The following is a 143289-nucleotide window of genomic DNA, read 5'->3' as shown; positions in this document are numbered from 1 at the left end:
ATTAAAAAATGAAGAGCAAGGGATGGAGATGTAGCTCAGTGGTTAAGAGCACTTGCTGCTCTGGTAGAAGATCAGAGTTCAGTTCCTAACACCCATAGTGGATTGCTCACAACCACCTGTAACTCCAGCTCCAGAGGACCTAGTGCCCTCTTTTGGCCTCCAAGGGCACTGCACTTACATGCACATAACCACTCACATACACACATAATTAAAAATAAATATAAATATTTAAAGAAATAAAAGAAAGATAGAAACTACTGAAAAGATAAAGTCCATAAAGTACCTCATTTTTAGATGATTAAATTTCAAGAGTGTTAAAGAAGACATGTGCTAATGAGCCCATTTCCCAAGTGATGCCAGACAACTAGTCTGTGTGGCTGCAATAAAGAGCTCCATAAACATATTTCCTCATTCTCTGTATTGTTGATCCAACAGTAAATCATCTTGCAGCCAACCTGATGCAATAGCATAACAGAGGTGTGTAGAGTAGAACTAAAGAATGTTCCAGAAACATTGAGTCACCCCTTCCAAAATGGAGAGAAAGTCCATCACATTTCATAGCTGCCATCCAGAACACATTGTGCTGGCTATTTGTTAAATCCCAGCCTCATTGGGTCATATTTATTTGACTATTTGACTATTGTAGTATGATTAAAAATCCAAAGGCACAAGATATGAGCATATTTGACCACTTTTAAAAGTTAATTTCAAAGTTGCCAAACTATCAACCTTGAATTTCTCAGTCTAAAGATTAGGTCCAGTTCAGACATCAGCTGAACTGAATTAATTATTGGACATCTGTGGCCAAATCTCCAACATCTCTCTGTCCATCTTCTTCGTCTATAAAATAAATGAGTCAGTATTCACCACGCTTTCAGATAGAATTCTCTAAGGATAAGCAAAATCTTCTAAAGAAAAATACATGAAGACTCAGGTGTGGTGGTGCACACTTGTAATCTCAGCACTTGGGAGGCTGAGATAGGAGTGTCAGGAGTCAGAGCCCAGCCTGAACTATGTAGTAAAACCACAAGGAAGAAAAGAAGGGAGAAATGGAGAGGGAGGAGAGAGCAAGGAAGGAAGAGAGGGAGGGAGGGAGGGAGAGAGGGAGGGAGGGAGGGAGGGAGGGGGAGGGAGGGAGGGAGGGAGGGAGGGAGGGAGGGAAATGAGAGTACCATTCAGATCCAAATAATATCTACTGAGATACCTGCTCTATGCTATTTACTCACTTATGTATTTTGCTTATATCTTTCATTTAATCTTCATAATCACTTCATATTGTACATACTTATTGGATCCATTCTTAAGATACAACATAAAGGACCAGAAAATCTGTTTAATTTTTCTCCTCGGCTGCTACAACCAAACATAGGCAGACCTAGAATTTAAATTCTAATTTGTCTTTCTTTTCAACTTCTTGCTTTCATTTACAGCTTTGTATATTCAGGAGGTTGTGATCATTTTAAGGTTTCCCCACAGAATGAAAAGTCTAGGAACCACTAACAATCAGAACTGTGTGAGTCTGAGCCAGGCATGGAGTGCTTCCTGCCCAAGGTCAAGGTGCAGCAGCACTGTGAACTTTCTGGGGAGGCAGATATAGGCTATGAAGGAGAAAACCCTGGATTTCTTTCTGAAAGCAGTGAAGACCCTCCTGTTGTCTCAAGATCAAAGAAGACTGGAGGGGCTGGGCAGATGGCTCCATGGCTAGGGAGATGGCTCCAGGGCTAGGGAGATGGCTCTAGGACTGGGGACATAGCTCCAGTGCTGAGGAGATAGCTCCAGGGCTGGGGAGATGGCTCTAGAACTGGGGAGATGGCTCCAGGACTGGGGAGATGGCTCCAGAACTGGGGAGATGGCTCCAGGACTGGGGAGATGGCTCCTGAACTGGGGAGATGGCTCCAGGGCTGGGGAGATGGCTCCTTGGGTAAGAGCATTTGCTGAGCAAGCATGAAGACCTGAATTCAAATCCCTGGCAACCACATAAAAGCCAAACATGGCTGCATGTGCCTGTAACTGCAGCATTGTGGAGGAGGAAACGGGGGTGTCTTGGGCTTGGGGCTGTCAGGCTAGCTCCAGGTTCAGTGAGAGACTCTGTCTCAAGGGAATGAGGTGAGGAGTGTAGAGCAGGACACCTGAGATCACACATCCAAACACACACATGCACATACGTCATACACTTTAAACACACACACACATACAGAGACTTAATAGATGTAAATGAAAATTTAACTTTTAGAAGTGAGGGGAACACTTAAATTCCTGAGATGTACACATAATTTTGAGATAATATCCAGCAGGGGGCAAGCTTCTTAACTGGTAGAAATTGTACAGCCCACTATCCTTTGCAATGTATTTATAGCTGCCCCATGACTAAGAAGTCAACATTTGATCTGTTCTTTCCAAAATGGGTTTTTAAAAATTCAAAAGGAAAAAGAGTAGGAGCCCAGTGAACATCTTCTGCAGCTGCTTGTACACAGTGCATCCTGAAAGAATAACTGACAGGCCAGAGACACCTGCTTTTAATGAGTGATATTCGAAGGGTGGGGACTGTGAGAAGGGGGCGTGGCTGCTCTTGTGACCTACACACACGCACACACACACAAAAAAAAAAAACAGAGATGATATAGAGGTTGAGGGAGGGAAAGTGACTCAGTGAAAGTGTTTTCTCAGTAGCTATCCGATGGTTAAATTTCTCAGAGAACCATGAAAATCAGTAGCCAAAGAACAGGCCAGGTACCCTAATGCCTGGCTTTCTGGTGGTCCCAAGTACTTTTCAACCTCTAGAAGCCTATGGGAAATGGGAAATGGTTAATTTAATGGTTGAGACCCACTGAAACCAGAGTTACCATAAAAATGCTATATACCATCCACACTCTTTTATTCCAAAAAGTTCTGATACTCAAAAGGTTCTTTGTGAATCTCATTTGATAGCAATCCTGAGCTGACCTAAATTCTTCTAGTAGCATTATCTGGCCTAGATTTAATCAAGGTGTCACAGGGTGCTGCTTCAAGCCCCTAAGGGTAGGTAATTTATCAATATTAGTATATGTGCCCTGGCTACAGTGTTTTTCTAGCCTCCAAATATATTTCTAGGAGAATAATAACTTAATGCAACTAATTTCTTAACATTAATGTTTTGTGATACTACAATTTTAAGATACCCACACTATAACAAAAAGAAAAAATGATAGGCAGTAAGAAAAAAAAAACACAGTTTCTAGATTCAGAATTATAATATGTCCAAGAAGATTATTCTTAGGTGGAATTTTATTTCCAAATATATTTTGGGAGAACAGCCACCAACCATCCTTTCTTTCAGATGTATGTCTTGAAAAGTCACTTGTGTGTCTATCCTTGCCTTCACCTTGATTTTGAGTTCATCAATGTGTATTCCATGTTATCTATGCCAGGAGTGTCCCAGAATTCTCCTGTTTTCATCTTTGAAGTTTTAAAATCCCACATCAGGCCCAGTGTCTCATATTCTTGCTGCCAGTAGATCTGGATGTAGAATTCTCAGCTACTTCTCCAGCACCATGTTTGCCTGCAAGCTCCCCACCATGATAATAGTGAACTAAACCTCTGAAACTGTAGGCAAGCCCCAAATTAAATGCTTTATGTTATGAGTTACTGTGGTCATGGTGTCTCTTCACAGCAATAGAACACTGACTAAGAGATATGTTTTCATAAAACTTTTTGAAGCTTAACATTGGTATTTTTGTTTTTATTTTACATGTATGGGTATTTTGCCTGCATGTACACCTTTCTACCACTTGTGTGCCTGGTGCCTGTGGAGGTCAGAAGGCATTGGAGCCCCTGGAACTGGTGTTATAGATATTGTGAGCTAGGACTTGAACCTGTGTCATCTGGATAAGCAGATAGTGCTCTTAACCACTGAGCCATTTCTCTAGTCTAACTTTGGCATTTCTTACATAAAATTCAAAACGAAGGAGGATATTCCCACATGTTGAGAAAACTGCTAAACTCTAGAAACAATAACCACCTTGGGTCATTCATTACACTAAGACTTTTTATTCTTATTTTTCAGCTACATGACCTACATAGCTCCTTAGGAACCACTAATTCTCTAATAGGTTCATTCACACCCCATTGCTTTGGTGAAAATACATTCACTTGCATCATTTAAAAGTGAACATTATTCTGTCAATGTATATTTACTGTCTGAATAAGTTCTCTATTCCACAAATTAAATTGCCAGTAAGTTCATTTGATTATGGAAATGAACGGTTGTTTTTAATCAATTAATTTTGGGTAATTCTCAAATAACTTAAAAGATTTATTTATTTATTATATATATAGTGTTCCCTCTGCCTGTCTGCCTGCAGGCCAGAAGAGGGCACCAGATCTCGTTACAGATGGTTGTGAGCCATCATGTGGTTGCTGGGGATTGACTCAAGACTTCTGGAAGAGTAGCCAATGCTCTTGACCTCCGAGCTATCTCTCCAGTCTCTCTCAAATAATTTTAACAACTGTTTATTAGAGAGAATTGATGTACAATAAAACACCCACAACATCTTAATTATACTTCCATATCAATGTGATGATCATATCTCTTATCACCCAACTTGATAAGGGACATTCCCACCACCCCAGAAAGTTTCAAGAGAATGCTTTCTTGAGTATCCAAACCCTAACCTATGACAGAAAGGCAAGCACTTCTACCATGGGGTTCTTATTAGTCTATGGCTGGAAAATGGAGCTGAAACTATTGTTTGCTGCTTAAAGCTGAAAGAATAGCATTAAGAACCGTAATTATCTCTGCTGCCTGTATGTGCTGAGTATGATTTAGTCCTGACTGGTGTGTGACAATGAAAGATGACGACTCTGAGCTTGGGTCACTTGGCAATTCAATAATGGTTATAATTAAACCAAACATAGACTTGTGGATTCTTGATTTGTATTCTTTGAATGAATTTCCTTTATATGAGTAATAGTAACTTCTATTACTTAGACAACTTAGACAGTTGTTTTGCTCTAACTACAGTCCATGTGCACTGATAGCTGAAGTCAGAGCTCTATTTGGGGGTGTATCTCTACATATTTGGGGGCCAGTTCTTTAATGAGGTTCACATAGTCATTTTTCTCTGCACAGGCCCTGCACTCTTCCCCCCAGCTGTGCAGGATCTGCTTCAATTCTGCATCTCTCATCTTCCATAGGTCCACCGATGCCAAGTCCAATTTCTTCTCTAAATGTCAAAAAAGAGCACATAATTGAACAAAACAAAAATCTCACCAAACTCTTAGAAGGGCATATGGTACTGACTCCATTCTCCTTCAGACTCCAATTCCCTTTTCATGGGGATCAAGACATACCCAAAGAAAATTCGGCATCACCAGTCAGCCCTCTATATCCTTGGGTTCTATGTCTTTGAGTGCTACCCATCATAGACAAAGAAAGGGAAATACTGAATCTATGTTGAGCATATACAGAGATTTTCTTGTCATTATCCCCTAAACAATACAGTATAACAACTATGTGCTAGCTAAGATGGCTTGTGGGGGGAGGCACTTGCTTCCAAGCCCAAGGACCTAAGTTCAATCCCCAGTGATCCACACAATGGAAAGAGGGAACTTACTCCCACAGATTGTTCCCTGACCTTCACATGTGTGCTGTGGCACACATGCACTTACACATATAGACATGCACAGGAGTTCAAGCACACACATGCATATGCACACAAACACACAAAAGATGTAATGGAAACCTATTTACATAACATTTGCATTATATGGTGTAATGTTAGTAATGTGCCTGGAGTCTATGTAAATGCTATGCCATTTTATATTAGGAACTTGAGGCCCTGGGGATTTTGTTATCCACCACTGTATAAAGCTACTAGTACAGTTTGCATTCTGACTATCCTCCTAAAGGGTTATGTGGGCTTCAAAACAAGGGCCTGGAAGTTTTCAAAACAAGTCTGCATTCCTGGAACAAATTTAATTGTTTAATTGCTTCTCCAAAGGTTGAAACAACAGAAATTTATAAATAAAAGCCAGTGTCTTTGGCATGGCCTTTGTTGTGGCTAACTAACAGAGACATAGGACATAGTCCAGTTTTAAGAGAAAATACACCTTCAATAAGGTATGTGTTATGGAGTCTTCGTAACAGTGTGAGGAAATCAGAGCTGGAGAGGTGTCCCTCCAATTAAAAGCATACTCTGCTCTTGCAGAGGGACCAAGTTCAAGTCCCAAAACCCACGGCAGGCACTTCATAACCACCTGAAACTCCAACTCCAGGGGGTCTGACAATAAACTGAAAGCAATTTATAATTATTGATACATTCAAGAGAAATTGTTGGAGAAAAATAACTTCAAGTAAATGTCAGCAGTTTCTTTGATATTTTTCTAGGGAAAAAGTTTAAAAGGCATTAAGTTTAAAAGGGGGAATGCCACAATACTCTGAAAAGTACAAGAAAGAGGTCGATACAGAAAGTAAAATTAGTTGATGGCTTCCCGAGGTTCTCTAATGGCCAGTGTTCTCAGGTATAAATAAATATTAGTTTTCTCTATAATATCCTGTACTTTTTCTAATATTTAAGGAGCCCTGTGAGGTAAATCCATTCATTGTAAGTGCAAGTCTTCGCAAATAAATTTGTTTTATGAAATACTCAGCACACAGCTGTCCCTTCTGTGACCATGTTTTATACGGACTCGGGGCTTCCTGCCTCTATCCTACTCCTTTGAAGTCAATAAAAAGGTACGCTTACCCATAATAACTACCCTGGAAAGCAAGGCCTGTGCTTGGCAAACATGAACGAGGTTGTCTTTGGTGTCTTTCAACTTTAAACCTGTTTCATGTTTGCTGTGCAGCTATGGGACATGCGCACATTGCACAGCTGTGGTGGGAAATGAGTCTAAATGATACAGAGCTGGATGCTAATTACCTAGGTCATTTACAGTAAGTGTGTGTGTGTGTGTGTGTGTGTGTGCAAGAGAGAGAGAGAGAGAGAGAGAGAGAGAGAGAGAGAGAGAGAGAGAGAGAGAGACAAATTAGGCAGAAGAAAGTGTCTCTATCAGTGGAATTTCGGGTATTAAGGATAGCTGAGGGAACAATTTTCCCATCCTTCAATCACACTGACTCCATCTACAACACAAAAGGCTGGCCCAGATACAATCCTTCAGTATAAGAATAGATTTAACCATATGAAATTTATAAGGCCAAGGATAGAGTTTTTAAATAGGACATCACCTTCCTTTCCTGGCTGTTTATTTTAGGCATCCCTGATGAGCTGTGTCATCATGCAAAACCTGGTTTGATGAAACTAGCCCAGTTCCTAAAAGTAGAAGTTGGAAGAAGGATAAACACACCCAGAATGAAAATGCAGTCACATTACAACTTCAAAGCCCTCCTGCCATTGAACACATTGACTCATGTCTTCACAGTCCACCATACGTGGCTCCTTTATTCATTTTCAGGAATTTCCCAGACACACATATATGATATTGGGTTATTATTAGTTTATTTATTTCCCTTCCTTTACAGGAGCTCAGCTGACACAAAAGCACCATTCACCAACTCAGCAACCTGTCAGTGAGTGGAGAATTCCTTCCCTCTAATGCTGGCTTTTTAGATAGCATGGCCCAGTGTTTCAAAGCTCAACGACACATGGAAAAGTCTCTCGTACCATAGTTTAGCTTACAAATCTGGCTGTTCATCTTCTTCAGCCTCTCACAGATCTTCACTATGGGTACGTGCACGCTCAAGGGACGTGTGACTTCACCTAGGATCTTGGTGGCTGAATCTTTGCTGGCTCCTAGATAATAACACTGAAAGGGGAATGACAGGCAATACAGGGCTGGTGAGATGATTGGGATGGCAAAGATGCCTACCACCAACAACCTTAGCTTGACCCCTGAGACCCACATGGTAGAAAGAGAGAACAGACTCTAGCAAGTTATTCTCTGACCTCTATATACATGCCACACATATGCATGTAAAATAAACAAATGAAATGTAACTAGAAAGACTTAGTATTCCCAACAATGAATAAAAGTAAGAAAAACAGTATAAGCAAGGGAGAATGAGACAGGGTGGTGGTGCACACATTTAATCCCAGCATTCAGGAGACAGAGGCAGGTGGATTCTCTGTGAGTTTGAGGCCAGCCTAGTCCACAGAGCTAATTCCAGAACATTTTGGGCTGTTACACAGAAAAACCCTGTCTTGAAACACCAAAGAAAAAAAGGGGGAAAGAGAGAGGGGTTAGCTTTGTTTTCATAGTCCAGCTGTTAAATTTTAACCCTGACTGGCTGAGGCATTCCAGTCTTGTCATCAGACTAATTAGATATGCCTGAAGATTCCCATGATGGTTGAAGACTGGTGAGAACTCACACTTAGTGCTTGCTCTCACAGGCACTGCTTGCTCTCCCTTCTTCAAAGGGATTAGCTTATTTACTTCTCACAGTGATCCCGAGTGCTATTGTTATCCCCATATTGTACCCAAGACAGCAGAAGGTTACCCAGCCCAAAAGTAGAAAAGACAGAATTATACAGTCCAGAATTTTAGCTGTCACATATATCACCATGTCTGTAACTTTCATCATACTGCCTTTCTAGTTACCTGACTTAAAATGTTACATATAAAAATATAAAGTCAGGTGGTGGTGGTGCACACGTTTAACCCCAGCACTCAGGAGGCAAAGGCAGAGGCAAGTGAATCTCTGAGTTAAAGGCCAGCCTGGTCTACAGAGCAAGTTACAGGACATCCAGGTCTACACAGAGAAACCCTGTCTCAAAAAAGCAGGCATATGTATGTATGTATGTGTGTGTATGTATGTATGTGTGTGTGTGTGTGTGTATGTATGTATGTATGTATGTATGTATGTATGTATGTATGCATGCATGCATGTATATGTATGGCTGAGGCCTGGCTCAACATTTAAGAGTTCATACTGCTCTTCCAAAAGACTTGAGCTGGATTCCCAACATCTACCCATTCCAGGCAGCTTACAATATCCTGTCTTCATCTGGAAGGGATCCAACACCACCTTTTGGCCTCTTCAGGTACCTGCATTCACACATGCACAAACCCCTACACAGAATCACACACATATACACATATAAAAATAAGCCTTTCTTGTGTTCATACATATATAAATGTTAGTCACAAATAAAAGACAAGAGTTTGGCAATGTGTCAGTCAGTAGTGTACATTAGCATGGCCACTTTAGGCAAAAAAGAACTGGTCTGGTACCTGAGGTATAGCACTGTAGCAAAACACATACTTAGCATGAACAAGGTTGTATGTTCAATACCAAGATGGGAAAAATGATTTGATCTAAAATTGTCTTTATTGATATAGAAGTACTGAAACAAGCCATACATTAAATTCAGGAAATACAATCTAAAAAAGAAAACATAAAATCCTGAATCATTACATGTGACTAATACTGAGATAATTTATGGGTTTGACTAAGTGTCTTAGTAACAAATGAAAAAGCCTTGCAATAGTAAATTCTCATCAGGAAAAGCTTTACAATCCAGTTTAAGAAAATGTAAAATTACTTGTCTGTGATTTACTTAGAAAGGAAAACTGGTTTACTCTCAATAAGAATCCACAGTGAATGGGGAAAAGAAATAAAATGGAAAGGACATGACTTCTCCTAGGTGTGGTGGAAGAGAAAGTTTATTGTAGATAAAAGGGAGAGGATAGCCAGAGGCAGAGACCTCTGGAAGAGTCCACAGTGGACATCACCCTGAGCTATATGAGGACCCTGTAACAAGTAGGGACTGAAGGATGCTGGAATACTTGGTGGCTGGGTCCACTTTGATTTGTTAAATAGGCATCTCAGCCATTTGTCCCAGGATTCAAGACTTAACACATAGGATTATGTTTCCCAGAAGATTGATTTCTGCTTGCCATCTACAGTGAGCATGTTTGAGTTAGGCATTGAAGAAGGAAGACCCCAACTCCAAGTGGAAAGGGAAATTATTGGTAGTTTTGTTTTTGTTTTGTTTTGTTTTTTGAAACACACCAGAGAAATGAAATTTACCATACCAGGTGGCTTTCTTTTCCTTTGGCATCCAAGCAAAAGCTGGCCAACTCTTCCTCTATGGTGTCCACAGAAAAGTCTACTCCTCTGGTGAGCAAGGAGTTGTAGAATCGGTTTAAGAACGCTTTACATACTAGAAGGAAGAGAGACTTAGGTCTATTACACAATTCTACCTCTACCACATCCAGGACTGTGACCCACCCACCAAGTGAGAAAAATATAGGTAGGATTCAGGATTGGAGAGGTGGCTCAGTAATTAAGAGCACTTGTGGCTCTTACAAAGGATCCATGACCAGTTCCCAGCACCTACAGCTTACACCCATGTGTAACTTCAGTTCTAGGGATCTGATGCCCTCTTTTGGACGACATTAGGCATACATGTGGTACAAATAAATACATTCAGGCAAACACTTACATGCATAAAATAAAAATAAAATTTAAAATATATAGGTATGATTCAATGCATTATGGCCATGGATTCAAACCCTTTACATTCTTTGGGGGTCTGTTACTAAAGCCATGATTGCAGTAGACAGAATCCACCAATCAGTCTTTGGAACCAAGTTCCACCTAAAATGAAAACCTTCATACAAACTTTGGCAGACCCTAAAAGACAAGATAGATTTTTGTATAGGATATGGTCTTGGGGATAACTTTGCTTCAGGAACAGAGAAAAATCTGAATAACTATAATGCCTTAAATTAAGCTCCTTAGCATGCACAAGTATTTATGTTCTATCACCATGAGTCTGAGATTGGTAGAATCCTAATCTGATATTTTAAAACCATACTTTAAATATACCAATAGTTAAATCCTAACTTGAAGAACTTTATTCAGTCCCAATTGCCTTGAGCTGTGAGAGATGGGACTCAGTTCAGGCACCACCATGAGCAACCACCACGTTAACATTTGTCAGGACTGGCAGGTGCTGGCTCTGATGCAAGTATTGCATGTATTTTAAGTCATTCAAGTTTCACAACAAAGCTCTGGTGTAGATACTTCATTGCCCTCTTTACCGATAGAGAGACTGAGCCAAAGAGACCTCAGCTAACTTGATGGGCAAGTGGTAGAGAGGATAGTGGCCCAGAGTGGCCCCTGGCCATGTTCTCCCTGATGTGGGAGGAAGATTAATCTTTTCTTCTATGGGTTTTTGTCAGGGCTTTTGTCATGATAAGGAGTGATGTCACTAAGGTGCATATATCCTCTCTCCTGACCGTCTGGAAATCCAATGACCATTGGTTGGCGTTTTCTTTATCTTTATTATCTCTTTCCCATCTTATCCTTTCATCTCTCTGTGATTCATTCTCAGCCATCTTTTTTCCCTCTACTGATAAGAGTCTCATGTATCCTGGACTGGCCCAAAATCCCTATTAGCTTAATTTTTGATCTTCCTGCTCCATGCCCTAAGAGCTGGGATTACAGGTGAAGACTACCATATTATGCAACACGGAGGGTCAAACCCAGAGTTTCATATAAGCAAGGCAAGCACTCTACAAACTGATCGACATCCACAGTCTGTCTCTGAGATCTTGTAATACGCTCTTCCTTTTTCTCACTGCTATCTAATCTGCTGTTGGTCTCATCAGCTTTGGTTAGTTTAGTTGGCTCTTTTCCAAAAAGCCTCCTGCTCTATATTTATATTATCAGCCCCTTAACTTCTTTAAATGCATATATATATATATATATATAAACCAATTTAATGATTGATAATAACTAAACCTGAAATCTTTTCAAGTAGACTACTTCTGTTGCTAGTCTCAACTGGCCATGACCTATGATACCTTTCTTGCCAAACATCCTGAATGAAAATGTAATTGGGAAGTCACTCACAGCACCCAGTCAACTTCACAGCCATAAGGTTAAACACCACACTCTAGAGTGTACCGTACTGCAAAACAAGGATACGTGGCAGATTGGGTGTATTGAATGCATCTTAATTTAATGATATTTTCAATTTATGATGGGGCTGTAACCTCATTGTAAGTTAAAGACTAACACAAACATGTGTACATGTGCAAACATGCACACACATGCACACTTTTTGTATTGGTTCTGTTGCTCTGAAGAATTCTAAATAATGTGTAATTCAAGTAGAAACAGTGAGGAAATCTCTTGGTACAGTCATGCATCTCTTAATGATGGGGATGCATTGCTTCTGAGATGTGTTGCTAGGTGACTTTATTGTAGGAACATCAAAGAGGGTACTTACAGATGCTGTAACCTGCTACACACCTAGGTTATAATATACAGCTCATTGCTCCTGGGCTACATGATTGGCAGGTATATTCAACCTTTTAATACTATGACACTACACTGTTATCTACAAAGTTTATGCTCAAGAACCATGTAATGGAGTTACAAGAACACACACACACAGACACACACACACACACACACACACACACACACACACAATCTTACAATGTTTTGTGATTTTTCTGTTGAACTACAGTCACAAGGTGATCATGCCTGTGTGTAGAACATGTTACCATACTGAGTGCTGTAAGTAAGTTTCATTCAATTTTGGGTACATAAACATAAGAAAGGTGCAATAAAAACAGAATACTAATAATCAGGGCTGGAACAATGGTTCAGAGGTAAAGGGCACTTGCTGCTCCTCCAGAGGACCCAAGTTCACTTCCCAGCACCCATGTCAGGTGGCTCACAATTGCCTGAAACTCCAGTTTCAGGGGATCAGGTGCCCTCTTCTGGCCTCTGAATGTTTCTGCACATATGCAGAAAAGAGATTTCAAAATAAAATGGTATGCCTGAACATGGATCTTACTATGAATGGAGCCTGTAGAACTAGAAGCTGGGGGGAGGGGGGCAGGAAGGAGTGAACCAACACAAAGGTCAAGAGCATTAATACACATTGAGGTAGACACTACAGGCACAGAACACTTAAGCTACATGACATTTCTGAAAAAAAATAGTTTTCTTTCTTTCGTGATAAATGAACCTTGGCTTATTATAAGATTTCCACCATAAAAATTCTTTAATTTTTAAAACACTATTTAATTGTTTTGTTATGACCCTTAGTTTGAAACACAAACATTGCACTATGTCTTCCTACTTGAAATCTCTGTTCTTTAAGTTCTTAAATTATTTCTTACTTTTTCAATTTGTTTGTTAAAAACTAAGACACAGAAGCATGTGTTAGCCAATGCCTTCTTGGGGTCTGTTTATTTCAGAATCAACACAAATGATTAAAAACAGGTGAGTCCATCTGACAGAGGGCTGATATCCAAAATATACAAAGAACTCAAGAAGCTAGTCTCCAAAATACCAAACAATCCAATTAAAAAGTGGGGTACAGAAGCTTCTCAGTTTCAGGAGGTCCCATTTATTAATTGCAGACCTCAATGTCTGTGCTACTGGCGTAATGTTCAGGAAGCAGTCTTCTGCGCCAATTTGTTCAAGGATAATTCCCACTTTCTCTTCTAGAAGATTCAGTGTGGCTGGATTTATGGTGAGATCTTTGATCCATTTGCACTTAAGTTTTGTGCATGGTGACAGGTATGGATCTATCTGCAATCTTCTGCATGTCCGAATCCAATTGTGCCAGCACCATTTGTTGAAGATGCTATCTTTTTTCCATTGTATAGATTTAGCACCTTTGTCAAAAATAAGGTGTTCGTAGGTGTGTGGGTTAATATCAGGGTTTTCAATTCGATTCCATTGGTCTATCTGTCTATTTTTGTGCCAATACCAAGCTGTTTTCAGAACTATGGCTCTATAGTAGAGCTTGAAGTCAGGGATGGTGATGCCTCCAGAAGATCCTTTATTGTAAAGAGTTGTTTTGGCTATCCTGGGTTTTTTGTTTTTCCATATAAAGTTGAGTATTGTTCTTTCAATGTCTGTGAAAAACTGTGTTGGGATTTTGATGGGGATTGCGTTGAATCTGTAGATTGCTTTTGGCAGGATTGCCATTTTTACTATGTTAATTCTACCTATCCAAGAGCATGGGAGATCTTTCCATTTTCTGGTATCTTCTTTAATTTCTTTCTTTAAAGTCTCAAAGTTCTTATTGTACAGGTCTTTCACTTTTTTGGTTAGTGTTACCCCCAGATATTTTATGTTGCTTGTGGATATTGTGAAAGGTGATGTTTCCCTGATTTCTTTCTCATTGGATTTATCATCTGTATATAGTAGGGCTACTGATTTTTTTGAGTTAATTTTGTATCCTGCTACCTTGCTGAAGGTGTTTATCAGCTGTAGGAATTCCCTGGTAGAGTTTTTCGGGTCACTGCAAATAGTGAAAGTTTGACTTCTTCCTTTCCAATTTGAATGGGAAGTGGCATGAACTCCTGAGCTAATTGGGAGCATGAAGGTAGGGGAGAGGGAGCTACCACAATAAGATCAGGAGAAGAGGAGTAGAGGAGAGGAAATGGAGGAGCAGAAATATTGAGTCGGGGGAAGAATAGAGGAGAGAGAGCAGGATGAGAGATACCATATTAGAGGGAGCCACTATAGGTCCGAGAAGAGATCTGGAACTAGGGAGATCTCCAGAGACCTACAAGGATGACATGTTCTGACAATCCAGGCAATGGTGGAGATGATAACCTAAAAGCCCTTCCCCTAAAATGAGATTGATGACTACACTTTATGCCATCCTAGAGCCCTCATCCAGTGGCTGATGGAAGCAGAGACAGACATCCACAGATATACACTGAGCTGAAATCTGGAATTTAGTTGAAGAGAGGGAGGAATGAAGATCGGAAGGGGTCTGTACCATGTTGGAGAAACCCACAAAAACAGTTGGCCTGAACAAGGGGGAGCACATCGACCCCAGATGCTGTCTGGAAGGCCAGTACAAAACTGATCCAGACCCCTGAACAAGGATGTCAATAAGGAGGCCTCTGCAATCCAGGAACCCTCTGGTAGTGGATTAATATTTTTCCCTGGTGTAAGAAGGGACTTTGAGAGCCCATCCCATGTGAAGGGATACACTCTGGCCCTGGACACATGGTGAAGGGCCCAGGCCCAGCACAGGAAGATTTGGTGGACTTTGCAGAGCCCCCGTTGAGGGCCCTACCCTGCCTGGGGAGTGGAGGGTGGATGGGGTGGGGGGTAGGTTGGGGGTGGGGGAGGAGAGATGGGGGTGAGAGGAGGGAAAGGGAGAAGGGACTTACATGTGAAACAAGCTTGTTCCCTAACTTGAACTAATAAAAAAAAATTTTTTTAAAGTGGGGTACAGAACTAAATAGACAATTCTCAATAGAGGAATCTAAAATGGCTAAAAGACACATAAGAAAGTGTTTAACATCCTTAGCCATCAGGGAAATGCAAATCAAAACAACTCTGAGATACCATCTTACTCCATACTGTCAAAATGGCTAAAATCAAAAACACCAATGACAGTTTATGCTGGAGAGGAAGTGGAAAAAGGGGAACACTCCTCCACGGCTGGTGGGAGTACCAACTTGTACAGCCACTTTGGAAATCAGTAGGGGGACTCCGCAAGAAAATGGGAAATAGGGCTGGAGAGATGGCTCAGAGGTTAAGAGTGCCGACTGCTCTTCTAGAGGTCCTGAGTTCAATTCCCAGCAACCACATGGTGGCTCACAACCATCCATTATGAGATCTGGTGCCCTCTTCTGGTGTGCAGATATACACGAAGCAGAATATTGTATACATAATAAATAAATAAATAAATAAATAAATAAATAAATAAATCCTTTAAAAAATAATTCTTTAAAAAAAAAAAGAAAATGGGAATCAGTCTACCACAAGATCCAGCAATTCCACTCCTAGGCATATACCCAAAAAAAAGCACATTCATACAACAAAAGACATCTGTTCAACGATGTTCATAGCAGCACTATTTGTAATAGCCAGAAACTGGAAGCAGCCTAGATGCCCCTCAACTGAAGAATGGATACAGAAAATGTGGTACATTTACACAATGGAGTACTACTCAGCAGAAAAAAAATGGAATCTTGAAATTTGCAGGAAAATGGATGGAACTCAAAGAAACCATTCTGAGCAAGGTAACTCAATCACAAAAAGACAAACATGATATGTACTCACTCATATGTGGATTTTAGACATAGAGTAAGGGATTACCATCCTACAATCCACACTGCCAGAGAAACTAGTAAACAAGGAGGACCCTAAAAGAGACAAACATTGTCCCCTGGAGAAGGGGAAAGGGTCACGATCCCCTGAGCAAATTGAGAGCATGGGAAGAGGGAGGAGGGAGCTATGAGAATGAGAAGGGAAGAAGAGGAAAGATGCAGAGGTCATGAGGGATCAGAAAGGTTGAGTCAGGTGTAGATTAGAAGAAAGGATATGTGATAGGTAGGGTTTTAGTTGGGGGAGGGTGGCAGGGGAGGACCGGAGGGAGAAGGGAACTGGGATTGTCATGTAATTCAATCTTGTTTCTAATTCAAAGGAAAAAAAAGAAAAAAAGAAAAACAATTGTGATGGGGAATGTACTGTGTATGTTTATCTTATTGATTATTGAATAAAGTACTTGTTTGGCCAATGAGACAGCAAGTTAGATGCGACTAAGAGTTAAAGAGGATTCTGGGAAATGTAGTAGAGAAATGGTGATCCAGGCAGGAAGTGACATAGCAAGGTGACTCATATTTAAGCAAGGAGAAACAGGACGTGTCCCCCTTTTCCCCCTCTGCTCCTCCTCCAGCGGTGCAATGTGATCCACCAGCAAGGGAGGGTGCCATTGGAAGGCATCCTCTATAAGATAAGTCTTATAAAATATATAGATTTATGATAATTGAGACTGAGCTAACAGATGACAATCCTAGTCATTGGCCAAGCAGCATTGTACCTAATACAAGTCTCTTTGTGCATTAATTGAGGCCCTAACTCAGGCGGGCAGCTGGCATAGAGCGCACACGTGGTGGTGGGGCTCGGCAGCTTATGGCCAAAAGATTTATCTTAACACAGGTGAGTCAACATCACTGAGTGATAGAAAATGTTCATAAGTTCATAGAAGCATTTTTGTATACATGGTCCATTGCTGGCTGAAATGTTGATATGCAGCACATCATTATATCTGGGAACTGGGATATTATTTAGAATGGTACATAAATGTATAATTCATCATATTCAGAAATGAGACCACAGAGAAAATGGAGATGGAGAAAGTATAGGCCTGGGTATCATCTTCATGAAACGCCAATGTTTAGAAGTTGAGAATTTAAGACAGAATCAGAAAAGCACTCTTAGGAACAGTCAGTAAGGCATAACAAGAAAAAGGACCAGTGTTCTCCCTAAAGGCAAATGATGAAAGTACATCTAACTGATCGACAATGTTACAAGCCACTGATAAGAGTGGAAAATGGCTCCTGACATATCAGATTAATTATTACACACATTAAGTCTACAAAGAAGACAGCTGCTGTCATGATCTTGCTGTCAGTGAGAAAGAATTCATCAAAGTCTTTAAGCAACTGCCCACATCTTCCTACAAGCGAGATCCATTTTTGCAAAGTCTCATATCTCTTCCTCAACATAACCTTGTATGATTTCCTTTTTGTTTGTTTGTTTTTTTGTTTTTCGAGACAGGGTTTCTCTGTGTAGCTTTGGAGCCTATCCTGGCACTCGCTCTGGAGACCAGGCTGACCTCGAACTCACAGAGCTCTGCCTGCCTCTGCCTCCTGAGTGCTGGGATTAAAGACGTATGCCACCAACACCCGGCAACCTTATATGATTTCTTAACCTCAGCTTACTTCTGTCAAGGTACCATTTACCCAAAAGAGGAAAAGATAAACATTTGGTTCACCCAAACATGCATGAAATTTTGCCATAGCACATTTATATCTTTTTATTCAATAATCTGCCTATTGTGTGTCATAAAAGATTTTGAAAACCATGAGAGACATCGTCTAGAGAGACTTTTTTAAAAGTATAGTTGCATGGTGGACAGTAAAATGATTTCTGAATCCTCTGAGAAACATACTATATACCATGGGAAAAGAAAGCAAGAGACACTACCTGGAGGGAACTGGGAAACCAATGAAAAACTTTTTTAAACCAAGGAGCAATGTGACAACCCTCCTAGGAGACTAGCAATGGGGCAAGCGCAGGATAGAAGGACACTAGAGTAGTAGAAAGTAAAAACAGTGAAGGTCTGCAGAAAGGCAGAGAACCCAGTGGAAGGGAGATTCAATAGACAAGCAATTGGTTGGCAGAAAGAAGGAAAAAGAAATATGGAACAAACCAGTTAATTCTGCTGACTTTGCAGAATAGGAATAAGCTCCTAAGGAATAAAAAAGTGGGGAGGATTACTTTTTAACTATGTTGAGTTTTTGAAATGCTAGCCATTCCATAATCACCCATTGGACAATATGTCTGGACCTGTGGGAAGAAAATATCTTGGATATAGAGATGTAGGATTTACTAGATGGTCAGGTAGATTAGTTCTTATTGCACTGTATGTAACTGATAATAAATATGGACAGAGGGCACAACACTAAAAAATTCCAACATTTAAGTCATGGCTAGGCCAAGCATGGTGGTATATGACCTTAATTCCAGCACTTGGGAGGCAGAGACAGGCAGATGTCTGAGTTTGAAGCCAGCTTGTTCTGCATAGTGAGTTTCAAGCCATCCAAGGCTACATAGTGAGACCCTGTGTCGAAAGAAATAAAGAAGGAAAGGAGGGAGGGAGGGAGGGAGGGAGGGGGAGGGAGGCGAGCTATGGCCAGAGAATTAGAAGCGCATGAAGAAATTTGAAAAACATTTGCAGTGACAGAAGGCAAAGACAAAAGAAATAGCAGTGTCAAGGTCATCAAGGCAAGAGTTTCTGAAAGGAAAAAAAATTAACAATGGTGGCAGATGCCACAGAGAAACACAAATTTAATCCTTGAATTTACATGAGGTTATTCTCTAATAACCTCAGCACAGATAACTGAAGCTAGTAACTTAAGGCTTGTGTTTGTTATCGTGATATCAAATGGTTACCTTTCTTTTACTCATACTGCAGGGTTCTCTTTGTTTATTAAAGTAGTTTCATAATCAACAATCTATACCAATTTCAAAATAGTTTAAGTTCCATAATAAAATTCTTTTTTTTTTTTTTTTGGCAGGGTTTCACTGTGAAACAGTCCTGGCTGTCCCAGAATTCACTCTGTAGACCAGGCTGGCCTCTAATTCACAGAGATCTACCTGCCCCTGCCTCCCAAGCACTGGGATTAAAGGCATGCACCACCATTGCTTAGCTAATAAAATCCTTTTCATGATTTCTGGAAATGCTTGTTTTCTCAGAAAACCTCAAATTACCTAAGCCCAAGACTCACAAACTAAACTATCTACAGGAACTGGATAAGCAAAATGAATAAGAAAGGCAATTTGAAAAAAAATCTCCCAAACCAAAACACATCAATAGGTTTAAAATGGCCCATGACCCTATGTCTTACCACTGCTATATTATATGAAATATAATACATATACTGTACTATTATATGCAGTATAATACAGTATTTTAATCTTATACACTGACAAGAAATTAAGTGACTAATAAAAAAAGGCTCACAAGGGCTGGTGAGATGGCTTCAGTTGGCTAGAGCTGTTTGCCAAGTCTGATGGCCTGAGTTTGAGTCCCAGGACCCACACTGTAAACGGACAGAAAGGATTCTGTTCTCAGACATCCTTGAATACACTGTGGCATTTGTGCCAGACAGTCAAAATAAAAAGACTAATAAGAAGTAATAGGACCTGATGTAGAGCCTAGCTCTTGTTCCATGATAATTCCTGCCTATGTGAATATGTAGCCTCCTACCAAGCAAATAAGACACATTGGTGAGTTAGGCAGACATGCAAGCTAATAATCACAATAGACTGTAGTAAATTAGAAAAGGGGACAGGCTTCCACATTAATCCAGATGTCCTGTCTCTTCTGATATATTTTCAGACCAAAACTACAAAAGTAATTGTGGAGGACTCATCGAATCCATAGTACATGCCACACAAATGAGGCTTAAATGTGTTGGGAAATATGAGATCTCAAAAAATACATGTATTTATTTACTTATCTATTTATTGGTTTATTGTGTGAGTCAGCACACCACTGCTAGGTCAGGGGACAAGTTTCAAGAGTCATTTTTCTCCTTTCCTCAAATGGGGTTTGGAGACACCAAACTGTAGGTTCTAGGGACCAAACTGAGAGTTTTTTCAGGCTTGGGAACAATCATCTTTAGCTGCTAAGTCATCTGCTTGCCCAGAATGACATCTTTAACTGAAATTATAACTGTAAAACAAGTATCTAGCTACAGAATTTTAAAATAACACAAAACCTATTTTAAAATTTCTAGAGAAGGATTTGATAATTGCTGACAGAAAGCCAGACTCCGATTATTAAGACTTAATTATGTCAATCTTGTGAGTCTACATTGGTTTAGTAAGCCCACTCTCAAGATCAGAAGATACACATTCATTTCAATAAAACCAGGATTTAAGAGCTACATGGTCCCAAAGGAAGGGACTAGCAAAACTCTCATCTTGGCTCTTGCTAACAGTCCTCTAAAAAGTATGCTGTTTTTGCAAAACCTAGGTAGTACAATACCCTCAAAGTCGGGGGTGAGGGGCGGTGGTGGAATGGATAAAGGTGTTCTGATCGCCAAGTCCTTAGAAGGAAAAAAGAAAAAAGAATCTCTATTTTACACTTCTTAAAGGAATTAATGTGCTCCTTTGTGTTAAAAAAAGAAAACAAACCAATATCCAGCTGTAAGTTTTAGCCAACACTAACTTTGTCTTTGATTTCAGCAACCCTGGCAAATTGGCATGTTTTATTTTCCTTCTGGGAATGACAAATTATTTTGAACCTCAAAACATGTCTTACGGGCCGAGAGGCAACTCTCCCTGGTTAGGAGCAACAGAATCAAGTTGGCAGCGAGATCTAATACGAATCATAACCCACTCCTTTTCCGGCACCAGCTTAACGACAGCAAAAAGCAGAACGTATCCTCAAGTGTCACTGGGCCCAAATCAAGCTTTTGCTCAGGTTGAGAAAGGCAGGGGTGAAAATTACTGACTGGGCCGCATTTCTTGGGTGAGATGTTATTTACAGCTTGGGCCGGGAGAAAATGCTTTGGTAACAGCTGGGCTGAGCGTGGTGTCGCCGCCACGCAAGCAGGTCACACACGGCTCACCTTCACAGTCAGCCTCCAACTGCGTATCGGTATCCTGGTCCTGCGCCTGCACTAGGTTCGAGATCCAAAGCAGGGCGCAAAAGGTCACTAGGATAGCTGGGCTAGTGCACCGCATGCTGAGCCTGAGACCGGGAACTACCTCTGTCAACCACACTACTGTCGCCGGACTACTGCCGCCGGAGACAATCTCACGGGGTGGATAAGAGGCAGGAAACAAGTGACGCAATTCCGCCAAGAGCTTCCACTGGCTCTCATGAACCGACCTCGGGAGAGGAAGGAGCAAATGAGCCTCTTCCGGTCATTTCCGGTTTGCGCGTGCGCGTTACGGCAAATACGCAGGGCTCCAAAGGAGCGCGGAGTGATGCGCTAAAGTCATTGGCTAAGTTCTGGGAGGAAGGCAGGATCGCTACGCTGATTGGCCGCGATTCGGGAGGCCGGCGCAGCAGACCGCACGCAGTAGGCGGGCGGGAACGTGAAGTCTCCGCAGTGCCTGACGGGCTTGCTCGGAGGAAGGAGGCTGTCTCTGGCTGCTGAAGGGTCCCTCGTTGAGCTGCCGTGGTCTCCGCCGCCCCATGGCGGCGATCGGTGTGCACCTGGGCTGCACATCGGCCTGTGTGGCTGTCTACAAGGTGAGACTGCGAAGCTGCCTCCTGGTCTCGTGGCGGCCACACGGTTCTCTGGGCTCCGGGTCATCGGCCCGGGAACCTTGTGTAGGAGCAAGTGGCGATGTTGCGGCTTCTCCGCTCGCCCTTCACAGCCAAGCCCGCTGCGTGGAGGGTGGATGCAGGAGGGATCTCGGGCACTCCGGAATTCCCTCCTGGGACCTCCGGGCTGCTGTCTCCTTTGAGGTTCCAGGGACAGAAAGGACATGGGTTACCCAGAGGAGTCCCCGGGACCTCAAATCTGCAGGGTGCACTTAGGAGGCCGTGGCCATAGAATGACCAGAGGGTTTGAGAAGATGTCACGGCCCCCAGGATGCCTGGAGGAGTCCCCGGGGTGGAGGGAAATCGTTCTTATAAAGATGCCCAGAACAAGCCTGGATGTCAGGATCCCCAGGATGCCACTTAGTGACAACTGACCGCAGATTCCCCGAGGTCACGGTGACGTCACGGGCTCGGGATTCCCGGAGGTGGGTGGTCTTTGGAATTTTTGGGCAACCAGAAGCAATGTGGAACTGCAGCCTGGTGAAGGGTACCTAGTTAAGAATTGATACTACTGTACACACTTGATGGTTCTGGAACTGAGAACTTGACAAGGAGCTGTGACATCTTTCTCCTGAATAACGAGGCAGAAAGAACAATGACAAAGAATTTACCCATTTCTAGCTCCGTGTTTAAGCTTTACATGATTTATAAGGAAAGACCCAAGGGATTACTGTAGAAAAGTAGGGGGGAAAGGTGTATTTGTGGGAGAGTCATGTGTAACAATACTTAGTTATCGTTTATAGGATGTTCATGTTTGATTCAGTTTACTGTGCAGAACTAACCAGAAAAAGAAATGAAAGGAGTAGAAGCCTTGAAACTAATAGTGGCAGTTAAAAGATTGCTATACCTTTTTTTCTTTCCACATAGATGGCAAAGTAACACTGGCATAAATGCCAAAGTAACCTGCTGTCGGTGTTCTGAGTTAAGCAGAATAGAAGAAAGAGAGGCACTGCAGTATGTAATAAGGCTTTATGAGCAGAAGGGTGGACCAGTCTCAGGACTGAACCCCCATAGCCTTGCAGAAGCTTTTTAATGATTATTAGACAAAAGCCTTTTAGCAAATCAATTTCGGAATACCAAAACCTCTTATCTAGGAGTTGTCGGAGGAACCATTACCTAAGCGATTCTCATCCATTGCAAGAATTCCTTGTGACTGAGATCATGCAAAGGCTCTGAAATTCCCAAAGGAAGGGAAACCTCACAAATCTCAGATAATAATCACTGATTATTTACAAAAGATTACTTAAAAGCCTCAATGGCCATCACTTGGACTAAATGCCAAGTACAAAGGCTCTTCTAAAATTCTACCACAATCCTGCAGGTGTGTTCAATGAGTTTGTTTTCCAGTGTAAGAGAACTAACCTTTGTGTTTTTTTTTTTTAGGATGGCCGGGCCGATGTGGTTGCAAATGATGCAGGGGATAGAGTCACACCAGCCATCGTTGCTTTCTCGGAAAATGAACAGGTACTCTCTATTGCCCCCATTTTTGTACTTGAAGATAATGAAGAATCGCATGCATTGTAGTTAAAATGCTGCTCTTTTTCAGGTGGTTGGACTGGCAGCAAAACAAAGTAGAATAAGAAATATGTCAAGCACAGTAGTGAAAGTAAAGCAGACCCTTGGCAGAAGGTATGATGGAAAGTACTTTTTAAGATGTGGGAATCAAGAAATATGTTTGCAAGTTCTAGGCAAAATGAAACTAGAGACACTACCATTATTTGATGATAGTCTTTTAGAGAGTACCCCAGTGGGTTTGCTCAGAAATTCGATTCTTGCTAACAGGTCTGGTAGTATTAATGAATGCCGACTTTCATTTACTTTGGGTCATTTGTGTCATTCATAAGTGGTACATTGGGCATCTTGTATTTTTATATATTTTTTAACTGAGTGAACATGAACAATCTTGTTGGAATTTGAAGATTTCTCTGCATGGCGATTGAGTTTTGCAAAGTCTCCTTGAATTGGTCATAATTTATGTAGCTACTATTGATTTTCTTCCTTGGGTGCCCTTGATGACTTTCTGGGAACTGGCTTTTTCAAGTGACTCACAAATGTAATCTTTGGAGAAACAGCTTAATTAATATCTTAAGAAACAGGTCAGTCATCTGTTGTTACTTTAATTAGAAGATTATAGAAGCTTGCTTCCCCAGACTTCTGTCTCCTCAAATTATAGATTATCATAATAATTAGGGCCTTTTCATTTTCTCTGGAGTAGTAGGACTTGACAGTGTTTTAAGAGCTTTCACATCTATGATTCTATGGAATCCTCCCAACATCCCCATAAAAACTTGGCTGGGCGGGCACTATCCTCTGCTGTTTATAGATGGGGAAGTCAAGGCACATGGAATTTGTGACTTTTCCAAATTAAAGAGGTGAATTAGATAAGCCTGTAGGTCAGGACTCCTAATCCTCAGAGCCACTGTGTCTGGTCTGCTTCATTTAATTAGAATGTAAAGATTAGACATTTCCTTGTGTCGATTTTAAAATTTAACAATTGTTAGTTAAATTTAATGTCATTTACATACACAAATTAATTCTACTAGCTCTTGCCTGTTTAGTTCAGTGAACTTGACATCACAATATTTAGGAATGAATTCAGAATCTGTTGTGTATGGTGGTTATACCTCCATATCCTTTAGCTTTAGTAGTTATTACTAAGTATTAAAATGTACTGCTAAGCATATTAGAAATAAATTTGCATCTAATGTTTTTGTATCATAAATGGGGAATTGTGATAGATCTTGAAGCCAGAGTCATTGAGAAGCCAGTGATTTCTTTAGTGACCATCCCCCTTTGGAGATAACCGTAGTACAGTGTGAGAGAAAACAACGGCAACTAGTACGTTATTAGGTTTACCGTTTCTCTGGTGTGCCATCATGTCAGACTATAGCTGAGTGTCACACTCAGACACTAATGTTGATCCAGTCAAGACAGAGAACATTACCAGATGTATTCCCTGGAAGCCAGCGATGTTTTGATTTGTTTCCTTTATGCTGCCACGACTGTCATTTATCATATTATGTACTTTGTATTAGCAAACCAGCTTAAGCTCACTTTTCTGGCCTTGAAAGTTAAATCCATTTAGCAAGAATGTAGTAGTGAGTCAGGTGATTAACAGATAAACACACCACAATAAATAAGCCAAAGTTAGTAAAAGTCGAGTACTGCTCAGACATACCACTAGACCACAGCCCTGCTAGTACTTTTTCATGCTCCGTTCATTCCCCTCCTTGGCCTAGTTACTTAACTAGACCATGGTCAGATCAGGTCTCAGCCTTGGATACATTTAGCCCAAGCAATTAAGCCAACACTTCCCGAGAGTTGATGAACTCCCAAAGTCTTGGCTATATGCCTCTGTGACTTAACACAGAGGTAGCACTACTTACCTTGCTGCCAGAATGATCCTCACACCTTCCCTATAACTCTCATTCCCCTGTGGCCTTCCAGCCAGAAGTGTGTTCCTCAGACCTGGCTTCCCAGCAATTATCCCTGAGAGGAAAGAACGTGCTGGCTCCTGGAAATATGCTGAAAGCAGACAAAACTTACCCACGCCTGCACAATTGTACCCTGCTGCCCAAGAACTTGCTTCAGTAGCCTTCTTTCCCAGCCCAGTATGGCCACCACCAATAGCAGTGCGGGCATCCGTTGGTCCAGACAGGAGACACGAACTCTTCTCTCCATACTAGGCGAGGCAGAGTACATCCAACGCCTCCAGACTATGCATCATAATGCAGATGTCTATCAGGCTGTGTCTAAGCGGATGCAGCAGGAAGGCTTCCGCCGCACCGAACGCCAGTGCCGCTCCAAGTTTAAAGTTCTGAAGGCATTGTATTTAAAGGCCTATGTTGCCCATGCCACAAGTATGGGGGATCCACCACACTGTCCATTTTACGATACTCTGGATCAGCTTCTTCGAAATCAGATAGTGACTGACCCAGACAACCTAACGGAGGCTGCTGCTTGGGCCAAGCACTGTGATCAGAATTTAGTGGCCTCTAACACCCCAGGGGAAGAGGGAACCAACATGCGGAAAGTGAAAAGGATTCAGGCAGCTGGTCATCAGCATGTTTTGCAAACAGTTAAGGAATCAGATGAAGATTGTCAGCTGAGAATCAGTGACCGGATTCGAGAAGCCAGTGATCTTGAGGACTCCTGGGATGACTCCTCGGTTGCAGGTAACTCCCAAGCATGAAAGGGACTGGGGCTTAGAGTCGCTTGGTCCCAAATTGTGTTAAAAGTTTGGACGGCACCCTCTTGAGCATAACTGATTTCTGTCTCATTAAACCCCCTTTTTCTACTACTTCAGGATTTTGCAATGACCTTATGTATACGTCAAACTCTTCACATATAAAGCATACTAGTTTGGTCATTATTTGTGCATGCCAGGCAAGTGCTCCAACACTGAATAATGTCCAGCTTTGGGCATTATTTGTAATGGGAACTTAGGAGTACATGGGAGAAAAAATGGAATGGGTCTTAGGGAACTCACAGGGTCAGTTTTATAGATGATTAAAGAAGCCAAAATATCACATTACAGAATAATTTCCTTTTATTCCCTTGTGGAAAAAGAGTTTCCCAAGAACTACCCTACTTCAACTCTGTTGCTGGCTACAAGCATTCCCTTAACAGGAATGTCCTCTTTGCAACACTGTGGCTTTGTTTTTCAGGGTGCTCTCAAGGGACCCCCAGCTACAGCAGCTCCCACCACCTTTTCAGAGGTGCAGTTGCTCCCTGTCAGAGCAGCCCCATGACCAGACTGGGTATGTCGGGGGAATCCAGTCCCTGCACCAACACCAACCGAAATCCTCTTGGGGCAGCCTCCACATCACAACCTCCAGGCTCCTCTTCCAGAGTTGCTTTTCTCTCTGGTGGGGATAGACTTCTGACCAGTGAGCCCCCTCCACGGTGGGCAAGGCGAAGAAGGCGCTCGGTGGCCAGGACCATTGCGGCCGAATTGGCAGAAAACAGGAGGTTGGCACGAGAACTCTCCAAGAAAGAGGAAGAGAAGCTGGACAGGCTGATTGCTATTGGTGAAGAGGCCAGTGCCCAACAAGACACTGCTAATGAGCTGCGCAGGGATGCTGTCATCGCCGTCAGACGCCTAGCAACAGCAGTAGAAGAAGCAACTGGTGCTTTCCAACTAGGGCTTGAGAAGTTGCTTCAGAGATTGATTTCAAATACCAAAAGCTAGGAATTGGTGGAATGGCTATATTTCCCAGACTGGCACAAGTCTGTTTCTAACAAGTACCTTCTGGAACTCTGGCTCTTTTCTGTGTCTTCAGGAAAAAAGAGTAGATGAACTGTTAGTATGCAGAACAGTAGCGAGTTCCTTTCCCTAAGTTCTCCACTAATGGAAAGGCCATTGAGGGATGGAAGGGTGGCCTGGCAGAAACTAGAAGGAATAAATCAATAGCTAGCTTGTCCTGGCTTCCTCACCAGTGTGAGGCAATCTTCTTTACTTCGACAGCAGTCTCCTCATCTGTGGAGGGGATCAGTGGTCATTCCTGCCCTGCCTACCTCACAGGGTTGTTGTGAGGATCAAGTGGCTTATAGATGTGAAAGCATTTTAAAGCACTATACACATGTCAGTTACTAATGCATTCGCCCTTAGCTAAGGTGAGGCTGGGGTAAGCATGTTCATTTACAACATACAGAAGTGTAGTGGTGGCCCATGACCCCATTGCTTGAATCTTTATTAGTTTAATTTGTCTTCCTCTTAGATTGAGAGCTTAAGTTCTGAACCTTTCTGTGGTCACTAGTCTAGGTCCAGTTGTATTTGTGTCCTTGTGGCTTACATGTTCACTTCTGTGTCTCTGACATACCTACTAGCAAGCACTTTTCTTAGTCAAACCAGTGTCTCCTTCATTTTACTAGTTTCCGTTCTTTATAGAGGTAAGGGTCTAATTGGGCACTGTGGGAGGTAAACATTTCGTATTGGTACACTTTATATGGTAAAATAGTGACTGTTTTATAAAGTAGAAAGTGTAAGTAAATTCTATGCATTTCGTATTATTTGAGCCCCTTTAGATGCATAAGTTGTATGTTTACATTTGTGGTTGCCATGGTAACAACCTGGCCTTTGTCCATTTCCAATCTGCTTGTGGCTAATGGCACTTGTCTCTATTAGCTGGTGTTGGGTTTGGGCCCTGACATGTTATTGAGGGCAAGTCTAGATCCAGAGTAGCTGGTTTTTTTGTTTTTTTTTTGTTTTTTTCTAAGTGATATAAACAAGAGTTCATAGGACTAATGGGTATGGTGGAAGACAGCAGCTCTGTTTACCCTTTAGTTTTGAGAATGTTGGGAGGTGATAAAGGCTGCTTCCCAGAGAACTCTCTAAGCCCAGCGCTCACCCAGAAATACATCCCTGAGGGGAGGTGGTGACAACTACCTGCAGTGTTATTGGCCTTCATTCAACTGGTTCTAGTGGATTTTGTAGTACTTTAGAAAACACAGTAAGAATCTTAGGGGTTTAAATGCCCTTCTGCAATTAGGAAGCTTGGGAGAAAATTAGCAGGTACATTGAGAGGTTTTGTTGTGGGGGTTGCAGTCAGTTGCTTACTTGGAAGCTGGAAATATAAATTTGTAAAGAAAAGGACAAAACAATGGTAGGGCCTCCCAGTAACCATGAATAGGTGGCAAAGAGCAAGCTGCAGTAAGATTGAACACTGGCTACATGAGTATTATGTGTTGTGGAAGTCACTGGAATCTGGTTAGGACTCCTGGACTCCAGTGCTGTCACAGTTGTTTTCATTGGGTGAACCACTTACCCTTTTTGTGCCTCAATTTTTTTTAATCTCTTAAGTTGAGGAATTTCTATTAGATAATTTTTATAGTAAATTTCAATTCTAGAATTTTAAATAACATGGTAAAGGTAAAAATGGAGGTGAGCTATTTATAATATTTTCAGTCAGCAGCTATTAATGTATGTTTGAAATACTGTTTATGATTGTATTTAAGGACACTCACTATGGTATTGATGTTTCTTGATGTTCGAATGAAAGTTCTGAGCATCATACTGAATATCCGTAGATGCCTTTCTTTCACTGAAGTGGGTATATAAGTGTATGTTGTCTCTTGTTTGAGGCCATGATGTGGAAAGGTGCATATCTGTTGTAACCAAATAAAACTAATACTGATAGATAATAAGTTTTCTGGAAAGAAAACCAAAAGAAAACAAAGCAGAGAAGTACTTTAAGGAGACTTAGACCTGTGCAATATTAATCTAACGGTGACAGTATGTAGGTGGGCATCTGTTTGATACGGGAGAAATGGTAAGGAACAGAGTGGAGTTAAATTTGAGGTATTTTGAAAACCTTAATGGGCAGAGTAACCCAAAGAAGGGAATAAAACTCACGGTCCTGAGGAGTTAGCAGGAAAACATGCAAACTACTAAAGGAGACAGTGCGGTGGTGGAGGCCATGTGCAAGAAAGAGGCCTGAGCTGCAGCCTACCCATTACCTCCTCCAGCAAGCCTTTCGCCATTCTGTAACTCAGGTTCTTCATCTAACGAGGGACCTAACAATTGTCCGTCCTACCTACCTCACAGGGATGTTGTGAGGGTCCAGCACACAGATGAATGCACATTTAGATGTGTAGGTACTGGAATGTACCAGGAGTGGAGAAGGAGACTCCACAGCACTTCGTGTCGTGCTGGTGTTGGCAAATCCAGGGGTCCTGATAACTCTAAGAGATGCTTGAGAAAGTGGACATGGCAATGCTGGAAAAAAGTTGTGATGTAGGATCAACACTTCCTGAAGGCCACAATGTGAATGAGGTGCTGTCTATGCCAGCCTCCCACCACCTTTGTTTTTCTGTTACCTAACTTAATCCTGGTGTGAACAAATAAAAGTTTTGACTTGTGTGGAGCTGTGGGTCTGTCCACTACTTTCCAATGATAACTGATCCTTTGTCACCTCCGTCCTGATCTCAGTGTGTCTAGCTGTGAGTCTCTGTAGTGTCATTATGTATGTATTGTCCCCTGTGCTACCTGTGCATCCTGTCCTCAGGTGAAAGAGGCCCTCTTTGCATGCCAGTTAGGAAATGAATTTCTGTAAAATATATGCCCTCCTTGAAAATCACCCTACGCTATTAGTTAATAACTATACATACAGTATATGTTCCCAGTACATGTACATGTTCCCAGCCAACTTGAATTCTGTTCTGAACACATGATAATGATGGGGAACTTAGAACATTGGTACAAAAATCCCACTCTGGAGATACTCTGTCTCTCCTTCTACCCTCCCTTAAAATATCTGGAATGAGGGCCACATGACTCAGAAAACAAGAGGACCGGGCAGTTTCATGAGGGGAAAAAAAAAATCCTACACTGTAGATCTGGTTGTTGGCCAGTTAGATCATTAATTAGCTATGACACATGAGGCAAGCTTACCTCTGACCTGTACTAATTATTTCTCAACTAATTTTTACTTGATAGGAGAAAGGTAAGATGAACCCATATGATTCCAGAGTTCTAGACCAAATTAGCCTATTTTAAACCCTTTTTGTCCCCTCAGATGGCAGAGCTTAAGGTTCTCAAATGGCCCCTGGCCCACGGTTGGCCACTATTCATTTCCAACTTGTATTAAGCTTTCCATTCTTTGTATAGAAAATAGCCACAGCTCCTTAGAAGACTACTAGAAAGGTGCAGACCATTGTTTCAGTTTCTATGTGACCGAAGGATCAGAGCTCCCATCTGTCTTTGAGGAACAGAATTAGAGTAGTCATTTACAGTGTTAGCAGAAGGCTGCTGAAGTATAGCTGGGATCAAGTCCTGGCCTTGTCCCTATTAGCCTGTAAGTAACCATCCCTCTCTGAACACGGCTCTGAAATAATACACATAACTTTCCCACTTGGTATTATGAGGCCTGAATGGTTTGTAAGTTTGAAAACTGTGTCAACAGTATATGTTGGTATCAACATCTTAGCAACATACCCATTTTGTATTTCATAGATGCAATTATTTGGTATTTTATATGGGGTATTAACATAATATCTATTGGTACAACTTTTCATATACAACATCTATACTGTTGCTCAATATTTTGGTTTTGGATGTTAATTTTCATGTATAGAAACCAAAGAACAAATGTGGAGTTAAGTCTTTACCCTGAGTTTACTTACAGTCTTAATCTCCTTTTGTCCTTTGTATTTCAGTGGTTGGGTCTTCAGGATCATAGCTGTGAAAGTGTAGGGTATAAGATCATTGATCGAATTCAGACTCATTTGAAAATATATGACAAGGTCAGAACAAGAAAGTTAGTTACTTTCAAATGCAAAGAATAATAATTGTAAATCATTAAATTCAAGATTCTGTTATTATTGAACAATTTAATAATTTTATTGATATATTTTTGGATCTATTCAGTGGTATGAAAACTACAGTCTTCTTTAAGTCTTACAGATCTAAAATATTAATTTTTTTAATGCTGAGGTATCTACTTCTTTATGAACAGCCCTGCCGATCCACACGCTCAGAAATACATCTCAGAAAGTAAATGTTCAGTGAGTATGGTTCTTTTACTCTCTCCCCCTTACTCAAAGTAATTAATTGCCAATGATCATGGTATACCATGTTAAACTGAAATTAAAGTTTTTTTCCAAATTATTCTATATTTGGCATAATTGTAATTTTTTTTAGGTCATTGAGAAAAATGGGAAATTACGTTATGAAATAGATACTGGAGAAGAAACAAAACTTGTTAATCCAGAAGATGTTGCCAGACTGATATTCAGTAAAATGAAAGGTACTGCACAAAATTTAACTATTAACTTATTTTGCAACTTCATATATATATATATATATATGTATATATATATATATAATTTATTTACATGTACAATTGTATATGTCTGTATGTATGTGTCTATATGTATATGTGCCTGAGGTTAGAGGCATCCTCTGGAGCTGGAATTAGAAACCCTTGTAAGTTGCTTGATGTGGGTGCTGAGAATTGAATTTAGGATCTCTGCAAGGAAAATACATGTTCTTAACTACTGAGTGACCTCTGCAGCCCCTAACTGTTAACTTTCAATGATCCCTTAACTTAACCCTAAGACAGTTGGGATAGTGGTTCCCAGTGCTGAGGAGTTAGAGACACATGCATGCATAGGACTTGCTGGCTGGCCATCCTACTTGAAGAGTTCTAGGCAAGTTAAAGCCATCTTATTGTGTGCATACACACGCACGCACACATGCACGCATGTACACCAGCAAACAAAAAGACTTGAAGGGGAAAACAGTGAGCAGTTAGATCTAAATTAGATTTTGCTTGGCTACCAATTGGCTCTGGCCTTAATCTTTCCTGTAAGGACAGGTTAAGTATCTCATATCTGAAATGCCTGGGACCAGAGGTATATAAAATTTCAGAGATTTTCAAATTTGGGGATATTTACCTAGAATCTGCCAGTTAAGAATTCCTAATCCAAAATTCTGAACTCCAGATCTTTCAAGATTAAAAACTTGTTGAATGTTTCTTTGGAGCACTGCAGATTCCAGCCCATTAAACTGTAATGTAAAAGAATTGGGCCAGAGTGACAACTTCAGAACTTCAAGGTTGACAGTGTCCTCCCAGTGGTAATGTGGGCAGATTGACGCTGTGGTTTATCACCACTCCACACAAAGGCTCAGCAAGTCAGTGGCACTTTATAGAACAATTTGGGAAATTCTGGTGTAGCTTCCTTACAAGGCTCAGTTCAGCTTTGCAGTTGTTAAGATCTTGTGAAAAATCTGTCTGTGATGGCCTTAATCCGAGCACTCAGGAGGCAGAGGCATGTGGATCTCTGAGTTTGAGGCCAGCCTTTTATACAGAGTAAGTTCCGGGACAGCAGGGCTATACAGAGAACCCATCTCCAGAGAAACAAAAGTAAAAAATCATAAGAGAGGCAAGGCAGTCAGTGCTTTAATGTCCTGAGCTCATGGTGATGCAGGGGGCGGGGGGGGGGGTCGTCCTTTGTCCTTTACTTCAATGTCTTTGGGGAACTGGTTCCTGGAATCAATCTAATTCAGATTTCAGAATAAGACTGAAGAGCCGGGCTTTTTGGAAAATACCTGGTTCTGTGTCCACATGCCATCATGATACCACAAGAAGCCCAGCTTGACTTAAGAGCCACAGGATGGGAGTGAACAAGGGCAGAATCGGTACCTATTTAGTGAAGAAATCTTTAGCTTCAATTAGGAAACTACAGAAAAACATGTCCCATCGTGATGTGTTTGTGTTTGCTTTCAAATGTACAGAAACAGCACGTTCTGTCCTGGGCTCAGATGCAAACGATGTAGTTATTACCGTCCCATTTGATTTTGGAGAAAAGCAAAAATCTGCTCTGGGGTAAGTGTAACTGTCTTAACTTTGGTAGTTAAAAGAAATACCAACTGTACTCGGTAAAAAACATAGTTACATTTGGGAATAGCTTAGGCAGTACAGGGGCATTTGTTAAGTATTGCATGGTAATGTCATTCATACTGCTTTCATGAAGCACAAGAGAAGAATTCAGTATCAGATGCTGTGTGCCCTTTTAGCTGTTTTGTTGGGAACTGTTATGAATCACTTTGCCTGTTTCATGTAACTGAAGCTTATGTGGAAAATACATAAGAATGTTGTAAAAAAAAAAAAAAAAAAGGGGGTGATTATTGAATAAAATGGGCACAGTAAAGAAACCAAACTAGCTGCTCCATGGGTAAAAGGGGTAAGTTTATTCCAAACTGCCAAGACTGTCTCTCAGGGAAGCAGGGGGCAGGAATGGGGAAGGGGGTGTTCCAAGGCTTTAAAGGATCCAGTGCCTGGGAGGACGGTTTGGAACCTGTAAGCTGGGGTAGAGGACTTTGAAGTGTATAACAGGTACTTGTGAGTGGAGACTGAAGGAGTTTAGAAGCTGCCATAGACCTGGATATGCTAATAGGCACCACAGGAGTGTGTTAATGGAAGAGCCAGAGGTCCCTTCTGCCAGGGGTAAGGACAGTGCTTCCTTTTAGCAGGCAGGGATACTTACTTCTGTATAAACACCAGACTTTGGGGAAAGGATTTTTTGGGGACCAGACAAGTATTTATCTTAGTTCTTAAGATCTAAACAAAAAGAGTTAGATTTGTTCCTCACAAGTGTCATGAGATGCAATTCATGAGTATGGGTGCTCTTATTGTACTTAGTAGAGTTCTACCTGTGTTTTGGCAAGCAGAGAAATTTGCTTTTGGGCCCAGAGTAAAGAAATGAGTGGGGGGAGAGGGGGCTAGAGAGATGGCTCAGTGGTTAAGAGCACTGACTGCTCTTCCAGAGGTCCTGAGTTCAATTCCCAGCAACCACATGATGGCTCACAACCATCTGTAATGAGATCTGGTGCTGTCTTCTGGCCTGCAGGCAACATGCAGGCAGAATACTGTATACATAATAAATATTTTTTAAAAAAAGAAATTGGGACATTCCGTGATGTTTTAGACATTGTTATCACTTCCTAAAATTTGCAATCATGGGGATTGATCGGCTTTCTTCATTCAGTTAAAAAATTACTGATTTCTTTTACCTCCTAAGGTACATTGTAGTCCAGTAGAGTATATAGAGACGGATGAGATGTGGCTCTAACATCAGAATTAACTCTAATTATATAATGTGGTCCTTCCTTCAAAGGGGCATGTTGTGAACTGTATGGAGGCAAGGTACCCATCCTAGACTTTCAGAGCCCAGAGACTCCCAGAAGAAGTGAACTTTATTTTAACATATATTTGAGAACTATCTTTTTCCATTTCTTTCTCCTTTTTTGTGTGTATCTGCATGTGTGTGGTGCATATGTGTTTGCCGGTACCTTTGGAGGTCAGAGGTCCTGATTAGGTATCTTCTTCAGCCACTTTTCACCCCATCTTGAGACAGAGATTCTCATTAAACTTGACACTCATCCATATGCCTGGGCAGCCTGGTTATCAAGCTCCAAGGATCCTGTCCTGTCCCCTGCCACAGTTGGATACATGTATGCACTCAACACTCACCCTGTCCCAGCACCATGGTTACAGACACAGGCCACCACACTTGTATGTTTGTGGGTGCTGGGGATTCAAACACAGATCCTCGTGCCTGTGTGGTTTCAAGGTGAATAACTAATGCGTAGTCCGTAAGGTCAGGATAACTTTTAATAGGTAAATGCCAACCAACAGGAAGATAGAGCGTGTCAAGGCAGCAAGGAAAGAGAGAGACCATGTGCCTTGTCTATCCCTTTAAAACATCTCACACATCATCAGGTGATGTCAGGGTGTAGTTGGGCACACCTGTAGCCAGCCCTTAGGAGGTGTGTCTCCCTACAGTGTGGCAGGCCTGTTTACTGACTGAGCCACCCCCGAGTCCTGACAGTTTTTTTTTTTTTTTTTTCTTATTCAAAGTAAGTGCAAACTATTTTATTGAGAAAACAAGCTCTGAGCAGTGTATTTTTAAACAGAATGTGAATTTGAGTCATTTCTTTTTCAATGCTCTACTTCTGGTACTGTCTAGTGGAGTATCATTTGCTAGTGCATGAACCTTGCAACAGAGCATAGCTACAAGGGTAGGGCTGAGCATGTGATATGAAATTAATTGAGAGCAAATTGTTCCCAGAGAAGCAGCTGGAGCCGCTGGATTTAATGTGTTGCGACTAATACACGAGCCGTCTGCAGCTCTTCTTGCTTATGGGATTGGACAAGACTGCCCTACCGGGAAGAGGTAAATACGATATCTGGAGTTTTCAACTCATTATATGTCCATCAGCTTGGTGCTGACCTTTATAGAGGAAAGACACATGAACCCACCTCACTAGTTCTGAGCAGCTGAGGAGGAGCTGCAGAGAAAGCAGGGAATCGGAAGCTGAGAGTCCTCCTGATACCCTCATTTTGTTGTAGAAACTAGATAATTATAGACAGATCCAGTTTCCAACTGATAGTAGAGCACTATGAATCTTACCACACTTCCAGTTTCGATGCAGTGCTAACCTTTCCAAATTGTTGGATCCTGTTCAAATTTCTCATGGTTAGAGAAACTAATGTGTTTAAATCACTAGGAAATTATTTTAAGGTAAACCAGATTAATATAAAAACATTAAAAATTATGAATTCTGATATACCAGAAATAGGGAGTTGACTTCTAGTGTCCTTGTGATTTGGATCCGAGGACTATGTCATAGTAACTTGTGTAATAGCAACAGGATTTCCGTACTTGATTCTATTCTGATTCAGAATAATCATGAACCCCTTGTTTGATTTGAACCCCTTGTTTGATTTACTTTGAAAAGTTTGTGTTTTGAAGTCTAGTCTCTCAGAAAAAATAGTTTCTCCAGCATGGCTGGCTGAAAGGAGCATTGATTTAGTTTCAGAAATGTGTGTTCAAGGCTGACTTCAACACTGGTGACTAGAGACAGCCGATGGCCCATGCCAGCTCTAAATTTTCCTTTGGTAAAATAAACAGAGTCAAACTAGTGGCTTCAAAATGTTGTGGTTCTCTGACGAGTTGTTTTTTGTTTTGTTTTTTCCTTGAAGCAATGTTTTGGTATTTAAGCTTGGAGGAACATCCTTATCCCTCAGTGTCATGGAAGTCAACAGTGGGATGTATCGGGTTCTTTCAACAAGCAGCAGTGATGACATAGGGGGTGCACATTTCACAGAAACCTTAGCCCAGTATCTGGCTTCGGAGTTCCAGAGGTGAGTGCCCAGTTCACTGTGACTGAGGCTTCTCTTCAGGGGCTTGGTTTAGTTTTCCCTAATTGAAACTTTTCTTTCTTTTTCTTTCCCTTTCCTTTCTCTTTTTAAGATTTATTTATGTGGCTGGAGAGGTGACTCGGCCTCTTGTATAATACTCTGGTATAATGTACTGTTAATGGCTGAGCTGTCTCTTCAGTCCCAGCACCTTGAGCTGTCAGTATCAGCAGTTGGCTCATACCATACACAGTGATGGTGTGGTGATTGTAAAGGTGTCGCACCTGCCATAGACTCTTATATCAAAGTACACAATACAGCCATTCAAAAATAAAAATGGGTTATTTTTCCTGGAAGGACCCAGACAGTCCACTTAGAAAAGTTTAATAGCATTAGAAGCCACATTACTAGTATTTGATTAACTCATTATTGATGTAATGGTATTTAGATTTTAGTGGCATTAAATTATAAATGACCCAAGACCTTCAAACTTCCAATGTTACATTTTTAGGTTGTTCAAACATGATGTGAGAAGAAATGCCCGAGCCATGATGAAATTGATGAACAGTGCTGAAGTGGCCAAACATTCTTTGTCAACCTTAGGAAGTGCCAATTGTTTCGTAGATTCATTGTATGAAGGCCAAGATTTTGATTGCAACGTGTCCAGGTAAAACTGATACACGAAAGAAAGTTCAGACATTCTGGGAGCATCTCGTGTGTGTAATTTTCCAATGTACAGCTTTTCTTTTTTTCCTTGGTTGTCTGTAGTGAGGGAACTTCATTGTCCAGATTTGGGGTTTATTTTTATCAAACTAAATAGTTGTTACATTTTGATTCCAAAGTCCTTGCTCTGTAATTATTGCTCTTTATTGAAGATGGACGTTTGTCTTGTGCTTGCTCTTTTGGCTAGGCTAGCTGGCCAGTGAGCTGTCAGGAGAGTATTTGTGATCTCCCCTTACCTTCCCTAGTACTGGGGCTACAGGCACATGCAGCCATGCCCAGTTTGTTACATGGGTGCTGGAGATTCGAACTTAGGTCCTCACCCTTGTAGAGTAAGTGCTATTTCCCACTAAGCCATCTCCCCAAACCCCCCCCCCTTTTTTTTTAAGACTGGATTTTATATAGCCCAGGCAAGCCTCAAACTCATAGTACCTGAGGATGACCTAAGTTGGTCCTCCTGCATCTGTTTCCCCTTCTTGGGGCTGCAGATATGTGCCACAATGCCAGTTTGTGCATTACTGGAGCCTAGGACGTCATACATGCTAAGCAAGCACTCTGCCAACTAAGCAACATCCCTAACCAATATTTTATACTTTAATCATGTTTGTGACGTTTAATAAAAACAGATTTAATGTGCATAAAATAGCTTTTAATACCATGTCTTTTATATGTTGCAAGGCATTGCCTACAAGTGATTGCACCTTTATCGAGATGATTGGATGCTACCCCTGCCTCTCACATTGCGTGCATTTAACAATAACTCTAGTTAGCCTGTTGCAATTTCTCAGCATTCTGACAACATACTACTTTAAAGCACAGTTGGAGTTACCCGGCTTCCTGAGTTGTATTTTTAGGATTCTCTTGACTGGTTTGGGGCACCTTCTCCATTTTTGTCTCATAATTGAGGCGCTTCCCTTCAGTTGGCTTTTCTGAAAATCCTGCCCATGATGTTTAAACTGAAGTCATATTGTGCAAAGGGAAACATTAAAAAACACTGTTCTTTGGGAGCCTTTGTGGTTAGTGGCTCTTTAGCACAGCCCAAAGGACAGAAAATGTGTTAAAGTGCATTGAGTCTCTTGAGGTGGAGAATCTTCACGTTGTTTCTATTTCCAGAGTGCCTTAGTGCCAAGTCTTCAAATACTGAGTGTGTGCTTGCTTATTCATAACCATGTAAAAAGGAAATGAAATTTGTCATTTTACATTAAGGAATTTATCTCAAAGATTTCAACCATGAAGTATATTTAGTTTTTGTAGGTAAGAAAATTTAAATCATTTCCCTACATTTAAGAAGTTAAATGTAGGTCATCGAGATGGCTCAGCAGGTAAAGGTACCTGATGATCTGAGTTCAATCCCTGAAACCCTCATGATGGAGGAAGAGAATCAACTCCTCTAACTTATCCTCTATCTTTACATATGCACCATGTACACGTGTACAAATAAATGTAAAAGAAATTCAATACATGGGGATTAAAGAAGCAAACTGCCACTTTTGGCATGGTTTAATGGAGATTTCTGAGTTTTTGTTGTTATTCATTAATAAAATATTGTAACTTAATTTTAAAAAGTTTACTATGAAATGGGGAAGTACAGTTCTTATGGAGTGAATCTTCTCAATAATTACATGTCAGTATACAACTTTCTTAGTGAGGAAGTTGTCTCAACAACTCTTAGTACAGACTGAATAGTCTTCTAACATGACCTCAGGCTATAACAGGAAGTAACTAGGAATAATTGTTAAAGCTTGGATGTGTGAAAAATGCAAAGTGATCCAGATGTGGCGGTTTTGTTAGGGTCAATGGATTTATTGTGGATATGCCATGTATTTGTGCATCTTCTTAGCTATTTTTTGGACACTTATGGGTCAGCCATGATAGCTCTCCCTTTGAATTGGATATTAAATATCATCAGATGTGTAGGGGACTAACTTGGAAGGATGGAGACACATACAGTTTAGTAACTTGCAAAGCCATTCTTAGGAGATAGGCATTCCTCTACTGAGAAGTCACACTGCACTAAAGCCTTTTTGCTCTGCCCCCTCTGTTCCCATGTTCACATCTGCGCGCAGAGCAAGGTTTGAGCTTCTTTGCTCTCCACTTTTCAACAAATGTATAGAAGCAGTCCGAGAACTCCTACGTCAGAGTGGATTCACAGCGGATGATATTAACAAGGTAACTCTATCCTCACCTTATCTGTTTTAGGGGCAATTTCAGATTTAAAACTTAGAGAATAATGGTGTAGAAAAATACCTGTTTCACAACTTTTGTTAATAATTATGATCTGATGAATTCACATGTTATGTGTATATTGTCTCCTCACACACACACAAAAACAGACTTCTTCCCTTCCAATATATGTTTATTTATATGTGAGACAGATAGATAGCTACTGAAGTGTGTCTGTGTGCCAGGTACATGTTTGTTGACCACTAACCATCAGCTCTGAGGTAGGCACTGTCCCAATTTGTTAGGTTGAGACACTCAAGTCCAGAACTGAAGTGACCTCTTGAAGATCTTGAGGTTAGTGAGGAATAGAAGCAAGATTTAACCGAGTAGGATTCCTGAATTGGGGGGATGACTTGCAAAAACATAACTCCTGGGCAGCCGCGTCATGGGAAAGCCCAGCAGCATGGATGACAGACATCTCTGCCTCCCTGGAGGCAGCCCCCACACACTGCATGCTGTCCCCAGCAACTGTTACTCTACAACCTAGGGGTGGGCCTTGTGGGTCTGGATTCCTCGGAGCTTAGGAAGTTTCCTTAGCTTCCTGAGTTAGTGTTGTTGTTGTTTGTTTTGGGGGGGCTTTGTTTGTTTTGGTTTTTTGAGACAGGGTTTCTCTGTGGCTTTGGAGCCTGTCTTAGAACTCGCCCTGTAGACCAGGTTGGCTTCAAACTCACAGAGCTCCTCCTGCCTCTGCCCCCCAAGTGCTGGGATTAAAGGCATGAGCCACCATCACTGGCAGCTTCCTGAATTTATGGCTTCCCTCTGGGGCACTGCTTCAATTCAGAGGAAGAGCTGCACGATTGCAGCTTCATTGTCTGCACCTTACTTTCTTATAAGAGAGTGGCAGTATACCATAGGAATAAGTAGTGTGACTGATTCTGAGGGTTCTTGGGAACCGTAACAGTAAACAGTCCAAAGCATACTGTGGATGATCAGTTAATGTCAGTTCCCTTCATTTGTCATGGGGCTCTGTCATCTAGTTGCCACTACAGTTCAACTCTGAATTGCTTGAGTTGAGGTAGAATAGTCTTAAGCTCTAGACTGTTGCTGTGGGCACACAGGCCTTGAGAACTGAAAATCGTGTGTCTGTCTTCTGTTGCCCTTAGCGCAGTAAGATCTCCACTCTGAGTGCTTTTCTAGAGCAAGCAGGGTGTCTTGCCCAGGTTGCATGTGAGTAGCAGACAGTGGCTGCAGCTCTCCGCTTGAGGCTCTTCCCCTGGCTTCACACAGGACATAGGTTAAAGAAGCAGCGAGGTGCAGTTCCCACTCAGTGGAGGTGTAGGAGAGGACAAACATTTGAGAACATATGCTACCTCTCGTGCTTCTGCTTAGAAGTGTGTGGTATGACAGTATACCGTTGGCTCCTAGACAGGCCTGACAGTACAGTGGCCAGTCCTCTTTGGGGAAAGGAGACTGGTGATTGGGCTTTATAGGCATTAAACATTTAATCCACAAAAGCACTAACAGGCAGGCACTATCTACATTTTCAGGTGTTTTTATTTTATAAAACACTAAAAACTAGTAGTAAGAACAGATAATTAGCGCCATGTATAGTGTAGTGCGTATGGTAATTCTAATACTGGAGAACTAGGCGTTCAAGATCATACTTGATTGCATATATAGAGTTCACAATGAGCGTGGGCTACATGAAACCCCCCACCAAGTCCAGACTTCCCTCACCCCCTGAAGACAATTAACAGTACAGAAGGTGTATTTACAAATTACAATATAAATGAAAACTATTTTCTATTCAAATATTAAGTTGGCAGAAGAAGTCTCATTTCTAAGACTCAGATTAACTTATTTAGACTAAAACCTACTCTTTACTGTCATAGTGACACTGTACTTTTCATCCTAAAATGAATGATAAAAAAACAAATTTTCCAGATGGGGGGAGGTTAACTTACAGTTTAGTAATATAACCTTTTGTTAAGTATGAGACTTTTTAAAAGAAATTCTACATTTCTGTTCTGTGGGTATTTAATAGCATCATAAATGTCAGGAAAATATTTCCTTCCTAAAGGCAAACCCATTTAGAAAGAGAGAGAGAGAGAGAGAGAGAGAGAGAGAGAGAGAGAGAGAGAGAGAGAGAGGAGGAGAGGGAGGGAGGGTGGAAGGGAAGAAGGAAAGGAAGGAAGGAAGGAAGGGAGAGAGGGAGGGAAGAAGGAAAGGAAGGAAGGAAAAAGAAAACCTGGTATTTCTCACACCTTTGCCTGAAGATTGGCATGGTACCCCTTGTCTCTTACCACATGTTCAAGAGCTAGTTGTTCTAACTAACTAGTTCTAATGCCCTTTTCTGTCACATCCAACTTTAAGCGCATCCATTAAAAGATTATTAAAGAAGTTAGCAGTGCATGGGTAACTTGGCTAAGACTTGTGTTTGCTCAGCATCCTGCATGTCCAGAGTCTCGGGTGCTGATTGGATGAATGAAGGAGAAACCCAGGGCTTTTCAAAGGAGTACTTTTACATTAAGCTGTCCAGAGATGAGAATTAGTCAGATAGCGTACTGAGAGCTTAGACTATAGTTTGTACAAACATAAAGCATCCTTTTTCTCAAGGTCCTTGTTATTTTTCCATTGTAGAGGCAAAAATCTATAGTAAATTTCTCTTAAGGAGAGATTAGTAATACAGAATACAAAAATGATGTAGATGTACATAAACATTTCTTATAAAGTATTGGGATAGGCTGGGCAACGGCAGTGCACGCCATTAATCCCAGCACTTGGGAGGCAGAGGCAGGTGGATCTCTGTGAGTTCAAGGCTAACCTTGTCTACAGAGTGAGTGCTAGGAGAGGCTCCAAAGCTACACAGAGAAACCCCCATCTCGAAAAACAAACAAACAAACAAAAAACCAAACAACCAAACAAAAAAACCCCAAACAAACAAAGTGTTGGGCTAGTACACACTGTTAATTCTTCCTGTTCAGTTGACTTCATAATTAAACTTTGTAGCATATTAATCATAAGCTCACTATATATTTCTGTACTGTATTTTATAGTGTGGTTCTATATTTTAAATTTGTTGAGAGTAAAGGATAGGTTAACTGCATTTGTATGTTAGGTGTTAGGTAACATAATATGTCAAACAAGGTCTCGTGTGTTCCAGGTGGCTTATGGTATTCCTCTTCCTGTTTTAGGTTGTACTGTGTGGTGGGTCTTCAAGAATCCCAAGGCTGCAGCAGCTGATTAAAGATCTCTTCCCAGCTGTGGAGCTTCTCAACTCCATCCCCCCAGATGAGGTCATCCCTATTGGTGCAGCCATAGAAGCCGGGATTCTTGTTGGGAAAGAGAGTGCTTCAGTGGATGACTCTCTCATGATAGAGTGTTCAGCCAAGGATATTTTAGTTAAGGTAACTAGGGGATGAGTGTCTCTCTTGCTCAGTCAAGGCTATTTTAGTTAAGGTGTACTTACTTTCTATGCATTTCCAAAGAGTTACTACAAATTAGTTGCTGTAAGTTTTCACTTACATTGTAATGTGTAATAAGCACAGTAAGGACTATAAATTTAGAATAGTAATTATATTTTTACGGGTTCTTTATGTTGTTTCATTTAGTGTCTATGGAACATGTTAATTTCCTAAGAAAATGAAAGTACAATTTTTAAACACCAGCTTTTAGCATCTGGAGAGAGAGTGATGTGTCTGTGTAATTAAACAAAAGGAGGTGGAATTGTGTGTGGTTTTTCTATCTACTTACTAGATTCTCAGCATGGACTATCTCTTTCCATTCCAGCAGGAGTAATGAGCTATTTCCGGTTGTAAAGATAAAAGCCAGAGTGTTCATCTTGTTTTCCTGCTTCCTAGGGGGTCGATGAATCAGGTGCCAACAGATTCACAGTACTGTTTCCATCCGGGACTCCTCTGCCAGCCCGAAGACAACACACCCTACAAGCCCCTGGCAGTATATCTTCCGTTTGCCTTGAACTCTATGAGTCTGAGGGGAAGAACTCTGCTAAAGAGGAGACCAAGTTTGCACAGGTAAATAGACAAAATTGGACACTACAAATTTGTTACAGGCAAATATTTAGCTTTCCCTTCAAAAGTCAATTCAGTTAGCATCTCCATTAATACTAAGTCGATGTAGTCTAGTAATATTCTTATTCATTGTTTAAAAATAAGAAATAGGTGATCTTTCATTTGATAGTGTTATGAAAAAATAAGAATGAAATCATCTTGTGATTAAAGCACTTGTTGTGTGTGTGCTCTTGGCCAGTCTTAGTAATTAGGTAACTGCAAAGTGACGATAAAGCTGTTTGGTAAATGCCAGGTGTTATATGAGATAATGTTCAAACAGAACCACCTGACTCTAGTTATACTCTGACTTCCACATGCATCAAGGCTTGAGTATGCACATGCAAAATAAATAAGATAATTTTTTAAAAAGAATATTGCAGAAGTTATGTGGTACCAAGTTGGAAAGAGACTGTTTCCTTGCTCCCATCTGTTCTCACCTCTTTTTCCAAATGAGTCACAGGGTGGTGACTTACTTGTAAGGTTATTAAACTTGATCTTGGCAAAATTTGGGAAGGCAATGACGAACTCCTAATTTGCTCTTTCGGAATATCCATCTTTCAGGAACTAAGAGATTTTCATAACGATTCTTACTAACAAATGTAACCCCCAAATTCTGTATATTTCTTTTAAATGGGTAGCATTCCAAGTATACAAAGAAGATATTATGGAGCATAGTCTGTGTTACTGTTGAAAGTAGCTTACTTCTTCCCCACCCCCAAGTAGTCTTTGTTTTTTGAGGACAGTACTTCTTAGCAGCAATCATGTTAATGGGATGTTACATAAAAAGAGGGACAAATACATTAATTGTCTTATATATCCTCCCTCTGAAGGAGATAAGGCTTAAATCCCTAATCTCTGAATGTTCTTTAAGTGGTGGGCTGGTTGAAAACTGCCTCACTTTAAAAGGTTTGTTTTGATACTAAACTTTGATCCTTTACAATAAAAAAAATACCTAATCGTCTTTGTTTTTGCACGAACAGGTTGTACTTCAGGATTTAGATAAAAAAGAAAACGGATTACGTGATATATTAGCTGTTCTTACTATGAAAAGGTACAAAATTAACTGTTTCCAATATTATAAAGACTCTGAAGCTTGGTTCCATTAGAGTTTGACTAACTTACCACTCTAGGCAAATCATTTGTCAAAACGCTTCAGCAGTGGAAATGTGGAAATGGATCCCATTTCCACTGTTAGATCTGTTTTAGGAGTGTATACCAGCTAGTTAGCATTGTGGGTCTTCTATGGACCCTTCTTTATGCAATAGAAAAGCTAGTCTAGGAAATTGGTTACTAATTAAATTCAGCTGTTGCCATTTCTTTACTGCCAGGCCATCTTACCACTGTTTATTTCAAGTAAATCTTTCCCATTTGATTTTTAAAACAGTATATTCTGTAAACCATACTTAGAAAGAATGCTGAACTCATTGGGATGGGCTTACCCTGACCTATCCTAGCTTGTATAAAGTTTTAAGCTTTTAATATCTTAGATTTTCAGAAAATATAGCTATGGTCTCTGAGGTCTAGAAGGAAATTTAAGAGCCTCCTAAAAACAGCACATGCTCAATTTAAAGACACTGAACTTATGTTTAATCTTTTTTTTTAAGAAATGAGGTTTTTGTGTTTTATTTATTTATTTTAAGATTTATTTATTTATTTATTTATTATGTATACAACAGTCTGCTTCCATCTATATATGGAAGGCACCAGATCTCATTACGGATGGTTGTGAGCCACCATGTGGTTGCTGGGAATTGAACTCAGGACCTCTGGAAGAACAGCCGGTGCTCTTAACCTCTGAGCCATCTCTCCAGCCCCTATGTATTTATTTCTTATGTATATAGTGTTCTGCCTACACATATACCTGCAGGTCAGAGAGGGCACCAGATCTTATTACAGATGGCTGTAAACCACCATGTGGTTTCTGGAATTGAACCCAGGACCTCTGGATGAGCAGGCAGTGCGCTTATCCTCTGAGCCATCTCTCCAGACCTTAATCTTTATCTTAATAAACTTCTTTTCAAAATTTCAATTTCAAAATTGGTGATTTTTTGTTTGTATAAATAAGCTTATGAAATATAATTTATTTCTTGTATCTTTAGGGATGGATCTTTACAAGTGACATGCACAGACCAAGAGACTGGAAAATGTGAGGCCATCACTGTTGAGGTTGCATCATAACTGTTTCAGATAAACCAAGAGTTTTTTAGAACTATAATATCAACACCATTTGGTTTTGTGTATAAGTGATGTTTATAATAAAACACTTTTTCAATGAATGGTATAAGCTATGTTTCTATTAAAGTACAATTTATTAGTAAGTACTGAGTCTGTTTTCATTTTCATATAAGATTAACTATTATTAATGGAAAATAGGTACTTGTTCATGAAGCTGTTTAAGATGTTAGTTGTCATGACTGGAAGAAAATATACTGGAAACCTTGGAAGTATTAAATATTCTAATTTTAAGAGACTTCTCTTGATTTCTTGGTCAGTAAGAGCATTTAAATGCCTTCCATAATAGCTGAAAACAGTTGCAGGCTGTAGCATATTAGCTTCCTCATGACAAAATGCCCAACATAAACTCTTACCAGGAGGAAAGATTTATATAGTTCATGGTTTCAAAGATTTCCACCCATTATGATGGTGAGGGCGTGCACTACATACAGCCCTTCATTCACAGCATTGTGACTGGAAGCAAAGGAGTATATGAAGGAACCAGAGCAAGATAACTCCCAAGGATGCATCCTTCAACCGTGCCTCACCCCTTACTCTCCACCCGATTCTCAATAGTGCCATCATACCATGAAAACAATCCATGGAATAGATCAGAACCCTCAAGATCCAGTCCTACCCCACTCAGCAACTAACTCCTAATACATGAACCTTTGAGGAATATTTCATAATTAATCTGTAACATTCTACCCCTGACCTCAAAGGCTTATTCCATCTCAATGAAAAATGCATTTAGTACATCTCCTAATGTCCCCCATTAGGTTTAACTGTCAACCTTCTTCAAAAGTACATATACAAATTTTCTGATACTCAGCCAGGTGGTGGTGGTGCACACCTTTAATCCTAGCACTTGGGAGGCAGAGGCAGGCTGATCTCAGTGAGTTCAAGGCCAGCCTGGTCTATAGTAAAGCAAGTTCCAGAATAGCTAGAACTATTGCACAGAGAAATGTTGTCTCAAAAATACAAAAAAAAAAAAAAAAAAAAAAAAACTCAAGACAAAACTCTTAGCTGTCAGTCCTTGTAACACTTGAAAAGCAAGCCAGGCAGTGGTGGCTCATGCCTTTAATCCCAGCCTCTGGAGGCAGAGGCAGGTGGATCTCTGTGAGTTCGAAGCCAGCCTGGTCTACGGAACGAGTTCCAGGACGGGCTCCAAAACAATTCAGAGAAACCCTGTCTTGAAAAACAAAAAAACAAACAAAAAACCAACAACAACAACAAAAAAAAACCCAAAACATTTGAAAAGCAAGTTACATACTTCTGGCATATGGTAGTATTGAATAAACATTTTCATTCCCAAAGACAGAAATGCAGGCATAGAAAGCATGACTTTGGACCAAAACCTCCTAAGGCGAATACTAAATCTTGTAGCTCCATGTCTGGCATCAAGGACACACTGTCATATTGCCAGCTCCAGCACACTGGGCCCTGTCTGGCCTTGTCAGCTGCAGCCTACATCTCTGGAGCTGTCTCTGCTCACCGCCTGGAGCTCTCCTTAGCAGATGTTCCCCACTCCATCACCTTGAACATCTTGAGGTCTCCATCCTGTGGCTTTATCCTCAACTTCAATTCCTATTTCATTACATTTTGATAGCTTTAATATGTGTGAAAATTCTTAAATGTTAAAAAGACAGTGATCACAAAATAGGTCATTTCAAAAATGTCAGGTTATCTAAAATGACAGTGAGTGACCATGATAACATTAATACCTGTCTTAGTTAGGGTTTCTATTGCTGTGATGAACCACCATGACCAAAGAACTTGGGGAGGAAAGGGTTTATTTGGCTTACGCTTCCACAGCACTATATCATCACTGAAGAAAGTCAGGACAGCAATTCAAAACAGGGCAGGACCCTAGAGGCAGGAACTGATGATGAGGCCATGGACAAGTGCTGCTTACTGGGTTGCTTCCTCTTCATAGCTTGCTCAGCCTGCTTTCTTAAGAATCCAGGACCACTGGCTCAAGGATGGCACCACTCACAATGAGCTGAACCCTCCCCCATCAATCACTAAGAAAATGCCCTAAAGGCTAGTCTACAGCCTGATTTTATGGAGGCACTTTCTTTTTCTTTTTTTTGCTTGTTCATTTTGTTTTTTTGAGACAGGGTTTCTCTTTGTAGCCTTGGTTGTCCTGGAATTCAATCTGTATTTCAGGCTGGCCTTGAACTCAGAGATTCACCTGCTTCTGCCTCTTGAGTGCTGGGATTAAAGGTGTGCGCTGCTGCCACCGCTTGGCCTGGAGGCATTTTCTTTTCTTCTTCTTTTTTTTTTAATCATTTTTTTATTTGAATTAGAAACAAGATTGATTTACATGACAATCCCAGTTCCCTTCTCCCTCCAGTCTTCCCCCTACTACTCCCCCAACTAAAACCCTACCTATCACATAAACTTTCTTCTATTCTTCACCTGACTCAACCTTTCTGCTCCCTCATGACCTCATCCTTCCTCTTCTTCCCTTCTCATTCTCCTAGCTCCCTCCCCCCTCTTCCCATACTCTCAATTTGCTCAGGGGATCCTGACCCTTTCCCCTTCTCCAGGGGACAATGTTTGTCTCTTTTAGGGTCCTCCTGGTTTACTAGTTTCTCTGGCAGTGTGGATTGTAAGCTGGTAATCCTTTACTCTATGTCTAAAATCCACATATGAGTGAGTACATATCATATTTGTCTTTTGTGATTGGATTAATGGAGGCATTTTCTTAATTGTGTTTTCCTCTGCTTACATGGCTTTAGCTGATGTCGAGTTGACATAAAACTATCCAGCACAGTATTCAGCTCTTCATTTGCTTTAATTCATATCTCATGAACCTCACCACAGCTCTGAATAGCAATGCTGTGTATAGAGTAATGTGGTGTCTATTATTTCTGTTTTCCAGTTGTGAAACAGATTCCAAAGTTTAAAATCCTGTGTTTCATAGTCTCAGGTATGAATAATTGGTGAGAACAATATTAAGGTTAGTTTTGAACTTACATTTTGACTGCTTGATATTTTAAGTACAGTACATGCATATTTAAGTTCATATTTTTAATCTAATGTACATCATACTCTACTTTGCAGGGATCATTCAAGTGGGAAGAGATAAACTCCACAATTCCCTGGGAATCACATTTTCAGAGATGGATACGAGAAACTGAGAAGGATCAAAATCCTATCCTACTTCAAAGAATGTGGTGTCTGTCCCTTCACCACTTTTGATTTTCTTTTTTCAAATCAGTTGCTAAAGAGTGTTTACCCAGATCCTCAGTTTAGTCTCAGGATCTTTTCTCCACTTAAAACGTCTTGTCACCAAGCAGTATGGCATTCTCCTACAGCCCCAGGTATTTAGGAAGCTGAGGCAAGAGGACCATTTGAACCCAGTAGTTTGGAGACAGCTCAGAAAAACATGGTGAGATCCCGTCCCTTAAAAAATGTACATAAAATTGATAACACAAAGAGCTGTTGCTTATAATATATAACTTCTTATACAGTTAGAGATTTTCTTCAAGTTAGTCAACAGATTTTAAAAATATTTTTAAAATATAAAAAGTAATTCATAGGAATAACATTTTATAAAAATAACTTTCAAAGCAAAAGATTTAGCAGCAAGTGTGATATTGTATATTTTTTTAAGTCTCTTAATATCCAGCTTAACCAGGAAACAGTTACATTTTGATATATGTTTTCCTCTGTCAGTATATGATACCAGTTCTATGAATTCTGGAAAACTCCAGTACACCAATGAGAAAAAACGAAGAGGGCAAATACAAGGCTTCCTTGGTGCCATTTTGTGACAAGGACATGTCTGAGAATTGTGTTTTGTGGCTGGCTATTGTGTAAACATCACAGAACACTTGTAGAGCTGGTTTACCAGGATACAAAGTTGTAACACAGTGTAAGACTGCAGCTTTGTGCTCATGGATTTCTGGAAGGGTCTCAGATCCACTCTTCCATACTCTGAGAATTGATGTGCTAGAATAGATATAGACACTGATGGCTGCTGAAATGGCTGGGTCTACTCTGTCTACTCTATGCCTCCAAACTGATGGGATTCCTGATGAGATAAACAAAGCAAACACTTAATTTATAAAATTGTAACTTATAAAAAAAATTTTCAAGCCAGGCAATAGTGGCATGCGCCTTTAATCCCAGGACTCATGAGGCAAAGGCAGGCCAATCCTTGTGAGTTCGAGACCGGCCTGGTCTATAGAGTGAGTTCCAGAACAGCCAGGGCTGTTAACACAGCAAAAACCCAACTCAAAATACAAACAAACAAAAAAAAATCTCAGTGTTGTGATCAAACCCTAAGCCCTGGATATATCAGAAAAGCACTTTTCTGCCCAGCTATCCTCTGCCCCCAACTTCCTTTTTTAAAGTCTTATTAAAACCTAGTAAGACTAAAAATATTCTTTCAATTCTACAGACACAAATTTTGATAAATGCTTTTAAAGCAGGGATAGAGACAGAGTGCCTTTAGAGGCCTCTCAGAAGAAGTAACATTTGAGTTAAAACCTAGCTAATAAGAAGATAGCCACATGAAACGGAGGAGAGTTTGCCCTTTGGGCTAGACAGCGATTTCCAGGTTAAAGTGTTTATTTAGAGCAGGGAGTGTCGGCTCACACCTGTGGCCCCAGCACACCAAGGTGGAAGCAAGACCAGGAAGTCAAGGTGATTCCCACATACAAAGCAAGTTTGAGCCCTGTCCCCAAAAAGACTCCAAGAGGACACTGTTTCCTTTCTTGTTTAGCAGGTGCCTGGCACATAGGAGATACACATGAAAATATTTTTGAATATGCCTATTATATTTGAATTGTGTGTGTTGTATTTGAATTGTGTAAGTATAATAGTTGAGTATATGAAAATTTGAAAAGCCATAGAACATAGTGGGCAAAAGGGAGAATGGTTCAAAGCAAGTGAGAAAAACAGACTTCTAATCACTGGTGGTCTCATAGGCACCGGAAGATGTGCTATGCGGTGAAGTACTTAAAGTTGGAGAAGGGTTATGTTTCACTTTATGTTTTAAAGCTACTTTAGCTCCATGGGAAGTGGCTACAAGGGGAGCAATAGCAGAGGTCAAAGCAGTTAGACTTCTTTGACTGAGAAATGATGGTGTGGATAACAGTAATAGCAATGAAAATAGAGAGGAGACAGGCAGTGTGCGTTTGCTATTAGCACTGACGTGACTTACCAATGGAATTACAGAAGGCTTTTGTGTATAATGGTTCCCTTACAACTTTCAAGATTCACAATGGTGTGAAAATGATAAGTGGCCCAATTCTCCCTGAGTGTAAATGGCTAAAAACTGAGCAAAGCTTAAAGCTGTTAAGGAGGATAAAGTAAGTCCTAGTTGTAAATGTACCTTGTAAGTTTGCTTTAATTAAGCTCAGCTGTTGGCTGGGTTGGTTTTATTTTGACAACTCTCAGCGCCTTCCTTTGGATCCAGCTGCTGCACGGCCATATCAACTCAGCAGACTCTCCTTGTGTGATCCAAACAGACCACTTAGATCCAAAGTGAGGCCACCTGCATCCAATTTTGAGATCCTGCTCTGCAGAGGCGGGGAGTGAAAGGAAAAGCTTGCTTGGGTTCAAGCGCTAAGGAACAAGAGTAGGAAAGTAGCTATCTGTGCACTCTAACCCACACAGCACATTTTGCATCTTATAACGTGCGTGCCATGCCTTTGGGACGAGACTCAGAGCACCGAACAGGGAGGGAATCCTGGCATGCAGCCTTTAGAGTCAAAGCGAGGACCATACCAGGAGGGGCGGGGCCTGTCGGCAGGAGCTAGTTGTGACCCCGCCCCTTTGTGCCCCCCCCAACGTGCCGCGCATGCGCAGTGGCTACTACGGCTGGGGTCAACCTCCACTGACGTCAGGACGCCACACTGCTTCCAGCCTCCCATCTCTGGAGTCCCTCGCGGGCCGGGGCGGGGCGTCTGGCCAGCTGAGCTCTTCGGGCTGACCGCGCCAGTTTGAATGAAAGCTCCGCAAGATGGCGGCGGCCGGAGCCGAGGCACCGAGAGGTGAGACTGGAGAGCGGTGTCACCGGCCGCCAGGGCCGTTCCCGAGGCCCGAGCCCAGCCGGACGGCGGCGATGTGGGCGGGACGCCGCCGAGCGGACACCCCGAGCGCCGTACGCTGGCGGCGGGCTACGGGCCCGGGACGCGCCGGCTCCGTGCGAGCGTGGTTCCGAAAGTCCCGCGGGCCCGGGTCCTCGGTGGCGAGTGTGCGCGCCCCGCCTCTCTGAAGGGTGAGCCGGGAAGCACGCGCGCCGCTGCCCTAGCGGTCGCCACCTTCGCGCGGTGGGAGCCGGGCTGAGGTGCGCTGCCCGCGTACGAGCCGGCCTGGCACCGCTGCGAAGTGTCTCCCCTCGAAAGTAGATGTCTGCACACACAGCCCTGAGCTCCTGGAAACTTTGGGGGGGCCCGGCTGGAACTTGTGGGTTATTTATGTGGGTGTGCGGGGGGGCGGCGTGTGTGTTGAAAGTAAAGCATTCTGGAGTGAAAAAAAAAAAAAAAGGTTGTTCTCCAGCTAGCTTTTTCCTCTGCTCCACTCAGATGGTGACACTTTATTATCCCCGTCACTCGACTTCCTTGAGGTGTTGCGGGGGTGGGGTGTGGTGGAAGGATTTTATAAGCGGGATGTCATAAACTAATCCGGACAATGAAACTTTTTTTTCTCCATCATTATAGGCTGTGGAATTTTGTAAACCAAGGGTTTGCAGATTAAAAAAGAAAAAAAAAATCCCGAAATGCTCAAAATGTAGCATTTCTGTTGAGAGATGCGTCGTACTTACACATAATGGTCGTCATTATGACATTTTCATTCGAATACGTGTGTTACCGAATTCAACACCACTCTCCGCTATAGGGTTGTGTTTTTGGATTCTCAACTAGGAGTAAAAAATTTAAAACAAACACCTTGGGTACATAATAACCAACAGGTCTCTCCTTTACAGATGATTAACATAAGGAGATTAGCCTTACACAAAACAGCCTTAAGATTTTTGGATGGAAGCGATTAAGAAGACGGTTTTTATACCTGTCCTACCCCCAAACCACCACACCTAAACAATGTATTTTGGCAAATTTGAGGAAAAGACTTTGCCTTTTACGAGTGCCAGAAATACGAGTCTTTTCCATTGATTGGAGTGGGGAAATGATGCTTAACAATTTCCTTTAATGAAGTCCTAACGGGGGAGGATGATGAAGGGATGTGGGGAAGTTAAAACAGTCAGGTTCTCCTGTCCCTGAAATCTACCTCAAAACGTTTGCCTACTACCTTGAAGAACTATTAAATACAGCATGATGAACTAATGATACATTTTGTTTGGTCACTTCTTTTCACCACTCTCACTTTTTCTTTTCTTTTCTTTTCTTTTCTTTTTTTTTTTTTCAGTGAATGTGATACCCAGAAAGCTTGAGCCCTTCCTAAAGTTGTGTAGCTAGGTGGCCCACCAACAAGTAGGGTGGAGGGCTTTTGATCATCTAGTATTAGATTCCCCTATTAGACGTACAGTGAAGTTTTACATTTTCTAGACATCATTTGTGCAGTTATATTTTAAATTTGGGATGGAACACAGTTCATTTCTGGCCTGTGTAAGGTTATTGTTAGTATGTCTGACTTTCTTGTTTATGGATAATTTACTTTGAGTTTTCTGTTTTGTAACTGCTTGCTGGCTTTAAACAGTCCAGGAAATGGCATTATAAAGCCCAATATACAATATAAAATAGAAAAGTAGATGTTTCTATTTTATGCATGTTGATAATACATTTCACCATGGGCAAAATAAATGAGACTTGTGGTATTCCTGAAATGGGCAAAGTAGGATATGGATTTAACTACAGAACTATATTTCAGATTTAAAATCTTACTGTGTGATTAAAAGAAGCAAAGGTTACTTTTAAATTGTGATTGTTTTAGAATATATTTTAGATACATTTCTAATAATATGTCTTAGCTGTTTATTAAGAGAACAGTTACATTCTGTGTAGAATATAATGGAACAGTAAAAAAAATTTAGCTCTTTTCATTTTTGCATTTATAGTAATCTTAAGTAAACTTAGACATGAAATATTTTAAGTGGCCAAGCAAGAATTAGCCTTTGCCAATAGAACAATAGGATAGAAGTTCAATTCATCAAAAGTAGATCTTTATCACGTAACTTTTTTCTCAAACACACATAATTGGCTTCTTGTCATGTTCGTTTCTTACTATAAAATTGTCAGTTGGGAAGTTTTTAAGTTTTTGTTTCATCCTAGTAGCTATTTTATTAGTAAAGAATTCTATTTTCTTATTGTAGCCTGGTGTGTGCCTTGCCTAGTTTCACTTGATACTCTTCAGGAATTATGTAGAAAAGAAAAGCTCACATGTAAATCGATTGGAATCACCAAAAGGAATCTAAACAATTATGAGGTGGAGTACTTGTGTGACTACAAGGTAGTAAAGGTAAGGCAATATCTAGCCCCTTGAAAGAGACCTATTCACACTGCAGTATTTCATGTTTCTCTAGCATAAAAATAGACTTAAGAATAAACAAAGCTCTTCTTTCTGTTTAAGGTTGTAAGTCATAGACTTTTGTGCATTGTCATCATTTTTGTTGAATAACACTGAGGGATTATGAAGTATAAAGTGCTCTTGCATTAGAATATTTAGGGTATTTATATCATCCTACATCCAACTCTTGATTATCTATCTCCATATGGATTTCCAGAGCAAATGTTTTATGTCAGATTGACTTTCACTGTAATTCATGTTGTTCCTGGATCATATTTCCCATAATCACCTGGAAGGAACCTGAGGTTACAAGCCAACTGTAGAATTAGTGAATGTCCTCCAGAAGCATCACAATTTATATTTCCTGCCAAACTCTGTGTTATAAGTTATGGCATGATAAAATGGTTGGCTGTCATGGTCATTTCAAACCTTTGTTTCATATCTTACAACTTCAGCAAACTAACTTAATTGCTTTGTGCTTCCCTTCATTAATCTTAAAATGAGTTGTTCTAAGAAGCTCTTTGATCTAAAGCCTGTAATTGTATTTTTTTGTAATTCATTTACTTGTAGCTTCCTCTGAGAACTGGCCATTAATCTCAGTTCTTGCAGATAAACAATCAAGAATCCTATTTAATGTAATTTTTCCCCCATCTTTGCTGAGCCTTTCAGTAAGTCCATTTCTTCTTTTGAATGCCTGTTTTCCTGTGGTAGCATTGTCTTCCCCTGCAGAAATCTTAGTCTAGCCTCTCAACCAACACTCCCAGCACCCTAAACTGATCAGCCTAGCTGAGAATATCATCTGAACATATGCATTAGCTCTATTAAAACATACTTTTTTTAAAGATTTTATTTATTATGTATACAACATTCTGTTTCCATGTATATCTGCACACTGGAAGAGGGCACCAGATCTCATAATGGATGGTTGTGAACCACCATGTGGTTGCTGGGAATTGAACTCAGGACCTCTGGAAGAGTAGTCAGTGCTCTTAACCTCTGAGCCATCTCTCCAGCCCTAAAACATACTTTTAAACTGTGCCTGGTTGCACAGCTAAATAGGAGACTCACAACAAGTTCAAGCCCATCCTGGGCAACTTAGACTCTTTATAATTTATTTCTAAAAAGGCTGTTAAAGGGAACTACAGGTCAACGGCAGAGTATTTACTCTGCATGCATAAAGTCCCAACAATCTCTCCACCCTGGGGGTGGGAGGGGGCAGACGGACATGGGACGGGAAACAGGACACAACACAGGACACACCAGCAAAAACCCAAATAAACCCAATTTCTACATTCTCATATTGCTTAGTTCTACTTAACAAGATTTTAACCTGTTGCTTTTTTTTTTTTCTTATTCATAGCAGTGGTTTTCCTAATATTTATTACTATTTTGGACCTTTTTCTCTCCCCTTTCTCACATTCAGCTGAAGACTCCGGCCTTCTGCCTCTATGAATATAATCCTTTAGCATTCAATATACGTTCACCACTAGTTATCTGTCTTTAGTCTTTCAAAGGTGTCACCGTTTTTTCCCTGTCTTTGCCTGAACTTGTAGCTTCCTTTTAATTAATTTAGACAGGAGCTGGCTTTCAGTTTAGTCGCAGGCTGGCCTTGAACTCACAGCCATCATGCTGTAGCCTCTTCAGTGCTATTAAACTATATTTTCCAGTTTTATGTCTTTTAAGTATTAAGCTCTTTTTTCTTCTCTCCCTCCCTTCCTCCCTCTCCTTGTTTTTGTTTATTTGAGACAGGGTTTCTCTGTGTAGCCCTAACCTCAAACTCACAGAGATCCTCCTGCTTCTTTCTCCTGAGTGCTGGGATTAAAGGTGTGCATCAGCGCCGCCTGCTTAAGCTCTTTCTTCACTTATTTGTGTTAGTAAACATATTCACATCTTCTCTAACCTTTAGATAGCTTCCTTTGACCTCCCTCTCTACTCACGCAGCTATGTCTTTCATTTTCTTTCTTTCTTCATTAACAAAAATTACTTTTATTGAGATATAATTTGCTTATTTAAAGTGTACAGTTCAAATCCTAGTATACTCACAGTGTCAGTCAATTATTTTAAACTTTTTTCATTACTCTAAATTTTTAAATTTTCATTACTGCCTAAATTTCAATTACCAGCCCTAAGCAACTGCTAAATCTATTTTCTGTTTCTGTAGAGTTGCATAGGGCCTTTCCCTCCCCTTCTTCCTCTCTCCTCAGGCTCTGTGCACCAGAGGATCACCCTAGGTGTCCTACTCTGTCACTACTTGATTGCTTCGAGACGGGGTCTCTAGCTAAGCTTTGAGTTAGGCTGGTAGACAGCAAGCCTCAGGGATCATCCTGTTTCTGTCCCCTAGCCCTGGGATTACAGGTGCATGTTGCTTCAGTCTGGCTTTTTATGGTTGCTGGAACTTGAACTTGGGTCCTCATCCTTGGGGAGCAAGTGCTCTTACACAGTGATCCATCTCATCCCTGTCCTCTTCATTGTGTATGTACAGAGACCAATACATGTTTCTTAGTAATTGACTTGACTTACTTTGAATAATGGTTTTTGGTGTATTTTAGGATATTGGGAATTAAACTGAGAGCCTCTCATGTACTGGGTAAGTGCTCTACCACTGACTTATGTTCCCTAACCCTTTAGTTTTCATTTCGAGATGAAGTTTCACTAAAGTCGCCCAGGCTGGCCTTGAGCTCACTCTGAAACCCAGAAAAGTCTTTAACTGTAGTCATTGCTTTGTCATCTGAGGAGCAAGATTACAAGTTCTTAAGGCTCATCTGTGCATATTCTACTTCTTTCCCTTTTTGTTGCCAGATAGTTACACTGTATGGATGCATTACATTCATCATGGGACAGACAGTTGAGTTGTTTCCATCTGGGGCTATGAGAATTAATGCTGCTATGGATGTTCATATGCTAGTTTCTGTATGGACATAGTTTTCATTTCTCTTGGAGTAGAATTACTAGGTCATAAGATATTTTTGTTTAACTCTTTTGGGAACTACCAAGCTTTTCCAAAGTTCTGCACCACTTTCCTTCCACATCAGCAGGATATAAGAGTTTTAGTTTCTATGTAGCTATCCTCGGTTGAGAAGTGCATCTCTTTGTGGCTTTTATTTATGTGTCTCTAGGAATTAATGATGCCCAACATCTTTTTATCATGCTTTTACTGGACATTTGTATCTGTTGTGGTGAACTAAATATTCAGATCCTTTGCTCATTCTAAAAATACTTTATATCTATTGTGTGTGGGGGTGTGTGTAGTGCATGCACGTGGTTGTGAATGCTTCTGTGGGCACATGTGGAAGCCAGAGAAAGACTGTCCATCTTACCCTTATTCCCTTAAGACAGAATTTCTCAATGAGCCAGATAAATTCCATTTAGGCTAAGTTGACTGGCCATTGAGCTCCCAGAATCTGCCTCTCTGTCCTTCCAATGCTAGAGTTACAGGTCCATGCAGCCATGTCCAGCGTTTTTTATGGGTACTAGGGATTTGAACTAAAGTCCTCACACTTGCATAAAAAGTGCCCTTAGCCACTAAGCCGTCTCTCCAGGCCTTACCTCCCTTGCTTAGTTTCTAAAGTTGTATTCTAAATTATTTAGTTATAGTTACATATTATGCATATATATCCCTTGTCATATATATGATGTGTAAAAACTTTTTTTTTTTTTTCGAGACAGAGTTTCTCTGTGTATCTTTGGAGCCTATCCTGGCACTTGCTCTGGAGACCAGGCTGGCCTCGAACTCACAGAGATCTGCCTGCCTCTGCCTCTGCCTCCCGAGTGCTGGGATTAAAGGCGTGCACTACCAACTCCCAGCTTATTTTTAACTTTTTTAACCCATTTTATTCCAATTTGTGTATTCTATCACTGACCACCTATGGAAGACTCCCTAGATTCGAATTCTGGGTCCTGTCATTTATTATGTAATCTTTAGCAACTTAGCATCTCTGCCCTCCAGTTTCTTTATGAAATAAGGGTAGGTAGAACAACCATCTTACAGTGTATAATTAATATTAAATGACTCCAGTGTTTACTGTTATTGCTATTTTTAATATATATTTGTTTTTATGCTCTATACATGTGCCCAAGTGTGTGTATGTGTATGATCATGCAGGTGCCTATGGAGGCAGAGGATGTCAGATCACTAGGAAGTGGAGTTACATGTAGTTGTGAACCATCTGATGTGGGTTCTAGGAACTGAACTCAGGTCCTCTGCCAGAGTACTTGGTTTATGAGTCATCTATCTCCCTCATTGCTGTTTCTTATCACCAGCCCCCCCATCTGTTTTTTTTTTTTTTTTTTTTTTTTTTTTTTTTTTTTTTTTTTTTAATATTCTTCAGAGTCTCTTTGCTTCCCATCTCTCTTCTCCCTGATTGTAGATAACTTCTGAGGGGCTGTTCTTGGTCCTCTTCTCCAGCTGCTTGCTAGGTAGCCTTCCCTAGCAATTTTTGTTGGGGATTTGCTCACTCATAATAATTAGTGAGACAACTGTACTCAGAGAAGAGTACTAAGTACAAAGTACTTAATTACAGTGAAGGTGAGTGTTGGTGTAATAGAAGGACCTAATTGTGGAGAGACTTGGCAGTTATCTATAAGAAACACGTTTTAAACTTAGTTTTAAAGAATGAAAAGATAATGGGGGTAGGGTCCTGGTAAAGAAGACAGCCAAGCTCCTTCAAGGAATGGAAAATATGAGTGGAACATAGTCCAAAGTTAAGGTAAGATGAGGCTAGAGAAGTGCAGGTCTTTAGGTCTTTACAGGCAAACGGATTTTAGGCTTTATCTTGAGGGAAGCACAAAACCATGGAGTTTTTTAAAGTACAGAAATGGTATGACAAGAGAACATTGCTCTGCTGTTATGTCTTCAGTGGATAGAGTGCCAGGAGGGTATTATAGCAGTCAAAGCAAAACAAATGAAGAAGAGCACAGGACTGGATGAAGAATCCTGAGGAGTAGGCTTATGCCATTAACTGGCAAGAAAGATAGTAGGAAATCTGGAGGTGTAACTAATGGAACCAGGAAGAAGAGGTAATGTCAGTAAAAGAGCACTGAGCAGTTGATAAAAGAAACCCTGAAGAATATATTGAAGCTAGCAGTCAAAGGGCCATTCATGTCCTGTGAGTGGTTTCTGTTTTAGCATGAACAGAAGAGCCAAAAGATCAAAGTGAAGAATAAGTAGGAGGTATAAGAACATAGAGTATGGACTCTCGAAGCATCCTACTCTTGGAGAGAGAAAAAAGATACAATGGTGTTTATAGTTTTGACGTTGTATTAAAAATTGTAGTTGTGTGTTTTAGAACATTTTTAAATGTTCTAAAGAGCTATGCGCTAAAATCTACTCTTACAAGCTCAGAAATTCCTTAGCTATACAAACATATGTCCAAGGAATCTTGGTTTTACGTTGCTTTTGAAAAAGCGGGAGATGTTTAAATGTTACTTAGAACTAGCAGTGAGGCAGAAACCAAAGAGTTGTAGATAGAAGAATAATTGGTGAAGTATATCTCTTCTATTATAGCTACATTGACTTATAGTTTAATATCCATAGGAGACTGGAAGTTAGGAACAAAGGCCTTATGCTACTGAATATGAAGAAGTCAATGGGATAGAAGACCTTGATCCTAAAGCAGTCTGAAGTAAAGCAATCTGAAGTAATTAGCTTGGGAAATGGGTAAATGCTATCTGATATCACTCAGTGGTGTAGATGAACTTTAAACAGTGTAGACTGTGGTGGGTTTGTTTCAAGTGCTGTATCATTTTTCTGCATCAGTGTTAGTGCCATGTTGCTCCCTCATACAGACTAATTGAGGATAATACTCTGGGTGCCAAACATACTTTTCAAGGAAGAACAACTAACCCTACTTGTAATGATGGGCGTTGTCCCTTGAAAAATTTCTTAAAAATATGTAGGTATCCGTGCATGTCTAGAAACACTAATATACTTACCACCTGGCACAAACAGAATATCTAATAGTAGATTAATATTTCTGAAGGACAGGGCAGATTTGAAGTTGCTTTGGGGGGGGGAAGATTAGAATAACAGAAATCACTAAATTGCAACACCCCTGCCCATCCCCCATGCTGAGACAGGGTTTCTTTGTGTAACAGCTCTGGCTGTTCTAGAACTCTGTAAACCAGGCTGGTCTTGAACTCACAGAGATCTCTGCCTCCTGAGTGCTGAAATTAAAGGCATGCACCACCACTGTCCCACAACTTCATTTTTGTTAAAAAATTATTTTTAATTTTTTTTTTTTTTTTTTTTTTTTTTTTTTTTTTTTTTTTTTTTTTTTTTTTGGCTTTTCGAGACAGGGTTTCTCTGTGTAGCTTTGGAGCCTATCCTGGCACTTGCTCTGGAGACCAGGCTGGCCTAGAACTCACAGAGATCCTCCTGCCTCTGCCTCCTGAGTGCTGGGATTAAAAGCGTGCGCCACCAACGCCCGGCTAATGTATTTTTTAATTTTGTGTATGTGTTTTGCCTGCATATACATCTGCACCACATATGTGCTTGGTACCCAAGGAGGTGGTGAGCCTCCATATGGGTGTTGGGAATTGAACCCAGGTCCTTCACAATAACAGTAAGTACTCTTAACCATCGAGCCAACTCTCCAGTCCTGTAATCCAGATTTTAAGTAGTATAAAAGTAGAACTTCTAGAAAAGACTTTCCTGTGGTTGCATAGATTTTTGTTGTTGTTGTTGTTGTTCAGGATCTATAACTCAGGTCTCAGATTCCATCTGTCTGTCTGTCTGTCTGTCTGTCTATCTGATTTTGTCAAGTGTCAGTGTTTTGCCCACATGGATATAAGAATACCATGTATACACAGTGCCCACAGAGCTCAGAAGAGGATGTTGTAACCCCTGAAGCTGGAGTTAGACAGTTGTAAGTTAGGAGCCAATGCTGTTAACTTGGGAGCCATCTCTCCAGCCCCTCAGAATTCCTTTTCTATTAGTTACTGGCACGAAATCCTTCTATCAATTATGCTAGTTCTCATCTATGGTCACATAATACCACTAGTGTTATGGCATGATATGGAATATTATGGTTATCACAAAAAATGGCAGAGGCAAGGAATGGAAATATAGAACATGTGTTTTTGCTGGGCAGTTATGGGACATCTGACCCATACTGATTTCCATCTTTCTGTTTTAGTAGTATTGGTTTTGTTATTTTGGCATTTAAAATTGAATTGCCTTCCATTGATCCTTATTTCACATATTGCCTATTTATTTATTTTTTATTTCACATATATATCCTAGGTATGATAAAAGCTGAAAACTTTATGGATTTAACTTTGAATTATAGATTATTGAGTTAATTAAATTTGCCTTTATAAGTCAGTGATTTTCCTTTTTGGTTTTTTGAGACAGGATTTCTCTGTGGCTTTGGAGGCTGTCCTGAAACTAGGTCTTGTAGACCAGATACCTGCCTCTGCCTCCCAGTGCTGGGATCAAAGGCGTGCACCACCAACACCCGGCAAGTCAGTGGTTTTCATAAAGTAATCTTATTTTTCAAAAATTGAAATCTTTTTTAGATTTTTTTTTTTTGGTTTTTGTGTATTGTTTTGGAGCCTGTCCTGGAACTCGCTCGATAGACCAGGCTGGCCTCGAACTCACAGAGATCCTACTGTCTCTGCCTCCTGAGTGCTGGGATTAAAAGCGTGTGCCACCAATGCCCTACTTCTTTTTTAGATTTTAAGACTACAAACCAGAAATAAAATATTAATATTTCCGAACCGTTCTGTCAAAATCAATCTTGTTTTCAAAGTATATTTCCTATACAGAAATTGATTAGTTACCAGTGTGGTCAATATATAAGCCTCAGTCATCTTAAATACCAGAGACTTATCCATGATTAAATATTACAGTTATTTGGGAAGTTAACTTTAATGATGTTTCGTTTCATTTGGGTGGTAATTTAATCATGCATCCTATAGCCAGCACTTGTCTTTTATTGTTTTCTCCAGTAAAAGGACCAGTGTTGTGTTGCCTCCTGGTATTAAAAAGTCAGAAACTTAAGAATTACGGGGAATAGATGAGTTCAGACAATGCCAGTTGGATCTCATATCTACTTTTGTGTAAGTAGATCTGGGACCAACAATCCCAAATTATCATTATCTGACTGAAGGAAGAAATCTTTAGGCCTTAGTGAGGCTCAATTTGACACACTTTGGTGTATATCTAGGCTTTCTCCCTGGAAAGACAATACATACATACATTATGTGTATATAGTTTGTATACTGCATATTCTCAGATCATAATTAAACACATTTTAACAGAAAAAAAACAAACATATTTTGAGCAATTTTCAAAATGAAACTGAGTTCTTTTAATTCATAGTCATTACTGATGGATGACTAGAACATAATAAAACATTAGGTACTGATAATAAGGATAAAATAAGCTCATATGTGGATATGCAACTTCTATTCTTGAACTGCATTGGTACTTTAGCAATATGCCAAAGACCAGAAATCGTTTGTCCTAAGTTATGAGTTAGAAATGGGGTTATAACTCAATGTAATGCTTCTCTGGCATATGCCAGGCCCAGAGCTTGGGTTCTAGTACTGTGTGTGTGTTGGGCAGGGGTTGGGGGGTGATTAATAGATAGTAAAAAAAACTATTAGAGATAGTAAAACAACTCCTTAATATTAAAAGTTACTGAAATTTTCATAGGCAAATTTATTGCAATAAGTATTTTTTTTTTTTTTAATATCAAGTTAAGAAAACAAGCCAGCAAAATGGCTTAGTGCGTAGAGGCACTTGCTGGACAACCTGAATTTAATCTTTGGGACCCACCTGGTAGAAGTAGAGAATCAACCCTTGCATGTTGTCATCAACCTGACACATATATTATGTGCACCCATACAAGCATATACATATACACAAATGTCATGTAAAAAAATTAAAAACTAACCTGATATTTACTTTTTAAATTTAAAGTGCATTGGTGTTTTGCCTGTATGTATGTATGTGTGTGTGAGGATGTCAAATCCCCTGCAATCGGAGTTACGGACATTTGAGAACTGCCACTGAGCCTTCTCTCTAGCTCCCTGTTTTGATATTTCAGGAGCATTTCTCAGCTACTTTATCTTAGGGCCTGTGGATATGTGCTAGCTATTCTAAGATGAAGAAATGATTACTAAAAGACATCACTTTTGAATTTACTCCTGTACATTAACTGCCTTTTAAATTAAGCCCTTAATGACAGTGTCTATTGACCTTAAGAAAAGACAGTAGTCACTGTGTGTAAAGAGATTTCAGAAACCATGGTAGCCAGTAACATACTAGGTGATAAAAAGTGTGGACCTTTGCTGTCTTTCATGCGTCCTACTTCAGCTACTATAGGTTTCTCTAAATGGGTCAGCATTTATTAGAATATTAATGTCTGATAGAAATAGGATGTGAGCTACAGTGTCACTTTAATTTCTTGGTAACCACATGCAAAGTAGTAATTGGTTTTACTAATAATATTTAATTCAACATACAGTCATTTTTAAAGGTAAAGATATTTTGCACCTCCCATTCTTGAAATTCAGTGCAGTATTTATACAAAAAGCTTATCATTTGAGAGTAGCCACATTTAAGAGGTTTTTTGTTTTGTTTTTTTTTGGGGGGGGGGCGGTTCAAGACAACAGGGTTTCTCTGTGTAGCTTTGTAGACCAGGGGCCTTGAGCTCACAGAGATCTGTCTGCCTCTGCCTCTAAAGGTATGCACCACTGCTACCCAGTGAGAGCAGCCACATTTCAGGTTCTCAGTAGCTACATGTGGCTAACAGTGACTGTTTTATCCAGTTTATCTTTAGAATATCTAAGGGGGATGTGTGGGCATGACATTGAGGATCTAAGTTCCCACATGTTCAGTGAACATTATTAACTTAGAGCCCTTAGGGAATGCTTGCAGCTGTGCTGGCTATAGGAGCCAGTAGCCTAATGTTCGCTTTGGAACCACCTGTGTCCATGATCAAGGTAAATAACTTTTTGTTTGACCTAGTACTATTTAGTAAAACAGTCATAGGTTTTGGTGCCTTTAGCTTTCCCTAGGTAGGACTCTTTGGCCTGTTGTCATATGTTACATTCCACTAAATAGTGTGTTTCAGATAGCATACAAAAGTTATGTTTGTCTGACTTACACTTTAGTCTTAGAAACTGTGGCGCTTCCAGCATTTTGAATTATTAAGAGAGATGCCATTATAGAGACTATTATAATCTGATTTGTATTTTCTGTTCTATTTTAAGGGTGTGGAATATTATCTTGTAAAGTGGAAAGGATGGCCAGAGTCTACAAATACTTGGGAGCCCTTGAGGAACCTCAGGTGTCCACAACTGTTGCAGCAGTTCTCCAATGACAAGAGTACTTACTTATCTCTGGTAAAGAAAGGCAAGGCAGTCACTCCAAAAAACAGTAGCAAATCCTTGCCATCAGCTGTCTCTGAGTATATTGTAAGGAAAGCCAAGCAAAGAATAGCTCTGCAGAGATGGCAAGATTACCTCAACAAAAAAAAGAACCACAAAGGGATGATATTTGTTGAAAATACGGTTGACTTGGAGGGCCCGCCTTTAGACTTCTACTACATTAATGAGTACAGGCCAGCTCCAGGAATCATCTTAAACAATGAAGCTACCTTTGGATGTTCGTGTACAGACTGCTTCTTTGAAAAGTGTTGCCCTATTGAAGCTGGAGTTGTTTTGGCTTATAATAAGAACCAACAAATTAAAGTCAAACCTGGCACTCCCATCTATGAATGCAATTCAAGGTGCCAATGTGGACCTGATTGTCCCAATAGGATTGTACAAAAAGGCACACAGTATTCCCTGTGCATCTTTAGAACTAGCAATGGTTGTGGCTGGGGTGTAAAAACCCTTGTGAAGATTAAAAAAATGAGTTTTGTCATGGAATACGTTGGAGAGGTACATTAAATCCATGTATATGAGCTTTATACTACCTTATTAATGTAAATACTTGATATATTTTGATGTTATCATTTGCAGATATGGAGAAATTCATTTTCAGGTTTAGGAGAAAGGTTCACTGGTGTAGTTAAAAATGTAAACCTTTATATGAGCAAATAGATAATAAAATAAGCTAATAATTAGCATTTAGTCATAACCACTGACAGAAGCATGCACGTGTGTGTGTGTGTGTGTGTGTGTGTGAGAGAGAGAGAGAGAGAGAGAGAGAGAGGGGAAGAGGGGAAGAGAGGGGAAGAGAGAGAGAGAAAGAGAGGGGAAGAGAGAGGGGAAGAGAGAGGGGGGGTTCTCTGTGTAGCCCTGGATGTCCTGGAACTCACTCTGTAGATCAGTCTGGCCTTGAATTCAGAGATCTGCCTTCCTCGTCCTCTGGAGTGTGGAGTACTGGGGTTAAAGGCATGTGCCACCACCACCTGGTGCCCATATTTTTTAAGCATAACTGTATTTACACAAAAGTTTGAAGAAGGAAGCCAGGCCTACCTACATACATGCTGACATTGAAACTTTGAAGTTACATTTATTCCATTATTTGGTTCAATATAATTACATTTCTTTTCCTATTTTGTATCATTATGAAGACATTACTGAGTAAAAACTGTTTTATGAGTATTGTCAAATATATACAAAAAGCATTTACTATATCTAAAAAACACTGCCCTGATCTCCATCCACTTGGAACTGCAGACAATTCTCTAATTACCAAGTACTAGTATTTTTACTTTGATAATTGTTATATGCATAAGTATTAAAGTAGTAGTCCTCATGGGCCACAGCTAAGCACCTTAGTATATTAACCCCCTAATCTACAACTCTATGAAAGAGGAGTTATCTCCACTTACTACAAATGAAGAAACTGAGGCAGAGAGATTTTTAGCTTACTCCAGCAGCGAAATTTAGTTGATAATATATATCACTTTGACAACTATTGACGTCTTTGGCTGAACTAATGATCAAGCTGTAGTTTTAAGAGCAGAATTGCAGATAGCATGACAGATTCTGTGGTGACAGGGATGGAACCTAGCCAGTGCCTGGTGTTGTACTGCTGAATTACATCCCCAGCTCCTGGGTGATAATTTTGAGTTGAAGCATTTCCTGAATATCTGTTCTTAAAAACAAAGCTTTTAAATGGTCTATTGCATATTTAACAAAGTTTCTGTTAGGAACTGGTTTCCTTTTGTTATTACTCATAGATAGGCACAGTATGCCTTCAGAACAGTGGTTCTCAATCTTGGGTCGAGACTCTTTGGGGTGGAACAGCCCTTTCACAGGGATGGCATAGCAGATATTTATGATTCATAGCTGTAGCAAAATTACAGTTGTGAAGTAGCAATGAAAATAATTTTATGGTTGGGGGTGACCACAGCATGAGGAATTGTGTTAGAGGTTGGAAGCAGCATCAAAAAGGTTACGAACCACTTGTTTTAGCACATGTTGAGAGTGCATACTCTTATAGTTTTCTGTTCATCTCTGCCCTGGAGAGCATATGTGGATAGCTTCTTGCACAGCCTGATTGTAATGAAGGTACCATATTTCAACTTAAATTTCATTTTTAGTCTTCTATCCCATCACTTTCCCTCATTTTTATACTTTTTTTTCTATCTAGCTTTTAGTTTGTATGAATGTTTGTTTTGATGACACTTGAATTTCTTTTTAAATATTTGGGTCAATGTTAATAGCTTAATATTTCTTTGGTGCCACAGTAGCTACATAATGTTCTGTGGTTTTGCAAAACACCATGTCACCTTAGTCCCAGCTTTGCAAAAGGCTGAGGTAAAAAGATGTTTGGAGTCCAGAAGTTTGAGAGACACTATCACAAAAAGCAAAACATATAAAACTCTAATTCTATTGTTGTTTTTCTCTTTTTTTCTCTCCTTAGGTAATCACAAGTGAAGAAGCTGAAAGGCGTGGACAATTATATGACAACCAAGGAATCACATATCTTTTTGATCTGGACTATGAATCTGATGAATTCACAGTGGATGCAGCTCGATATGGAAATGTGTCTCACTTTGTGAATCATAGTGTAAGGAACACTTATAGATAAGACAAATAATTCAACTTAGTGCTGTTTGGATGATTCTTCCTTAATCAAAAGATAAATCATTTTTATACAGCCATTCATGGTAATTTAATATAACGGCTTCTCCTGTTAAGTCAGGACATTATTGCTGTAATATGAACATACTATTGAGTTGTTTAACAATTACTATGTTCTATCACAATCTTTATATCCCACTTCATTTAAATTTTCCAATAACTTTATAGGGTATATAGATAACTTGATAGCTGAAGAGGGGAATTTAATAAGCAAGGGAGTTAAGTAAAAGTTTTAAAGAATCTCAACAAAGTTATCTTACAGAAGTTAATACTGCTAAATTTTACACTGTGTGATAACACTTTACCCTATCCACACTTTATTCTCCATAGTTTCAGTTACCTAGTTAACTGTAGTCCAAAAATACCCAATGGGAATTTCTAGAAATAATTCATTCTTAGTTTTAAATTGTTTGCTATTCTGATTAGCAGCTGAAGTCTCCTACTGGAGACATGACCCATCCCTTTGTTCAGTGTAAATACACTGTGATATGCTACCTGCCAGTCACTTAGTAGCTCTCTGGGTTATCAGATCAACCACCATATTATTACTTGTGTTCAGGTGACCTTATTTTACTCAGGAATTGCCCAGAAACACAAGATTAGTAATGCTAGCAGTTTGGATTTGCCAAAGTGTTTTCTTGAAGCAACAAGGTGAAAGTACAATAAGATATTTTCGTAGAGACAGACCACTAATATAACTTAAAATTGTTCAGTTTTTGTTAGTTGTTAGTTTCTTATTGTGTCTGAATTAAAGTTAACTTCTCAGAAGTATATATGTATAGGATAAAACCTAACCCTAGCAATACAGGTTTTGGTGCTATCAGCAGTTCGGGGCATCTACTGAGAATCTTGGATATACCCCCATAAATATGGGAGGACTGTATAGCTTAAGGTAACAGGGTTGTTTTTGTTTTGAGTGTCAGTATGTTAACATCTTTAAATAAAATTTAAGGATTTCTAGAGTATTCAAGCATTTAGGACTGTTTCCTTAAATTATAAATTAGTATTCTGTAACTTTTAGTTCTTGTTTGAACAAGGTAGATCTGCAGTCTTTTTAAAGATCTTATTTGTGTGTATGTGTGTGCGCCCATTAGAGTGTGTGTGTGTGCGTGTGTACCTGTGTGTGTACATGTGCACAGATGCCTGTGGAACCAGAGACGGCAGGCATCAGATCCCCTGAAGCTGGAAGCTGGAGTTACAGGTGTTTATAAAGCCTCCTAATGGGTGTGCTCAAAACTGAACTCAGGTCCTCTGCAAGAGCAACAAGTGTTCTTAATTGCTGAGCCATCTGGCCAGACCCCTAGAACCACAATTCCAGAATCTTCTACTTTATAAAACTTGGGGCCATAATAATTACTGAGCACCTTCTAAATACTAGACAATAAGCCCACAGATAATAAAGGAAGTATGTCTTAGTACATCATAAAACTAATCTTAGAAGATGTAGCCAAGTTAAAATGTCTGGTGAATTGCTTACCAAAAGTTGTGTGTGAATAACAGTAAATGTAAGAGACTGTCTAGACTCCTTTTTGGTTGCCTGGTTTGCTTAAACATTTGTTTTGAATAATTTCTTCTTAATGACAAATTTGAGATTTAGCCATCCCAAAGTATCCCAGGAGATTAGTACCAGGACCCCCTGCAGGTACCAAAATCTTTATAAGTTCCTTATGTTAAATTTGTGACATATATAATAACCCATACATCCTCTTTATTTTTAATTATCTGTAGATCACTTCTAATGCCTAATAGAATGTAAATAGTTATATTGCATTATTTACAGCCTATACATGTTCAAGACTATGTTGTGATTTTTCTTTTTCTATATAATACTTTTATAATCTATAGTTAGTTGACTTTGCAATTGGTTGAGTCCAGATGTGGAACCCATGAGTACAGAAGACCAGCTCTACTACCCAACACATACTTGCTACTCAGGGATTATTAAACACAAAGTTAGATTTCTTGGTGTCACTCCCTAGATCTTTCTTCTGGCATATTCTATAGTTTACTGTTCTCAAAATACTGAACAAGTCCAAATTAAAGTTTAAGCAGTGAAACTAGGTAATAATAAAATTTGAGTTCCATGGTGCTGAAAAAAAAATATATACATATATATATATATATGCATATACATGTGCCGTATTAAAATAGTTGTAAGAGACACGTTCATCTTATAGATGGAAATTGGATTAAAATTCTCCAGGAAAGAGCCAGGTGTTGGTGACGCACTCCCCTTTAATCCCAGCAAAAAAAAGGCAGGTGGATCTCTGTGAGTTCCAGGCCAGCCTGTTGTACAGAGTGAGTTCGAGGGCAACCTTCAAAGCAATACCAAGAAACCCTGTCTTGAAAAAAAAAAAAATTCTAAAAGAAAAAAAAAGCTAAGACAAAAGCAACATATTAGATACTTGTCTTATCTTTTTGTTCTTTTATGTATGATCTTATACATGAAAAGTATATTTTAAATGTGCATGTCATAGGAAGCTTAAAATTATCATGTAGGATGTTAACCATGCATGTGGTATGTAGAAGAGAACCTTTGTACCAGTTTCACTTAAGCAGGTTTTGTTCTTTTTTAGTGTGACCCAAATCTTCAGGTCTTTAATGTTTTCATCGATAACCTTGATACTCGGCTTCCCAGGATAGCACTGTTTTCCACAAGAACCATAAAAGCTGGAGAAGAGCTGACTTTCGATTATCAAATGAAAGGTATGGTTTCCCTTGGTATTGGTTTCAGTATGACACTGAGGGCAAGTCTTTGGATCCCAAACCAAATTAACATCAAAGATAAAAGAAGTCACTGATCAGGGGAGGATACCCAAAACAGGTCATATGTGGAGAAGAATGAAACTAAATATTACTCTGTACTAATTTAGAAATCTTTAAAAATGAAAGAAATTGGAGGTTGTGGGGGAGGGGTATCTATCACCTTAAGGCCAAAGCCCATCTGACAACTAAAGCTAGCACTTGGTCTGTCCTCTAAGTCACTCTAGCATAATTTTCCTTAGGACTTCCATTTTGGAAGCTGACTTACCATAACATACTATTAGTATTAATAAAAATAGTTTTTGGCCGGGCGATGGTGGCGCACGCCTTTAGTCCCAGCACTCAGGAGGCAGAGGCAGGCAGATCTCTGTGAGTTCGAGACCAGCCTGGTCTTATAAGAGCTAGTTCCAGGACAGCCTCCAAAGCCACGGAGAAACCCTGTCTCGAAAAACCAAAAAAAAAAAAAAAATTATATATACATATATAGTTTTTGAACTTTTACTAACAGATAAATATTGACAAATTTAAAGTATGATTTCAATTACATATGAATTCTAATTCCTTCTTGAATCTAGCTTTTTAAAATATTGTCTGTTTTTTGGGTTTATTTGTTCATTTTTATTTTATTTTTTTTTAATTCTTCTTTTCTTCTGGGTTTCTCTGTAGCTTTAGAGCCTGTCCTGGGACTTGATTTGTAGACAAGGCTGGCCTCAAACTCACAGAGATCCATCTTCCTCCCGAGTGCTAGGATTAAAGGTGTGCGCCACCACTGCCCAGCTGTATATTGTCTGTGTTGTGATCTTGAATATTTTCTATAAACAATGTGCTTTACATGGTGTTCCTACATGGCCTCACTGCCTGTGCTTTTAGTATATAAGAAGAATGATTGTGCATTGGGCTTTCTCAATAAACTTCATCATGGCAGATAGTCACATTAGCCTGTAGCATCCTTTCAAGACAACTTATAGTGAATTGTCTCATGATGCTCACATAAGCACAGAACTCTTTCCTTGGAGTTAACCAGTGCCTTGAGAAAGTGAATACCATTGCTAGCTCCAGGACAGTCAAGGCTACACAGAAAAATCCTGTCTCAAAAAGCAAAAAACCAAACCAATCTCAAGATTTAAAATCTGGTCTAAAGTATCTTTGTTTACTTGTTTGTTTGAGACAGGGTCTCACTATGCAGCCCTGGTTGGCTTGGAATTCACTCTGTAGACCAGGCTGGCCTCAAACTCACAGAGATGGACCTGTCTCTGCCGCCTGAGTGCTGGGATTAAAATCATACCTGACCATGCCCAGCTAAAATATCTTTTAAAAGGGGTGTGTGTGTGTGTGTGTGTGTGTGTGTGTGTGTGTGTGTGCAAATATGGAGCTGGTGTTACAGGCAGTAGTGACCTGCCTGACATGGGTACTAGGACCTGAACTCTGGTCCTCTTAGAGGAGCAAGGACTACTCTTTACCTGCTGAGCTATCTTCGAACCCCTATTCTAAAATATGTTTCCCTTTCTGTATTTTCAGGTTCTGGAGAATTATCTTCAGATTCTATTGACCATAGCCCTGCCAAAAAAAGGGTCAGAACTGAATGTAAATGTGGGGCTGAGACTTGCCGAGGTTACCTCAACTGAAACTTAAAGAAATGGAGCCTCATGATTGTTTTGTTTTGTTCTAAGAACTGAAAAAGTATTTGGGATGCCTTTCTATCATCAAGATTATATGTATATGTTAATGTACAACTTGTGTCTCAACCAAAGTACATTACTATTGCTTCTGAAGAGGACTGCAGGGCCACATAAATAGAATGTATTTGGTGGTTACATACTAAATATGGAAAGTGAACTGTTTCCAAATCACCATACACTTAGTTAAGAAATCTGAATAGACAAGTGTCCCCTTTAGTGTTTGAAAAGCAATGAGGCAATGGCTGTTACTATGACAAGCAGATAATTCAATTTAGGTAAATGTACAGATTTTATTTTTTTTTACTCTATTGTTCCTACTTAATACTCACTGATCTTGTATTTGAGACAAATAGGCGGCACTGAATATTTTTACTATATTTTCTACTTTTGCATTAAAACATTGGCATCTTAATGATATATTTCAGGTATAAAAGTAAATGTGAAAGCTTCTTTCAGCTTGATCTCATTTTGAAGTAATAGATACCATTACAAAGACTGTATGTATGAACCTGAAATTCTTAAGAGTTTTTAACCCTGTTAAAGGAAAATCTCTGATCACCTTCTCTAGAAGTCCATAGTGGCTGGCCATTATGCTTCTTTGATAGGACATAACAATATGACTAAGAGGACCATTGGAGTGCCAGGCAAGGTAGGTGAGTATGAAGAGAGCCACAGCATGAACAGCCTCAGAGTGCACACTGAGTAGCTCTCCTCTAAACAGAAGGGCAAGACCCCTGGAGAGCACCTGCCCTAAATGGCAGTGCCATGAACATCATGTAACTGTCACTGCCAGGCAGTTTTAACAGTTCTTTTCCACTAAGTTGAATTATTTTTGCATTTTCTGCATGTCCTTGAAAAGTAATCTATATTTGAACAGATACTTGTTTTATACAAGAATTTTTTAGAAAATTTGGCCAAAGTTACATCTGATTGAACTTTTATTAACCTGTGGGGATTAGATAGGATTTCTCCCTGTGTAGTAAAACCAAATAAAGAAAAAACTTACTTTCATCTCTCTGGGTCTAGGAGTTCTAATCATAGTGTACGTACAGTGTGAAAAGAAAAAATGCAGCAAATCCTTTCTTTGTGTCCTGATTAAGACTTTCCTAAGCTCTCTGCTCTGGGCTGTAATAGACTATCATAAGCTCGAGTAAAATGAACTAAATTCAGCACTCCCTTTATCTTCCGAACTCAACCTGTTACTTGCCTTCACAAGGCTGCTTGTTCACAATACGTAGGAGACACTGTTTGCATGTTTGGGGCCTCATTGTATGTCTGCTACCCAGAATTTTCAGAATGTGTCAAGAAAATATATTTTTTAATCACATTTCTTTGTTTGGGGGAATTTTTTAAAGATTTATTTATTTATTATAAATACAGTGTTCTGCATGTTGCCTACAGGCCAGAAGAGGGCATCAGATCTCCTTATAGATGTTGCTGATCCACCATGTGGTTGCTAGGAATTGTACTCGGGTCCTCTGCATGAGCGGCCAGTGCTCTTAACCTCAAAGCCTTCTCTCTAGCCCCTTTGAGAATCTTAAAAGAATTCCAGGTCTGGTTTTCTCCCCTTAAGGCCAAGTTCACTTTGAAGTATTCTCAGGTTTAAAGATAAAATAAAAAAAAAAAAATCAGTATTTTGATTTTCTAGATATTTGGTCTTATTTACTATTCAGGTTAAAAGAAAAGAGAGGACAAAGGAGACAAGATTGTGTTTAATAAACATGTGGCTTTGTTTTGTCCTTACTAATAGAAATTTAATGGGTCTTTAAGATTTAGTGGGGTGGGGTTAGGTCTTGAGGTAGGGTATCCTATAGCTCAGGCTAGCCTTGAATTTGCTATATAGCTAAGGATTATCTTGAACTATTGATCTCTTCCTCTTCTACCTAATGCTGGGATTACAGGCATGTGCCACCATGCCCAGTATGAGATTTTTACCTTTAAAAAGGAAAAAACAAGTACACAAAAGTTTCATTCTAAGTTCCATGCGTGTAACATGCTTTGTTTGTTTACTGTTCCATTACCTTCTTGCCCCCCCCCAACATTCCCCTATCACATTCCTCTTATACTTTCACCTCATGATAGCTGTTTAAATATAGATGTGTGTGTCTACACACTCCTTTATGGCTGTGATAATGGTGGTCAGTTCAGCTCCAGCTTGATTCCTTCAAGTCACAAGTTGTAAGTGGATAGTGTCTTCAGTAACAGGGACTTGGAAATAGTCCTGACAGGAACTGAGACTGGAACCATGGAAGAACACTGCTCACTGGCTTGCTCCCAGACTCATATACAGCTTTCTTACACAGCCCAGGCATATCTGCCTAGGGATGGTACTGCAATGGTGGGACAGACCCTCCTTTATCAATTTGTAATTAAGAAAATCCTCCACAGACCAATTTGATGGAGACAGTAACTCAGTTGAGATTCTCTCTTCCCAGGTGACCCCAGGTTTGTCAAGTTGACAGCTGAAGCTTACTATGATAATGTATATGCATTCATTTTTCGTACTTGACTCTCAGTGTGGCTAGCCACTAGGTTTCTTGATGTATCTTGCATTTTGAAACTCTTTAACCTTTGGTAATTTATAGGCTTTGAAAAATGAAATAGCTACTACAATTAATCCTGCCTGTTTTAGTGCTGTTTGTAAAGAGGTTCCATTATATAGCATATAGTGTTCAAGAGTGTGGACTCCAGAAGCCTCATTGCTTGCCTTTAAGTCCTGGCTTTGCCGAGTACTAACTATGTGTGCCTTAGTCTCATGCCTACCTCAAAGTGTGGCTTCCCGGAGTAAAGCTTTATAAAGTATTTTTATTACAGAATAAACACCATATATAAATATTTCCATTGTTATTCTGTATTCAAAAATAAGCTGTAAAAGCTGGTCAGGTAGATTGATCTAAATCTACTCTATTGTTCTTAGCTCTCAACTGGTTCTAGCCAGTGTTCCTGCCAGACTTAGGACCTAAAATGTGAACATTAAGATAAAATGTTAAGAGATACACTCAGAACAATGTTTGTGGGCATGTTTTCAGTGCTTACCTTGGATCATGAAATATCCTATTAAAACCAACTCTTGGGCTGAGACTGTGGCTCAGTTCAAAAACAAAACAATTATTTTGAGTATTAGTGAATATATACAAATGCATAGAGTTACATATGTACATTCTAAGTCATATCACCCAGTAGGTTGGGTCCAGTATCTCTGATGTAATTGCCATGTAGCACAGTGATGTGTGACATTCAGTTTAATTTGCAAATTGTGAGGCTCCATTGAAACTTATTTTAAGTAGTATGTCTACATCTTTTTCCTTGATTTGTGAAATGTCAACATAGTAAAGTGCTTATGAAGATGTGTATAAAGCTTTATTAAATACATGTACATCAATACAAAAGCATTGCACTTTAGGGCAATTTAATAATTCACAGAGCCATTCTAAGTATTTTCCTTTACATTCTAATTGTTGCAGTTTCAGTTGTATCATTGTATTGGTGAAATTTTAGTTTATTGAAACAAGTTCTTTTTATGTTGCTCAGGCTTGACCTCCAACTCAAGTCCTTCTCGTCTCAGCCTCCAGAGTAGTTAGAACACAACCTTGCTAATCTCCCTGATGGTTTTTAAGATTTTTGGTTTATGTCTGTTTTGCCTGCCTGCATGTATATGCACTACATGTGTGCCTGGATCTCCTGGAATGGAGTTCCAGACAGATGTGAGCCACCACTTAAGTGCTGGAAACCAAACCTGGCTCCTCTACATAAACAGCAAATGGTCCAAACTGCTGAACCATCTCTAGCTCTGCCAGTCTTTATGTGATATAACATCTTTTGAGGTTAATAAGGTCCTGTCCTGTGCCCCCCATCCCCACCCCTCCTGTGCTATCAGTTTACTCTAATAGAGCCACCTTTATTCTTCTAAACTGCTTGTAATGATTCAGGATACAGTGTATCTTGGTGGAATGGTCTTCGTATACTTGAAGGGATAGATGTATTCTGCTGTAAAGTAAAATGCTCTGGTTTAATCAGATCCAGTTGCCTGGTGGTGGTCAATTTTTGTCTGATTTTCTGTATATATTCTGTTTCTCTAAGACAAGCATGTTAAGGTTTTTGTATTTGTGTATCATCTGGTCTCTTGTGGAAAGCAGTACTGGGGATTGAACCTAGGGCTTCATACATGTTAAGTAATAGCACTACCTTTCCATCTTGATGAGTTAGACATTTTGCCCAGGATAGTATCTGCTCTTACTATAGCCTCTCTGGCTTTCTCTAACATAGTTACATTGTCCTTTTTCTTTTGACTTTACAACCCTTGAATGGCATTTTCTGTAAACAGCACATAGTTGGGTTATATTTTTCCCAAAATCTTTTTATGTCATTTGCATTTAATGTTATTTTTAATGTGTTTAGATTTAGTTCTACCATTTCATGCTGGTTTTGACTCTGTTTCTCTTTTAGGTCATTTGAGCATTCTTAGCATTCCATTTTGATCTGTTATACTGGTGTGTCACTTTGTATAGGTTTTTTAGTGGTTGCTCTAACAGCTGTGCCTAACCTACAGACCACCATATACATCCACAGCTATGAATGTTGCCCAGAACATTTATGTATGACATTGTTTTGCAACATCAAAAGATTGGCCAACCTCGCTAGAATGAGGGTTTTATTCTTAAATATCAAAGAGTGAGCATTTTCTTTTTTTCAACAACTATACTCTCACCTGTTGCCAGTTTTCCATATAAATACTGTAAACGTTCTGGTTTTGGAAGCTCAGCCTCTGGAGTTGAGGGGATTTCAAAATCGGAGGAGCTCTGTGAATCCGAATGTGTGTTAGTTAGTAATGTTTCCTCCTTAGGTGGGGATTTCCTGTCACTCACAGTGTCTGGTTCTCCAGTGTGAGGAACTCCATTTACTTCTTCATCTCTGCTTTTCAAGTCACAGCAAGTCTCCTGTGGATAAAGTGCATTCTGTTCCCTTTGAGAGGCAGAAATACTCTCTTTGCTGTTTGGCTTATAGGCATCCTTATTCAAAGATGTACTATCCTCCCCACTTCTCTCTTGGGAAGATAACAAAACAGTATCACACTGGCTGTCCCAGCCTTGACTTCCTTGATCTGTTATGTGTGTTGACTGAGATGAATTCTGGGAAGAGATGTGAGTGGATTCCCCATCAGAGTCACTGACGAGCTTTGGTGACTGAGATCCCCCTGTCTCTATGGAGGAAGGTAAGTTTTCCAAACATTCATCTGTGACATCATCTTTTCTTTTGAAGAATACTTCCCACTGTGGTATGTCTGCATCAGCACGTTGCTGGAGGAGTGTCACAGGGCCCAGACCTCCCTGCAGTGAAGGTGGGGTTTCTAGCTCTTCTTCACTGTCACTGTTGGATTCTTCACAGTCTATAAAGTTGGCCATAGAAACATTCCGCATACTATCTGCTTTGCCACATCCTGGGTTTTGTCTCAGTTCAGGCTGGTCTTGTGGCAGTGCCTTCATTGAAAATACCTCAGGGTGAAGAGTCAGCTGGTATGGAACTTTGTGCCTTAAAGGTGTTGGTAGAGGGTCATCAAAGAGGTCATCTTCCTCCTCTGAAACAAACAAAACAGGCATGGCATGTACAGAACAAGGGAAGGGGACTCCTCACTGAAAGTGTAGCATTTATCTATTTTAAATCTTGGATTGTATAAAACACAGGTGCCAGTCTGCAAAGAGAAATTAAAAGGCTGCTACCTGTTGAGAATATAAGTCAGTACATAACAAACATGAATGATTCACAGGGTGGCCGTTTTTCCTTAAAGGATTTTGTTTTCGTGTGTGTGTGTGTGTGTGTGTGTGTGTGTGTGTGTGTGTGTGTGTGTAGAGAGAGAGAGAGAGAGAGAGAGAGAGAGAGAGACTATGTGCCCTTAAGTGAAATGCCTGAGAAGGCCAGCAGTGTTAGATCCCTGGAGCTAGAGTTAAAGGCAGTTGTGAACCAACTAACATGGATGCTGATTTAATACTTGTACCCATGGACAATCCACGGAACATTTTAAGAACTAAGGGATATGAAGGTCTTGTAGAAAATGATCTGTAAACCCACAAGTCTAGTTCTACACCCTCTGCCCTAGCCCTCTCTGTTCATGAGCTACCTTTCCTGATAAGTGTAGCTACCACCCTTCAGCAAATAAGCTTCTCTTTACAGCAAATGAAGACCATTGCAGAAAACCACAACTGGACACAATGCAGTAATCAACAGATCAGAAGAGCACACCCCCAGCAGGCTCAGGGAATATTGTGGAAGAGGGGACTGAAAGACTGTAAATGAGCCAAACTACCTCAAATACCAAGAAGTCTGCCGTGAACCAGTCTCTCTGAGGAATGGCTATATAAACAAGATGGGAATAATGGCAATACCTATCACTCAACATGTTGCTGTGGACGGGAAATTTTGCAGGGTTCTACCCTTAAAGAACTACAGGTAACCAGTGACTGCTGGGAGAAGGGGAGTTAGCCTCTCCAGGGATGAGCCCCTTAGTAGTCATCCAATGCAAAGTTATTATCCCTGAAACCACATATACAGCAAGACAGCAAGTTGTAATCCTCTACATTTGTGCATATACATATGTGTGTGTAATAATAAGCTATCAACTTGAGGGGATATGGGAGGGGCTGGAGAAGGGAAACGAGGGAAAGTGATTTATGAAACCAGTGGCATACACATATTACTATTAAAATACATTTTAAAATGTCTAGTAGATATTTCCACTAAAATCTTAAAAAAAAATCCCTGTACAAATACAAGAAAAATACGTAAATTATCACTATAATACACAAAGTAAGAAATGATAAATGTACAGCGTGTAAAAAAGGCAGAACCAGAGATTAAAAGCATGGGAAAAGGGAAAGTAACAAATAGAAATGAGCATTAATCAAATATTTAAAACAGAATCAATCCAAATAACTGAGGTGGCTCAGTGGTTAAGAGATCTGGCTACTCTTCCAAAGGACCCCGACTCAATTCCCAGCTCCCAGATGGCAACTCACAACTGTAACTCGAGTTCCAGGGGATCTGACACCCTCACACAGACATACATTGGAGGCAAAACACCAGTACACATTAAAATAAATGTGGACTTGGTAGGTGCATAAAAGGAGCAGATTTCCTTTTAAGGAAGAAAAGACTACCAATCCCAGTGTGTCTCTGAAAAAGGAAATGGAGTCATAAGGTAGGACCCCGATCTTATATGTGTGGTGTCTTAAGAAAACACCAGAGGCCTCCAGGGCTCAAGTGCCCTCTCTCCACTGTTCACATGCATGAAGGGAGGGCCTCATAAGCACAAGATGGTGGCCAGCTACAAACCATGAAAAATTCTCATTGAAACCTACCTTAGCAGTCTTTTGTTCTTGGATTTCCAGCCTCCAGAACTATAAAAAATCAATTTGTTGGACTGAAAAGCCTGCTCAGTGGTTATGAGCACCTGCTCTTGCAGAAGACCCAGGTTTGATTCCTAGCAGCTACATGGTAGCTCACAATCATCCTTAACTCTAGTTCTAAGGCCGCTGCCTTCTGATGTTTGAGGGCACCAGGCACACACGCAGACACACATGGGAGCAAAATTCATATATATGAACTAAAATCTCAGAAGTAATTTAAAATTAAATTCTAAATGAGTAGGCACATAGAAGCAAAACTTGAAAACAGGCCTGGGTTTAAATCCTAGCCCTATCACTTCTTGCTAGACTTCGGGGGATTTTCTAAATTGTCTAAATTCCAGAGTTCTATTTGGCAAAGTCACACTAACATCACTTGGAGTTTCTTTACAGGTTTAGCTGTAATGTGTGTAGATTAAGACTTTTCCTGTATAAATGTTCAATAAATAGCATCCTTTTCCAGTGAGTCACTTACAGGCACTCCACCAAAGGATAAAAACCTGGTCTTAATCACCAAGTGTGGCTGCTATAAGTTCTCATTTCTTCTTTTTTTACCTTTTTGTTTTGTTTTGATTTTAAAGGTTATTATTATATACACAGTGTTCTTCCATGGCCAGAAGAGGGCACCAGATCTCATTATAGATGGTCGTGAGCATCCATGTGGTTGCTGGGAATTGAACTCAGGATCTCTGGGAGATCAACCAGTGCTCTTAACTGCTGAGCCATCTCTCCAGCCCTGAAGTTCTCATTTCTAGTCAGAGCTTATCTGTGTTCTCAACTACAAAATGTAACAGCAATATAAGAAGACAGGAATGAATGGAGAACTGTATAACACCCCTGCTTGGTATGATCAGAACCAAAGGTGGCCAAGGCTCTATAGTATCTGCTAAAGTCCTAGCAAAAATGCTCCAGGGGGACCACGCAGCTCTCTTTCCAGCCCACACCAGTCACAGGGTGTATTTTGGGAAGACCAGAACCATTCTTACCTGAGTCTAAAAGGATTGTTCTGGTTCTCTTCAGTTTTCCAAGTGGTTTGTACCTTGGTTCAGCACTTTGAGAAGATCGGCACAGAGGCTTTAAACTGACATAAATCAGATTATTTGAGTTTTCCTTTTGGGAAAGCTGCTGAAGCATAAACATCACTTACAGAGATCAAAACAAAGCCATAGGGAGATCATGTGAGCATTTGTGGGAGATAGAAGCATTGTTTAATGAAGATCCTGCAACTTAATATACTGGCCAATGGGATGGAAGCAATTATAGACTACCGATCATGTATAGAGGGAACTGCCTTAGCAGATTAAAGCCAAACTTGAATTTTTGCTCTTAGAATGCAGGAAAGAATGCTAGGAAAGAAAAGACAGGATTAAGTAACCCATTGACTCCTAGCATCCAGAGAGTATAGGACAGGTGCTTCTTTCCCTATTTAATGGCATGCATTTATCTCTTGCACGAATCCCACAAATCTGATCTGATTCCAGAGCCACAGGCTGAAAGCCAGAACACAGGAATGACATCTGAAGGGTCCATCCTCACTGAGGGCTATACTGCCTGCTTTCCTGGGGATCTGTCTTCACTGAGGGCTACACTGCCTGCTTTCCTGGGGTCCAGCCTCACTGAGGGCTACACTGCCTGCTTTCCTTGGGTCCATCCTCACTGAGGGCTACACTGCCTGCTTTCCTTCTGTCAGGGTGTCAGAAGCCTTCAGGACTAGAGCCAACACAGCAGATGGTGACAGCCATGAAACTCCAACCTGACTAAGCCAGACTTCTTTCCATTTGTCACCTTTGTTCTCATGTCTATGACATTCCCTGGCTCCCATCTCTGTCATGCCTCCATAATCTGCTGTCAACCGCTTCTCTCTAGAGCCATTTCATGTGTCTTCTTTGGGTAACTTTTGCCAAGTGAGGGTCACTCTCCACCCACCCACCTACCTACAACAGATTGCCCAACAGAAATGCAAGATAGGAGAATATATGTTTCAACAAGCACTCCAAATGATTCTAAGTGTATTCCCATTTAAATCTACAAGACGATCTTAAATCTCAGCTATCAGGATCAAGTTCTTAACTCTTGCCTTGCTGGCCAGCATGTTGCTTTCTTTACACTACCACGCTTTCTGGCTTCTAACTCATGTTTACTAAAACAGCTGAGAGCAGACACAAATCACCTCATTACCAAGATAACCACAGACATCACAATCCCTGTGCTAGGTCACTTTTAAAAAGACTTTGTTTTTATTTCTGTATTCTGTATTATTTATTCATGTGTCCATCACATGTTTGACAGTGGATAAGTTCTATGGAGGCCAGAAAAGGGCATTGGGTTCCCTGCTGGAGTTACAGCCAGTTGTGCACCTCTGGATGTGGATGCTGGGAACCAAACTCGGGTCCTCTGGAGAGCTCTTAACCAACCGCTGAGACATGTCTCCAGTTTACCAGTTCACGCCTTGAGAATTCGCCACTAGTGACTTCCACTTTCCCTCCTCCCACTGGCAGAACACATATCTTTTTCCAGCTCTTTAGTTTGCTACTGGAGTTGTGGCCTCAGCCTGGTTATCATTCCTTATGCTTCCCTGATGTTTCTGTCCTCTTCAGTTACTGCCCTCACTGACAACTCCAAATCTGTGTGTCCCACACCTGTCTAATCCTAAGAAATCTCTTTTCCCAAATTCTGACATTTAGACAAAAGCTACCATCCCCTCAGGAACTTGAGAAAGTAGCTTTTCTAAAAGGAAGCATTGTCCTTATCTCTGGCAGAAGGGGCCTCTGTCTCCTCCATTAACACACTTGTGGTACCTATTACCACATCAAGCTTCTAGACATCTTCAATCCATACACTTCAAAGACCTCCACCCCAGGTTATAGGTTCCCCTCCTCCCAGGTACCCTGCTCCTTTTAAAACCCCAGAAAAACCTCACCCTCAACCCTGTTGCTTTCCTGAGACAGCCTTGGCTGTTTGGAATAAACTTTTCCCCTTTTATACACGGAGTAGATTTGGGTTTCTTTACTGCGCCTATTTCATTCACCACCTAGGCCTCTCGCCATAACCTGGGGCCTGTTTTCCATCTGTCTCTCTAAACTCACTGCTATATGTCCTCATCAGTCTCGGGCTGATTCCCTTGACACCAGGGTGATTTCCTTCATAGCCCTGGCAGCTTGTGTACATGTATGTCTCTGAACACCAGCCTTTCCACTGAACCCTAAAACTCAGTCAACATGGAACTGCCCCACATACTCTCCTGACTGTTGAGATGGCTCTAAAGAAATGTTTAATGAATGGACTTAAAGAAGTTATGCCAGGTGTGGTAGCAGTTGTCTCTAATGAGCACTTGGGAGGTGGAGGCAGAAGGATCACACATTTCAGGCCAGCCTGAGCTGATTAGTGAGATGCCAAGATGGCTCAGTGGGTAAAGGCAATTGCTGCTAAGTCTTGAGGACATATGTTCAGTCCCCTGGATTGTTGAAAACAAAGAACTTCCTTTTAATCCCAGCACTTGGGAGGCAGAGGCAGTCCCATCTCTGTGAGTTACAGCTAGTTTCAGGACAGAAAGAGCTGTTACACAGAGAAACCCTGTCTCAAAAAAACAAAAAAGAAAACTTTCTTGTACAAGTTGTCCTCTGACCTTTACACACATCAACAATAACAGTAACTCACATGCCCATGCACACAATAAAGAAATGTAAGTTAAAAAATAAAAGACAAAAGTGGTAATAGTGAAAACTATTGCACTTCCTTGCTCTCTTTGAGTTTCATTCACCCATTCCATAGATACCTTGACTGACTGCCTATTGGCTCTTGGCCAGGTGATCTATAGTTATCTATAGATCCCTGAGAACCCCAACAAGTAGGCACAAATGAATATCCTGTTGTCTTTTCGTGGGCACGGAGGCTGCTGTTTTAGCTAGCAAATGTAACTCTGCAGTTACTGGCCTGCCTTTTTGGCAATGGCCCAACACTCAGGCCATGGCCTCACAAGTAGGAACCGGCTATGTAGCTGCCACCAAATATAGCTTTGAATTAAATCTCTATCATTCTATTATCAATAAGACTTAGGATGAAAGCTGGGATGAAAACCTGCTAGCTCAGAGAGGCTGAGTAGCAACTAGCTGACATTCTCTCTTTGCCTGTGTCTCTGAAAGAGCTTCCTTCCCCTCCACCAAAACAAAAGAGCCCACGCTACACTAAGTCCCTCCCTACTACTACCTGTGCATCTCTTTATAGTCTTACAGACTCCCTATTAGTCTCTATGATTACTTTCTGTCAACTAGTTGCTAACTCAGCCTCCTGACCCAAGGTTGTTTTTAATTAATTAATGCAAACGCAAACTTGGGGTTCACAGTGTGATCGAGTATCCCACAACATATTCCTAATCTGTTGATTTGCTGGTTAGTTATGATTGGTTCTGAAGTGACCTGGCCAAATGCACATTGCAAGTAATTGGTGAATAGATTTCCACTTAGGACAAACCGGCATTACCTGCACATTCTGCCCACTAGAAATGACAGGAAGAAATGGAAATAAAGGGGAAGCTCAAAAAAAAAAAATTATAACAGGAATGGGTTCTTGATCTGTAAGTTTTCAGGCATAGCACTCCCATCTCCCAGCCAGAACCACCAACAACAACACAAATAGAAGCCCCACAAACAAAAACTACTCACAATTCCATGACCTTGTCCACAGTGAGGCCTATTGGAATGACATTTGGATATGCATTCACTGGACAGATGTAGCTCAAAAAATCTTTAATCTAGAAGGAATATAAAATACATCAACTATATCTATGATGGGAAACTGAGGTATTGGTCTACTCAAAGTTCCTAGTATACAGAACCAGTCTAGAAGTCTCTCCACAGGGGAAGAAATGAAGAGGTGACACAGACACAACGGGGTGTTACCAAGCCATAAGGAACAAACTATGTCATTTGCAGGAAACTGGATAAAACTAGAGATCCCTGTGTTATGCAAAGTAAGCCAAACAGCACATTTTGTATTGTATGTGGAGCTCTACAGATACACACATACACGATACATGTACACATATGTGACATGAGAGCAGGAGAGGAACTGTGGGGGGATCGAGGATCAGGAGAGGCAAAAATGGTCTAGTCTGTTTTCTTTCATTTGTGGGAACTAGATTTAAAACAATATATAATGAAGACAGATGGGAGACTGTTTGGGGAGAGGAAGGGGATCAGTGAGGGAGGAGAGGAGAGACAAGAGAGGGTAATGGCAGGCAAATATGAATGAAGTATGAAGATATATCTGAAAATGTCACGATGAGATTCATTACTTTGTATGCTAACTAAAATATTAATTAAAAAAAGAAAACATGAGGGTGTCAGAAAAGTAGAGGTATGGGGAAGGGTAGCAGAGCTTCCTCATGACCCTGTTTCAGTGCTGGCTGCATGCAGGGACCACCAGGGGACCTGCCAAGCAAAAGACACATGTAATTCCTTGGCCTCATTCCCCTAAACCCTCCCTGTGCTGGGCTATGTGGGGTCTGGGAACTTGCACATTTGTTCAGGTTTGTGCTCCACAGAAAGAGCTTGAGTTGCTGATTAAGGGGATCTAAAGATTGTGTCTTTTTATGACATTCATTTCTTTGTCCAAGGCCAGTTGCCTACATTTGACAAACCCTCTTCTATGTGAGTTCGAATACAACTGAGTATTAAGACACCATAATAAGACACAAGAAAACAAGGTCTTGTAACTACACCATTGTAGGGACAGACCCTGATTAGATGTACTGTTAACCACACCCATTTGGTACATAGAAGGGTGTAGATAAGGGCGAAAGAGAGCAGGGCACATTCTCAATCTCGGGATTGAGCCAGCATTGGGAAGCATTCTGGGACTGGACCACTCAGAGTGCCAATCTGGTTACTGATTCCTCATGTGAGTATAATTCCCCAATAAATAACCAGTTAATAACCTATCTTGGATTCCATTTGTGTCAGATTCCATTTGTGTCAGATTCCATTTGTGTCAGATTCCATTTGTGTCAGAATTCGAACCTACAAGTGGGTCAGGACCTGGTGAAATGAATCAGGTGTGGTTAGCAGTACATGTAATCAGGTTCTCTCCCTACACACCTCTTCCCATGTATAATCACTACCAAGGCAACTGCATCTTAAAGATTACTTGATTTGTTCTAATGCCTATACTTGTGGAGTCAAATACCACACAGTGGTTACCACCCTGGGAAGACCAAACTCTTTTGCTCATTACATCTTAGACTGCAGTCACTAAAGTAAGCAATGCAGTCAAGCCTGGAAGCAAGAGCACTTTACTTAACGAGTCCAGAGGAAGAGTGAGTCCAGTAGAGACCACTGGTGGCCCAAGGCCTGCAGGTCTCTGCTAGCAGCCAATACAGGACAACTTGCCTCTGTGCACATTTCTCTAGGGCCAGAGAAAGGACCCCTTACCATAAAGTCTGAAATGCTGGATGCTAAGGTGTCTGAAAGCTGTTCACATATAGGCGGATGAGGACAGGGAGCACGCACGAGACTGGAGTGGGAGGGGCTTCCTGAGCAAGGCTGCTAGCCAGTGCAGGTTGTGTGTACTCTAACTGGGACATACAACTGGAAGTGTTGCGGGCCCAAGACCCTTTGTGTATGAGTGACTTGAAAGACTACACATACAGATTCCATTCCTAATGATTCTAAAAACAATCACAGTTTAAAACATTCACAAATGGGTTGATTTTTTTTTTTTTTGGGTGGTGGTGGTGGTGGGGTATGTTCAGAATGCTAAATAGAGGAATTCTGTCACTATTCCTCTTAAGAGTTCTACAACCCAGGCAAACCTCACTTATCAGATCTCAGTAAGCTGTGATCTCAGTAAGTCTAAGGCTCAGACTCTTCATTTACAGCATAAACAGGATACCGCCTGTAAAATGCTGCTCCAGTACCCACTGGCCAGAACTGGTAATCGGTGAAACATTCACTGCCATTTGCAGGACAAAGTTGATATCAACGATGCAAAGACATGTTTTCCCTCTGGGAAATGGATGACTGAGGCACAAAGCAGTCAGCATCTAACTGTAACTCAAAGGACCAAATGAGGACACAGACAGAGCCTTGGGGATTTCTAAGAACTATGAAAATGGCTCCTCTAACCTAAAGTACACCAATTCTTTAGGCACTTTTCACGAACAACTGTTGTGTGTCTTTAGGGAGGCATGCACACAAAAACCACTACTTGTCCCTGAAGTGCCTGCCTTGCACGTATGAAGATCTGAATTTGATGCCCAGAACCATGTAAAGATGCTGGCTATAGTGGCACACACTTGTAATCCCAGTGCTGGGGAAGCACGAAGGAGCATCCCTCTGAACAGCCAGACCACCTAGCTTAATTGCTGAGCTCCAAGCCAATGAGAGACCTTGTTACAGCAGAGAGTGTGATGGCCTTCCTGAGGATGACACCTGAAGCTGTCTTCTGGCCTCCACTCATATACACACCAACACTCACCCCTCCATATACACATATGCACGTGTGTATGTACACCCCACACACGTGTACCCTGCCCCGAGGTGATCAACTGTAAAGGCTGACAACAATCATCAATAGTTAGGAGCTGATGGGTCCTCTTACCTCACTGTAGGAGGAGTGAAAAGAAAAACAAGCTCGGTATGAACTCTCTCCCGTCCTACGGGGAAGCAGAACACAAAAGAACACTTAGCAAAACTAAGTGGTGTCACAGAGAAGAACTCCCACTTAGGCTGTTTGGGTGTGAAGACATGTGGCTATGAGGAAAGGCTTCTTAGGACAGGAGTCAACTTCTTCAGACATGGCAACCTGCTGTAGGCATTCTACATAGCCCAAATAGAGGAGGGTGCTAAGGGTTAGGGCGCCTCTACTGTCCCAGGCCCTTCCATTCTTTCTAATTCCAGGCTGTGATAGACAGCACAGCCCTCAGAGGCCTTCAGCCATCTTGTCCCTCACAGAGGAAGCCCCTGGATATACCAGCTAATAATGGACTGCCATTATTAATAATATTAATAATAATGGACTGTTTAGAAGAAACATCTCTCCGTTTTAAATAATGTTTAGATGAAAAAGATAGTTCCCACAATTAGAACATCCCCTCCTTGGGCCCCGACTGATCTGAGTTTAAACTATATTAAATTAAACATTTCACCCCTGAGTTTGTGAAGATGCAGGGCACTGATTCCTTACCTCGCTATCACATTTGTTTTTCTGGTTCTCTCTCCAAACCACATAGTGGATGGCTTGATGCTGATTGTGTGAAGCATGGCTTTATTTTTGGAAGTAATCCCACAGGGTAATTTATTCCATTGAAAATACTCTTCTGCCTGAAAACAAAACAAAACAACACACACATGCATCTGTTTTAAATTCTAGTTACATATTTTCAGCAAAGCTGTTTGCAGACTGGCGTTCAAAAGCACTTGCAGGTGAGTTTTTGGTCACGAAAGAAATGAAGACACAAGGAAGGAAGCAGGTTATTTCAAACTGAGAAATACTCTAGAGAACACCTGGCTTGGGTGCTTCAATCCCCTCAATATGAGGAAAGGGAAACAAACCACTGGAGAATAGGTTTGTGTCAAGAGAACTCTCAGGCTTAGTGAGGTGGCACACGGCTGGAAGATCATGAGTTTGAGAACAGCCTAGACTACAGCAGCCTGGACTACTGTAGCAGCCTGGACCCATCTACAGTAAAGACTCTCAAAAACGAAAATCAAAAGCAAGCTACTCTTTGGGCTGGGTAAGGTACCACATGACGACTTGGGAAACAGAAGCAGGAGGACTGAAAGTTTGAGCATAGCCTATGCTACAATAGCCTGAATCAATGTACTATGTGAGACCTCCCACTTATTATCTACTTTCTTTCAGCCATCCAAGAGTCTACTGGATGTGTAGCTATGTATAATTAAATAAATGCATGTGCATTAGAATATGTAGCCTACTTATCACATAGGTTCTAATATGCAGCTCTCTAATTGAACACACACACACACACACACACACACACACACACACACACACATGACCAAGGACATTAGGTCCCTGGGGTTGGATTTATAGGCAGTTATGAGCTGGGAAACAAACTCAGGTCCTCTGAAAGATCAACAAGAGCTCTTAAGTCTCTCCAGCCCTTCTGTGTACAGCCCAACAAAGTGCAGAGAACAAGTGTGTGAGTAGTGCTGAGCAGCGAGACACATCATATCCCCACCTGACGCTCAGGCATCATCGTGGAAGTAGCCACAGAAAGACTGTAAGAGCCAGAGCTTATGGGGGACAGGAGCCAGTGTCTTCTAGACATGGCATAACTGCTGCACACAGGAACTCATTGCCACTGCGGCTTTCTGCACAAGATCAAGCTAATTGATATTTTAATACAGAGTGGGAAGATGTCATTGAGCCCCCACTTCTGAGAAGCCATGGACAGCTGAAAGCTTCTGGAAGAGGAAGAGCCAGTTTTCTCTAAGGGTGAGGCTTCTGGCAGGTCAACTGTGCTCCAGTGGACAGCCCCACACCCAGGAAAATATGGGCAGCACAAACAGAACTTGACAGGTTAGTAAAAAATGGAAATAAGAGAGCACACACGGGTGGCTGAGTAGGGAGATGGGGTAGGCCTGGGAGGAGTAGAGGAAGGGGAAACATGACCAAAATGGTTTGGATGCATTTTCCAAAGAGTTAATAACTTGTTTAAATCACAACTAGCACAGATTACTAACTTCATTACAAATAAATTTTCATTCTCATGTAGGAGAAGCAATTTCATGTTAAGAATTTAAGAATCTGTGCCTGTTACACATTATGAAGTACATGCTCATGGGATACAGGTGTGCATACTGCACAGCCTCCAGCTAACACCTTAGGCTTACAAAACACTTCCGAGGAGAATTTCTGGGCTCCCACTAACAGGATAGGTGCTTCCTCAGTACCTTTGGGTGGCGGCAGGCATGGACTTGGGTGTTTCGGTCTGTGGTGAGATGGTGGAGGATATCAGGCATGTTTCTAAACATATCCATCTTGTCCACATGAACCTGTGCATTAAAAGCAGATAGAAGCATGTTGTTTGAAATGCAGTCTTAAGAATAAATACTTCTGCTGGACGGTGGTGGCGCATGCCTTTAGTCCCAGCACTCGGGAGGCAGAGACAGGCGGATCTCTGTGAGATTGGTCTATAAGAGCTAGTTCCAGGACAGCCTCCAAAGCCACAGAGAATCAAAAAACCAAATAAATAAATAAATAAATAAACAAATAAATAAATACTTCCAGGGTCATTATTCAGAGGGACACTGTCCAGGTAGTAGTTGAATCTTCTCATTCTGGACTGCAGTGCTTGGTAAAATCCTAACAGGATGTCACTAGGCAAAGGACTTGTCCTCCAGGTTGCCTCTGATTGTGTTAATACTGTCCTTCAAGAATCACTTGGTTCATATTGATTATGTACCTGCTGGACGCAAAACTCAATTCTAAACCCTAGAATAGAGCTGAGAACAAAGCTGACAGAAACAATCAAGGAGTTCCTAGTGCTCTGGTGAGATGACCTGGTGGGTAAAGGTGCCTGCTAAACAAGCCTGGTGACTTAAATTCAACACCCAGGACCCACATAAAGGAGGAAGGAGAGAGGCAATGCTAACATTGTTCTCTGACCTCTCCAAGCACTCTCTGGCATGCATGTTACCCCCAACAAAAGACAGCCCACTCTAATGGCACACTACATGTCACACAGGATAGCTGGTGTGGAAAGAAAAAAAAAAAAAAAGTAGGATCCAGATTGTCCTGCCACATAGAATTTCACAGGGCAAAGAGAAGAGAAAGATGCAACAAAACAAATACACAGACCTGGTTGACCTCCAGAAACTTAAGGCTATTAACAGTTTAAAGTATTAAAACCAATTATGGCAGCTTTACCCAAACTTGTCTTCTGGTCTTTCAAAGTAGATGGTATGAGTGCCTAAACTGACATTAGGATCATGAAACGAAACTAAAACTGTAGCACTCTCAGGTTGGCCTGAGACTAACGAACACACAGAAATAACGCCCAATTGCTGTGCTGGCTTCTACCAAGGCAGGGTGCAAAAAGAACTCAAGCACAACTGCTTACTCATCGAGTGGTCTGTGCATCTGATTTACTTATGACCAATCAGAAGGAAAGATAAGTGCCCAGGGAGATGAAGCAGCCAGGAAACTTTGCCTTCAAGCATAAGGAACTAAGTTTGGTCCCCGGAACCCATGCAAAAAATCTGGCTATGGTGGCCGGTGCTTGTGATCCCACTTGGGAGGTGAGGCAGGTGGATTGCTGGGGCACACTTGCCAGCCAGTCTACCTACTGGGTTCCAGGTCAATGAGAGACAGTCTTTAAGTAGACAAACTGACAAATGTTTGGCCTTTAACATACGCAGCTCGAATTCATAGGTGCTTGTATACACCCATGCATCTGCACAGACACACAGAGAAAACATAGGCCAGGAGTGGTTGACACAGCTACTACTGCAGAACTGCAGAACTCAGAAGGCTGAGGCAGGAAGATCATGAGTTTGAAGCCAGTCTGGCGACAGAGTGAGTTTCAGACCAACCTGGACCTTGCACTCCCTTCTCCCCCGCCCCCCCCAAAAAAGATAAAGGAAAATAAAGAAGAAAGAAGTAGGCAATAGTGAACATGACTTTTCAGGCTCTCTAAGGAAAACGGAAAGGGGATAAAGTGAACACATGAAGAGAATCCGCATAGAAATGACTGCAAAGGCAGCTGCAGAGCATCCCTGAGGCACCTTAGTTGGAAACCTCACACTTTCTCTTTGTAGACTCCTAATCTAGAATTATCCCTACTGCTGGCAAAAGGGCTTATGGAAACTCTGGGATGACCATCAAAAGCCTCTCCCTGAAGCCTCCCTGGCCTTGGCTTCTTCCCCCAGGGCTCAGAGCAGTAGCTTCCACTCTTCACACCCCCTGAAATTACATCCCAAGTTTAGGGGAGGCAAATAACTGCCACCTTTATATCAGAGAAAGAAAGCCTGAAAAAGAATTTAGAAGATAGGTAACACAAACAAGTGTGTGTGTATATGTGTGTGTACATGTGTGAATATTATCACTACCACGATTTTAATTTAAAAGGCCATTTTAACATCAAACACATAGGCAGAGTGATCCCAGATAAAAGCAAATCTTTCTCAAAATGAACAATTAATGACTTTACATCAAAATATTTGGCTAGAAGAACTTAGAGAAATAGACTTGGGGATAGGAAAGGAGGGACAGACATTTAGAGAGAGTGAAGGTTAGAATTTTATAATTTCAAAAACAGAAAAACTACCCCCCCTCCCGCCTACCAGTCAGTGCTGAGGATAGAATCCAGGGCCTTGTGCATGCAAGGTGAATGCTCTGCCACTGAGCCACATCCCCAGCAAACCAGCAAAACTAGATAACTGTAGCATCACTGAAGTACATTGTGGGCACAGATTTGTCAGCTGGTGGATCTACATTTAAAAGCACACAACTAAAATGTCCCTCTGGTCCCAATGTTCCATTTTGTTCAGAGATTATTTCAAAGCCATCTTCTCTTAGGGACAAAAGTCCCAGGCACTTTTCAGTGCCCTGGAGGGGGAGGTATTGCTCAACAGTTGGGTCTGAGAATCCTACATCAAACAACTGGGAAAATGGCCAAAAATAGACAAGTGAAAACTCCCACCAAGCCTAACACTGATCCATTGATTAGTTCCCAGGTCAGTGTGCTTCCTGTGTTGTTGACCATGACTCAAAGCAGGAAATATGATTTCCACAACAACTTGGGCATTGCACAGTCATGGAGAAATACGTGTGTGTGTGTGTGTGTGTGTGTGTGTGTGTGTGTGTGTGTGTGTGTTTTCAACCACATAAGTAAATGTTCACTGTCAATACCTTAACTGCAAGCAACACACCTAGATATCACAGGTTCAAATTTACTTTTGATACTGGTCACAACTGCTGTACTTATTTTATAATCCATACTTTGGAAAAAGTGCTCTTTGAGCTGTGGGTGTCCTTTTGTGAGGCTGTGCATCTAAAAAGATAAGGTGATCCCTGAGAGGTCCAGCCTCCACTGCAGCTGTGTTTTAGCAAGCTGCTCCCACCCCTCCCTGTCTTCAGTTATTTGGGGGAGGGGAGGGAGGGAAAGGGAATAGGGGAGGGGCAGAGCAGGGAACAGGGCTACAGGGAAAGGGAGAGGTACCTGGACTCCTAGCTCCTCACTCAGGTTGGTGAACAAATACTCATAGCCATAAGCTGCTTTACAGTTCAGCCACACGACGTGGTGTGGACTCCTAGTGATCCAGCTCCGAACCAGCTCCAAAATCCCCTTCAAGCACTCCTCCTAGACGGCCAACAAAAATTGATGTTTTATAGAAAGTCACTAACCTTTTTCCTCTTCAACATTCAGAGGTAATCATGCCCCAAGGGACAACTGCTGCATTAGCCCACACCACCCTTCCAACAAGACAGGTGGCTACAGCTACACCCCAGCTCACCAGCCCAGGAAGACCCATCACCCCAGGGAGATCCATCATTTCAGGGAGACCCATCACCCCAGGGAGATCCATCACCCCAGGGAGACCCATCACCCCAGGGAGATCCATCACCCAGGGAGACCCATCACCCAGGCAGACATACACGACTTGGAATTTGATAAAACCTTGGGTCACAGAACGTGGTGTCTAAATATACACTTTGGATGTCTTTTACTCTGAAAAGAAGAAGAAAACAGTGTTAGCCATTTCATGAGACATAACTGTGTATAAAACAATGTAACACCTCTGTTTTATTTTCTGGGTTCTTCCACTCTACTTCCAAATCTTTTGTTCATCAACTTCACTGAAAAACAATTTCCATACAATAGAATACATATTTTTGAGCCAGACGGTGGTGGCATACACTTAGCACTTGGAAGGCAGAGGCAGGCAGGTCTCTCTGAATTCAAGCTCAGCTTGATCTACACAGAGAGTTCCAGGACAGCCAAGGCTACACAGAGAAACCCTGTCTCGAAAAACAAAAACAAACAAACAAACAAACAAAAAACCAAAGCAAACAAAAAATAATTTTGGCCCAGAGATATGACTTGTTGGGTAAAGGCACTTATCACCATGCCTGACAGCCTGAGTTCGATTCCCCAGGACCCATTTGGTGAAAAGGGAACTGACTCCCACAAATTGTCCTCTGACCTACACACACACACACACACACACACACACACACACACACACACACGTAAATATAATTTAAAATATTGAATTTCACATGCCTTATCCAATGACTTCTATCAGTTCATGTCCCTACCACTCCAATCAGCATAGAGAATATTCCATGACCTCACTTTATGGGGGAAATGTGCTCCACTCTTGTAACTTTTATAATCAAGTTGATTTCTTTTCTTTTCTTCTCTCTCTTTATTTATATTTTTTTTATTTTTTATTTTTTTCAAGACAGGATTTCTCTGTAGCTTTGGAGCCTGTCCTGGAACTCACTCTGTAGACCAGGCTGGCCTTGAACTCACAGAGATCTACCTGCCTCTACCTCCCGAGTGCTGGGACTAAAGGTCTGCGCCACCACTGCCTGGCTTCAAGTTGATTTCTAATCAAACGAAAGCTTGGAATTATGGGGAAAGCATGCATGCATGCACACATGCACACACAGGTGCGTGCACACTTATTCAAACTGCACAGCCAAGAATCACAAAAGGTACTATACCTGCCCCCAGAGTGCAGCAGCTCCATTCGGGAAGCTTCTCCTTTTGCCAGTCTGAAGTCTCCTGTGTATAAGACGGTTCCATTACTGCCCTGAAATAAAAACCTGAAAAACAAACATATTTCAGTGACTTCCAGATCACAAAGTCCTAAGAAAGCTGAAAATACAGCAAAGGCCTCCTTAATGATGTATTGTTGATAAAACAACAGCATGGGGACATTACTGAATCTGTACTAGACATGGCCTGGAATATTCTAGCACTTCCCAATAAACACTCAAATCATTCCATTCCAGGGGTAGAGAAAACCCATGTGAATAAGACAGTGCAAAGTCACAGGAGAAATACCAACTAAAGGCGTGTGCACTAAGGAAGCCACGTTTCATGTGGGCTTCATCTCAATTTCCCAAGCTCACGTTTGAAGTAATGATTAAAGATTAAAGACACTGCCAGCGAAAGAAAATCTATCTCTAGACAATACTACCTTTTAGACACTAAGAAGTTATCTCTACAAATAAAATACATATTTATATAGAAAGAAATGGAAACAGATGGGCCCCCTTACATAACTGATCCTGGGCAGTGACCAGCTGGTAAGAGAGTCACAACAACCTCTTCCTTCTAAAAAGAAAATAAAGAAAACAACAGTAACAGAAGTTATCACGAGGAGCTGGCTAAATTCACGAAATATCATTCAAGAGTGCGCCTCTTTTCAGTCTCTCACTCTTCAAACCCTGGAAGAAGTGGACTTGTCCACTCCCTTGTCCACCGCCTTAAACAGAGCTATGACAGGACCCAGGTCCTTTTCTAAGTACACACTCAAAGACAATGTTCACATGAAAAGGTTTGCCCATAGACAAATCATTGCATAATTACTCACAGGAGCCTTCAAAATGCCTAGCAACCAATGAAGGTTAAACAGCATATGGTTTGCCCACACCATGGAATACTATTTGACTGTAAAGATAAGATTCTATATGTGTACGCCATCCATATACAGGGATGTGTCTTGAAAAACACTCAAGAGAACAAAGTCTCATGATAGGCAAGTCCAAATAGACAGAAAGGCAAATAGTAGTTACAGGAGCTGTGACAGAAGTGGGAGTGTCGTAATAGGCACAGAGTTTCTAACTGGTGAAAATATTCTAAAATTGACTGTGGTGGTGTACAAGTAACTCTGTGAATACATTACAGCTTCCAGGTCTTCAACTGGGTGAATTGTGTGCCGATGATTATTGCGGTAATGCTATTATTAAAAAGATAAAAGGAGTGGATGCAGCCCAGTCCCAGTTCGTCACATTGCACATGGCATTGTCCTTTTAGGACACAGCCTGCTGGGCACCTGAGCTAGCTGGCTCTCTAGCTCTCAACAGAAGGGGGCAGAGCTCAGTCTGCAATGGTTCACTGCCCAGTTGTAACTCCTCACCCATTTCTCACAGTATTAATTCTGAGGCTCCTTTCAATGTGGGTCTTCCTGTTGGGGCTGGACACACAGTGTCCAAAAGTCAGGTCACAGGACAAGGCATATGAGCAGTGGCACAGCAAGACCCCAACAGGAGCCTGCCTTGCCACTCAGTGCTGGGCTGGGAGATGACAAGGCCACTGACAGCATGTCTCCCAAGTCACACTTGCAAAGATCCAGGCCTGCTCTCGTCCCTCATTCTCTCGCTTTCTCCTTCCCTCTGTGTTCCCCCTTTTAATCCTCACTGTCACCCAAACCTGGCTCTACCAGGAAGACATTGATGAAGAATACATCTGATCTTCTAAGAAAAGCCATCTAAAAGGTCACCTCTCTTGTGATCACAGTCACACACACAGGTCACCCTCAGAGTTCCACACTGGGAAGCCACACGTGATGATGTTATAACAGACTACAGAACAAATGCTAACCCGGCTGCCAGAAAACAGGAAAATTCTCCTTAACCCTTGGTGTCATTCAGATGGGCTTTTGCTTTGTTTTGTTTTAAGGTTAGGCCTACAGTCTTAATGCATAATAAAATACAAGCTCTAAATTTAAGGTTGAAAAATAAATTTTATCCAATTGGGCAGAGACTTAATTTTGATTTAAGAAAATGATTCAAAAAGAAGATAGCCATTATATTTGAATTTGCTTCAAAAAATATTAACTAACCACTATTTTATATCCTAGACATAAGAAACAATAAATGTGACAACATGGTGTAGTATTAACAAATAACATTCTTGTCATGAACATGTAATAATAATAATAATAATAATAATAATAATAATAATAATAATAATAATTTTGGCAAAATTAAAAAAATAAATACATCATGTTTAATCCCTCTAATATTGGAAATAATTCTAACAATCTATGACTGAATGTCTCCATCCCCTGAAGCTTGGGGGTTGAAACAGTGACCCCTGGGAATTTAATTGAGAAACTTTTGACTGGTGATTAGTTCTTGAAGTTAACCCCCTAAAAAACAGATTAGTGCCTTAAAGGGGAACTTTTATTGCTCCCACTGTGTGAGGACACTGGGAAATGATAGTTAAGATACACAATGGGAGAATGCCAGTCTACAGTGAGAGAACCCAAGTCCATAGTGATCAAAACACTTACAAATGTTGTGGTTGTTTTTCCAAAAATTTACTTCATTCATAAATTATTGTTTATGAATGAATGAGCATTCTGAATTAAAGACAAAGTCAAACAATCATTTCAGCATTTAGAAAAAATAAAAAATATGTATTATATAATTACCTCACCCGATGCCTCATCAACTAAAGCTATCTGGGTAGGAGTTTCAATTTCAATTGCTTTCTGAAAAGAGATTAAGTGAAGAAATTAGAGGTGCCACATAGCCATTATGACTTCAGTAAAATTAACAGTAAAAAAATGACATAACAAAACCAAAATACCTTGAATGAAGTGGGGTTGTAGCACAGTGTTACAGCACTTGCTCAGCATGTACAGGCCTTAGGTTCCAGGCTTGGCATACACATAAAGACTCGATGCACACACAAAAAACATATATGCACACAGTACACATGCATTCACTTAGTACACTCAGTACACGCACATACTTAGTACACAGTGCACACACAATGAGCAAACACAGTCAGCATGCGCGCGCGCGCGCGCGCGCGCACACGCACACACACACACACACACACACACACACACACACACACACACACACTCTCATACATCCACTAGTAAGCAGGGACAAATGTTAAAATACCACATTTACAGATAGATGGACAGCATCTTCTCACAATGCACCGTGAAACCACTTGGGCTGAGACTGTTTTGAAGAGATTTCTGATAACTTTAATTGTAGGGAGAAATCCTGATTAGCGGCTCTATTTCCCTTGGCCGACCTGACTAGGAAGCATTTCCGGGTCCGTCCTGCTCAGGTATAAACCTGGTCACTGTCTCCCTTGCATGAGTACTTTTCCCCAATAAACTACTGTTTATCAACCTATCTCTGACTCCACTTTGTAAACATCAATATTTCATTTTCTTTATTTTTCCTACTTGAATATGTATGTGTGTGGTGTGCATGCATGGGAAGCCACTAAGCACTCTACCACTGAGCTGCAGCACCAGCTCTAGATAGATTTTCCTTGTAGTGGAAAATTAAAAAAGCCATTGTACCTAGCATGAACACCAGAGTGTTGGAATTGTTTTTAGGTGCACCTAAGCCCTGAGGAAATCCTTTGTATCTAATCAGTGACTGTTTTCTGAGACATAGAGTTCCTTTTCTTAAGAAGCTTTATAGCCCTCGCATGACTTTAGTCACAAGATGGTCCTGGCAAATCCTGAACACCTTGTATTACTAAGTACAGCAAACAGCACATAATAAGGACTAAAGTTGCAGGGGTGTGATGTAAACACACTTCTGCATGGCTGCCTCAGAGCCTGATTACCTTCTAGAGTGACACTCTTTGATTGTCCCACGTAACTCAGAACACTGACAATTGGCGCCCACCGTCAAAGGGCACAAAGAAAAGAGGAGTCCTGACACTCCAGGGCTGGAGGTAAAAAGTACGATCATCGCTCATCGGCAAGTAAGAACTCCAAGATTTTGGCAGGGACATGGGGAATTCCCCATCTCAGGAGCAGCAATGTGTTCAGTTGCTAAAATGTTTATTAAAAGGAGCTGCAACATTAACTGCTCATTTGCAAAAATCAAACATACAAATAGAACAGCTCCAGAGACAAAGAAAAAGAAAAGGAAAAGGGCTCTTCCAGTTAGAAAAAAAAGGGAATTTTCCCGGTAGGAAAAGGAGGGGGAATTTTCCCCCACAGAAATCAGGAATGAAAAGGAATCTTCCCAGTGGAGAAGAGGAAGTGGTTAATCAAGGACCTAGGTACCTCATCTGAAGAAATTAAGGAATGACTGCCTACGGTTATAGGGACACCACCTCAGGGACTTCCAGTCACCGTGCAACAAATGCCCACAAAATAATCAATACCCTTACGGTTATGTTCAGATTAGTTGGAAACTTGCTGAAACGACAGATCGGGAAGCAATTTAAAAAGCAGTGGGGCATATGAAATGCATTCATCCTATGGAGGTCAGATTTTAAATAACTGGGCTACTCAGAATAGGATTATTCTGAAGAACTGAAAAAAATTAATGACAGCTAGAACTCAGGGCTCTCTGATGAGAGTTGACCACCAGCACAGAGCCAGCAACACCTGAGCTCCAAGGGAAGGGGGGGCGGGATCCGCACTGCAGCTTGAGCTAGCAGTCAGCCCAGGGCGTAGCATTTTCTTGTTGTCTGCTTGATTTTTGTTGAAATGTATTTTATTTTTCACTCATTTCAGGAATAACTCAATATTAAAGGTCCCTTCATAGGAAATATTTTTTGTTTTTCCCTAATATCAAGAATAGCACAGTATCAATAGTAAATAAACTTAAAGCAAAATTCATAATTTTGAACTATATCTTTGGGTACACTGTTGTGGAATATTCATTTATGATGTGTTGCATTTGTTTATGCTGTGGACCACTTGTTTAATGATGCAAAGATGTGTTGCATTTGTTTAACTCTATGAAGCTGTGTTACTGTGCCTGTCTAAAACACCTGATTGACCTAATAAAGAGTGGAACAGCCAACGGCAAAGCAGGAGGAAGGATGGGTGGGGCTCTCAGGCAGAGAGAAAAAAATAGGAGGAGAAATCTGGGAGAAGAGATTGGGGATCAAAAGAGAAGGAGAGGACTCCAGGAGCCAGCCACCCAGCTACACACCAGGGAATAAGAAGTAAAGAAAGGTATACAGAAATAGAGAAACATAAAAGCCCAGAGGCAAAAGGTGGGTTAATTTAAGAAAAGCTGGCTAGAAACGAGCCAAACTAAGGCTGGGCATTCATAAGAAAGAATAAGCCTCCATGTGTGTATTTATTTGGGAGCTGGGTGGAGGGCTTCCCAAAAGAGTAAAAAGCCAAAGAGTAAAGAGTTAAACAACTACAGTATGCTCTTATCTATTTATCACTACTGAGGATTTGGCTCTGCTCTTCAAGTTGCTTTCTGGAAACTCTAGGTTAAATTCTATACAAACGTAACACCTAGGGGCTGGAGAGATGGGTGGGGGAGGGGGTGGGGTGGGAGTTAAGCAGGCTGTCTGCTCTCCAGCAACCACATAGTGTCTCATAACCATCTGTAATGAGATCTGGTGCCCTCTTCTGGCCTGCAGAGATAAGTGCATGCAGAACACTATATAAATAAACCTTTTAAAAAAATGTAACACATGAAAGAGCAGTAATGTAGCTGCTAAGGTGGTAGCTCATAGAAATAAAGTCTTACAGATAAAGAGACTATAAAATTATTTTTCCAAGCCGGGCATCGATGGCGCACGCCTTTAATCCCAGCACTCAGGAGGAAGAGGCAGGCGGATCTTTTTGAGTTCGAGGCCAGCCTGGTCTCCAGCGCAAGTGCCAGGACAACCTCCAAAGCAATACAGGGAAACCCTGTCTTGAAAAAAAATTATTTTTCCACTAAATAAAATGCAGGTAAATTATTTGTTCCATACTGTTAATAATTGTCAGGTCACATTAGCATGTCACTTTGGAGATCCGGTTTTAAAGATATTATAAAAATACTCCATGGCTATTGCCTAAAGTTACATCTTAAAATCCTATAGAGATTGCTTTTAATGCTTTTATAGATGGCTCTTAAAGGGACAATGAGCATGTTTACACACAAATTCCACATGCTCCACAAAAAGATACCCACTCTGGGTTATGAAGTGCAAAACTCTACACTCGCTGTAGTCAATCAACTTTTTATTAGATATTTCTCAGCCAGTGAATATTTTAACTGACTGTTTATTTAAATTTAGATGAGAGCATATTGGATGGACTAAGAAGAACCAGAGTCCTATAGTCATAATGGGTTGCTTTGAAACCCCAGTTTGAAACATCCTATCCAATGTCAGGTATCCTTAAGAAAGACTGAGGCTCAGCATTAACTGACCTCCTATATAAATCAGCATATAAAGGATAGAGATGCTCTAAGAATGGAAAGTGGCTTAACTTGGGAGAAAAAGAATGTTAAAGAAGGACTGTTAAGTGTAGAAAGGATATAGAAGGAAACATTTGAAATGAGGTACTTGGAAAAGGAGTCTAGTAAACAGAAAGTTGAAATGTATGGGACATAAATACTTAGGAAATAGAAATGGAAAAGAGACAAAAATGGAAAAAAAAAGCCTTTGCGTACTTCTTCGGTTCAGTTTCTTTACTTTAAAAAATAGTGATAGATAAATAAATCCAACTTTATGAAAACATCACAGCAGTTCTAAATTGCTGGCACCTCCATCTCTAGAAAATAGCAGGAAAAACCTGCCGAGGAGGAAAGCCAGCCAGAGCTGTGGCTGCCATTGGTAAACAGCAGCACCCGTAAAATTTCTCAGTCCTAATGAACCCTCTGCTTATTATCATATCTTCTTTTTAGACTAAGGAGGCAACAGCAAATCTCCAAGATATTTTAGATTAAAATGGATTTTTGTATGATGATAAATTCCTAAGGTTATAAAGGCATACTCAGGTTAAAAGTATTAACTTAGAGATGTATGGCTAAACTATAAAATCCTAATCTTATAAAAGCTACTAACTTCAAGTAAACTGTTAAAGATAATTATGTCATTCAAATTAATGGTCAATCACCTTCTTTAATGTGTTCAGAACTAAGTTTGTAGTTAGTATAAGTACAAATTTAACTCATTTACAAGGACAAGTTTTGGTCTTCTATATATGTTTTCAAGGTTAAGCCTAAAACAATCAAATGTACTTAAAAGTAAATGTCTGCCTGGTCAAATTATGTATCCAGCCAATAATGTGCTACTAACATTAGCAAAATAAGAAGTCTTATCTTGTCTTTTATTACTAAAGCTTCATTTTTGAATTTTTTTCCCCCTGAGACAGTGTTTCTCTATGTAGCTTTGGAGTCTATCTTGGCACTTGCTCTGTAGACCAGGCTGGCCTCGAACTCACAGAGAACCGCCTGCCTCTGCCTGCAGAGTGCTGGGATTAAAGGCGTGCGCCACCAACACCCAGCCCTTATTTTTGAATTTATATTTTTGTTCAACATAACCAAAAAGTTAAAAATAACAACTTAAACAGGCTCAGGATGAATTTAAGAAAGAAATAGGAATAAATTGAAATAAAAAGTTTTGAAATTCAATTCTGAGCCTGTGCGTACCCCTAGACACTCACTCCCCTTACGCTGCCCTATAAGATCTCGATGCAGTGGCTTCTTGCCATCTTTCTTAGCCATCCGCCATGGTGGATGGATGGGAGGCCCGAGCTAACATGGGGTTAGCTCGTTAAACAACTACAATAAAGCCTCCTGCTGTTTGCATAAAAAAAAGTTTTGAAAATATTTCTTCTGGATAATATGATGGCCAAAAAATACAAACATAATTACATGTTTCTCAGATTTCCTTGGAGGCCAAAAGGAGTTAAACCAAATATGCAATCAGTAAGAATTAGATTATTTTGAAGTTTTTCGCCAAAATTTATTTTTGGTATAGCTTGAAAATCTGTTACATCAAACTGTCTTCAAAACATAGTAAAAATCAAAGCCTTCTGACAAATTCTTCCTCCGTGAACTGTTAGCTTTGACACTGCTCATATTTTGTTTCATTTAAAGTATCAGTTAAATAAGTACTTGCATGGTTGCATGAGAAAGTCCAATTGTTTTCTACTTTAGCATTTTTCTGATTATCTTAGGTACTTCTAAATCTCCTGTTACCCAATAGGAAAGTTTTCTTAAACTTATAATTCAAATTGTCCTGAATTTAAAAGATACAAAATCTTAAATTAAAAATCTTAATTTTAAATAATAAAAAGTTAAGGACCATTATTAATTAAATAGATTTTGTTTGTTTCTTAGTTTTACCTTTGCTCTTGGCCTGATAAAAGATCAGATTCTGGCAAGGGAAATAGTTAAAAGATGATCATGAGAGCCTATCCTGTATTAAAGGCATTGTTTCATACAGCTTGAAGACAGATTTTATACATTATTCCAAACTTGTAACAGATAATAGTGAATGGGCATCAGCTTGACATCTGGAAGCATAGCTCTCTGTGTCTTGGACATTCTCTACTGTCATGTATGTAAAGATCTGTGCTCACAGTGCACTACAGGCATGCACAATGCCTCTCCCTAACTGGTCAGCTACAGAGCACAGCCCCAGACATGGCACCGGGACCTGAAAACTCCAGCAAAACACCTTCTATCACACCTGATATCTAAGACTTAACTTTGTCAAACAGCTCTTTATACAGTTTCTTTTTAGGACCCATTAAAATAATAATGGTTCTGCTTATGCTAGCAAATGATTTGAAAAAGTTTCATATCAATCATGTTGCCAAAAATCCCTTAGTATCCACAGGGTCAAGCTTTTGTAAAATGTCACCGTCAAATACTTGAATGACAATTTTTTAAATAAATTAAAGGGGGGGGAGTAAGAGGCTACACCTTCTTATCCTCACATACTATTTAGCTATGCTAACTTTAAATTTTAAAATCTTCATTTTAAAGGACAATGGTTTTTCTGCTGCCCCAAAGCATTTGCCCTAAAGGAGATGTAACCTAAAGTCAATGCTAAATAAAAAGAGCCCGATGTCCTAACATCAAGGTGAGGGGATGCTCGTGTCTTTTCAGAAAAGAACAAATTCCTAAATGGCTCCTGATCTGATGCATCCCACCAGGACATCAGAGACCAGATGAACAAATTATCTAAAGACAGACAATAAATCCATCAAACGAAAATGTCCCAGGAGGGAGAGTAAGCTTATAACCTGGGGAGACATCAGGACTTAAACTCACCAAGCTGAGACTTTGAGAAAGCAAGCACTCACACAAAAATGATACTGTTGTATTTAATGAATGTATTACACGTCAATTCTCATCAATGCAGAATCCAAATGCCTTATGGCAGTGGAGATAAAAGACATACATGACAAAAGAGACAGTATGATATTGTTTTGCCACACTAAAGATTGTTTATAAAGGTTTATATGGGTTAGGCCGTATTACACCCATTTTGCTCACAGACACTTATTTTTGCTGTAATAATTTTACTGGCTTTGAAATGTATTTTGGCTTATCTACATAATACTGTGAAACAGCACAATAGAGAAAAGGCTGTATTTACTGTGAGAGTGCATAATCTTTAAGATAAATATAATCTGCAACATAATCAAATATAAAAGGGGGGAAATGTAGTGGAAAATTAGTAAAGTCATTCTATCTGGCATGAACACTGGAGTGTTGGGATTGTTTTTAGGTGCACCTAAGCCCTGAGGAAATCCTTTGAATCTAATCAGTGACTATTTTCTGGGCCTTATGGAGTTCTTTTTCTGAAGGAGCTTTACAGCCCTCACATGACTTTAGTCACAAGAAGGTCCTGGCAAACCCTGAAAGTCTAGTATTACGAATACACGATACAGACTAAAGTTGCAGGGGTGTGATGTAAACAGGCTTCTCCACGGCTGCTTGAGGTTCAGTTCATCAAAGTTGAACCCTCCCTATGCTGCCTCAGAGCCTGATTACATTCTGGAGTGATCCTCTTTCTTTGATCGTCCCTTGTCATTTAGAACAGCGACACTTCCTGGGTGTGTATGTGTTCCTGTGTACATGCATGTGCATGTGGGAGTCAGAGGCTGACATCATGTGTCTTCCTGGATGGCCTTCACCTTCTTTTGAGACAGGGTCTCTTACCGAACCAGCAGTTGGCCAGTGAGCACCCGGGATCCTTGTGTCTTCAAAGTCCCCTAGTGCTGGGATCACAGGCATTTATGTACTTTCCTGAGTCAAGGGCCAATGTGTCTCTAACTCACATGTAGTACCAAAGCAGGTGACCAGCATTATCAAGGCTGGAAGGAGATGCTGATGTGGCTTGGCTGCCCTCCCAGACTCTAGATGCCTCTGTGAATTCCAGCTTGTGTCTGTTCTTCCCCACTTCCTGACTGCCCCAGACAGACTAACCTATAACAATACAGGCCCAATCCTACAGGCAAAGGGAGGACAGTCTAGCTTCTGTGACAGATCTGCGGAGGACGTGGACATCCTTCAGCTGGCAGGTGGGAAAGCAAGTCTAACCATGCATGATGAAAGGCTACTCCCAGCACAGGACCTACTGGGCGCAGCACCGAAGCAGGATAGAAGGGGATGATGTGGATTTAGAGGCAGCAGATGCTGGCAGCTATCTTACTGAAACATAGTGTCCACACATACTTATTGTATACAGAACAATAAATTGGCTCGTATGTGTCATGATCAAATCAAGTTATCAGAATTTCATTTCCTTAACTATTCATCACTTCCATTCTTTGGGTGTCACTGGATTCCTTATCATCACTGACAGCTGCTGACTCAGCCTATAGAAAGTTGTTTTTGTCTTGTTTTCTTTTTTTAAAAAAACTTGTTCACATTTAGTTAACTATTGTGGAGTGGAGGGAGAAGTGAGAATGCATGCAAAGGTCAAAAGCTAACCTGCAGTCAGTTCCCTTCTTCTACCATTTAGGTCCCAGGGATCAAACTCAGGTCATTAGGCTTGCTGCCAAGTGTCTTTACCCACTGAGCCATCCCACAGGCTCTTGTCTTGTTTCTGTTGTTTTGGCAGCACTGGGGATCAAACATGTTAGGCAAACGTGCACCACCTCTGAGATGTGCACCTGGCCACTGTGGTAAAGGGGTGGGCCTGGGCTTGCTTTGATCTGGCCATTTTTTGCAGAGGCATGCCAGATGTGGGGCAGAGTAGACAGAAGAGGTGGGACTTGAAAGCTGTCATCTGTCAAGACATCAACAAGACACTACCCTTCCTGCAGACTGTTTTGAAAGCTACCAGTTACTTAAGGCCTGCCCTCCACAGTTAATTCCTAACTCTAATCCTGCTCTCTGTGGTCACCATCCTTCCTTGATGGAACGGTAGATATGACAGATTCCAGCAGGCATTACTTTGCCAGATGGCATATATGTTCATGTCCTCTTGATCTGCAGCTTCCTGTAACGGCGGTAATACCCTCCTTGGATCTTTTTCAGCCTTTAGTTCTACTCTATCCCTTGCCCTGTGTGCATCAGAAGAAGAGGCTCTTCGGCTCATTGCTCTTCATTGACAAGGGACGGAGAAACTCTACTCTCACACTTTGGGCTTCTATTTGCTTTATGTTCTTCCCTTTCTTTTATTTTTTTCCTTTTTAAAAACAAATCTATCGGGGCTGGAGAGACGGCTCAGAGGTTAAGAGCACTGACTGCTTTTCCAGAGGTCCTGAGTTCAATTCCCAGCAACCACATGGTAGCTCACAACTATCTGTAATAAGATCTGGTGCCCTCTTCTGGTGTGCAAGCATGCATGCAGATAATTATATACATAATAAATAAATAAATAAATAAAATCTTAAAAAAAAGAACAAATCTATCCTTTTGTTTTATCTCTATCTAGATTAGTATTGACCTTTCTTCTCACCTCCATTGAGAAATCTGTTCCTACTTAAGGTAATAAGTTTCATAAGAGGACATTTTGGCCATGTTTACATTTTATGTGTTGCAGCGATTTTCTTTTAACTACCTTCTGGAGGAGAGATCCATTTCATTTTTCCAGAATAAAAGTTATCCATTCTAGGCCAGGCATGGTGGCACACACACTTAATCCCAGCACTCAGGAGGCCGAGGCAGGTGGATCTCTGAATTTGAGGCCAGCCTGGTCTGTACAGCAAATTCCAGACCAGTCAAGGTTATATAGCAAGACCCTGTCTCATACTCTCATACACATATACACACAGACGTGCAGACACACATATACCATCTCTCTCTCTCTCTCTCTCTCTCTCTCTCTAATATATATATATATATATATATATATATATATATATATATATATGTATTGCATTCTATTTCTCATTCTTTATTGTCATGTAGGTCAAGGTCAAGATGACATTAAACTTGTGATCTTGGGGCTGGGATATAGGTCAGTTGTTGAGCTCTTGCCTGGCACACACAGGTTTAGTCCACAGAACCATGGGAAGAAAAAGAAACTTACGATCTTGCCCTAGACTTTCAAATGCTGGGATCTCAGGCCTGTGTCACTGTGTTTGGCTCCATCCTATCTTTATTCTAGTACTCTGCTTGTTTACCCTTTCTTTCTTCCTTTCTCTCTTTCTTTAAGGGGTGTGTGTGTGTGTGTGTGTGAATGCCACCTGTGTATGAATGCCTGTTGAGGCCAAAAGAGGAGCTAGAGTTACAGGTGGTTGTGAGATGCTTAATATGGTGTCAGAGAGCATCAAGTGCTCTTAACCACTAAACCATCTCTCAGCCCCTACTCTTTATTATAAACTTCCAATTATGTTTCTTCTCCCTGAGCTAGCCTGTGATTTAAAAATTATGAGAATGCACACTTTTTTATACTTTAATACATCTCAGCTAGGCAGTCCATGAGAGTAAATAAAGCATAAGACCTAAATCACATTCTTGAGGAATAAGAAACAACCAATTGCTGACTCCTAAACTACATCAAATATCACTATTCTAATTAATGATGAATCTATAATGTATGAAGAAAGGAATTTTGGATAATTCCAATGTTTTTAAAAGGTGCCTCTAGGCCGGGCGTTGGTGGCACACGCCTTTAATCCCAGCACTCAGGGAGGCAGAGGCAGGCGGATCTCTGTGAGTTCAAGGCCAGCCTGGTCTCCAGAGCAACTGCCAGGATAGGCTCCAAAGCTACACAGAGAAACCCTGTCTCAAAAAAACAAAAACAAAAAACAAAAAACAAAAAAAGGTACCTCTAAAAATACTCCCCACATATACAACAAGTAGTGCTATTCAAAAATGACAGTTTTTTGAATTACAATTGACTTACAACTCGTTTTTCCCAAAATCTGTATTTCGGGCTGGTTAACAACAGCTCCTTGGTAACTGGAGAACAGTACAGGAAAACCTTCAAGCTGAAAGCACAAAACAAAACAGAAAGGGAAAAAAAGTTGTTTCAGTACAATTCACAACAAGCCACTTAGGTGAGCCAGCAATGCATTTCACAGGATATCACTTTTCTTTAGTAAACACAATCAGTTACCATGGAAAGTATGACAGGGGCTTCCAACATACCTGTCATGATTTGGTTATAAAAGACCCTCCAAAACCCATGTGCTAAGACTCAGTCTCCAATGCAATGCTCAGAAAGAGGCATTTGGCATATATGAGGCCTCTGACATAATTCATGGATTAAGACTGTGTTGGAGTCATAAACGGATAGCATTACTGAAGGTGGGGCTTCCTCCAGTTAGCAGGATGTTTAAAGCTTGCTTTCCAGACAATATACCTGCCTCCTGACTCTACCTTGGGATTTTGTTTGTTTATTTTGACAAGGTCTCACTATGTCAACTATGGCTAACCTGGAACTTACTATGTAGACCAGGCTGGCCTCAAATGCACAAAGATCTGTCTGTGCCTCTGCCTCCTGAGTGTTTGGACTAAAAGTATGCTTCACCATATCTGTCCCAGGATGTACAGATTTTAACCCTAGATTCTCTATTAACAAAACTAGTTATCCCAGCGTAAAGAAACCTCTCAGAGACAGACAAGTTAAAAAGCTGGCTATTCTAGGCCTTGTTGCTGTTATATGCATCCTTCCAAGTTCCAGACACTTGAGTCTTCAGATAATTTCAGTTCCATCTGATGCCAGGCAGGCAGGCAGGCAGAAGCCAGCAATCCATACTGTATTCTCTCATAATTCCTGATCCAGAGAAACTGAGGGATTGATGTCATCTTAAGATACTCAGTTACAAGGTAATTTGTTACACAGCAATAACTGGCTGATACATAGGCTTTGAAATCAGACAGACCTGGTTAAAAACCTGGTCCTGCCACTCACTGGTCCTATGACACTGGGCAACTAATTTAACCTGCCTGACTTCTTAGTTTCTCTAAGTTAGATATAATAATGGTGCCTATTTAAAAGGGGACCAAGAGGTTCTAATGATACCATTCCATGTGGACTACTGCATTCTCAACCTCCATCATGCCTGGTCTATCACAGCAAGCAGTGCTCTTCAACCACTGAGCCAACTTGCCAGCCAAGGATTCTAGAAAAAACACTCACACACACATAAACACACTCTTACAAAAATGAAAACAAATGAGTTATTGCTGTGATCAGCAACATAGATGGATCACATAAATACAATGTTAAGAGAAAGATGGAGCTGGAGAGATGGCTCAGCAGTTATAGCTGTTCTTCCAGAAGACCCAGGTTCAATTTCTAGCACTCATATAGCAGCTGCAAAGGTCTGTAACCCCAGTTCCAGGAGATCTGACACTTCCTTCTGGCTTCTGTGGATACTGTATGTATGTGGCATGCATATATACACAGGCAAAACAAGCATATAAATAAGACAAACATAATTAAACCTTTGGAGAATGTTTAACAAGATTTCTTAGTCTATGCAGTATATGATCCTATTTATTTATTTTTGTTTATTTGTGACAAGTTCTTACTACATAACCCATGTTCGCCTTGAACTCACAATCCTCTTGCTTCCTCAATGTGGGGATCACACCACGACATCAAGCCTTCTAGTTATATAAAATTCATGAATAACCAAAGTTAGCTCATCATGACAAAAGGTCAAAATAGGGGTCTAGGATATTGGTAGTGTTCGATTTCTTATCAGTGTTGAAGCTTCGTAGTGTTCATATAGGCTCATCAGGCCACCCCCTTAGGGTGCATGTTCTGTTCTATCTAGGTGCTATCTCTCAGTTAAGATGTTTACTTATACACAAATAAGTAGCAAAAATCAATTACCTGCATTCCAGCCTTCTTTTCAAGGAAGGAGCCCTTAATCCTTTCATGTGATCTACAAGGAAAAGAATTAGAAATCATAATCATGTTTGGTTTAATTTTTTTAAAGAGGGTTCCTCAGCCCCGTCTTTGTAAGCTTCCTATTGAAAGAAATTACAGAAGGCTCACTGTTACAAGCAAATTGACGCCATGGGTCTTTGCTTCCTCTGCAGATGAACGTTTCAGAATACAGAACCAAACAGGAACCACTAAAAGTTGTCCAACCCGAGTTGAGGAAAACAATTCAAGTCCCATATGGTTAAGGAGATTGAAGCAGTCAAGGGCTAAGAAGAGAACCTAGGTGAATTGATTTGACTACACCTAGGATACATAAACTCTAAACCCCATAACCTAAAATAAGTGAGTAATAAAAAAGAAAAAAATGAGCTGGTCGTTGGTGACTCATGCCTTTAATCACAGCACTCGGGAGGCAGAAGCAGGAGGATCTCTGTGAGTTCAAGGCCAGTCTGGTCTACAGAGCGAGTGCCAGGATAGGCTCCAAAGCTACACAGAGAAACCCTGTCTCAAAAAATACCAAAAAAAAAAAAAAAAAAAAAAAAAAAGATAAATGGAGGACAGCTGGCCAAATTTACAGATTGGTTGGGGGAAAAGAGGGGGAGGCAGGCAGGCAGATCTTAGGTTCTTACCTAATGTCTCCTCTCGGGGTGTACTAGAAGTTCTGAAACATGTGCATGAGTGAGAGAGGGGCACTTCGCAAGAGCTAAGTAAACCTTACCAAACCGATGCTCCCCCACAGATAGCAACCAGCATTTCTAACAGCTCATTCAGCCTTACCACAGGGTCCAGGGGCAGATTGCAACCGGAGGTGGGATTACAGAAGTGGTACAGACCTGGAGCTCAATAAAGCCAAAGCGAGGTCACGAGCCGACTGGGACAAGGGGTGCTTTCCAGTGCCTCGCTGAGTCCACAGCCTGCTCTCCCCTTCACCAGACCCCGACCCTTCTGTCGTCCCTTCTCCAGCCCAGAGCCACTGCAGTAGGTGGCGAGAGGGGCTCACTCACCCTTGTGGCAGTGCGAAAGGAAGTAGGCGCGGGCTTTCAGGTTCTCCCTGTCAAAGCGGTCAATAGAGATGGTTGGATACTCCTCCATCTGTCCCTGGAAGGAGCTCATAGCGCCGAGGAAGGATAGACCCTAAGGCCACCGCGGAAGCAGAGGTGCACACTGATCCTGGGCGCCACTTCCGGGAACCTGCGCACCGCCTCCCCATAGGCCAGCCGAGCTCATCCACGTCCAATCAGAGGAGCCTTGCGGGAGTGGGTGGATCCAAGGAGCACCCAGTCCTATTCCTGCCCTCTGTTTAAATAACTGCAACAGCTGCACAGGGAGAACCGGTCATGCCCAGTGAGTGTGCACCGCTAGCTGGTCACGGAGAGAGGCGCGTGCCTGCCAGAAAGCAAGAAAGGAAACCAAAAGTGTTAGTTTCACCAGTGCAGAGATGCCGGTGTCTCTGGAGTAACCGAGGCAGGAAACAAAACACGGCTGGAAATGGTGGCCAGAGAGCTTCCTTTTTCTAATCACACTGCCTTGCATTTCCTCCTGTTTACCCAAAATCGAGTTCTTTTTACTTTTTTCTCTTCTTCTAGTTTGTATTTTATAGGATTACCAAGAGGATTGGATGAGAAAATTACCTCTGACTCTTGGTTAATAGATTCTGTTGGTACTTGTTCCCTTTTCTATTTGTACAGAAGCTAACTGTATCCGGAAGGCTTAAATTCAGAGACTGATTCTGGAAAGGGAGGAGGGGGTTGTAAAGATCCCGTTGATCTGTTAGCCTCCGGTAATCACTGGAGCTGTATTTTTAGGAAGCTAGAAGGTATATACAGAAACGGAGGGAGAGAATGATGGGGTGTGGGGGGAGTCTGGAAAAGTTCATACTAACAGTATTAAGATCCAACAAAGACTTTTGTCAGTGGTATTTATTGTCCCCTTCCTAGCAAGTTCTCCTTAGACATTGTTGGTCACAAACAACCCGAACCTGCAAATTCTGCTGTGACATCAGAAACTATCTGGCTTCTGTACTGTGAAGAGATGATAAGGTCCAGAAGCTAATTACCTTATCTCAGGCTAATTCTAAGCCCTTTCGAATACCTACTTCTTGACCACCTCTGTGTTGGAACTAACATATTGTGTCTAACAGATTTAAAACTTTTGGAATCTATTAATTTAACAGGCCACTAGTTTCCATCAACCCAAAAGCTAAGAATGTCATCAGATAGCACCTTGGAACCATAGAAAAATGTCCCCATTTTTGATGTATCTGCCTCTTTAATACACCCAGAAATGTATTTTAAATATTCCTTGATGTGTGAACTTTCATTGTTCTATAAAACTTCATGAAGCTGTTTCCATATTGGAACATGGAATTTAGGGTGGTGACCTAAATCTGTGTTCCTAGCCCATGGTCATTCAAAATAACTCCAGAATAAACTCTCTCTCATTCCCTTTAAGATGAGATCTGTGTTTTTGTTTTCCACAGTGTTAACACAGCTGACTGAGAGTTCAGCACATTTGAAAAACTACATAAATGAAGAATATGGCAAATAGTATTACCACAGAGACGGAGGTGATCTGGAATAATGCCAGGAATAAGTTCTGAGCCGAAGGATCAGAATGCCTTGGTCAGAGAACATCAGTTTGCTCTTGCAGCCATAATACTCAGTTCTCTTTACACACAGATTTTCATAAAGAGGAATTGGGGGAAGAAGTAAGGCAGGCAATGGAGGGAAATGGTCTAGATGTAGTAATTAATTTATATGTTTTACCACAGTAACACTGGAAATGCTTTGTATAAGATGGTCTGTCCTAGAATAACGGAGGACTATTACTGTGGCTGGGTTGTCTATACAGAACAATAAATTCTGCTTAGAGTCTGGTTATATACAGAATTGCTCATGAGTTAGAGCTCCTGAGAGGCAAGACAAAATAAGATTCTTATTCTTATTTATTTGTTCACCTCTTTCCTCTTTATAATGTATACAGTAGGAAATGATAATGAGAATCGTTACCAATGTAAGCAATGTGTACCCTTAGATTCTTACAGCTTACCTTTTCCATTCAAGACCCGTTTTCCTTGTAGAAGTTTTTATACACATATAACACAGGCATGCAAATCAAACACTTGCTGATAATAAATCATAAAGAGGTCCATTTGAAAAAATTCCTTAGTATACATATTTTGGAATATGGTCAAAGGAATAACACATGGTAAACAATGCCTTGGGAAACTGTGAGAGACGCTCCAGGAAAAAGGCAGAGGGCCTTTTACCTCAGGTGCATTTTGTTCCCTGGATTGTTCTTGTAAGTGATTTCATGCCTCCTTTGACAAACATTTACATTCAATTTATAAAACATGTTTATTATCATTGGATGTCAGAACATAGCTATAGAACCCAATCTGGCCAGTTTCTCTTGAATCTGGATATGTCTGCCTTGCTTTTATGCTTTCAGAGATACAATGTATAGTACATGGCAGACAATTGTGTTTAAATTGATTTGTTCTGAGAAAGTTCTGGGAAACGGCTGCTCTGTTAATATTTGGTGTGTGCTTAGTGGTGTTTATTTACATGTTTTTTTTCTGACAACCGTCCTTGGATCATTGCTTTCTTTGTTACATTTTTGTATGATAGTACACAAACTGAAGTAAGTTGTCTGCATCGTTAGACTGTGGTCCACCCCACTCTTTCAGGCCCTCAGATCCAGGGCCAGCAGACAAGCTCTGCAAATGTCGGCTGAAAAGTCAACAGATGTCTCTCTCTCTCTCTCTCTCTCTCTCTCTCTCTCTCTCTCTCTCTCTCGTGTGTGTGTGTGTGTGTGTGTGTGTGTATGTGTGTGTGTGTGTGTAAAATTTGTCTACTAATGGATGAGCAGACCTGTTCCTTTTTTTACAGAAAGAATTAAATCTTGACTAAATATTTGATGCTTCAGGATGCTTCAGATGTTCTTTAAAAACATCTTCAGTGTCTTTAAAGAGTTGATCAATACTAATTTTGTAACCCTTAGTTCCAGGAATGTCACTTTGCATAAACATGACAACATACAAAATAGCAGAATGATGTTTACAACCATTTCAGAGTCAGTCTGTTGAAATTTTATTCTATGCCTAAGCAAAATTGACTGATTTTTATAAAGTTCAAACCAGCATCTCAAATGGTAATTTTTTAAAAAATTTTTATTTATTTATGTATTTCTTTTTAGGTATGAATGATCTGTCTGCATGTATGCCTGAATATATCCCTGCAGGCCAGAAGAGAGCATCAGATCCCATTAGATGGTTGTGAGCCAACATGTGGTTGCTGGGAATTGAACTCAGGACCTCTGGAAGAACAGCCATTGTTCTTAACCACTGAGCCACCTCTCTAGCCTCTCAAATGGCAATTTTTGAAATTAAACATTCCAAAACCATATATTAATACTGGCATGCTGAGGGATAATGTAAGGAAATATTAAAGCCTTTTATTTACATAACTAAACCATTGTTTATACATAAGAAAAAAATACATGTACAGTAAAAATATTGCCATTCTTGGCTGAGGTTCTTTGGTGGTGTTTGTTGGTTTTCTGTGGCATGACAACATATGTAATGCAGAATGTGTATATTTTATGTTTAGAATTGAAACTGCAGGGTATGGTGGCATAAATCTTTGATCCCAGCTTTCTGGAGGCAGAGGCAGGCAGATCTCTGTGCATTCGGAGCCTGCCTGTTCTCCATAGCAAGATCCAGGTCAGCCAGGGTTATATAGGGAGACCCTGTCTCAAAAGGACAACAACAAACACTAGAACAGAGACTTCAGGGAACTGTACAATTTGACACAGGTACTCCATAGTACAATCATCTCAGATTAAACACATATTTGCATTTGAGTTTATTTTTGGCCATTGTTTGGGTTCAGAATATTTACTCTTCTTTAAAAATACAACACAGGGAGGGAAGATATGAAGCATGGAAGTGAACTGCTGGGGTGTCTGGGGAGAGTGGGAGGAAGAGTTGGAGATAGATATATTCAAAATATATGGTTTATGCTGGAGAGACAGCAGTTTAGACTTCATACTGCTCTTACAGATAGACCAAATTCAATTCTCATCACCTACATAGGGTGGCTCAAAAATCACCTGTCATTCTAGTTTCAGGGTTTCCAATGCCCCTGGCCTCTGTTTCTACACACAGAGACTTAAAAATTGTTTATGTGTACAAAATCTATATATGGAATAATATGCAGGTCTCGGGTAAGGAACCAAAGAAGCTACTGCCATATTCCAGGAAATCTGATGGTCAAAATTCATTTATTCTTTCAACAACTAGTCACCCACAGTTACAGACCCTGGACTGAATACTAAGGCATGCATGCAAGTAGTCAAAAAACCTTTGTTCTCGGAATTAATATTTTAGTAAAGATTGTCACTGTCACTCGTGCAGTTCCAGATGCTGTCAGGGTTCTGTGTCTAGAGTTTCACTTCCACAGCAACCCTAGGCAGTTTCATTTTTTGTCATCTTAGTACAGTTGTGGAGATTGTTATGTAGACTGCCCAAGGCCTTGTTTTCAGTAAGCAGAGCCCAGATTTAAATTCAAAGCCACTGTGTTCTGAAGCACCTCCCTCTTGGCTACCTTGTCATCCTGCTTCCTTCATAGCATCAGAGAAGAAGCAGCAACAGTGTGGTAGTGAAAAGTATTTATTCCCTCTAAGCATGCTGCATTCACCTCTATTGCATGGTAGGAGCTGTTAGGTTTGGTGTGGTTGGAGAAAAGTGATCCAGGGCTATAGAGGAAGACAGCAAGTCTGTACAGATAGTATGCAGATTTCCTAAGTCTTTACTGGACTTGTAAACCTCTGAGGCTTTTTTGTTTTGTTTGTTTGTTTTTACTCTGAATAAAATGGAAAGCTATTGCGAGGTCACAAGCAAAGCCCAAGACTGACATAATCTGATTTAGGTTTTAAGGTCTGCTGACTATTGTGTTGACAATAGGCTATGGGAGTCGGGAGAGATGTTGGGAATTATTGCAGTTGTCAGATTCAGCAAAGGGATGGCTTTCTGGACTTGTGTGGGAGCTATGAAAGCCAGCTGGTCTCACAGGTAGGTGGGAACCTGAGGGAAGGGAAAAGGAGGACTCTGGGTGACAGCTATTCAAAGTGGAAGATAGGGAAGGGGCAGTTCCTTTGTTTGGAGGAAGAGGCTGGCTTTGGATGTGGAGTATAAATCATATAGATAAATCTAAAATTCAGATATATCTTGGCTCAGGAAATTAATTTGGCAGTTATAAATAGGTCCTTTTTGGTATTTAGTGAATCATTTAAATAGAACTTTGCAGAATTTAATCTGTAAAAAACATGGCCTGTTGTGGGGCGTTGGTGGCACGCGCCTTTAGTCCCAGCACTCAGGAGGCAGAGGCAGGAGGATCTCTGTGAGTTCAAGGCCAGCCTGGTCTACAAGAGCTAGTTCCAGGACAGGTTCCAAAGCTATACAGAGAAACCCTGCCTTGAAAAACAAACAAACAAACAAACAAATAAATAAATAAATAAGAAAAGAAAAATAAATGTGGTTTATGTTTAACTGACTCACAAAATTCCTGCCTTGTTAACTACTGGTTCTGGGCATTCTCAAGGCGCTGGCTCCCCTCATCGCTCTTTTCCCTTTTGCCCACCATTTATTAACAAATTATCATAGCTCTCCACTCGGAAATAGTGATCTTGAATCACTTTTCACCGAAGCAGGTGATATATTAACTACTAGTGAAGATACTGTTGGGAGAATAAAGCTATAGATGGCAGTTAGCTTTCGTTTAGTCATTGCAGACACCATACTGGATGGATTCCTTGAGTCCACACACATTGACAGTTATCTTCTATCAGGATCCAGAACTTCTGCAATCTCTACTCTCTCCAAGGCTTTCACCTAATGCCTCCGAATCTCCGCCTCATCCCAGCAGTGAACAGCGCCCAATCAGGAGATTCCACCGTACCTAGCGCGGACCTCCTTGCCCAGCCCTAGCTAGCCCTTGCAAGTACGCGCGAAGACCTAGGAGCAGGGCGCGGGGTCGAAGGGAGTTGGGCGGGGCCCACATGAGCCGGCTGAGCCGCGATACTGCGTTGCTAGGAAACGCGCGGGTGCCAGTGGCTGCCAACAGTTGGCCTCTGGCTAACTCAGCCCACGGATCCTGAGTAGACAACACGAGCACCGCTGCGCCCTCCTGCGAGGCCGGCTGAGAGAGGGTAACCGCGGATAGCGGGAGCCGGGCCTGAGCGGATGCGCAACGAGGACCCGGGCCCTGACCACCGTGCCCCTGGCTCCGCCCCTACCCCGGAGCACAGGCACCGCTCCTTCCGCCGGGTGTCCCTGGTACCTGGGTTTTCTCTCTTTTTAGGGCCGGTCTTCATTTGGCCTTCCCTGCATTTTAGGATAGGCTCCCAGCTAAATTCTTCCCCTCCTGAGTCGACTATTGTAATGACTCTGCCATTTAATGCCTGGGTTCAGAGGACTGTCCCTAGCCCAGCTTCTTCTGGGCACATTATACCTTAAAGACAACGTGATTTATCGCAAAAAACCAAAAAGATGGTTTCTAGCAGACAGAGAACGTTAGCTATGGGAACTCTTTTAAGGATGGCTTTATGCTCCGCAATAGCAAATTTGCACACCTGGACTGTGAACGGACCACAATGGAGTGCTTGGGGTTGGGGAACGGCAGGTTAAATTAGTTGCCCAATGGCAGGACCATGTTTTTAACCAGGTCTGTCTGATTTCAGAGTCTTTAAAATGAACACCCGGTGTGAGGACTAGGTTCAGGAAACAGTCCTAGTTATGTTCATTGTCTTGGCTAAGGTTTACATGTAGTTTAAAGGGATCCTCAGTTATATCTTGCCACTGCTAGGAGCACAAATAATGAAACAAGACGAGGAAGAGTTGGGGGCTGTAAGATTAGGCATGTTGGCATGTTATCGTGTTATTAGAGTTAGGGGACGAAAGCTTCAGTGACAGCAGTCAGGACTCAGCCGTCCATCCCTAATACATCAATTAAAGAGATTCTCAACGTGTAAGGTAGAGAAAATGTAATTAAGGTGACACATGGGCAAGATTAATAAGGAAAAGGGTCCTGGGATCCAGGTTTGTGTTTGAGGCATAAGCCTTAGGGTTAAGTAGAGGAAGAAACTAAACAGGTATGCATAACAGTCGTCTCATTTGTGAGCTCCCTGTTGTAGAACATCAGGGGGGTGGCCATATCGCAGGTGTGGGCTATTACCTTAGAAGCTTAATTTGTCAGAGACTTGAGATCGGTGGAATTTTTTTTTTCAGGACACACATAGCCCTTAATTAAATTCAGTTTCTAAAACGTAGACACTCATTGTCACTTGTAGTGATACACATATGTATTATAGAAAGTGTGTTTTATTACGTAATAATTTTTCATTTACTATTTTAAAATACTATGCATAGGTATTTTTATGTGAGCAAAACTAGAAAACGACTGTTTTACATAGCCTTACAAAACCAGAAAGAAATACCTAATTGCTATAGTGATAGTGTCTTTATTTAAAGAGTAAAAATTAATGAAAAAGTATCCCTTTCACAAAAGATTGAAAATTCTTTTTCCTCACGAGTTAAATATTGAAGCTTCCATATTTTCGTACCTTTTACATCTGATGACATTAAGTTAGTCTTGCTTTGCAGTTATGTCTGTTAAAACAACTTTGTGCTATTTAAAAAACTTACCTGTTCTTATAAAAGGCAGTAGCAAGAATAAAAAAAAAAAAACACATTTTAAAGAAATATCAGGCCTGAACATCACCACTAATCAAGGGAGAAGACAACTAAGTAATGTCCCCAATTTATTGGCATGCATTGATACTAGCATCCTATAGAACTAGGTATGATACAAATGCCTGAAACCCCAGCTCTTGGGAGATGAAGCCAGGAGGATCAGAAGTTCCAGATCATCCTCAGAGAGTTCTAGCATACCTTGGACAATATGAGGTCCTGTGCCAAACATAAGAGCCTTCTGTTTACAAACAAATTTGTACACAAATCTCTTGTCTGGAATTTTACAAATAGCATCTCTAGCATATTGACAATACCCACAAGTTAAGCTTCTCACACTTCACTGTAGGCACTGTTTTTTTCATTCTTCCTATTTTTGTGCAACCAGTCAAACTATCAGCTTAAATTCCCTGGCACCAACCAATCCAAAAGTAGTGATGAGCATCCTTTTCAAAGAGAAGTCCCAGCAACAGTGTTACAGTTGGATTTGCTCATGGTTCCCTACTTTGTTCTCAGGTGAGCCCTGTTCCTGAAGCCACTGGAGCTCTTTGCACCTTAGCTTATGTAAATGAAGGTTTGTAGTCGCACCGGCCAGTTTTCAAATAACCAGTCTAAGGCTTAATATTAATTATAATCATCTGGCCAATGGCTCAGGCATGTTACTATCTCTCACAATTAAATTAACCCATTTATATTAGTTTATATTTTACAATGAGGCTTGTTACCTCAGATCTTGCTTTTCTGGTGGCTACCTGGCATCTCCCTGACTCCACCTTCTTTTTCTCCTTATCTTTGTTTGGATTTCCTGCCTGGCTCTATTCTGCCTGGCCATTGGCCAAATCAGCTTTAATTATCAACTAATAAAAGCAACACATGTTCGCAGCATACAGAAGGACATTCCACATCATCTCCCCTTTTCTGTCTAACTAAAAAGGAAGTTTTTAACTTTTAACATAGTAAAATTACATATAACAAAACAGTTATCAAGCAAGAAACAATATTTAGTCATTTCTATTTGGCAAAATTAAAATACTCCATCATCTATTCTATCTTTGTGAGTCTAAAGTTTTATATCTAATTTTATCTTATATCATAACTAAGGAAAACTATAAGTATCTCGTCTTCAACTCCCTCAAAGACCCTAGAAGGATATAATATTACCTAAATAAACAGGAAGTGCATTGGAAGCAATTTCCAAAACTCTAGAGATGACAGAGTTATCTGGATGCTTGGACAGTCATCCAAAATTCTGTAACATTGGAGCATCCGTCTTCAGCCTATAGGCCTAGATTTTCTGGCAAACTTCTCACTGAAACTCATTTGAAACTGTCCCACCTATACTGACAGTTTGTCAGTCATTTTTCTCTATGTTCTGTAGAATGTCTGGCAGACTGTTCCATGAAGCAGGAACCCTGCAGGACTGTCCCATCTTGTTTTGGCCAGTTTAGCAGTCACTTTCCTGTAGGCCCTGCATGTCCAGTTTATACAGCATACAGTCAAGCAGTCTAGGCCAGAGCAATTTCTTTGCCCACATGTCTAATAAAGAAAACAAACCCCATGTGGAATTTCTTTGATGCCCATCATCTTCACTGAAGTAGTTAGTATAACCAGGAGCAGACATGTCTCATTGTCATAAAAAGCCCAAGTTCTTAAAACATTTTAAATGTCATATTCTGTAGGTCTTTGAAGTATTTGAACATTACCTATCCATCTGAAATATATCTCTGTATATCTAGAAAACCTAACATGTCTATAAATTTGACTATTAGCTTGTATTTATTCCTTCCTTCCTTTCTTCTTTCTTTCTTTTTCAAGACAGGGTTTCTCTGTGGCTTTGGAGGATGTCCTGGAACTAGCTCTTGTAGACCAGGTTGGTCTTGAACTTACAGAGATCTGCCTGCCTCTGCCTCCCGAGTGCTGGGATTAAAGGCATGTGCCATCACCTCCCAGCTTAGCTTGTATTTCTTAACTATGCATTTTTAAATGAGCTGCATAAATATAATACCTTAAACAAAAGTAGAAATATACATATAGTATAACAAAATTGACCTCATATTTGTATCAATAAACCAAAACAGTTTCTGCAGTTTTAACAGTTTCATGGATGTTTGGCTTTGGCTCAATTCCTGGGCAAGAAGTTCTCTGTATACTAAACTATGCAGTTCCATCTGTGTTTATTCCTTGGCCAAATAAGTTGTCTCTGGATCTAGATGCACATCTTTCAGGTAAATTTCACAGTCAATCAAGGAACTCTGTAGCCTTGGCTGTCATAGTTTATTAAACCCTCTCCTGATTCATTGATCTGTATGGCTTGGTTTACAAGTTCAGTCAGATGTAGGTTTGTTCCACAGTGGGTTTGTTTTTGCTGGGTTTTTTTCTGAGCACTTGAGTTTTTGTTTCTATCAGTTTAATGTCTACCAGCTCTTCTGATTTCCCTTTAGTCATGACTGAAGTATTCCAAAAGCTCAACTCTCCGCTTTTCTATCCTGTTTGGCTTCTGTACCACTTAGAGCTGTCAAGTCACAAAGTCTCTCTAAAGCAATTCATGTTCACTACAGCAAATGTATTTTTACGAGTTTTCCTCCCAAAGATCAGAAAGAAAACCACTGCATTTTAAAGTGCTGAGTGTTGCTAGCAAAATTAGTAGTGATACTGTATTTTCCCATAATCACCAAAGTATTTAATCAAGGAACGTTAAGTTCTTTTTGAATTGTAGTTTATCGATTCAAATCATACTTCTTACTGTATTTTTCTAATACATAATATTATTATGTATTAGATAATACATAGATAATAAGGGATAGTTATTTATAGATAATAAGGGATAGTGGTGTTGGGCTTGTAGCTCAATGGTAGAATGCTTGCGTAGCACTCATAAAGTTCTGAGTTCAGTCTCAGTAACGAGGGGAAAAACTCAACAATAGAAATTTGCCAAGTAAATAATTCATATGAACTAGGCATGGATAGCTGAATGTCCTAGACTAGTAGTAACCACCTATGCCATATAAAATTAATGATTTAGCACAACAACCAAACAACTAGTACCGAATTTGTCCAGTCATCCTCCCATGTTGATCTACCAGGGGACGGTGTGACACTGTGAGCCAAGAAAACAGATTATGATGTCTGCAGAAATTAAATGGAAGGGGTGTCTCGGGAACAAGGAAGGGAAGAGAAAGAGGGGGTGCTTTTCCCTTTTTGATGTATAAGCAGCCAGGCTGGCCTCACCCCAGATCCTCCTGCCATAGCCTCCCAAGTCCATCACTATGCCTTGCTTAAGGGTGATTGCCCTCACACTCCGTTTTTTAGGAGAGGGAGAAGGAGAAGAGGAGTGGGAGAAAATAAATCAATGGGATAATGGTGGGATAGTTAGGCAACATATTGAGCAGATACAAATGACAATACATTTTCATTAATTACATTAGTGTCCAGACCCAGCATGGCTGCTTTTAGAACATTACTTAATAACTCCAAATGCAGTTTTATTTGATGATGAAATGAACTATTCTCTGTGTGTCTTCCAGGGTTTAAGAGCATTGTAGGTGTACCGTTTTGTTTCCCCCAAAATAACAGTCTTGGAAATGAATGTCAAAATATGAAATGTTACTGCGGTTCTCTATTCTTCCTTTGGTCGTTTTTTGTCCATTCTAAAGGTTTTGAAAATTGTAATCATCATGTTACCTTTTAAATTGTTCTAACCTCTTTCAGAAATAATTGCCAGGAAGGCCTCCATAGCCATGGCGAGTTCTGACGTGAAACCAAAATCAATAAGTCGTGCCAAGAAATGGTCAGAAGAGATAGAAAACCTGTACAGATTTCAACAAGCAGGATATCGGGATGAAATTGAATATAAACAAGTGAAACAAGTTGCTATGGTAAGATTTACTGCTCTTCAGTCTTAATAAAAACCATTTCGGCAGATGGCGAAATGTATTTTAATGACAGAGTAACAAAACACAACTGAAGGAAATTCTCTGAAACTCTCATCTGAAGGCAGGCAGACTAAAGCCTACAAAGGTCATCTACAACTTGGGAGACAATGTGCTTCCTTGGCTGGACACATTCACACTTTCTGAACTACTATGCTATCACATACATGAGTCCTCAAACAGTGCTTTTCCTTACTCTGGTAACTATTACTGCACATTCAGTTGTGGTAAAATATCATTTCCCCTCTGTTTATTTTGATGATGAACTAGAAAGGGGTTGTATATATTGATTTCTTCTTTTCTTTCTTGCTTGTTTGGGTTTCCTATTGCTTTTTCTTTGTTTTGTTTCTTGGGATAAGATTTCACTCTGTAACCAGGCTGGCCTTGAATTCACTATATAGATAAGAGCCTCAATTTTGCATCAATCCTCCTACCTCTGTTTCCCTGGTACCCGGGTGACAGATGCAAACATCATAGCCATTGTAGCTACACTCTACAATTGACAACTAATTTTACATGAATGGAGATCAAGCTAGATAACTCACGCCATCAGATACCCCTCCCCCCATATGATCATCTACCTGACCTTCTACCATGGGTTTTCCCCTCCTGCATATCTGTATAGTTGATGCTTATAGAGTGGCCTCGAATGCTCTGAAGATCTATTGGGTGCACTGTTTATACACTAACAAGGGTGTCTCTGGAACCTGGTGAAGGGATGAGAACCTGTCCCATCATCTTGAGAAACCCGCCCTTTCCTGCTGGTGACAACTCTGACTTAAATGCTAGAAACATAGATGCTTCCTTACAAGGTAAATGCAGCTGGAACTGCCTTGCCGATCAGCAGACTAGGGTCTGTTTCTACTGATGCATAAATAAACCAGATGAGACAAAATGCAAGATCCATGCATTGTGGCACATGCCTGAAATCCCAGCACTCTGAAGACTGAGGAAGGGTTTTAGATTTGAGGCACCTCAGCTTGGGCTACATAGGAAGAGTTTGTCTCAAACAAAAGCAGGTGAAAGAAGTGGAAAGGAAAAAAGAGAAAGGGGCCAATTACCAGAAAATAATAGACACAGTTCCCCAAATAGTGCACTCATCTCTTCTTCCAGTTGCAGGTTATGATTTATAAGAGGAATGTGACAGGGAAGGGCTTCCCATATTGGTCATGTTAAAGAAAATGGTTTGATATTCCAAAACCTGATTTGGACTTTTGATAATGATCAAGTGCATCTCACAAAATTCAGAAGGAACATTTTTATCAATAAAAAGAATACATTGGGTTCCAGAATGCACTGTGATGAGTTATGAGTTAAACAAAAGTCCCAAAAGAACACACACACACACACACACACACACACACACAGGTACACACACACACACACACACACACACACACACACACACACACACACACACACACACTGGAGTTGGGGATCTGACTTTGTTAATAGAGTACTTGCCTAGCATGCACGAAGCCACCCTGGATTCCACTCCCAGAATCACGTCAGCTGAGCATGGTGGCAATTACTTGCCTGTAACCCCCATGTGGAGGCAAGAAGATCAAGGCCATCCTTGGGCTGTGTAGCACAGGCAGAAAATTACATGAAACGCTGTCTGAAACAAACACACAACAAACCCACCACACATTAACTTTATCAAGAAAGCACAACATTGAGGTTGGAGAGACAGAAGAAAGAACATACAAATTAGATCAAGGCAAATAATAAACAAATCAGAGTAAGACAAAACAGGAAATGGTGGGGAGAAGAAAATGATTGCTGAAGTCTGTGTGCTTTCCGTTTCTATTAAAAATTGGACTTGATGGTGAACTTGAAGCTTTGGCGGAAATGCATAGTTATGTCTTCAAGTCTAGTGCTTCCCTTTAGTCCAGTGGTTCCCAGCTCTCCTAAGGCTGGGACTCTTTAATACAGTTCCTCATGTTGTGGTGACTCCCCTCTCCCCCAACCATAAAATTACTTTTGTTGCGACTTCATAGCTACAATTTTGCTATTGCTACTGTCATGAGTTGCAATGCAAATATATGATATCTGATATGCCACCCCTGTGAAGGGGTTCTTCGACCGCAAAGGGTCATGACCCACAGGCTGAGAACCACTGCTTTCGTGCTTGCCTAATGCCAGCCAGTGATCAATATGATTGTTTCAGCAGGGGCCCTGGGATCTCTCCACTTCCTCCTGCAGAATTCACTTTTGAAGTCTAAATGGTTTGAGTCACTCAGAAACATAAGAACAATGGATTTTAAATCATTTGGCATGTATCTTCAATCTTGGCCATAATGTAGACACTAAAACCTTGAAACTGGACTGTAAAAAGGAGTACTCAATTCAGTACATGTTCTCCAGAACAAGGTTGGAAACTAAGATTTGTGTTATGTGTGCACTCAATGCTCTCCCTAAGAGCACAAGGATTTTAAAGCTTTGTCTCAGACTTTATGTATTTATTATGTATACAGTGTTCTGCCTGCAGGTATACCTGCCTGCCAGAAGAGGGCACCAGATCTCATAATCCGTAGCTGTGAGTCACACTACATGGTTGCTACGAATTGAACTCAGTACTGCTGAAAATAGCAGCCAATGCTCTTAACCTCTGAGCCATCTCACTCCAACCCCCAGACTTTAATTTTTGATTCAAGTTGTTTGATGGTGAAATATAATATAAAATAAAACTGGTAAAAAGAAAAAAAAAAGAGGGCTGGGTGTTGGGGGCGCACGCCTTTAATCCCAGCACTCTGGAGGCAGAGGCAAGTGGATCTCTGTGAGTTCGAGGCCAGCCTGGTCTACAGAGTGAGTTCCAGGACAACCTCCAAAGCAATATAGAGAAGCCCTGACTCAAGAGAGAGAGAGAGAGAGAGAGAGAGAGAGAGAGAGAGAGAGAGAGAGAGATCTGGAATTACAGCAAACTCCTTCTCATCCTTCCCATACAGGTAGACCGTTGGCCAGAGACAGGATACGTGAAGAAACTTCAGCGGAGGGACAATACTTTCTATTACTACAACAAACAAAGGGAATGTGAGGACAAGGAAGTCCACAAAGTGAAAATTTACGCGTACTGACGTACTGACGTTTTCATTTCTTTGGCTTGGCAATCCTATTTTAAGAATTCATTGTTTACACTTTCCATCATGTAAATGCCATTTTACAAAACAATTTGAAATGCTGTCTTTAATTCAATGTCTTAAAACATAAACACCCCGAAACCTGGTATTGGCCAGTCATCTTGTCCAGTTCCAAACAGTTCTGCAGTTGCCCAGAACCTTAGAATTGGGCCCTGCCCCTCCACCTCCTGAGTATTTTAGTAGATTCCCTGGGAAACCAAAGCTTTGGAAGCCACTCCAGGGCTTAAACTGTTTCCTTAGAGCAGATCAGACCTCCACTCAGAGCACCCTCCTAGCCTCTCTCTGCCTACTATAGTGCTTGAACTTTCTAGCCTTGGATTTTGTTTTTTGCCTCTTTCTGGACATACTGGAAATACAAAGAATGATGCTCACCCTGGAGAAGCCCTCCACAAATGTAGAAAAGGAGTATCTAATGTGCACACATACACCAGAGAGGGAGTATGGAGAGAGAGAGAGAGAGAGAGAGAGAGAGAGAGAGAGAGAGAGAGATGAAAGTCAAAGAGCCAGAGAGACTAAAATGTATTACATTACTATATAAACACACGTATTTACATTTTAAATTAACATTTAATGATTTAGCTACCAGTGTTGGGGATAAAACACAATACCTCACAAAAGACCAGTCATTTACTACACTACCCAGCTACATGCCCAGCCCTGGATTATTTACTCAGCTAGTTAATGGTGAGACAGGGTCTTGCTGTCTATCCAAGCTGTCTTTGAACTCATGACTCTCTTCCTTCAACACCCTCCTCCCAAGTGCTGAGATTATGGCACCATTTCTAACCCATAGGCTCTCAGAAAACAATTGGGCCTTGAAGTTTATGCTGATTGATGGTACCTAGTGGATATTCTGCTGTCACCTGTTTGGGGTCGAATATGTCCTTTCTCCAAACACATCTAAGCCCTACCTCCCCAGTACCTTTGAATTTGATGGGAATTTGAGTAAGATCTTTAGAGGAGAAATCAAGTTAAAAAATGTTCATATTAGTGGCCTCTAACCTTGTGACTCATCTCATTAAGATCTGAAGACACGACAATGTAGGGAAGAAGTCACTGGAACCATGGAGATCCAAATTGGAGTGATGAAATTTTTTTGTGAAATCACATCAATCATTGCCAGCAACCAGAAATGACAAGGAAGGAGTATAACTTACTGCTTAAAGCATTCAGAGTGAACTTGGCTCTACAGGCACCTTGACTTTGGAAAATTCGCCTTTAGAGCTCAAAGGACAATGTTTTCTGTTGTTCAAGCTATGTGATTTGTGGCACTCTGTCCCAGTGCCTCTGGGAAATTAACACACCACCCATATCATCCAAAAGGAGGAAGATTTATTCTGGTTCATGGTTTCCAAGATTTTGGTTTGAGGTTAAATGGCTTTGGTGCTCCTGGGCATGAACTTGATGATGTGCACTGTATGACGGAACAACCCAGCTCACCTTGTGACACCCAGGAAGCAGAGAGGAGCCAAGGACAAGATAGCTCCTTTTACTCTACCTCCCCATAATGCCATCATATTACAAATCCATCACGGGATTAATCCATTGATTAGGACAGAACCTTCAGGACCCAGTTACTTCCTAGAAGTCCACCAACAGACAACCAAACCCCTTACATGTGGATCTGCGAGGGGTATTTCACATCTAAGGCGTAATGAGTATCTCGTGATGCCAGTGAATGTGAGACAATGGTTCGGTTGCTTTCTGACCCATATCTTACCCATCCATAGGAATGATAAAACTTCTCTTACCCAGAGCCTGTTAGTTGTTTTTGCATGTCACAGCAGCTGATTTAACTATGGTGGACCATTTGGTAGGTATTTGAATACTTGATCCTCAGTTGGTGGTTCTTTTGGGGGACACTAGAAAGCCTTTAGGCACTGAAGCCTTGCTAGAGGAAATAACCACTAAGATGGGCTTTGAGAGCTTATGACCTGGGCCCACTTCCAGTTTGCTTTCTCTCTGCTTTGTGCTTTGTGTGACTCTAAGGTCCCCCACCCAACTTGCATCCAGATTACAGAATCAATCCTATTCCTTATTTTCTAATTGTCTTCCATTTGCCTGGCTATCTATTATTTAAATATTCAAAGACTTCAGAAACCTCATGGTGCTGTTTCAAGATACCATAGAAAGAACTAGGAAGACTCTATGGGTGTTTGGACATTTTATTTAAGTCCTTGGCTGTGGATGCTGGAAAGACAAGGATCCATACTGCAACACTTACGCATAAACAGAATGAAAAGCGGAGTCCTAGTACTTGTAACAGAATTAATAAAAGACCCTGAGACTGATATTTGGGTTCGAACTTCAAGCTGTAAAACAGAAAAGCAAAAAGCTGCCGAGCTATCAGTGAGTTCTTATTCTAACAGGACTGGGGAATTCCTATTCTCAATGTGGCTGGAGAATGAAAGCCTCCAATCTTCAGTGTGCCTGAAGATTGAATGCCTGATACTGAGACCTTGCCCGTGTCTTATATACCTCCTTTTCTCTCTTTTTTTAAAAAAATTTAAATTAGAAACAAGCCTGCTTCACATGTCAATCCCAGCTCCTTCTCTCTCCCCTCCTCCTTTACCCCCCACCAACCCCCCACCCTATACCCCCTCCACTCCACGGGAAGGGCAAGGCCCTCCATGGGGGATCCCCAAAGTCTGTCATATCATCCAGGGCAGGGCCTAGGCCCTCCCTAGTGTGTCCAAGCTGAGAGAGCATCCCTCCACGTGGAATGGGCTCCCAAAATCCATTCGTATACCAGGGATAAATACTGATTCACTGCCAGAGGCCCCCTAGATTGCTGAGGCCTCCTCACTGACACCCACATTCAGGGGGGGCTGGGTCAGTCCTATGCTGGCCTCCCAGCCATCAGCTTATATACCTCCTTAATGCTGGGATTAAAGGCATGTGATCTCAAATGCTGAGGTCATCTTTATGTGAGCTGTTTCTCTTTAGGGCTGAATCAATCTTGTGTAGATCTGGGTGGCCTTTGACTCACAGATATCCAGCTATCTCTTAATTCTGAGTCCTAGCATTAAAAGTATATGCCTGGCTTCTATGGCTTGTGACTGACTTTGCTTTTTCAATCCTCAGGCAAGCTTTTTTTTAAATTAATTTATTAGTTCTAGTTAGGGAACAAGCTTGTTTCACATGTTAGTCCCTTCTCCCTCTCCCTCCTCTCACCCCCATCCCTCCTCCCCCACCCCCAGTTACCCCCACCCCATCCACCCACCACTCCCCAGGCAGGGTAGGGCACTCAACGGGGGCTCTGCAAAGTCCACCAAATCTTCTTGTGCTGGTCCTGGGCCCTTCCCCGTGTGTACAGGGCCAGAGTGTAACCCTTCACATGGGATGGGCTCTCAAAGTCCCTTCTTGCACCATGGAAAAATACTAATCCACCACCAGAGGCTCCCTGCAGTGCAGAGGCCTCCTTATTGACATCCATGTTCAGGGGTCTGGATCAGTCTTGTACTGGCCTCCCTGACAGCATCTGGGGTCGATGTGCTCTCCCTTGTTCAGGCCAATTGTTCCTGTGGGTTTCTCCAACCTGGTACAGACCCCTTCGCTCTTCATTCCTCCCTCTCTTCAACTAAATTCCCGATTTCAGCTCAGTGTATATCTGTGGATGTCTGTCTCTGCTTCCATCAGCCACTGGATGAGGGCTCTAGGATGGCATAAAGAGAAGTCATCAATCTCATTTTAGGGGAAGGGCTTTTAGGTTATCCTCTCCACCATTGCCTGGATTGTCAGATCGTGTCATCCTTGTAGGTCTCTGGAGATCTCCCTGGTTCCAGATCTCTTCTCGGACCTATAGTGGCTCCCTCTGATATGGTATCTCTCATCCTGCTCTCTCTCCTCTATTCTTCTCCCAACTCAGTATTTCTGAACCTCCATTTCCTCTCCTCTACTCCTCTTCTCTTGCTCTTATTGTAGCAGCTCCCTCCACCCTACCCTTGTGATCCCAATTAGTTCAGGAGTTCATGCCACCACTCTGGAAATCAGTATGGCGGTTGCTCAGAAAAATGGGAATCAGTCTACCTCAAGATCCAGCCATTCCTCTCTTGGGTATATACCCAAATAGTGCATACTCATACAACAAGGACATATGTTCAACCATGTTCAGAGCAGCATTGTTTGTAATAGCCAGAACCTGGAAGCAACCTAGATGCCCCTCAACTGAATAATGGATTGAGAAAATCAGGCAAGCTTTAATACTAAAATATATCAACACAAGTAGTTAAGGCTGTATTAACTAGTTTCATATGGAATCCTCTGCTTGTCTGTTAGACATTAGCCTCCTTCTATGTTCTACCATCTTCAAAAAAGGAAGTGGCCAGGGATGTACTTGCCACACTAGCATCTGTTCTTTCAGTCCCCGTGACTTCAGACACTAACATGTTTTCATGTTCTCCTTCAAAGTCCTTCTTACTCTTCTCTAGATTTTCCATGTGTCTCTAAGACCAGGTACCACACACTGTATCTGGATGCTACAACAACAGTATAATTTATCACACAAGAACAGCAGGGTTAAATCTATCAGGTGACAGAAAGGGAATGGATACCATAGGGGGGTGTGACTGTCAAATTATTACATATGTCTCTTTAGGAATAATTCCCTCCAAAATGCCTAAACTTGATGGATCATTTTCACAACACGGTAGGGAACAGGTAAATTCAATGTCTGACCTCATGCTCCCTTCAAGGGAACTGATACTGTGAAATACCCAGAACTGGTTCAGACTTCCCAGGGCCCACATCAGGCATTCTGTGTCTACTATTCTACTGGTTGTATTCATACACGATGAATTGCTGTCATGTCCCTGCTCTGGTTTGAAGGATCTGTCTGTTTAAATTTGTAGTTTTAGTGCTGGGAGCTGTAGTTGGGCAATTGTGGTGTTGCTACTAGAAGCCCTTCAGTTGAGACCTCTCAAGGCATAGTCCACCTTACATGAAGGGGGAGCCGGTCTGTAAAGCCTGCCTCAGTAGTTCTCCACTAGATGAGCCCTGCTCCTGTGGATGATACAGCAGGTAGATGACCCATAGTATGTCTCAGTCATTAGCTCATTGTTATGCTTCATGGCTTGTGAATTAGGTGCTTTGGTCACTTTCTATTATTTGAAGGGTTTATACCTCAAGTGCAACCTAGTAAGTCCTGGTTTTGTTGTCTTTTAGGTGGCTCTTTTACTGGGAAAATAATGAAAAACATCTGGCATCTGGTAACAGTGTCAGCATCTGCCAAAGCATGCCAGGTTTTCCCTGGGCTTGGTAGAGGACTGGTGTAGTCTCTTTGCCACCACTGAAAGAACATATTTCCTCTCTTAATGTCATTCTCTGCAACCCCCAGGCACTTTGGGCACCACCAAGCACACATTGCTAGCAAGAGGGCATGGTGTCTATCACATTGACTGTGAACCCCTGTTGCAGAGCACTAGCCTGCTTGGCTTTCTAGCTTCTGTGATATATTCAGCTTTGCCACCAGGAGGCGACATCTTCAGCAGAGCTTCTTCAAACCATCTGATCTTGGCAATTTGATCAACTTTGTCACTTTTAGGTGACTAAGGGTTGGTAGGCCACATAATCTAACACCAAGTGCTTGTATTGTCTCATGATATTTCCACAAATCTTACCCTTACTGGCTATACCTATTCAGGGACCCACTGTTGAGTCTGCCACCAAGGAAGCTACAGTATAAGGCTCTTGAAAATGACCAATGCATTGAATTAGAGTCTTCTTCCCTTGTTATCAGGATCCATACTAATCGGAATTTGTCCCACTGACTGCTGGGACATTAACTTTTATCATTGCAGACAGTCTCTGTCTTTGAAAGGTAGATTACTGCCCTCAACTGCAGTTGAGGGAAAGGGGTTTCCTTTACCTACCCATCAATGTACAATGCCTCCTTGGGGACCAGTGGCTCCCCTCCCTTCACTGGTGTATACAGTCTGGCAACTCATGGAAAAAAAAAAGCACCCCATCTTCCACCTCATATGTAATGGGACCAAAAGTGTTACAGATGTCTACTGAGAGGAGATTTTATCCACCCATCATTGTCAAAGATAACTTTCTCCACTTGACTGAGGCACTCATTTGGACAGTGCCTATCCATGGATGAATTTGCATTTGGTGTAGCCATTCTTGAGGAGAGTCAGGTCCTTCTGCTTTCCATATAAATTGCACGCTGGAACTGAGCAGGGAAACTTTCAAATATTGATGAATAGGCCAGTTCCATTAAAATTAGAAAAATAGAAACAACTTTTAAAAAAAAGTTTATATGGCCTTGAAGACTTGAGACTTGAAGATATGTCTCAAGAGAGCAGCCTTTCAACTTGGAGACTTAGATCTGGGTCCACCTCTCATCACATTCATAGTGTTCATTATATGGGGTATATTTAAGGTCTCCGTATGGGGACTTAGTGAGGACCATTTCCCACATATCATTGGGATACTCTCAGGGGTAGTTATTCCTGTGTAGTTGATGCAATTGAAGAAAAAGGTAACAGGATTTGGTAGGTCAACCTCTTGTTTAAAATGGGAACCAGGAATTCTTACTCCTCGAAAAAGTGAAGAAGAGAACAAAAGCAGGAGAAACATGATTATGAGCGGTTTTGTTTGTTGCTTTTGTTTTGATTTGTTTTGTTTGCTTTGGGAAAGAAGAAATGATTGCATTCTGCAATGAGCACAGGGCTTTCCATGCTTAAGTTCAGGACTCTGGTTCCAGTAGAGAGAAACATGCAGAACCAGAGCAGGGCATGTTTTAGAACAGCCCCAGCCAACAGTCATAAGGATGCTACATTTTTGTCAAGAGAAGTTCAAAATCTTTTATGGGTGCACAGGTGTTCTCTTCTGGGTCTTTGGAGGCAGGGCATTCTTTGGTTTTATTCTGCAGGGGAGTAAACACAGCTGTCAATTGCCAACAGTATGGTAACTATGGAGGGCACATAGGACCACTTGAAAAGGTCCATTTCATTGCAGATCAATTGTTCTGTGGGCCTGTCTTTCTAGGTTTTAAGGAGGACCCTGTCTCCAGGGTCCACAGTCTTTCAGGTTCTATCCTTTTGTATAAGAATAACCTTGTTTCCATTTTTTTTGTATAGGACTTGTTGGATTTGCCTTAGGTTTATTCTATACCTGGTTGTGTAAGAAAGGGCCTACTGTACAGTAACTCTAGGGGCTGACCCCAGCTTTAGACACTGGAGCTGTTTTAACTCTCATGAGGGTGACGGGCAACAGCATTATCTATTTCTCAGAGGATTCCTGGCAAAGCTTTCCTAGAATCTTTTTAATGGTCTGGTCAGTCCCTGAGCTTGGCCAAGCTCAGATAGCAGCTGGATTTTGTGTTCAGGGATTGGTTTGTTTCATGCTCAGGTGTTTAAGTGGAGTGTGTGTTTCTTTGGCTCTGGTTTCAGGGCCCTTAACCTTTTGACTCTAGTTTCAGTGTCATGATGTGTTTCTTTCACTGTTTCTGGTTTCAGGGCTAATGTGTTTCTTTGGTTCTGGTTTCAGGGTCAGGGTGTGTTTCTTTGGCTGGCTCCAGTTCTAGGGGTCAGGTATGTTACTTTACTGGCTGTTTTCCCTGGCAGGGGTAACATACCTTATTCTCAACATAGATTCATGATCATCTTTGGTTGGTGCCTCCTTGATCTTGAGCCCATTCCTCCACCAGGAATAAACAGTCAAAAAATTTGCAAGGCTTCAAAAGTTTTATTTTTTGAGGCAGGGTTTCACTATGTGGTTCTGGCTGTTCTGGAACTCTATGTAGACTAGAACTCTCTATGTAGTTCTCTAAGTTGAACTCACAGATCTGTCAACCTTCTGATCCCAAGTGCTTAGCCCAGCTAAGGCTGCTTTTGTTTTGTTTTGTTTTGCTTTGCTTTGCTTTGCTTTGTTTTCTGCTTCTTTGTCCTCCAGTCTATTTTTTTGGGCAACATTAGACAGATCCTTCTGATGGCCCTTGCAGTATTATCACTTAACTGGGAATTTGGATGCTGCCCATATACTTACAAAATCTTGCTTATGTCTTATGATTATTGGCCATTAATAATCCTTGATTCTTCCAGATGGCATCATGGCCATATTTAGCAAAAAACATTAATTTTAGTGTGTGTGTGTGCGTGTTTGTGTGTGTGTGCACGCGTGAGAGAGAGAGAGAGAGACAGAGAGAGAGAGAGAGAGAGAGAGAGAGAGAGAGAGAGAGCTCGAGTTTGCATATGTGCCAGGGTGGTCAGAGGATAAATTGCAAGAGTCAGTTGCCTCTTTCCATTGCCTGGGTCCTGGGGATTGAACTCAGGTCAACAGGCTTGTCGTCAGGCACCTTTGCCCACTGAACAATTTTGCCAGCCCATGAATGCACATTTTGAATCCATGCAGTGTTAATCATTTTGCTCTTCCCTCAGGACTATTGCTAAGTCAGCCTTTTAGATGGAGGTGGAATGAGGTATTGGGGAGATCTCAATTACTTTTTTTTTTCTGGTTTGGATTTTTGAGACAAGGTTTTACTGTGTAACAGCCTTAGCTGTCCTAGCTCTATAGACCATACTGGACTCAAATTCAGAGATCAGCTTGGCTCTACCTCCCAAGTGCTGGGATTAAAGGTTTCTACCACTACCCAGCTCTCAATTACTTCCTTTGGGCTAACCACTCTCTTCTTGGAGAGCCTCATGCTCTCCACTTGGAACAGAACCACTTCCATCAACAAACAATGTCTCCTCTATATTGTCCAGGGTCTGGTTGCTTAGGTTAAACCTATGGAAGAAATGATCTCACCACACTAGTATGCCAAACTGAAAGAAGTTTCCATGGGAAACAAGGGGGGAAGGCATTAGCATGTCTCAAGTTTTAATAGTTACCTCTGGGTTATCTAGGAGGATTGCTTCATTTTTTTATTAGTGTACTTCTGGTCAACCACAAGGGCTCCCTCAATTCTAGCACAGCCTTTGTTGGTGGGGCCTAAGGTTCTGATGGCTGACCCAAAGACAATTTAGATGCTTCTTCAACAAGCAGCACAGTAACAGACGGCCACAGTTCTTAGACAGGAAGACCACTCTCATGCTACAGTGTTGAGTTTCTCTAAGAAATAAACCAATCCTGAATACTAAGTCAACAATTTTGGGACTTGCTGTTATGCCACAAATAAAAAAAATAGGACCTTAAATATTGAGTTTGCCCAGTGCTGGTGCTTCTGTGGAAAACTATTTGATTAAAAGATTTTTCCAACTGAGCACTCTAGTTGAGAGTCTCAGAATCTCTGCCCTTGATGGCCCCAAGAGAGGTTTGTCTTTAACCCAAAATTAAAAATACAAATTCAACAAAATTCAGCATTCCCTGGAAAGGACAGAAATGGTCTCTTTGTTCTTACAAAGGGAGAATTAATCAGTTATGCCCCTGACTCAAGGTGAAGATAGTCATCATGGCTCAGGAGTCAAGACAAGTCCTAAGTATTGTATTTCCTTTTAAGTTATTTGGGCCTTTGGGGGGAGAAATCTGGTAGCCTCAGGAGGCAAGGAAGTTTAAGGCTTTGACGGTATTTTGCTCTGAGATTTCTGTAGTAGGAATATATATATATATATATATTACATATACATATATATATATTTATATATTACTATATCATCATCATAGAATGATTCCTTGTGGGAAAACAAGTACCTAAGATCCTTTTCTAAGCTCAAGAAAAAGGGTGGGACATGTCCCTGAACCCTGGAGGGAGGACTGGCCAAGTCCATAGCTGACTAACTCTAGTAGTTGGGTCCTCCTATTCAAAAGCAAATGAGTACCAAGAATGGGGTATAAAAGAGTGAAGCATGGCCTCCTGCTCCTCGAGGCACGTTTGAGCCTCCTGGAATGATAATTGGAGTTCTTACAAGATGGGAGACATTGTCAACCTGCCTAAGTAGTCAAAAGATGGGTGAATGCCCTCAAAAGCCTTCAAGTTAAATGTGCACAGATAGAAGCCAAGTTCTACAAGGAAGTTCATGATCTTGAAAGGAAATTCGCTGCTCTCTATTAGCCTTTATTGGATAATCGATTTGAGATCACTAATACAATTTATGAACCTATCGAAGAAGAATGTGAATGGAAACCAGATAAGGAGGAAGAAATTTTGGAGGAACTGAAAGAAAAGGCCAAGATTGAAGACGAGAAAAAGGATAAAGAAAAAGAAGACCCTAAAGGAATTCCTGAATTTTGGTTGACAGTTTTTAAAAATGTTGATTTGCTCAGTGATGTGGTTCAGGAACATGATGAACCTATTCTGAATCACTTGAAAGATATGAAAGTGAAGTTCTCAGATGCTGGCCAACCTATGAGTTTTATCTTAGAATTTCACTTTGAACCCAATGAATATTTCACAAAAGATGTACAGGATGGGGTCAGAACCAGATGACTATGATTCCTTCTCTTTTGATGGACCAGAAGTCATGGGTTGTACAGGGTGCCAGATAGATTGGAAAAAGGAAAGAATGTTACTTTAAAAACCATTAAAAAAGAAGCAGAAACACAAGGGACGTGGGGCAGTTCGTACTGTGACTAAAATAGTTTCCAATGATTCTTTCTTTAATTTTTTTGCCCCTCCTGAAGTTCCTGAGAATGGAGATCTGGATGATGATGTCAAAGCCATACTGGCTGCAGACTTTGCTATTGGTCACTTTTTACGGGAGCAGATAACTCTAAGATCAATGTTGTTCTTTACTGGAGAGGCAATTGAGGAAGAGGACGACGATTATGATGAAGGAGAAGAAGCTGATAAGGAAGGGGAAGACGAAGGAGACGGGGAAAATGGCCCTGAGTGTGACCCCAAGAAGGATCAGAACCCAGCAGAGGGCAAGCAGCAGTGAAGCAGGATGGGATGTCTGTGGCCTTGAGGACAGCCTACCCTGTAATAGCCTAAATCGACTGTCATTTACTTACAGCCTTATGTTTTGCGTTTCCTTGGTAGAATCGGTAGGTTTTTAAAGGAAAGGAAATTGCTATTTGAAAGACCAATCTGTTCTGCCTAGCATCCTAACTGTAGTTCTGTCAGATCTGTTGAATGCAGAAATCTCCTTAGTGCTTGTTATTGATGCTGCAGTTTGGTTCTTCCGGAATGTTTTCAACATGTACCTATCAGAATGCAAGTATGGAAATCAACTGTTGGACACATTGTTTGTTGTAGCTGTTTCTTTCCTCAAGAACCAAGATTGTTTTGCAGATTGAAGTCTGCCTGTATCAGCTAATGCTTCCGTTTATGTTAGGTGATGCAGTGACTGACATGTTGGAGAAAGGAAAATTGTGGTTAAGAATTTCCAGTAAGATCAAACCTAATAACTGAGATTATTAAGGGAGTTTTCTATTTCAGATGATACAATTATAACAGAAGTCAACTCATAGTTATTAGTTATCATAGCAAGATGAACAGACCCCAGGTTTTTTTTTTTTTTCAGAAGTTAATCTGATAGTATTTCAATGTACTTTGAAGAAAATTAACCTTTGTGGTAGGGCCTACATTCTGCTTTCCTGGAAAGGATGGAATTGCATCATTTGAACCTATTTTGAGTTTTCCTCTTTTTGGTTTGCCTAGTTTTGTTTTATAGTCTAAAATAAAAATGTCATACAGTTTTAGCCCTCACAGGGTGATGTCTCAGTTTGTACTGATTGAGGCTATTGTGGAGGGTTAGCTTGAGTTCAGGGGTGCCTAGTTTTCCAACTTTGGAAGAGGTAATAGGCAGGCGCTTTTTAAAAAGAGTAACAAGTGATGTGTGATACTTTTTTTTTTTTAAACAGAGATGTTAAATTCCATTTGTTAGGACTAAGTATATTTGACGTCTGTGTTTATTCTAATACTTAGTGCTCAAGGATGAGTAGTGTATCCTTCAGCCATGCTTCTGTTTACTGTGGACAATTAGGAGTGGGTTGTACTGTTGATTTAACTACCTCACAGATATGTTAAGGCATATTGGGGTAAATCTCACAAACTTTTTCAGTCTTACTAAATGCTCAAAAAAAAAAAAAATCAGGCCTCTGTACCTCAAGTGTGATGTTCAGCATTGTATTCACACCGAGCTTGGAGAATTAAACTAGATTTCGAAATTTTTGTACAATTTAAAGACTGTCTTTTTTTAGTGCCCCCCCTTCCAGGTGTTTCAAGTGACCACATTTTAATAAAGCCCAAAGTAGTAATGAGGCCATTGCAGAGGGGAGGGTAACATAAGTTTTAGATGCTGAGAGCCACTTTTAAAATACCTCAGCCTAATTACTGTTCATTTTGGGGAAGGAACTTTTCTTCACAGGGTATGTTAATTGGATTGTGCTTGGAGGACAGTCTATCATTCCTGATATTAATAAAATTTATTTTACATCGAGATTTTTTCTTTTGTGAAATTTTAGAATTGAGATCTTAGGATGTGAGATTTTTAACTACTGGAAATTCTGAACCTGTTATATTTCCTTTATTTTGAGAATGATTGGTTGCTTTCTCTTAGATGGTTTGTGCTATTTTCTGTAATCCTAGTTCATCTAAACACAGCTTATTTTCTTGACCATTAAAGTTTGTAACCTAAAGACAGACTCCCACTTTCAGTGAACTTAAGGAGCTAGAACAGTCTTTTCCTCCCTCCATCCCTCCCTTCCTTCCTTAGGAAGTAGCTGTTGCCAAAGTTATCAGGTAGCTGGTGGTTCTTGTGTAATGGGAATGTGCTTTGTGGATGGACACCTGGGGTGTCAGTGTTCATTATGACATTTGGCTGCTCCCCAAATGGTTTTATTCCATTCTAGAAGTCTGAAATGTGTAATTTGAAATCCTTAATAAAAATTGGATTTAATTTTTAAAAAAGAGTGAAGCATATTTTTAGGTCTAACACTATCAGGGACCTACATAGAAGAACCTTGTTAATAAGACTCATTGTGCTTGGTCTGGGGTGAAGAATCTAGTTAATGAGTTACATAGTTGTCTGATTGGTTTGACTGTTGGAATCATTGGCATGTCACAGGGTCAGGATGGTAAGGAAACATCAGGTCATGTTTTAGAAAATCCTTGACATTCTCTCTCTCTCTCTCTCTCTCTCTCTCTCTCTCTCTCTCTCTCTCTCTCTCTCACCCTCCCTCTCTCTCTCCCTCTCTTTCTCTCTCTTAATCTGTCTCTATCCCTATCTCTATCTCTCATTCATTTTTTTGAGACAGGGTTTCTCTGTATAACCAGGCTTTCCTGGAACTCACTCTGTAGACAAAGCTGACCTCAAACTCACAGAGATCTACCTGCTTTGCCTCCCCAGTTCTGGGATTAAAGGAGTATGCCACCACTACCCAGCTAGCCTCTCTTTTTAATGGATGCTATTTTTATTGAGATAACTTATTCTCATTATAATGGTTAATAGTCATTGTCAACTTGACAGAATCTAGAATCACCTAGGAAACTAGCTTTGGGGCTTGACTGTGAGAGATCATCAAGATTAGGTTATCTTCTAGGATGCCTATGAGGGATTATCTAGATTAGGTTATCCTGTAGGTATGCCTGTGAGGGGTTATCTAGATTAGGTTGTCTTCTTGGATGCCTGTGAGGGACTATCTAGATTAGGTTATCCTCCAGGTAGGCTTGTGAGGGGTTATCTAGATTAGGTTATCCTGTAGGCATGCCTGTGAAGGGTTATTTAGATTAGATTGTCCTCTAGGCATGCCTGTGAGAGATCACCTAGATTAGGTTGTTTTCTAGGATGCCTGTGAGAGGTCACCTAGATTAGGTTGTTTTCTAGGATGCCTGTGAGAGGTCACCTAGATTAGGTTGTCTTCTAGGATGCCTGTGAGAGATCACCTAGATTAGGTTGTCTTCTAGGATGCCTGTGAGAGATCACCTAGATTAAGTTGTCTTCTAGGATGCCTGTGAGAGATCACCTAGATTAGGTTGTTTTCTAGGATGCCTGTGAGAGGTCACCTAGATTAGGTTGTCTTCTAGGATGCCTGTGAGAGATCACCTAGATTAGGTTGTCTTCTAGGAAGCCTGTGAGGGGTTATCTAGATTAGGTTCATTGAGATGGGAAGATCCACCACCCCTGTGGATGGCACCATTCCACAGGTTAGTGTTGAAAGGGAGCTCAGGCTCCATTACCTTATTGATAAATAGGTAAGAATTTCTTCTTTCCTTAGTCCAAGTTTCTTTCTTTTGTTTTGTTTTTCAAGACAGGGCTTCTCTGTGTAGCTTTGGAGCTTGTCCTGGAATCCTCGACACCAAGTGGGGGGACTAAAGGTGTGGGCCACCACCACAGGGAAGTTCAAGTTTCTTATTGCAATTTTTTATTCCTGCAGTAATATTGTTCCATCAGTGTCCTATATAGATGGGTTCTTGGTGGGTGGCTATAATCCCAACCAGTGAAATACCCATACAATAGGCAAAAGATTAGGACTTTGATCAAATAAATCTTCTTTATCTTTTTTATTTAAATTCTTTAATTACCACTCATATTTCCATAACCATCACCCCATTCCCTCGCCCCCCCATCCTCCCATGTTCTCCACCAACCCACCAACCCATCCCCCAACTCCTCCCCAGGGACACTGAGGCCCTCCACCAGTGACTTTCAAAGTCTGTCATATCATTTGGGGGAGGGCCCAGGCCCTCCTTGCTGTATCTGGGCTGCAACAGTATCCCTCCTTAGGGAATAGGCTCCCAAAGTCCATTTGTGCTCTAGGGTTAAAGACTGGCTCCACTGTTGGAGGTCCCATAGACTGCCCTGGCCTCCTGGCTGGCACCCACATCCAGAGGACTTGATTCTGTCCAATGCTGTTTCTGCAGCTTTATGGCTAGTGTCTCCATGCTCTCAGTAGGTCAGGTCCACTCTTTCTGCAGGTCTCTCCAGGCCCATCTTGGCTCCTTTGCTCATCCCTTCTCCCTCTCCACAACTGAATTCCAGTAGTATGGTTCAGTGCTTAGCTGTGGGTGCCTGTTTCTGCTTCGAACAGCTACTGGATGAAGGCTCTAGGAATGGTAACCAAGGTAGACACCAATCTCATTATAGAGGAAGGGCATCAATGGCATTTTCTCCACCACTGCTTGGATTCTTAGTTGGAGTCATCCGTGTGGATCCACTAACATTTCCCCTGTGCCAGACCTCTCTCCATAACTGTACTGTCTCCCTCTATTAAGGCATCTCCTTTCTTGCCCTCCTCTATTCCTCCCCTGTCTCAGTCGTCTTATTCTCCTCCCCTCTCCCCTTCTTCCCTTCCCACCTCCTTCCTCCTCACCCACGACGTGCTCCCACTTTGTTCAGGGGTTCTTGTCCCCCTCCCCTTCTTCGAGGGACTATGCAATCTTCTCTTGGGGTCCTCCTTGTTTCCTAGTTCCTCTGGCAGTGTGGATTGAGGACTGGTAATCCTTTGCTCTATATCTAAAAATCATATATGAGTGAGTACATACCATGTTTATCTTTTTGTGACTGCGTTACCTCACTCAGGATGGTTTCTTCTAGTTCCACCCACTTGCCTGCAAATTTCAAGATTCCATTGTTTTTTTTCTTCTGAGTAGTACCCCATTGTGTAAATGTACCACATTTTCTCTATCCATTCTTCAGTTGAAGGGAATCTAGGTTGCTTCCATGTTCTGGCTATTACAAGTAATGCTGCTATGAACATACGTGAACATATGTCCTTATTGTATGAATGTGCATTCTTTGGGTATATGCCCAAATGAGGAATTGCTGGATCTTGAGGTAGACTGATTCCCATTTTCCTGAGAAACCACCATACTAATTTCAAAAGTGGTTGTACAAGTTTTCACTCCCACCAGCAATGGAGGAGAGTTCCTCTTTCTCCACATCCTCTCCAGCATAGACTGTCATTGGTGTTATTGATTTTAGCCATCCTGACAGGATTAAGATGGTATCTCAGAGTGGTTTTGAGCTGCATTTCCCTGATGGCTAAGGATGTTGACTACTTTCTCAAGTGTCTTTCAGCCATTTTAGATTCCTCTGTTGAAAATTCTCTCTTTAGTTCTGTGCTCCACTATTTAATTGCATTGTTTGGTGTTTTGGTGGCTAGCTTCTTGAGTTCATTGTATATTTTGGTGATCAGCCCTCTGTCAGATGTGGGGTGGGTAAATATCTTTTCCCATTCTGTGGGCTGGCGTTTTGTCTTCCTGACTGTGTCCTTTGCCTTACAGAAGCTTCTCAGTTTCAGGAGGTCCCATTTATTAATGGTCGATCTCAGTGTTTGTGCTACTAGTATTTGTTCAGAAAGTGGTCTCCTGTACCACCTACCTTCTCTTCTAGGAGGTTCAGTGTGGCTGAATTTTTGTTGAGTTCTTTGATCCATTGGGATTTAAGTTTTGTGCCTGTTGATAAATATGGATCTATCTGCAATCTCCGAATCCAGTTATGCCAACACCAATTGTTGAAGATGCTTTCTTTTTTTCCATTGTATAACTTTACCTTCTTTGTCAAAAATCAAGTGTTCATAGGTGTGTGGGTTAATATCAGGGTTTTCAATTTGATTCCATTTGTCAACCTGTCTATTTTTGTGCAATACCAAGCTGTTTTCAGGACTACAGCTCTATAATAGATCTTGAAGTCAGGGATGGTGATGCCTCCTGAAGTTCCTTTATTGTACAGAGTTATTTTGGCTATCCTGGGTTTTTTGTTTTTCCATATGAAGTTGAGTACTGTTCTTTCAAGGTCTGTGAAGAATTGTGTTGGGATTTTGATGAGAACTGAATTGAATCTGTAGATTGCTTTTGGCAAGATTGCCATTTTTACTATGTTGATCCTACCTATCCAAGAGCATGGGAGATCTTTCCATTTTCTGGTATCTTCTCTAATTTCTTTCTTTAAAGACTCAAAGTTCTTACTATACAGGTCTTTCTCATTTTTGCTTAGTGTTACCCCAAGATATTTTATGTTGTTAGTTGCTATTGTAAAGGGTGATGTTTCTCTGACTTCTTTCTCAGCGCATTTATCATATGTATATAGTAGGGCTACTGATTTTTTTGAGCTAGTCTTGTATCCTGCCACTTTGCTGAAGGTGTTTATCAGCTGTAGGAGTTCCCTGGTAGAGACAGTGGACAGCCTTGTCTTGCTCCCAATTTTAGAGGAATCGCCTTGAGTTTCTCTCCATTTAGTTTGATGTTAGCTGTTGGTTTGCTTTATATTGCTTTTATCATGTTTAGGTACATTCCTGTTATTCCTGGTCTCTCCAAGACCTTTATTATGAAGGGATGTTGGATTTTGTCAAAGGCTTTTTCAGCATCTAGCTAGATGATCATGTGGCTTTTCTTTTTCAGTTTGTTTATATGGTGGATTACATTGATGGATTTTCATATGTTGAACCATCCCTGCATTCCTGGGATAAAGCCAACTTGATCATGGTGGATGATTTCTCTGATGTGTTTTTGGATTTGATTTGCCAGTATTTTGTTGAATATTTTTGCATCAATGTTCATGAAGGATATTGGTCTGTAATTCTCTTTTTTCGTTGTGTCTTTGTGTGGTTTGGGTACCAAGGTAATTGTAGCCTCATAGAAAGAGCTTGGCAATGTCCCTTCTGCTGCTATTATGTGGAACAATTTGAGGAGTAGTGGTATTAGCTCTTCTTTGAATTTCTGGTAGAATCCTGCACTGAAACCATCTGGCCCTGGACTTTTTTTGGTTGGTAGACTTTTGATGACTGCTTCTATTTCATTAGGGGTTATAGGTCTGTTTAAATTGCTTATCTGTTCTTGATTTAATTTTGGTGATATCTAACCAGGAAATTGTCCATTTCCTATAGATTTTCGAATTTTGTGGAGTACAGGTTTTCAAAGTATGACCTGAAGATTCTCTGAATTTCCTCAGTGTCTGTTGTTATATCCCCCTTTTCGTTTCTGATTTTGTTAATTAGCATGCTCTCTCTCTGCCTTTTGGTTAGTTTGGATAAAGGTTTGTCTATCTTGTTGACTTTCTCTAAGAATCAACTCTTTGTTTCATTGAGTCTTTGTAGTGTTTCCTAGTTTCTACTTTATTGATTTCAGCCCTCAGTTTGATTATTTCCTGGCATCTACTCATCTGGGGAGAGTTTGCTTCCTTTTGTTCTAGAGCTTTCAGTTGCACTTTAATTCTCTAGTGTGACTATTCTCCAGTTTCTTCATGTGGGCATGAAGTTTCCTCTTAGCACTGCTTTCAAAGTGTCCCATAGGTTTGGGTATGTTGTGTCTTCATTCTCGTTAAATTCAAGGAAGTTTTTAATTTCTTTCTTTTTTTTATTTCTTCCTTGACCCAGGAATGGTTCAGTTGTGCATTATTCAATTTCCATGAGTTTGTAAGTTTTCTGCAATTTGTGTTGTTGTTGAATTCTAACCTTAAAGCTTGGTGGTCTGATAAGATACAGGAGGATATTCCATTTTTTTTTTATCTGTGTAAGTTTGTTATGTTGCCGAGTATGTGGTCAATTTTAGAGAAGGTTCCATGTGGTGCTGAGAAGAAGGTATATTCTTTTGTGTTCGGATGGAATGTTCTATAGATATCTGTTTA

General features: G+C 40.8%; 6 protein-coding genes and 1 pseudogene across 14 annotated transcripts; 5 read left to right on the top strand and 2 right to left on the bottom strand.

Moving 5' to 3' along the window:
• Window positions 1-4895: 4895 nt before the first annotated feature.
• Cdnf (cerebral dopamine neurotrophic factor) lies at window positions 4896-21393 on the bottom strand. The gene is made up of 4 exons (XM_027405208.2): window positions 21121-21393; window positions 10012-10139; window positions 7641-7782; window positions 4896-5201 (listed from the first exon to the last, which is right to left on the bottom strand). The coding sequence occupies exons 1-4, from the start codon at window positions 21233-21235 to the stop codon at window positions 5023-5025; spliced, it is 564 nt and encodes a 187-aa protein (XP_027261009.1). The 5' UTR covers window positions 21236-21393; the 3' UTR covers window positions 4896-5022.
• Window positions 21394-21582: 189 nt separating this feature from the next.
• Hspa14 (heat shock protein family A (Hsp70) member 14) lies at window positions 21583-45695 on the top strand. Of its 2 annotated transcripts, XM_027405209.2 has the most exons (14): window positions 21583-21749; window positions 23208-23288; window positions 23371-23453; window positions 31280-31328; window positions 31465-31570; window positions 33061-33151; window positions 35397-35501; window positions 36311-36472; window positions 36978-37133; window positions 39253-39355; window positions 42544-42756; window positions 43210-43383; window positions 44400-44470; window positions 45519-45695. In XM_027405209.2, the coding sequence occupies exons 1-14, from the start codon at window positions 21693-21695 to the stop codon at window positions 45595-45597; spliced, it is 1530 nt and encodes a 509-aa protein (XP_027261010.1). In that variant the 5' UTR covers window positions 21583-21692; the 3' UTR covers window positions 45598-45695. The 2 variants fall into 2 exon arrangements, with proteins under 2 accessions (XP_027261010.1, XP_027261011.1); XM_027405210.1 differs by lacking the exons at window positions 21583-21749; window positions 23371-23453 and having other exon boundaries at window positions 23209-23288.
• LOC118238601 (zinc finger and SCAN domain containing 29) lies at window positions 23232-29689 on the top strand. Its single transcript, XM_035442825.1, has 4 exons — window positions 23232-23288; window positions 23371-23453; window positions 25272-25999; window positions 26492-29689. Exons 3-4 carry the CDS (start codon window positions 25438-25440, stop codon window positions 27013-27015), a joined length of 1086 nt encoding a protein of 361 aa, XP_035298716.1. The 5' UTR covers window positions 23232-23288; window positions 23371-23453; window positions 25272-25437; the 3' UTR covers window positions 27016-29689.
• A 5789-nt stretch (window positions 45696-51484) lies between the features above and the next one.
• Window positions 51485-72930, top strand: Suv39h2 (suppressor of variegation 3-9 homolog 2). 4 transcript variants are annotated; one of them, XM_027405216.1, is made up of 6 exons: window positions 51485-51641; window positions 53921-54066; window positions 64333-65004; window positions 66941-67087; window positions 69738-69867; window positions 71443-72930. In XM_027405216.1, the coding sequence occupies exons 1-6, from the start codon at window positions 51611-51613 to the stop codon at window positions 71547-71549; spliced, it is 1233 nt and encodes a 410-aa protein (XP_027261017.1). In that variant the 5' UTR covers window positions 51485-51610; the 3' UTR covers window positions 71550-72930. The 4 variants fall into 4 exon arrangements, with proteins under 4 accessions (XP_027261017.1, XP_027261020.1, XP_027261021.1 ...); XM_027405219.2 differs by having other exon boundaries at window positions 51486-51641; window positions 64333-64464; XM_027405218.2 differs by lacking the exon at window positions 51485-51641 and adding an exon at window positions 56664-56701 and having other exon boundaries at window positions 53928-54066.
• A 2011-nt stretch (window positions 72931-74941) lies between these two features.
• On the bottom strand, window positions 74942-110207 carry Dclre1c (DNA cross-link repair 1C). 5 transcript variants are annotated; one of them, XM_035442824.1, is made up of 15 exons: window positions 110024-110207; window positions 108966-109017; window positions 107025-107109; window positions 96415-96474; window positions 94255-94310; window positions 93695-93796; window positions 92621-92693; window positions 92184-92324; window positions 88915-89016; window positions 87182-87318; window positions 86597-86651; window positions 83662-83750; window positions 79987-80081; window positions 78956-78994; window positions 77043-77178 (listed from the first exon to the last, which is right to left on the bottom strand). In XM_035442824.1, exons 1-14 carry the CDS (start codon window positions 110130-110132, stop codon window positions 78957-78959), a joined length of 1194 nt encoding a protein of 397 aa, XP_035298715.1. In that variant the 5' UTR covers window positions 110133-110207; the 3' UTR covers window positions 77043-77178; window position 78956. The 5 variants fall into 5 exon arrangements, with proteins under 5 accessions (XP_027261013.1, XP_027261015.1, XP_027261014.1 ...); XM_027405212.2 differs by lacking the exon at window positions 78956-78994 and having other exon boundaries at window positions 74942-77178; XM_027405213.2 differs by lacking the exons at window positions 78956-78994; window positions 79987-80081 and having other exon boundaries at window positions 77026-77178.
• An 11277-nt stretch (window positions 110208-121484) lies between these two features.
• Window positions 121485-124774, top strand: Meig1 (meiosis/spermiogenesis associated 1). The gene is made up of 2 exons (XM_027405502.2): window positions 121485-121643; window positions 124646-124774. Exons 1-2 carry the CDS (start codon window positions 121506-121508, stop codon window positions 124772-124774), a joined length of 267 nt encoding a protein of 88 aa, XP_027261303.1. The 5' UTR covers window positions 121485-121505.
• A 9917-nt stretch (window positions 124775-134691) lies between these two features.
• On the top strand, window positions 134692-135660 carry LOC100755430 (annotated as a pseudogene).
• The last annotated feature ends 7629 nt before the right edge of the window (window positions 135661-143289 follow it).

Source organism: Cricetulus griseus, chromosome 3, assembly GCF_003668045.3.
Source record: "Cricetulus griseus strain 17A/GY chromosome 3, alternate assembly CriGri-PICRH-1.0, whole genome shotgun sequence".
Taxonomy (NCBI): Eukaryota; Metazoa; Chordata; class Mammalia; order Rodentia; family Cricetidae; genus Cricetulus; species Cricetulus griseus.
This window is presented reverse-complemented; position numbering and strand designations above follow the sequence as displayed.

Coding starts and splice junctions, on each gene's coding strand:
- Cdnf (XM_027405208.2), bottom strand. CDS start 21,235: ATGCGGTGCACTAGCCCAGCTATCCTAGTGACCTTTTGCGCCCTGCTT. Junction 10,140..21,120: donor GTTGGAGGCTGACTGTGAAG/GTGAGCCGTGTG, acceptor TCTTCCTTCTAG/TATGTAAAGCGTTCTTAAAC. Junction 5,202..7,640: donor GATTTGTAAGCTAAACTATG/GTACGAGAGACT, acceptor TTTGACATTTAG/AGAAGAAATTGGACTTGGCA.
- Hspa14 (XM_027405209.2), top strand. CDS start 21,693: ATGGCGGCGATCGGTGTGCACCTGGGCTGCACATCGGCCTGTGTGGCT. Junction 23,454..31,279: donor AAGCAGACCCTTGGCAGAAG/GTATGATGGAAA, acceptor CTTTATGAACAG/CCCTGCCGATCCACACGCTC. Junction 36,473..36,977: donor CTGGCTTCGGAGTTCCAGAG/GTGAGTGCCCAG, acceptor TTACATTTTTAG/GTTGTTCAAACATGATGTGA.
- LOC118238601 (XM_035442825.1), top strand. CDS start 25,438: ATGGCCACCACCAATAGCAGTGCGGGCATCCGTTGGTCCAGACAGGAG. Junction 26,000..26,491: donor GGATGACTCCTCGGTTGCAG/GTAACTCCCAAG, acceptor TTTGTTTTTCAG/GGTGCTCTCAAGGGACCCCC.
- Suv39h2 (XM_027405216.1), top strand. CDS start 51,611: ATGGCGGCGGCCGGAGCCGAGGCACCGAGAG. Junction 65,005..66,940: donor TCATGGAATACGTTGGAGAG/GTACATTAAATC, acceptor TTCTCTCCTTAG/GTAATCACAAGTGAAGAAGC. Junction 69,868..71,442: donor TTTCGATTATCAAATGAAAG/GTATGGTTTCCC, acceptor CTGTATTTTCAG/GTTCTGGAGAATTATCTTCA.
- Dclre1c (XM_027405212.2), bottom strand. CDS start 110,132: ATGAGCTCCTTCCAGGGACAGATGGAGGAGTATCCAACCATCTCTATT. Junction 92,694..93,694: donor CTGCTGCACTCTGGGGGCAG/GTATAGTACCTT, acceptor TCTTCTTTTCAG/AGTAAAAGACATCCAAAGTG. Junction 92,325..92,620: donor TTTATCAAATTCCAAGTCGT/GTATGTCTGCCT, acceptor TTGGCCGTCTAG/GAGGAGTGCTTGAAGGGGAT.
- Meig1 (XM_027405502.2), top strand. CDS start 121,506: ATGGCGAGTTCTGACGTGAAACCAAAATCAATAAGTCGTGCCAAGAAA. Junction 121,644..124,645: donor AAGTGAAACAAGTTGCTATG/GTAAGATTTACT, acceptor CTTCCCATACAG/GTAGACCGTTGGCCAGAGAC.